Source organism: Accipiter gentilis, chromosome 2, assembly GCF_929443795.1.
Source record: "Accipiter gentilis chromosome 2, bAccGen1.1, whole genome shotgun sequence".
Lineage (NCBI taxonomy): Eukaryota > Metazoa > Chordata > Aves > Accipitriformes > Accipitridae > Astur > Astur gentilis.
The window spans coordinates 35,572,018-35,716,196 of NC_064881.1; the positions used below are offsets into that span (position 1 = coordinate 35,572,018).

Here is a 144,179-nt window from a genome sequence, read left to right on the forward strand (position 1 = left end):
TCTGAAATTTAAGTGTAATGCAATAATTTGCCAACCTAAGTCTCTTGAGATGATACATTTTAAATTGTTGTATCTGGAACTGCAACATCAGCCAGGTCTACAAATAGCTGCCAAAATAAAGTTGATGAATAGAGAGGATCAGGAAAGAGGCTTTGAAGTGAGAACGTTTAATTTTTGCCAGCTTCTATTTGAGGTGTCTAATAGATCATGAAGCGGAGGAGCAGCGTAAGCAGAAACTGAATGAGCAATTAGATACTGTTGTGACTCGACAGCTGTGAAAAATGAATTTGCTCACCATAAATCTGCGTACTCCTCCGTAGAAGAATGCTCTAAGACCCGTCACTTGGAGCGGAGCGCAGAAAGTCGTGCCTGCGCCGGTGGACCTGTGTCGCTCCCCAGTGACCGCCGCGAGCTCCTCCCGCGGGGCCGCTCGGGGGCACCCGCGCCTCACGCGTGGGCAGGGCCGTGGCTGCTCCCACGCCGGTCTCCGACCCCGCTGCCGCCTCCCTGTCCCCCGGCCTTGGAAGAGGAAACTAACGCGCTCTGCAACCCAGCGAAGCGCTGACTGCCCGGCCTGCGTGCCCGCTGGGCGCTCAGGCTGTGGCGGGGCGGGGCGGAGCGGAGCGGAGCGGAGGTCGTCACCTGCCCAGGGCCGGGGTGAGATGGCAGCGGCAGGACTGTCAGTGCCAGGCTGCGGGGGTTCTGGTAACTAGTCTGCTCAGACTGCGAACTGGGGAACAGACGTCAGGGAAGAGTCTAGCAACAGCCAAAGGTGAAGTCTGGCACTACACAAAAGTCAGTACAAACTGGGCAATACCGACGCTCAGTGGGACAAGACCTAAGTGGTCACCGACGCCTTTTGTCTACACAAGACCAAGTTCCTGCTGAGACTGGAACATCGCAGGAGCCAGGATCGGGGATCTGCTGCAGTATAACATATTCCTTCTGAGAGCCTGTGCTGTACTGTTTTAAATCTACTGTCATGCCAGTTTGAGCATACTTGCTGTATGTCATTGTCTCTGTACTGTTAAATAATGGTGGACGTCAGAAAGAAGAGAATTCTTTCTTCCGCTTAAAAGTCCATCTTGTTTTTTAAAAAATTTATTTGCATTGAGTATGTTAATTCAATGTTTGATTGCAACTTCATTTGCAATGAGTACGTTCTGTTTGAATTCTGTACAGGCATACTTACGCATTCTGAGCTCATCATTCTAGACTTGATTTACCCAATGCTAGTAACTGATGGAGTACAGAATGCTTCTTCACACAATCTAGCTGAATATACGCTAGCTGAGCGTATGTTTATTATATGGCAAGGCTGTAAAGTATCTTCTGTATTCTTACTCTTTTGTTCTTAGAGGTCTTTGCTGACGTTCTTTGATATTTTGCACTTTAAAAGTCTTTGCTTGATGAATGACTGCAGTGTGTCACTGGCACATGGTAACTCACTCCAGAGCTTCCACTTGATTTTCTTCACTGTGGTGAGAGAGGGCCACACTTATGATATTCATACACCAAATGGTGGAAGGCTTGTTGTCTGATTAGTAAACATTTGAGATTCCATCTAGAACAGGCAGTTGAAGTGCAGTTTCTGTAAGTGCAGTGTAGTTCTCCTCTGTAGGCAGCTCATGCTTGGCACAGAATAAAGACTGAATGCCATGTGAATTTTCAGAATGTTGTGCTGACCAATCTGAAGTTAAAGGCTTGACAAATAGATCTTTCGTGTACTTCCAAAAATAAGTTGCAAAGTTCTGCCCAGATTGGCTTAAAATGCAAGAGCAGAGACCCAGAAGGAAGAGGAGGGAGTAACTGCCTTCCGGACACACACCAGTGGCTCCCATCTCAGGGTAACACTGGGTGCTCTCCGATGTAAACAGCCCAACGCCCAGTGTTCCTGCAGTGAGTTCTGTTAATCACACCAGTGCAGCCTCCATTCAATAGCTAGGCAATAAGGATGTTTGGCATGCGCAGATCCAAATTACACTGGAGTGGACTGGTCAGAGGTATCTTGGTGGGTCTTCTAAGAATGAAGTTAGATTTAGGGTGATGTCAGCAATGGGAGATGTTTTCTTGAGGAATAAACAGGTCCCCTTAGTGGCCTCATATTCTTGTTTTAACTGCAGGTTTTATTCTCAGATGCACAGGGTGACTTTGTTTTGCAAACTGTTCTCTGCACAATCTCAGTTTCTACTTATTTGGTTGAGTATTGACAACAATTGGTAACGTTCAGGATTCAGCCAGAATATTATTGTCCTATTGAGGTTTTTTCACACACTGAAAAATAAGATGATCTATGCTGTTAAACTTCCCATACCTAGAGGATATACAGAGGGATGCATTAACTACTTTTTCTTCAAAATTTCAGCATTTTCAGTGTCATGAAATGCATCCATTCCTAACAAAGGCAGACAGCACCCAGAACTAGATAGCCAAGAAGTGACAGTTTAGGATTGATGCGAATTACCTCAGCTGTGGGCATATACTTCTTTTAGATGGCAGCCCTATATATACACTCTAGCAGCTGATTCAGCTTGGGTGTTTTGTAGACAAGCCGGTAAAAAATAAAATCAGTTTGTAAATTGACATTGAAATAATGGGTCAGGTAACAGCTAGAGTAAATTGGTATAGCTCTGGATGCACACCAATCCAAATCCTATGTGACAGTGAATTGAATAGTCCTACTGCTGTCAATGAAAGGCCAATAGAAAAAAGTTAGCTTAGCCTCTCCCTCAGTCAGGCCCTGAGGGGTCTGAAATACACAATGAAATGCAACTGGTTAGATTCCAATTTGTTTGATAATTATTTCCACATGAATACTTCTCCACATTGACATAGTCCAGTCAAAAAATGTTATAAAACATCACCAAGAAATTCTGCTGAGATGTCAAACTTACATCTTGGATAGAACACTATCATTTTGCCACCACAGGTTTTTCAGGTGGGTTTTTTTCTATTCTTGTTTTCCCATTCTTCTTCATTCTTGTTTACTGCCGTAACGTTTCAGTATGGACCTTTACCACTTGGAGAACAAGTACGTCTGAAGTCTGTTTAAATCCAGTAAGAGTCCATCAGTAGTATTAAAAAATTATTGTTGCCTCTCAGTTCTTCTCTCTTCACCTTCTTTGGGGTGACAGCTCTGCACTACCTAGCCCATGTCCTCATCTTTTCTTTCACATAATGGAATATGTTTAATTGTAGTGATTGTGGCGCCTTGATAGTTCGGCTTTAGCTTATTTAGTGATTGAGTTTTCACTGGAGCAATGAAAAATATCCAATGCTTTTACCTGCTGGCTTTCTTTAAATTTCCAAATACTTGTAACTGAAATCAGAATTGTGTTTCGCTTGGCCTGGTTTTCTCAGCTATTCGGTTTCTAAAAGAAACAGCTGTGGCTCCAGAGCCAAATTTGTAATGACTGGAGCCCAAAATAAGGAAAAATAAATTCCTTTCCTCATAAATAATTTATACTTCACCACTTTAGTGTAATGAATAAGTTAATCAGCATTCTGCCTGCAATGAGAAAAGGCCTAATCTTGCTTTAGTGTATTTCACATTTACCATGGTGCTTTCCATCTTAACAGTATTATTCTTGAAAATATTCTTTACGCTTACTTTATAACTAGTGAAGTGATTTAGTAGTAGATTGTGGCAATTGAAAACGGACCCTGAAGCTGGTTGTGAACGAAGACCCTTTATTGAACAAAACGAGTCCTTTTATCTGCTAGTTGTGGCCGATGCAACAGCCAACAATTATAGGCAGAAACTTTCCAAAATTTTCCACTCAGCAGCAACTATCTTATCTCTACACAATCCTTGGCTCCATGTTTTTTCAGCATGATTACTTCGCCGGGAACCTCACTGTGCCCATGGCTTTCTGCCAACCAGAGCAATAATATCATTGTTTCCACAGGTGGTCACCGAGTCAAGTGTTCCCACAATAGACCATAAAAAATATCCCTCTAAGAAATCCCTCCTGATTTCCGTTTGTTGGAGTTACTAGGAAAGAGGTTATCCATTCCTTCAGTCATTGATCCTGAGGTAAAGTATCAAGTTGCTGCTGATAAAATCTGCGGCTGGCAGCCTGTGGGTGAATACTGACAAGGGCAGAGCAACCTGGCCTCTTCTGTTGGCTGGCTCCCATCAGCTGCCTGTGTACAAAGTCAGCACAGCATTGAGTGCAGAGGGCAAAAGCAACGCTTAATTCCCTGGAAAGCAATGACACTGGAAATCATAGTGAAAAACTCATCATCTGCATCTGTGGGATCTTTGAATACATAGGAACACAGATGAGCATAACACTGATCTTAGTTTTGTATACTGCATTGGTGAGACTGACATTCATGATGTATGACTCGCAATTTTGAAAGGAAGAAAAAATGGAGTACTGAAGAAGGAATTATTGAGGGCTAGCACTGCTAGTTAACTTTAAAAATCTCCCAGTGTTAGTTTATTGAAAAGAAAGCTGACAGAAAATATGGTTGTGATGTGTCAGAACCGCCTCAGGGAGAAAAAAGGGGCGCTTTAATCTAACAGAGAAAGGCATAGAGAGTAGATGGAAATAGAAGTCAGACAAAGTCAAATTTAAAACAAGATGGTGTTTTTAAAAGTACAGCTGCTTAATCACTGGAACAAACTATGGAGAAATATGGTGGGTCCTTCATTTTTCAATGCCTTCCTGCATACAAGAGGCCTTTCTGGAAGAGCTGCTTTAGTTCAGTTACCCACACTTTCTGGAAATGCAGTACTCGCCTATGAGTGTTCCCTGGAGCTGGCAGCAGCAGGTCAGTTTTTTCCAGTTGAGAAAGGAAAACCAGGATAAATACTCCGTGTTTATACTTCTGCTCCCTTGCAAATGAACGTGTTTATACTTCTGCTCCCTTGCAAATGAAACAGAGGCATCCCCAAAACGTAAAGTCCAGAGCAGTCCACTGATTTATATAAATGTCCTCTGCTTTTTAACTCCTCTGTTCTGGAAAAGCTGAGTGGTGTCTTAATTGCTATTTTCTAACACTTTCCAAGGTGAACCTTTTAATGAAGTTTCTATAAAGAGAAATGCTGCTTTAGCTGAACTCAGGTTGAAGTTGTTAGCCCCAGTACAGGTGTAACCAGGTGGAATGCAATGCCCTTGGATCCACGATGAAGTGGCAGTAGCAGTTAAGCATTACAAAATCTTTTTTTGTAACTTGGATTGAAAAATGCTCCTATCTAGCTAATCTGTTTGTTAACTGTTTCATGCACATTTCATTCTGAGATAAATTTCTGCCCAAATCCTGGATTAGTTTGCTAAAACTTGAGTAGTTCAGATTACATTTCAAAATACCTGTTGACATATTTTTTGCAAGGAGGTGTTTCATCAAATAGTCAATGGATGGAAGAGGACTGTTCTTCCTTTGCTGAATAAAGATCAGAAAGAGTATTATCTAGGCCTGATTTCTGCCTACTGACTGCTGCAATGATAAAGATGATTTAAAATGCTTCCTCACTATCATGAGGTAAACAGGAAAACTTGAAAGAGTGAAAAAATTGTATTTATTTTACTTCCTCATTTCCCTTCTTTGATTTCTGTCTCCTCTAGACTATATATAGGAGGTTACACAGTTATATCAAAACCAGCTGTTGGTTTCCCCCCCTCCATCAAAACTGGGATCTAGATGTCCCAATCCATATTCTACTGAGACAGTAAAGGTTGTCTGAAGCTGGCATTAATTTCAGTGAGATTTTGGGAGCTCAACAGTTCCAACAGCCATGGCACATAGGTGCTCAGATAAGAACTTAAGTTTTGAAGTTTTTTAGCTATAATGTAGGTCTTTTTTGCTGAATTGATTTGTTTTAAAATGGGAAAAGGGAGGATTCATCATTAATTTAAGTTTTTTTCTATTAAGTTCTTTTCCCAACTTTAGAATAATTCTTCCTGAAATGAGACAATTAGATCTGGGAAAGGCCATGAAAAAAAGAAAAGAAACTCACATTTTACCAATAGGTAGAAATTCTTCTAAAAAATGCTGAAGTGTGAAGAAACAAAGAACAGTTTCATGATTCTTCCCCCCCAACCCTCCCTCCCAGAAAGAAAATCCTTTGCTTTCCTAAATGCTTTCCTTAACAAAACTTCATGACCTTATCTTTCCATGCTATGCACTCTATTTCCCTAAATGCAAATCATGCACATGCAGACATGCCCACACAAGCAGATCCATGTAGATAACTATTTTCATAAAGCAACATGCTAAATACTCAAGTATTTAATGGATTTGAATTCAAATGCTAACACTATGCCTAGGACCCACTTTCTAATAACTTGAACTTAGTGCCTGTAATTTTTTTTCCTTAGCAAGAAACACAAGAAAGGCTGGGCAGGTAAGTCAGGCAAGATGACTTAATGGCTACATAGTACAGGATGGAAAGGAAGACCTTCTATTTAGTAATGAAGTGATAAATTAGTTGTATAAAGAATAGGTCCCATTATCTTCTCCCTAATTTGCAGTCAAGGAACATGAGGACTGTAAGGAATGCAAAGCATAAACTTTCTTCCCATATAAAAAAGCTAGGGAATTATTTTTTTTCTGTCAATTTAATACTATTTTCTAGTTTAGTTTATGCTCCTGATTTATCTATTAAGATCAGTAATGACTGAGAGTCAATATGGATCATAATCACCTATAATACATTTTAAGTGGAGTTTAACCACCAATATCGACATTTGCTACTTAAAAGCTGCTCAGCTGCAACCAAACAGCAGTTACAGAGGTTCTTAAGTATTGTAGATACATTTATTGATGCAAAGTTAAGTCTGTTCACAATCCTGTCTCTCTACAAGCTGGAGTTGCCTTGTTGTCTGCACCTAAAGGTATGCAGAGTCAGCACCTAAAGGAAACTGGCATCTAGGAGCTGGAACAGAATGCTGTAACCGCTGAGATCCGAATCCCAAGCACACCTTGTGCTTATTGAGGGCATTTACTTCCTGCCAAAGTGCAGCAGCAGGCAGTGCTTTCTTTAGGATGTGGCTGAATGAAGAGGAAATAATTGGGATAGCTTGCACATATAGCCTAATAGTTAAATCACAGTCAAGATCTAAATAGCTGGTAGATTCTTTATTTGGGAAAGAGATGGGTTGGTCACCTCCTTCCCGACCTTCTGAAATGTAAGTAATGCCTCACTTTAAATCTCTGCCTCCTGGGAGAATGGCCTTATTGACAAGCTACGGTCTTTCCTGTCATGAGTCATGGGGGGAAGCAGAACTCCAGTGCTTCTGTTCACTTGTGCTACTGTGAAAGAAATAGTAACTGAGAAAGCAAAAGGAAGACTGGCTCTGTAGCCTCTTAGCTCATTTGCCTGGCAGGGACAGAAAAAACTGGGTGCTGGTACCTACTCCCAGCATTGATTCTGTACATTAGCCCAACGCCATTAAATACAGAAACACCCTAGGAAGGAGGAGCTGATGCCGTCAGCAGAGGGAAGAACCCAGGATTGTCTCTCCAAGAAATTTCTCAGCATGAGGCTAAAGTCACACATTCTTTATCACCTCTAAGTTCTTTACAGCACTGAACAAACCACCCAGCCTCTTTCAACCTGAGGTGGGTATTCTTCTAGGCTGACTGGGGGTTCTGCCCCTGAGAAGGTCCCCTCAGCTGGCCAGGCTCCAGTGTGAAGGTCAGTGCCTCACAGAGAGATGCTAAAGGAGACAGAACCCCTGGATCATTCCCAGGGGAGCAATGAAAACTGCCCAGCCCAGCAGAAGGTCAAACCTCCGCAGTCTGGTCTGAGTTCAGGGAGACCTAGGCAGTCACCGCTGCTCTTTGGCCTCTCTTGGCCACTGCTTCCAAAAAATATTACTTTGGGTGTGCACCTTTTCACAGTTTCGAATATGATTTTTTATGTGTTATAACCTTGTTAAAAGTCAGTTTGTTGAATTTTCCTACGAAGGCCTCTCACCAAGATCACTGGTCTGGAAATTTCCTCCACAAGACATACCAAGACTTAGTGTGCATGAGGGAAGGAATGTAAGGTATGCTGGCAGAGGCAGTGGAGAGTTGAGCTTCAGCCTAGACGACCTTTAGAGAGAAAAGAGGCTTTCATGACTACTTGCCTGCTTATTTGGGAAAGTGGACAGATTTTCATACATGCTAGGATACACATTTGCCTAAACTTAGGCAAACTCTTTGGACAATACTTAGATTTTACCAAAACTAGGTGCTCAGGAATACTACAAAGGAATGGAAAATGTATCTAATGATGGAGATGCCCCCTCCCATCTAGAGTTTCAAGACAGTTAATGATGAAATTTCAAAGAGCAGAATATGAATTTGTAGCAGCAGTATAGAAATTTACTTCTGAGTTTTATAGTAAAAACCTGCAATTTTTCTGTAGTTGAAACTATACAAACTCTTCTTTGACCAGGATCTAACACTTGTCGGGGGTAAGATCTCTTCTGCAAATGTAAAACTCGAGTTACTGCACGATTCAACAGGACTGTAGCTGAGGAAAGGTACCCTTAGATAAAAAAGCTATTCACAGCTTTAACAAATGACTGAACAGCGAGAGGGCACACAAGCAGATGAAGCACATACACCGTAGGAAGGAGAATTCATATTGAAAGAGAGACAGAATGAAGTTATTAAATAGAAACATGAATGTATCAGGATGGCATCTACCCAGTGGCTGTGGAAGAGTCAACCACGAAGTGATGGAAACTGCTTCAGATGTAAAGTGACACTATCAAACTTGCAAATTGTCAGGTGATGTGATTGATGTGTTTAATCCTTAATATTGGAAAAAGAAAAGCAAAGCATTAATTTAAAAAAATATAGTTCCCTAACAAAATTTATTACTTTACTGTAGCAGTACTACATTTGCTGTGGCAACGAAATGCCCAAGATTTAAAATCTCTTTGGGAAAACTAACTGTCCCAAAGGAATCCAGGTTAAAGACTTCAGAGCTAAGGGTTAATGACATTTTTGAAAGAGAAGTATTTATTCCTGCAAACATTTCTTTTAGAAATTGAGTTGTTTATATTATTCCTAATTTGAAGTTGCATAATTATGGTTTTATGAAGACAGTTATTATTCATTAGCAGTCTGCCAGTTTCTGAGGTTTTTTCCCATTAATGCAACAGACACACACAGGTCTGTTGTGCATTTAGGGGGATGGTGTGGGTGAGCCACTCTAGCAGTTTTTATATTGTGTGGGTGTTTATATGCATATTTTAACGTTTCATTCTCACTTTGGCATATTCTCTATTGAGTATATAGACTGTAATGCCAAAACCTGAATGTGTTCTCAAAGGAAATGTCACTATCTTCATAACAACGACGTCTCCTAGAGCGCCATGCTTGCAGTTTTGCTTTTACATGTGAATGCAGGTGAAGATTGTTTTCCAGTTTCTGCTTTATAGTCAGAAAGCTATATTGAAAGGTGTAACTCTTTGCTACACAAATGGTTTTGAAATGGTCCTTAAAATTAAAAGCAGCATTGCATATATTGAGTTTCTCTTATTGAAGGCAGGTTCTACAGGCATAAGGGTGTCAGTCCCCACCTGAGCAACACTGTAGGAGTGCTACCCTTCAGCTTGGCCACAGCTGTCCCTGACTCACTATGGACACTGTTGATCCTTGACCAGTAGGCTGGCTCCCCCCTGGCTTGTCCTCGGATTTGCCTCATCACCAGAAACCTGCCTGGCAGTCTGGACTCTGAGCTGCCCCCAGCCTGCCCTGCTTAGGTCCTGGCTGGCAAGGCCCCTGCCCTGCTGCCAGCCATATCGTGCTCCTTGTCCCTTTGGGGCCTGTTTCCTCATGAAGAGTTGGGGAAATGCAGTTAGAGTATCTGTCAGGGCACAGGAAGAGGTTAATGACGGAACATTGCACGATACCAGTGCCTCCCCACAAGAGCCATTCTCCTAGCATCCACCTCCTCACCGCCTGAAGCAACGGTGCAGAACACTGCAGCTAGCAGGTTAGCTCTACGGGCAGAACAGCAAGTCTTTTAAGGGAAAATATTTAGAGAGAGCAGAAAGAATTGGGTGGTATGGTTTGGAGTTGGAAGGACTTTGCATCAGGGCCACCTTAGAAGTTGACTAGGCCTCCCAGTGAGAAGGGGACAAAGCATCCCTTTACCTCATCTACTGGGTCCGTAGAATGTAACGCAACTGGAGGCACACAGAGAGCTCTGGAAAAATCTTGACAGTACTTCGCATCTTCCTCCTTCCCATTTGCGAACACCAGCAGTGAATGAATACACTGTACCCGGAGGGCAGCCAGTTAACATGCACAACCACTTCTTGAAGCATCGGGGTGGACAAACTGAGACGCTGGCAAGGCCCGCTGCCAGCTGAGGCTACACCCTGTCGGAAGCTATTTTTGTCAGCGCATTTTTGTTTTAGTAGCTTCCAAACTCACAGCTCAGCACCTAGACTGCCACATAAAGAGTACCTTCACAACCACATACGCGGCACCACGACAACACGACAGAACAGCGCCTTTTTAGCACAGTTCCCCGGAGTGACAAAGTCCGGCTTCAAACTTCCCCGGGACCAGGCAGCCGCGGGAGGGAAGGAAGGCGGGAGAGAGCGAAGGCTGCTGGCGGGGGCGGGCCGCGGGGCAGCCCGGCGCGCCTCTGCTGCCTGCCGAGCGCCGTCCCCGCAGCGAGGCGAGGCCGCGTCGCGTCGCCCCGGCCCTGCCCGTTGGCTCGGCGGCCGCTGACCCAACGGCTCAGGGCGGGAGCCGCGGGCAGCGGCGCGAGCGGCGGTTGGCGGCGCGAGGGGAAGAGGCGCGGCCGGAAGGGGCGGGCCCGTCTCCCGGGTGACAGGAGGCCGAGATGGCGGCGCGGGAGGCGGCGGCGGCGGCGGCGCAGCAGCAGCAGCGGCGGCGGTGCGCGCCCGGCTTTGAATGAGGGGCGGCCGGCGAGGGCGGAGGCTGCGGGAGCGGCCGCCTCGGCCCCTGGCGCCCCGCGCCCCCTGGAGAGCCTTCCCCCTCGGGGCAGGTGAGCGGGGAGGGCCGCTTCTCTTCGCGGCCGGGTGCCCGCTTCCGCCTCGCCTCGCCTCGCCTCGCCGCGGCGCGTCTGCGGCTGGGCAGGGGGCCCGGCCTCGGCGCCTTCCCGCCGCGGGGCAGGCCCTCCCTCGCGGTTCTCTCTCAGTAACGCCCCCGCCCCCTTCCCCTCTGTGCCGGGGACGCCCCGGTCCCGGGGCGGTGTGGTCGTCGCCCGGCGGCAGCCCTGCCCGGCCGGCCCCGGGAGCGAGAGGCCCGCGGCCGCCGACTGCCTCTGCCCGGCTGGTCCGGGCCCCTTCGGGAGCGGGGGGATTGGGGGGAGATCTCAGGGGCTGGGAAGAACGTGAAGCGACTGGCGAGTAGATAGGCAGCGTTTGGGGACTGGGACGTTTGGCGCTCTGTGGAGGAGGAGGAGGAGGAGCAGGGGGGGCACGTCCTGTCAGAGCTGGTGGGGTTTAAGCCTTTTTTGGTCTTTCTAAGGACTTTCTGGGACCGCACTGCTTGGTGTTACACACTCTTTCTTTGGTCATGCTGACTGACAAGTTGCGTAAAAGTTAACATGAAAGTTGTTTTGGTCACACTGGCTGAAGTTGCGTGAAAGTTAACGTGAAAGTTGCTTTGTATGCTTTTAAAGACTTAACCATCTCTAACAGGTCGCAGAAAACGTAAGTGCTATACCATCTGGCTTTGGTGCTGTCTCTGATAACACTTGAGCCTGGGCTGTTCTGTAGAATGGTGGGGCACTGTTTCATGGTCATGAATTCACAATGTAAGTGCCTCAGTTGCACATCTAATGAAAAATAACATAGCTTGCCACTTTATAGTCCTTCTGAACACTCTAGAAATACGGACATGCCCTATACAGATATCTGTAAGCCATCTTGCACAGTATGTCTTGTAGTGTATCTTGGTTGTAAATAGCTGGTGCTAGTCGAGATAGCAGGTGTTGCAAGATGATTTTGTGGTAGTAACAATGACGGTGTGTTAATTTGTCGCCTCTGGCTTTCCATGTAGCTACAGATAACCTAAGTCCAGGACGACTAATAAGGATTGGAACAGAACTGGGGTCTCTTGAACTCTGATTTTGTGTCTGAGAACTTTTCCAGTGTTGCGAAGTGAGTTATGTGAATTAGTGCATTATGTCAAAGACTTCCTGCAAATGTGAACAAAGTTGCAGTGTAGTATCATGGGTTTGCGTGACTTTAATCTTTATGTTCTCTGTATGCTGGTTTTCAGAAGGCAGTAGCGTATATATGGATAAGGAGTTGTCAAAGAATGACTGTGATTGGTCAGTGAATATAAGCTTTCTATTTTAACTATTGTTGCCTTGAAAAATAGAACTTATTCTAATTCAGAACAGCAAGCTTCAAGAGTTCACATTAACAAGATTGGAACTATATTCAATTTCCTGGAGAGGAAGGGGTGAGATGAGGTGGTATTACTATAGAAGTTTTATGGCTCTAGGAGTAGCATGTTTAAAAAAAAGTTGAAACTCTGTATGTCATATAAGCGTTTGGTGTCCAGGAATAACTTGGGAATCGCCAGCATGCACCAATTTTTACTGCCTTTAGTCAGAGACACAAACATTCCTTCTTGAATTCTGATATCTTCTACAGCTCCTGATAGTCTTGAAATCTCTTCCTGGATTTGAGCACCTTGGATGACTTGGCTCGCTCCCATAAACCATAGGCAGAGTAGTCTTCTCTCCCACCTACCTCACAACTGCCTAGTTAGGGTGCTTGCACTGAAAGTTGGAGCACTAGTGTTGAAACTACAGTACCTATTACGGACATGCACCAACTATCTACCGATAGTTAGAGGACATGCCTCCTAATCTTCCTTTTGGATTCTGCTCCTCACTCTAATGCCATAGCAGCGTGGCTTCAGGGTTCAGTCATGCTGCCATTTAATCTATCCATTTATCAAACTCGGTGGTAAAGACATTGACCTGGTAAGTTTTTTCCTTCTCCCTCAGTGTTTGCAATATTATGTTTCTATATAAAGCGATTAAAAAAACCCCAAACAAACAAAAAACAAACACAGAAGTCAACCAGGAAGAGGGGAGTGGAACCTCCTCATTAGGCTATAGAGTCATGATTGCTCTCTTTGAAGTGCAGAGATGCTGTTTGTGTCTTTCAGTACCTGACTGAATGCCATTTCTGAATCATTATGTTGCCTTTTTTAAAATACAGAGTGTCCTTGTCTATCTTATAACCTACGTGATTTGGAAGAGGGTTTGCGTGCTTGAAAATAAACAGGTTTTTTAGCTCTGTCTACTAATCTTCATAAGATTCCTTCTCCCTATAAACCTACTTGGATATCTTCAGATTGATATGGCCACTCTACTTTTGTAAAATTTCATACAGAATGAAATTTTAAGGAATCCTATCCTTGCCACTGAAACTTTGAGCTAATGATGTGGTACTTGCTAGGTTTTTAACAGCTGTTCTAGTGAAAACATATTGGTTCAGTGATGCTTTTGTGGAGTTTTGGTGCTGACACATGCAAGTGCTCAAGGCCTTGTTAGTCTTTTGTACTAGGAAATGGACTTCTCATTTTGCCTTAGGAAGGTGAGGCTTTTTTTGTGGCTACTTATGTAAATGTGTAGTTGGCTGGAAACCTTTCAGTTTCAGACAAGTTATTCTTAGTCTTGATTCAGATGCCATCCTTTGGCTATTTAGCTAGCTGTGTTTAATATGAGTTAAAGTTACTGTTTCCAGAGTTTGTTCATTCCAGAGTTACAGATGAGGTCATGTGAAAGAAAATGTAATCAATTCACCAAGCACTGGTAATTCAAGGCAGAAATTCCATTTTGAAGATGGTGATATCTAAAGAAAACTACACACTACAAATCAGTCAGCATTGTAGAGGAACAGAGGAGAGCAGGATAGGTGTTCTATGATTGTTTTGACATCTTTTTTCACTGACAGTAGGAGTTGTGTTCACTAGGAGAAAACAAGTCTCTAAAGCAATTTTAGTGCCACAAAGTGACTTCATTTTAGAGTCAGCTCTATCTTTTGAAATACTGTTTAAGTGGTGTTTGTGTTTGCAATTAGGTATGAAAGAGGAAGTGCTTCTACAGTTGATGTTCCCATTGTACAGTGATGGCCAGTAGGAGTCTTGCTTATTGCACCATAGTTGACTAACTCGGGTGGGCTATGCCTGCTGCGGACAATTTGCTGGCTAGTGTCAGTGTAGTCAGAGGTGCTGGGAGTTCTAATGAGGCCACTGCTGCAAGCTGAAAGCAATGTAAAAATATTTAAGTTTGATAAACTTCTGAACTTTCTCTCCCTTCACTACATTTCCCTTATGGATCCATAAAATGTTTTCGGGGGTAAGTTGCCTCATTCTTCTGACTTGGCTGTGTTTACCATCTTGCTACTGCTGTGCTTTAATCCTTACTGTGCTCATCTTCCATGTGAACAACGGCTGTGGCTTTTTACCAATAGAAGGCGGTATGAGCTACACAAGTCAAACTCCAGCTAAATTTGGTGTCTGTTACAAAATTGTTGCATTGACTGCTAGAATTAAATTAATTGGGATTCGTGTCCTGATTTATTTGCTTATTTACATCTGTTGTAATGGAACTTAAAAGTTCAGTTGACAGTAAGTTTGATAAATGTGTAATGCATTAGAAGAAGCAGTCTCAATAATGGGAAAAGGAAAGCTCCATCCCATTTTATAAATGGGAAGCTGAGGCATGAGGTGTGATATGCACAAGGGTGTATCAGGCTGATGGACAACTCTTATCAGATTATCTGAATTCTAGTCCAGTATTTCACCTTTGCCTCTGTCTATTAAGAAATGGTCTAGGATTCTTGCTGGAGCACTGCCAGTTTGTATTGTGTCTCCGTGCTGTCCTGTATCATAGTCGGCTGCTGAAATAATTGTAGTTCCTTTTGTGATTGATTGTCAAGGAAAAGCTTAAGAGAAGGAAGAAAGAAGGTTGGGGCCGTGCCATTTAGCATTACACAGTTCAGTATTTGTTCCCATTTATGAGATAAGGAAGGTACGTGGCTGTGCTTCTTTCCAGTGTTTGAGAAGGATGGACAAGAAAAGAATGAACACTTTGTTTCACTTAACAAGTCCAGTGTAATGGTATCAGGTGAATTAAGTTTGCAGTGAACTCAGGAAATATTAAGGTTCCATATACATTTGTATTTATACAACTGCTTCAGAATATAAAATTATTTACCTTTGAGAAAATTAACTAATTAACTTTTAAAAAAAACCCACTCAAACACAAAAAAACCCTCCAAAGGCACCAAACAAAACTCAAAACGTTTAGCTAACCTTTAATTTTTCTTTTTGGGTAGTGCTGTCCTTACAGCAACAATGCAGATGCTTCAAGTGCTGTTCCAGACACTGGGGAGAATGCTTGACTTGTCCTAATCTTGAGCCAATAATTGGTTCAAGATTCTGTTTTAAGTGGCTTTTAGCATATTGCTAAAATTAATGCATATATACTGCTTCGTATCTTAATTAGCAGTATAAAAACTAGATACACTGATGAAAGTACTTTTTAAAAGTGGATGATTGCTAATACTACTATGGCTAGCTGATAGCACGTTGTTGCCAAAACTGGCGTGCATCTACAATTTGTAGTGTATAGAGCTTAACTTTATTGGGATGACTACAATCAAAGCTCAGAGAAGAGGCAGGCAAAACAGTACTTACTGTCTCAAAGGGCCTAGTGCTGCCACAGTTGAACTGAAATGCAGCTCTAACACAAAGACGTTATGTGATTGTGTGTCTCATCATAAATCTGAAATCTCTGCTTGAGACATAGAAAGTGGAGAGGGATGAGTTATCTGATTGTTATGGGGAATGACGATAGCTATTGAACCCTGCCAAATAGGCATACTGGTGTGATATTGGATGTGTAGTCACTCATGTATAGGAATGACCTAGGAAAAAATGGATTAACTGCTGGTGGCTAACTCTTGTCAGCAGTGGACTTCACAAGCTTGCAAGCCAGACTTCTTGTGGATTCTGTTTTTTCAGTTGTTTAACTTTATATTGACAAGTCAATACAGTATACAATCTGATACATAAAAAAATGGAGATGAGTTGAAAAACTGGGGGTTTATATGTATATGTACACAAGCATATATGCACATGTATATATATATAACTGACACACTTGAGTATTGTTTAGGTTTTAGTTTTGCACTGAGGCAGTAAAGGACCTAGTCCTTTGAACTTAGGCACAAATAATATAGAGTCTGCAGGGATTTTTGAGTAATGGTTGCTTACTAAAACAACCTTTTCAATCAACTGTTTTTTAATTTAGGATCTGTCTGGAGTGTCCACTGTGGCAGTTAGGTAGGCTAAACAGGGGAAAACAGCTTTACTCTTTCTAACATTGAGTACTTTTCTACTCCTTGCCTCCTGCCTGCCAAGCTGATAGAAGAGTGAGTTCTGGTAGAGAAGAGTGGAGAGTGAGCTGCTAAACAAGCTTCCTTTCAAAAAAGACATAGCCTTTATTCTCATTTCAGCAGGTCACCTGCTCCTCATACCTCAAATCCAGGGTAGATGGCTTCTAGCTGCCTCTTCTAAAAGTAACAATTTCTTTCACCAATTCAGCATGTTTGCAATAATTTCTACCTTTAGAATAGAGAACTGTCCATCTCGTTACTATCCACCATTTTTTCACTAACTTTCACTATTTCTGAATCCTTCAAATTCTTGGCTGATGCATTCTTCTGTCACCTAGATATTGTCAAAACTGCTTATTCCAGAAGGTAAAGGAAGTGCTTAAGCACAATATGGAATTATAGTCCTGTCTTTAAAACTAAAAGATAAATGTGTTGGACTGTGTCTGCTGTTCTTGCTTCTTTGTGGGAAGTTTGACTTTTTCCTATTCCTGTTAGATGAAGAGCCCATTTAATACTTACTGTTGTGGGTATTACCCACACAGAACCACAAGGTTCTCTACACTTTTAAGTATCCCATGAAATAAGATTAAGACAATGCTGGCGTTGAAGTAGAGGTGAAGTGTGTCCTGTGAGGCCTTTCTCCTGAGCTACAGCTTGGTACTGCGGTCTGTAATTTGGTGTGTATTTATTGACTTAAGCCTTCCATTTTACAGTAGAAGGGCCTGTTTATTTAATAGGACCCTGTATGACTTTTCAGTAGTAGAAATTCCTGTTCTGGGCTGTATGTGAAGCAATATTTCCAGTACTATATTACAGTGTTTAATACTAGTTATATTATCTAGCAAATGAGCACCAGTAAAAAATAAATCTAAGCTCCATGAAGCTCACAAATCCCACTATGTACTTTTTAATAAAATCCTCAGGACAGTATTGGAGCAGCCTACCTAATGATCCACCTTCCTGACTCTTCCTAATTTAAAGCCTGGAATATAAAAAGTGATTTAAATGCCATAGCATATTTGAAATCAAGCTGTCCTTCCATGGAATACTCATGGCCTGAGGAAAATGTCACAGGGCTGCCTTCTCTTCTCACCAGAAGGTATGTTAAACTTGCAACAGAAAATGTTGTTAGAGGTGTAGATGTATATAATGAAAAGCTATTTCTGAAGCCTGACCTCTTATTCTTTACTCTGAAATGTTCACCTGTAGAAGAGAGAAAAGGGATCCTTGAATTACAGCAGATCATTCTGACTCGGTCTGTACCTATTTGAGGGGATCTGTTGGAATAATATGATATACTAAGTATAAATTCTCTAGGTTATCAAACTGACACTGAAAAATAGCTGCCAACATTAGTGGCTTCAGCCAAAGATGAATTTTTTCTTGGCTGGGTTTGCTAGCATGACCCAGTCTGGCATAGGAGTTTTGATAGATCTGGGGGTTAACTGGTGCTATAGTGTACACAGGATGAGCAGAGTCTTTCTTTGCTGATGATTTTTCAGTGACACAGGTTCCAAAATAACCAATGTTCTTTCTTATCGTACATTTCCATCAAAATGGAAGCTAAATTTAAATGACCAATTTTGGGTTTTGACTTGATGACTAAATTTATAAATTTATAATTTGAATGTGTGAGACTTGCTCAAGCAAATGTGAGCTTCTTACTGATGTTTATTCTGTTCTCCTTGCATTGCTCGTGTTCAGTGCCATTTTAGTGTCTAAAACAGATCAGCTGTACAGTCACTGCAACTGGTTGCCTGCACTTCCCCTTTAAAAGTATCTTTAACTGTGACTTTACCTATGATTCTGTGCTGTTTCTTTAAAGGCCATAAACATTGGGTACTTGTCTTATTTACATCAGTGAAATGTCCTGATAGTAGGCAGGTAGCATCTTTGTTCCAGGTACCTCCTCTCTTTTCTTCCATTAATATAGTTTCACTGAATGCTCCTTGCTTATCAGCAAGGAAATTGACTTAAGAGCTATGTAAATATGTATAATCCTCTACATCTAACTTTTTTTCTTTTGCAGGAAGGGTTTCTCACCATGGCCATAACACAGTTTCGACTCTTTAAAATCTGTACTTGCCTGGCAGCAGTGCTTTCTTTCATTAAAAAGTTAATATGCAGGTAAACATGTCTTTTTTAAAATTTGGTTACCTTTTCTTTTTTAATTACAGGTTCTTGCACTTCTTTCCTACTGTCAGCACCCATCCACCGCTTTTCCCAGTTCTGATTTTACTAATTGCAAAACAATCAAGACAGATAAAAACTAAGTCAAATTTATTCTTTAATCTGCATATTCCTTCGGCATTCAAAAGTCTATGTAGTGCAGTTGTGAGTGTATTTTGTGGTATGATAGCTCTAATGAGGAGTGTTTTCTAAACAGCTCTGATAGGGTTTTAAAATTGCCTTTTAAAACTATTCTGTGTCAGACTAAGAAAAATTGTTCTCTGTGTTTTCTAGCAGTACTTGGCAAGTGATGTTTTGTTTTTTAAGAGATTCAGTTAATGGCAGCATCCACCCAGTCATCAGTCAGTAGGCTTTCATTATAAATGTAAGTGATTCTCATCCTGCTTAGTCAAGAAACAGTTGCCTGAGACTTCAGATTCTTCTGCCTGTTGAAGATTCTTTCAGAAGTTTGGAGGACAGTGATTGAAGTTCAAGGGAACTGTTTTGTTGTTTGGTTTTTTTTTAATGAATGTGACTTATTTTTTTGCTTACTCTTGTAGGTCATATGTAGTGTTCTTTTGAGTTGAACACATGAACACAGTGTAGTACCTAGAAACATTGCAAAAACCCTGAGGAGTTACAGTTGTATAATAGTAGAGTTCAGTAGTACAGTAGCAGAGTACCTGAGGTAGGTCTTTGTGGCACTGTGCTGTCATGTGAACTACTGTTGCTTCTTGCCACTCTTGCAGATGTGTATGATCACTGGCAAAGTAGTAGTCAATTCAGAGCATATACAGAATATGTGGTAGACACAAAATAACTGTTTATTTCCTGTTCACCTTATTCCAAGCATCAGAGGAAGCTCTCAGCTTGTTGGTAAATTCACTACAGATCTAGTGAAGCTTTAAAAAGATACGTTCTAATGCTGCATACAACAGTATAGATGTCAACCTTAGTTGTGCGATTTGAATTCCAAATTAAATTAAGAGTACTTGCTGTTCAAGTTCTAAAAGAAGTCAAAATACTGAGTTGATGATAGCTTCTGTGGACACTTCATCTCTCTAAGTGTTCAGATAGCTTTTATAAGCAGATAATTGTTTAGTAGGTATAATGACAGTATTTTCCTCTGTTCTTCAACTTTTGAATGAACTAAATCCTTGAAATGAACAGCTGAGGAACTGTTTGGGAGTAAAAAGTAGGAGAACTTTTCTTTTGTGAATACAATTATTTGAAAGAATGAAAATGTAAAATCTTTCACATAAGCAAGTCAGCGGATCAAATTAGTTCAGTCCATTAACTACAGATGTTTTTCTTTTTTAACGTCAGCTGCAAAGCATAGCTTGATAAATTTTGTTTTCCTGTAATGCACCCCTGCATATGAGTATGCCTAATAACCAGCAAATGTGATTTAATTAAATGTGCATTTTAATTCAATGGATCCAAGCTAGTACTTATTTAGATTGTATAGTTTACATTAGTTTTTCATTTAAACAAATGCCTGTAGAGATCATGCATCTTTCTAGTAGGCGTAAAGCCTACATATGGTGCTAGTCCTCTCTTTGCTTATCAAAAAAAGTTTTAACTAACAGCTTGCCTGGATCCACTGTTTCCAGGAAATAAAAGGTGTAAGTATAAAAAGAGATGAAACTTCATTCTGCTTAAAATCTCTAGTTATCTCCAGCTGAGAAATCTGGATGCTGCTAATTAGTAAGGAGAAACAAAACCAAGAATTCTTGAGGCATTTGGCATTCAGAGCAGTGATTGATATCTGTCTAATGATGGTTGTGAAGCAACTCTTTGTATAAGCATCTTGTTGCCTTTATAAAAAAGGAAGTGGAGATACGTAGCCTTCCGCAGTGCTGTCCTGTGTAGCATATTCTTTCCCATGTTGTATAACACTAGCTGTTTCCTCCCACCTTCACCCTTATCAATGTAATCATTTTGGCTAGATGAATGTTTGTTATAAGCCACTTTTTGGAGTCTTCTAGATCATATAAATAGGGAAATATATACAATAGCAGAAGTGATGGCTTAGAATAGTATTAAAGATGTGTATGTTGTACAGGTCTGAAGGAGGATGTTTCCAAGCTTAGGTTTGCTTCAGAGACATCAACTAAATCTAGTCAGCCAGAACCAGGCTGTGTTTGAGGGAACCTTCCTTTACCCCTAAACTGTGTTGCTTTTCAGCTTAAAGGAACAGTTTCTAAAGGGACTAGAGTTAATTATATAAAGCTTGAAAATCTGATGATAGCACCTGATCTTTCCTAAGGAAGAATCTATTTCGCTTAAAGCAGGAAAAATGTATCTAATCACTCACCAGCATGCAGCAGAGGTGGTATTACAAACAATTTGGCTATTATGAGTTGATGGTAAAATGTTCTATAATAGTAAAACTAATGGATACGAACTCCAAATTTTAGTTTCCCAGTTTTATTCTCATCAGTACTAATAAATAAAACTTAACTTTTCCAAGCTGCATAAGGTCAATTACATGACTGTCTTGCTATAGGAGCTTACGCTCCTTGGGGAGAACATGAGTGTGAGCCTGAATTTCATTCTCTTGTGTTGTAAGGCTAAGAATATTTTAATTATTATTGTGATCTTTGAACGCTGTCATTAAGTAAATATCTAGGTAGTTTATTTGCAATGCGTTAGTGTTTGTTTTCAATTGAAATTATTTGATACAGTTGTTGAAATGCTTTGAAACAGTATTCTTTAAGTAAAACATGTATTGAACAGAAGCTATTGACTTGTATAGTCGTGTACTACTTCTGTTTAGATTCTGAAGGAAAAAATGCTTTAGATGGGCTTTCAAATAAAGCAGCTCAGAAGGTGATTTGTTAGACACAGCTTAACATCTAAGACAAGTAGAAAGATTTCTCAGTTTACAGTAGAAGTGGTTATCTTTGAACAAATGTAGATTGATAGTGTTTGCTTCTTAAACACTGACAATCTAAAAATTGTAACCTACTGTATGCAAATAACTGAGTTCTTTTGTCCATTTTCATATTTCTTAAATTTGCTTCTCCTCTATTTCTCCACTGCAGTTTGCAAAGTAAATTGTGCTTTGAAATTCTTGTAAACACTGCTTTAAATTCATGATGAAATTCCTTTGTTTAGTAGACTTTTACTGGCAGCAGTTAATACTAAGGTAGTTTAAGCACTTAATGTTTTAGCCATGACTATTTTCAGTAGTGCTGTTCTCAGACTTCCTTTTTGTTTTTTTTAAACTTAGTGCTCATGTTTTCAGAGCTTGGAGGAATCCTACATTTTTCTTTCAGGTCTGGAAGAGGGCGAAAGTTAAGTGGAGACCAAATAACTTTGCCAACCACAGTGGATTATTCATCTGTTCCTAAACAGGTAATTGCTTAAGTGGTAGGTGACTTAATAGATAATCACTCAACAGAGTGATTACATCAGTCCTACAATAACTTTGGTATATATCTTAGAAAGAGATAATATTATTATGTATGCTATATAATATTAAGTATATATCTTAGCAAGGTATAAAAAGTCAAGTTTTTACTTGCAGATAATATTAACTTGTACCATGTATTTCTATTTAGCCTGAAGTAGAAGACTGGTCTTCATGGGATGAAGATGCACCCACCAGTGTGAAGATTGAAGGTGGCAATGGTAATGTGGCTGCTCAGCAAAATCCTTTGGAACAAATGGAACCTGATTATTTCAAAGATATGACACCAACTATAAGAAAAACTCAAAAAGTAAGTATTGCACTTTCAACTATACTTAGGGAGAGTTTTCCTTGCTTTAAAATAGGCTATAAGTAAACTGCCAACTTATAGAAGGTGCTGCTGGTAAAATTAAGCTGTTCTGTTGAAATGAGAATAGGTACTGATGTGTAGTCTATGTCCTATTAAAAATACTGACTCTTTGAAGTCTTAACAAATGTGATGCTAGTTCATGTTTACGTCTTTAGTCTTAATGTTACTGGAAACTTGCTAGTAATTTCATAGTCTGAAGGCTCTGGGAAGTATAATGTGAGAACCCTCAAGTCACTTTAATTCTGAAAATGGAACCACTGCACTAAGATATCTGTGCTCATACCATTCCGTTATTTGAATGGAGACATTCCACGTCCTGCTCTACTGAAGTTTGATGTAGCAGCACTGCTGTTTCAGAAAACAATGGTTACTTGTTTCACTAAGTTATATTGGGGAGGCTGGAATTAGGGAGCTGATATTTCAAAATGGCTCGCTCTTCAAATATCCATTTTTACTATGGAGACAAGACAGAAGAGCGTATCCACAAGAGCATCAACACCGTAAATAAATGCTGATTAAACTTCTGGTAATTGCAAGTTTTGTTTCTATGTGGAAATCTTCCAGCTGGGTATTTACAGGGCTTTGAGTCAATTGGAAAACCTTTTTCACAACAAAGGCAGTCAAGTACTGGAACAGGTTACCAGAGAGGTTGTGCAGTCTTCATCTCTGGAAGTTTTTAAGACCCAAGTGGATAAGCCCTGAGTACCTTCATCAGCCTCAGAGCTGACAGTTGTTTGAGGAGGAGGCTGGATTACAGACCTCCCAAGGCCCCTTCCATCCTGAATCTTCCTGTGGTCCTGTGAACTGGAGATTTTACTGGGGTCAGCTTTCTGTACATTCAGGGTCTGCAGTATTCTGTGAACTAAATTCTTCTAAGGATTTTGATCTCCCAAAATCTGGGGCAAAGGAGGACTGAGGAGAGGTAGATTTCTCCTTTGTATCTAATGACATTTTTTGCCTAATGGAATGAACTTCAGGCTTAGGACATAACTCAAGAAGAGTCCATGCTATTTGAATACTGTATACTGGGTTTAGTTTAAATGTATCTCTAGGGATGACTGCAGGCACCATAAAGAACATTTCTGCTAGCTTGGCCTTGTTACCACCCTTAAATATGAATTTGTGTTTTTATTTCCACCGAATTGGGACTCAATATAAACCCCAAGATCTGAGGTGGAATCTACTCATGTTACCCCTCATATCTACAATGTCTGGAAATGGAACTTCAGTCAAATAACAGAGCCTGTCATTGCTAAATAAGATGGTCTAGTCCTGTTTTCTGTCTTGCATTGGTACTAGCATTTGTACAGGCAGTGGAACTGTGAATCTACCTCTTTTGGAAGCAGCAGAGACTTAAAAGTAGGGTAAATGAAGTAAGTAAGTTTGTATCTTGAGGTCAAAACAAGTAAGGGATACATGATCTTAGCAAACATGTTAAATTTGCTAATAAGACATTTAGGAGAAGCATTAGTGCATGTTTTTCAGCCAGATCAGTACAGAGCTTTACCAGTTGATGTGAGAGTGAATTACATTGCAACTGTTGAAACTTAAATTGTCTGCACGGATACGCTATTGAAGTAGCTAAGAGAGGTTATGTTCCAAAGCAGTGTATCTGTGCAGACAGCACTGTCCTCAGGAGTAGTATCTTACAGTGACTTATCATGGAAGCAGGATTTCTCCAAGGAATATGTCATGTAATTGGTAGCTTATATAAGTACTGGGAGATGTGGGTATTTGATCAGTAATTCTTTGTGCCCTTTCTCTGTCTTGATACAGTTGTAGGTTTCCATGTGACTTAAGAAAAAGCTAGTGGCGGGAAGAGGGAGTTCTTGTGTCTTTTCAATTTAGTTTCTCTCACTTACCAGTTCATTTGGCTGTACAGCTTCCAGAACCTGTGCGGTGTTCTGTAGCTGTACCTTCACAGGCACAGAGTTATATGATCACCAAAGAATCTGTGCAGTGCTTTGACTTACCACTTTTTGTTCCTTTTTTTGAATATTTTCAGATAGTTATTAAAAAACGAGAGCCTCTAAATTTTGGGATTCCAGAGGGAAACACAGGATTCTCTAGCAGATTAGCAGCTACACAAGATATTCCTTTTATTCACCAGTCTGTGAGTATGCTCTAAGTGTTGATCTTATTTGATAGTTAAATGACTGTCCTGTAGGAGAAGGAATAGTCTGCCTAAGGTCTCTGTTGTGGGAGCAAGAGGAATAGCTGTGGAATAACATAAATTGTTTTAAAATCAAGTATTTGGTTCAAGCAATGAAGTAGTTAATCTAATTTTAACTAATTTATTTTGCTGAGAAACTTAACAGATCAGTGATAAAAAGGTAAGAAGCTTCCAAACACTTTTATACTTGCAAATCTTCTAAAGCAATGGACTATACTTTTTTTTTTTAAAAGCCTCTGGGTTACCTTTGCTCTCCTAATTTTTGCTCTTTACCCTTTGAAAAAATAGTCTAGTTACCTAACAGGCTGGCTGTTCAGAGGGAGGTAGTCTCCCTCACTTCCCCTTTGCCTTCATTAACAGTGCTTCTGCTTTTATTAACATAGTGCACAAAAAGGTCTAGGCAGAAGGCAGTACTCTACTTTCTTAGGGTGTCCATAATTAAATTAATTCAGGAAAGGCCTTCTAGTGAGTAAAAGCAGCACTCAAGTGATATTGGACACCCAAACATGTGGATGTACATGTTGGTTTGTCCATGCAACTTCCAGAAATCTTTTACAGTATCTGCTCATTTCATCAGCTCAACTTATCTTCTTCCTAAAAATGTACTCCAGTACTTCCTTCCTTCCTTTGTTACCCACAAATAGAATCAAAAAACCCCTCCAACAATTAACTGGAAAAAGTCAGTATTAGAGCAGAGGAAAACTCGTAGACAATAAGCTGAGAGGTACTGTCATATCTCAAATATTTCTGGAAGTCTGAAGCATCAAGGTTAAAAATAAGTGTTTTATCTAATTTTTCCATGTGCTTAGAGCTTCTCTTCTTTTGTTTCAGCCTGAACTGGGAGATCTGGATACTTGGCAAGAAAATACTAATGCCTGGGAAGAAGAGGAAGATGCTGCCTGGCAAGCGGAAGAAGTTCTTAGGTAACTGAAAATAATGTAACACCATGTAAACTTTTTACATGTAAAAGAATCAAATATAGGTTTGTTTGTTGTAACACCTTTCTGATAAGTGCTAAGAATTGTTAGTTCTTAAGACAAATTATTTCTATGCATCTAATCTCTGTGTAACTGGTACTTGGCAGAATACATTTTGGATCTAATCAATTTAGTAGATGAGATAGCAGGAGAAATCTGACAACCACTGGAACACTGGAACAGCACAGTACCATGCACACACACTTCCCACTACCCCCCCCCTTCCTCCCCCCCCCCCCCCCCCCCCCCCCCCCCCAACATCCCCCAAGCCCAACAATTTATTATGTACAAATAACATGTTTCAGCTTAAGTAAAATACCGCTGGATGTCCTTATGAAAAGGATCATAACCATGTGCTGTAAAGTAAACAATAGTTCAGGATAGAAGGTGAAGTAGTAAGTATGTTCTTGGAATTGCTGTAGGAGCTATGCTTTTCTAGCTAACTTAACTAAACTAGCTGGTAAGCCTTGAATGTAAAATCAGTGTCTTGCACGAAGCTAGTGTGACTACTTCATCTGTTCCATCTGTGTTCTTTTTTCTTCCTTTTAAGAATACGTGGAAGGAGTATGAAGGGTAAAGAGATGCAGACTGAGTTTAAGTTAATCACATGCAATGATTTGAATTGGCAGTGACTTCTGTTAACCGGTTTCACTTCAAGGTTTTATCAAACTTTAATTGCTTCCTACATCATCAGACAGATAACCTGCCTTAGATGGCTCCAGCTTCCTAAACTGCTCTCATTCCACCTACAAAATCACAAATACATGGCTTCAGTGGGACACTGGTGATAATATAAAGTAAGAACATGATATATTAAAAGATCATTCTAGAATGGTGAATCTTTAAAGGAAAAAAAGGTATTTTTTAAAAAGAGGATTCTATTCAACTATTTTTATTGTAGTATTTGGGAAAATACACTTTTTTCAACCAGTAGAATAAGAAGAGGGAAGTCACTAGCACACTTTTGATGCATTAATGATAGATAATAAATTCAACCAATTCTAATTCTGTAACCTTTGTTTTATTCATGACTTACCAAATTACAATATTTCTCTGTAATTGAGGAAAGTGCTGGATGATTTTCAGCAAAATTGATAGGAAATACCTTTTGGGTTTACAGTTTCTCTTGCAGCACATCTGTGGTATAATTAACATCTGACATTTAACATAAAACTTAAGTATTTAGTACTTGACAGGCCTGGCTCTGTTTTCAACAGACTAGTAAGGAAGTGATCCGAAGTCTCTTAATGCTAGAAGACTGCATCTTGGTCTACAAAATTATCTGAAGTTTTCAGACAGCTAAATGGGGGACAAAGTCCCCCTCACCCTCCAGAGTGTTAATGCTGACTGTATTCCAGCAGTGCTTATTGAGAATTAAATGAGTGTGCAGAAAACGTAAGGATCTCCCTTAGTTAGCTGTGTCTGGGTATCTGTTGGTCCTCAGTTAGTATTCAGAAGTATCTTGCATGGGAATAATATTTGTGTAGTGATGGAGTGCTGATCAATCATGCAAAAATGGGCTGTGGCCTGCTAAATAACAGAGAAGACTGTATCCTGTAGCCTATCTGGTGACTTAATGTGTATACATAACAGTTGAAATAAGCATGTGTAATAAGCCAAATGCTTCCTGGAATCAAAGCATGTGAAAAGCAGTGCTGAGGAGTAGGCTACTAGTGCCTGAAAAGTTCCTGTAGTTTGGCTTGTTTTTGTTGTTTTTTTGTTTTGGGTTTTTTTTGTTTGTTTTGGTTTTGGTTTTGTATTTTTTTCCACTCCCCAGTAAGTTCTGGGCTGGGATGTGAGGAAATGTTCTAGTCAGTGATGAATCAACATAGCGGATGATAAACTGGATTTTCAGTTAAGTGAAGTTAGTTAGAACTTGGTTTCTTCTGCAAATTGCCGATACTTTTCTGCATCTTTAGACTTTCTAATACTAGTGAAGGGTTTTTTTTTTCCCAGTGGGAACAGTTAAGATAAATGCTGGTGCATTTTTAGTTGTGTTGAAGTAAAAGACCAAATGTTATGAAATCATTCTTATTACAGTTATTCAGAAGGTATACAGTAACTAAACCCATACTGGAATAAGAATGTCTGCTAACACTGTTCTGATTATAGTTCGTGTTTTGCTAACCAATGAGGGAAGTTTAGGGTTTTTTGGACATAACTTGTGTTAGGAACACAAAGCAAGGTTGGCATTCGGAATGAATACTTTCCTCATTTAAACAACTTGCATCATTCTATCCAAAGTGCTGAACTCCTTGCTTTGGAACCCAGAAAAAGTGAGTCAGATATGGCTGCAGTTCATCATAGGCTCTTCCTTTATTGAGAGATGAAACCTTTCTGAGCCTGAAAGGTAGTAACTTTATGTTGCAAACATACAGGAAGTTTGGAATAGAGATCAATGTTTTGAATAATGACCAAGTAAAAGAGCAGTGGAAAGGTAATCACTTCGTGGTAAGCTGCTTGTTTGTGTTTTTTGGTGACTTCAGTGCCTCTATCTGAGGTGATGTGAAGGTCTCTTCTCATTTGGGCATAACTGAAGTCTAATAAAATTACTCAACCAGTAGAGGGCATGGAAACCATTTTTCCATGCAGAGGAGTTCTGTGTCCTGCACTTTATCGGGGGGGGGGGGGGGAAGAAACATGATCTGCTATGACTTTCCTCACTTGAGAATTGCAAATGTATAGCAGCATTGCTTAACACCTCATGTGGCTTTTTGGAACTCTACTGTCTCTACATGCTGGCTGGTGTACATATAGTTTCTTCCCTTCTGCATCTGTTCTGAGGTGTGGGAAATGTAAGAAAATATGCTACTGTAAAGTGGCAAATATTATTACTCTGCATATGCCAGACTGACAACACTGTCAACTGTCTGGCTTTCTGGTGGAATGTAGAATAGCAGGGCATGATCTCAAAAAAAACTTTGGGCTTCCATTAACTTAGGAAGGTAGATCCTGATGTGAATGACTAATTTCATTCTTCCATGACAGACAGAAGAGCAGCTTAACAGAGTATAGGAAAACTTCTAGCCATTAATAATCAGTCAAGGCAAATTAGTGCAGTCCCTCTCCTGTCCAATACAAAGATAATATGTAGACTTTGTACCTCAAATATTTCTGTGTGCCCAGTTTGTCCATAGTTGGAATCTACCAGAGAAGGTTGCTTCAGGTGATGGCAGTTTTTAATTCTGTATGTTTTGCACAGTTAAGTGGATGTGCCCAGGTAATTTAGATACATTGAAAGCTAACTCCTTACTGCCTTGTCAATTAGAATTCTTTATTCTGTTTTAATAAGCAATTCTTTATTCTTACTAAATCTGTGTTAAATTTCACCTTTTCAAGGTAATGAAGCTTCATTTTTATTTTTTAAGTCCTCTTGCAAGCAACTCAGCAATTTTTTTCATATCTAATAAGCTGAATCCAAAGCAGGAGTGACCTCCTGATGCCATTCTATTACTACTAAGGCAGTACAGGAGAGAGCTGCAATGTGGAGTATGGATCCAGTTTTTGTCCCTGCAGCACTCGGTGATGTGTTCTAGCTGAAGTATGGGAATAAAATGAGTGGATTTTTGTCTTGGTTTTTTTTCCTTTGCTCTAGTCAGCTATGTATTTGTTGAAATGGAAACTACAGTAAACACATTCTTTGAGCTAGCAGATAGTGATGTCTGGGGGTTTATAGCAATGATAAGAAATAATGCTAAAAGGATACACAACTCAAGAATTTTTAATTTTTTTATTTCCTTAAAGGCTATTGGTTATATTTGTACTGAACAATAGAGAGTACAACACAGATCCTGAACATGTGAAAGGGAGTATTAGAAGTTACCTCATCTGATCATCAGGAAAACGTTTGTAGTACTTGCATTACAAAGAGGGTAACTACTGATGCCTCTTCTGAGCGAAAGGGAGGACACAAGTCAGTGTTCTAGACAAGTTGAACTGTTTTGGTCTGAATTTGGAAAGATGGATAATTTTGCTACTCAAAGCAGTAGATTTTTTTCTTCTTTTTTTTTTTTTTTCCTAAATAGCTCTAGGCCTTATAACTGTCATACACTCTCACTGATTCACTGTGAATCTTTGAGAATTGAGTGGCTTTTAGATTGTAAAATAATTGAACAAATATTGCTACCTAAGACGAGATTGATCTGAAATAAGGACTTCAGCACAATAAAAGAATAACTGTTCTGAGCCTAACTACAGTAGACTGAAGCTCTGGTTTTATTAGTTACAATAATGCATTTATTGGCAGGAACTTAAGGTATGACAGTGCTGAAAATTGGATTCCTGTTATTTAGAAATTCATGTTTTCTTTAATTACAGACAACAGAAGATAGCAGAAAGGGAAAAAAGAGCAGCAGAACAACAACGAAAGAAAATGGAGAAAGAGGCCCAAAGGCTAATGAAAAAGGAACAAAACAAAATTGGTGTAAAACTGTCCTAACAGAAACCAGGCATCAGTGGCAGTGCCAGTGAAAAAGAATTTCAGCTCTACAACATGCATATTGGTATTGATTTAAGTATTTCTAGGACTTCAACACACTGCGTGGTTTCAGTGCATTCTTCAGGTCATCTTGGAAGCCAGGATTCTCCCAAATTATCTTGAACTACTAGTAGGTAGTTCTTAAAGGAGAAAACCCCCACAGAAAATCATGCCTTGACGGAATGATATTTCCCGCAATAGTTCTATTCCAGCACCCTTCTTTGCAGCAAAAGTGATTGAGCAAGGTTGTTGATTGAAAGACAGTCGTCATGAACAGCTCAAGCCTAAAGAAAAGAATGTAAATATTCAGTGGTGGGAAATCTACTGTATTGTCTGTGCTTACCTGAAATATGTAATTAAACAGTTTTAAAGAACCCTTTGCTTCCTGCCTGGTAAAGAATGTCTGCTTTTGCCTTTGTATAAAAGTATTTATAAATACTCAAGAGTTTTCCATGAGAGATTGTATTGACCTGTGGAGAAGAAAATGACTTTTTATGGATGACCTGCAGCTCTAAATGTACTCCTGGTAGAGTATGCTATGTTAGAGCACATGTTACAGCTGAACACTAAAGTGGATTTCTTGCCACTGTGTCACTTGCAGCTTCCTGTGCTACCATGCCCACTTACATGCAACGTTGCAGTGGCTACCAGCAGTGGCATCACTGTACAACAGCGGTGCATGCTGCTCCTTTCTTATGAAGGCTGATGTTGTGAATGTAGGGGAGCGATTTAATCACTTACTTGTATTGGTAAATTTGTATTTCTAGCAGAAATTCTTTTACTTCCTACAGTTAGGAAAAAAAAATCCTCATACCTTATTCTTGTTGCATAGGTAGTATAATTGAGGGGGGAAAAAAGTGTCTTCCTGTTAATAAAGCTAGTGTGAAAATTCTCAGTTCAGTTAACAGCATTTCTCAAATTCCATTTTTTTGTACACTTACTGTATGTATTTACACCGGAATTCCCCTGGTAAAGTGTGCATGGTAATTAGGCCATAGAAGACAACAGTGCTTTAATGAAGAAAAGTTTAATGTCTGTTAGAAGGAAAGGTGTACGGCAGGAGGGGAGTCTGTGTCATTCTTATGTCCAGCTCAGAGCTTCAGTGGATGCCTTCTCCATCTTCTGCTGTGTGGATGCTATTATCCCTGAATTCATGGGCTGTATGGATTTCTTACCTTGTGACAGATGAGTGAAGACAGCAAATTCTGTGCCTGAGACTTGTTTGCTGTGCATACAGGGAACAGTGAAGTTGTAAAGGAAGGGGGAGGGGAGGGGTGATATCTGACTACTAGATCATGCCTGCCTAGAAAAGTAGAATTTTTAACGAAGTTGTAGTAGGTTCTGACACAAGTTTTGCTTAAAAGATAAGTAATTGAGCAAGAATTACCTTTAATGGCCTTAGTCACAGAGAAGAGTTTTTAAAAACGTTTAGTATGCTTGTCATGTTGCTTAAAATCTTGAACAAGTCAACTGATTTGACAGCAGTTTTCAGATATGAAAGAAGTCCTTGAGAAATGTTAAATTTTAAAATACATTTTAGAAGGCAACAATATGTACTTTTGTGCAGGTGTTCTGCACAAGTGTCCTGGCTGGACTAGAAAGTCTGCACAGACTGTGGCCATACAAAACAGCAATACAGCAAGCAAATCTGCTCCTAGTACATGCCTCTGAAGTATCTAGATGGGAGATAAGGAGGAGGTCTGTGAGTAAGCTTTAATAACAATCCACGTCTGTCCTTTTAACTGCACTGATGAAGTGAGATGGTACAAGTCATAGTTCTTTCACTATTACCGGCACAGGGCAGGGAAGCCTAATGTCTATTGCCTACTTAAGGTAAAACCTCGTTGAAAGCTACATCTCATCCTTTAAAAAAAATTAGTTTAGTGCTTACTGTTGCTATTTCTGAGACAATGCAAAATAGATGCAGATAAATACTATTTATTAAAAATAACAAAGCATGGGCTAGTTAATAAGAGGTTAGAAACAAAGCCCCTGAATACATCATGGAAGCGCATTTGGGTTTTGAGCCTGCAGCCATTTTAAAACTGTTAGGTGCTGCCACCTTCTTGCATGTCAGCCCTCCTGTATTGCTTTTCCCTCTCCTGCTATGGACTGCTTTGCTGTTCTTCCCTCCATCTGCCTGCCTGTACTTGAGCACAGCTGCTCCAGAGATTGCTCCCATCTCCTCTACCATGTGCTGGCATAATGCCGGTAAGGATTCAATGCTCTTTTAGGTAGTACCTTGCATGTTAAGAACCCAAGCACTGGTATTTGTTTCCTCTTTTTCCTGTGCTGTATCTTCTTTCCTCCCTCCTATATCTTGATTTTTATCCTCAACAAATGTGAAAACACTTCTGTGAAACCTTTTGTGTAGCTGCTGCTCCATTATTATGTTTTCCATTGGTTTGAGTTCCTTGAGGGATCTTGTACACCCACTGTGTACACTTGTTTTCTTTCCCTCCTGCTGCCACAGGCTCCCCCTTTTCTCTCTCGGCCTGTTGGCCATGTCTTTTTTTTTTTTTTTCTTCTTTCTTTTTTTCCTGAAAGCTAGACTTGATTGCCTTCACTGTCATTCTTGACTAGGGAGGAGTGATGTGCCAGGATGATGGAAAAAAATCATCCTTTCCTTGACTGTGCTATAGTTGTTCATGTTTGCAATATCCTGTGTTCGTTTGTCTGAAGGGTTTTGGAACAAAATGCTCACTTGTTCTCATGTAGGACATATAAAACAAAACAGTGCTTTCATTTTAGTATGTTTCTGGAGGCTGTGATTTAAGGGAGACAGTTGATTTTGGGGGAGAAAAGAAGGAGAATGAATAAGTAACTGGAAGTTAAGAACAGCATTGTGAGAGGGTGGACATAAGTAAGGGTGCAGGTGAATCTCGGGGGGGGGGGGGGGGGGGGAGGTGGGCACTGCCTGAGCCTCAACATTTTCAGCAGCTTAGGGGCCTGTCAGGTACCTCTTAAGCTGAATATTAAAGAAAGGCTTCTTAGTTCCTGGGTTAGAAAGAAAAATGCATGATGGGATTATCAACAGGCATTGCTTCAGCTCGGGAAGGAGCTGACTTGCTTGCTATGCTATAAACTGGAATTCAGGCAGACATCTGCTATTTTACCCTTAGCCTAGGAGCTGCTTGTCCTCCCCACCTGCACGGTTTGAGACAAGACGTTCCAGTGTGGTACGGGTGTGGGTATGAGCATTTTCTAAACTCAGGAAAAAAAGGACAGGAGTTTTTATTGAACTGTTTGGAGGCTGATGGTCCTCCCCTAGCTACTCCATTCAGCACCAGCAGGATCCAGGTGAGATGTAACTGAGACTAAAGCAAAATATTAGAGGGAAAAAAAAATTACGATGGCATGTTTGTGGCAACAACTGACACATCCTCTGTGGATCAGGGAACAAAGGCCGATCCCCTCGAGTCTGGGACTAGAGCATTCATCATGGTACTTCAGGCCTCTTCTTACAAGGGGCACCTTGAGCTGTCTACATCGTTGCAGTATGGAGGAGGGAAGGTGGAGGCTTGGAAGCGAGCTGAATTTTGGGTAGAGATCAGAGCAAGGACCTTTATCAGGAATGTGACGGGAACTGTCACCTCTCGCTGAGCATAGTTAAATGCCTTATGAGAGTTGAGCGGACTGAAAGAGTTTTAAGGGCAGGAAGCAATTGTGACATTATTCTGGTGTTAGCAACTTATGTCTTAAACAGCACGTTTAAAAACACTGCTGCTAAATGGAGCCTGCCCAAAACATAGATGGAAATGAGTTCAGCCTATTGAAATTTTAAATGAAGTGTAGGTTTGTGCTGCTTTGTTGCCTCTTGCTGCAAAAGAAATCAGTGCAGTCACAGGTGACTGTCTCTCCTAGAACTGAAGAACTTTTCCTCTGAATTTCCTCTGAACTTTTTCCTCTAAATTATGCTCCATTTCACCACCACTCAAAGTGAAGATCACTTAAACAATAGGGGCTGTAAAAGAGAAATCCAAAATTTTAATAAAGTTGATAACATTGGGTATAAATATTGCTCTCTTGGTCTTTGAACAGACATACTTTAAAGTAGGAGTAAGGCATTTTCTGTAATGTGTTCCAATCCCAAGAGATATCTAGGAATGATGAAATTCCATGGTTGTGTAAAATCAACATTAGTCCCTCCCAACTATTAATTTTGGCCCTAGCATCCATGTAATTAAAAGGCTTTTAAAAGCGACCTTTGAGCAATATGTGTTGCGGTAGTGTCATAAGGCAAGCCAGCGGGCCTGCGGGAACCCAGGAAGGCAGGAGAGCATGGGAGAGGAAGCTACTGGCAAAGAAAGCAAGATGCTCTCGTGGCCATCTTTGTGAACTCTTGGGGACTATGTTGCAGCACCTTGTCTATTAGATTTCTCTTCCTTAACACAACACTTAATGAACCCTCTTGAATCTTTGTTGCAAATGCAAATAATTCAAAACCCAGGCGTCCCTGGGACATGAAAAGTCTCCAAGTTGCTTCTGGAAGCATCAGTATGTATCATGCTCTTGAGTGTGGTAAATGCTCTCCACATGTTGGCCGATTATTGCTCCTCCCTTGTGGCTTACTAATAACTCCCTTCTTCCCAACAACTGCAGAGCAATGCATGGCACTGTCAGGCTTCACGAGACCTCTTCTGCTCTGGGTTGCACAGGAAAATACTACACTTGCTTTGCTGAAGGAGAAAATGGGAGGCCAGGGAGGTTTAAATGGCCAGAGGTGGTGGTGAGAGCTTGGGGTGGAGCTAGACAAACCCCACTATTTCATCTGTTGGGTAATGTTGCCCTCCTCTGATCTATGCTCAGATCTCAGGTTTTGGGCATGGAGAATTCACGGTCACAGTTGTATCTCAGTGTGCACACCGAGATTGCGTGACCCTTGGCAGGTTAAACAAGGCCTTCTGCACCTCTGTTAAATGCCAGGAAGACTGATATTCTTCTCGGAGTGCAGAAGTGAGAAGTTACAAGTTTCCAGAAGACTGCATTGGGTTAAAGATTAGGTCACTTCCATCTGTTAAGGCAGCATGGGAGCAGCAGAGCGGGTGGCGTGCGTGTCCGCAGACCGACTGGAGCCCTCTTCTCTGGCTGAGTGCTTGTGCTTGGAGCTGTACTTGGGTCTTCTCAGTCTAACTCTGTTCTCTGGGTCCTGATGGTTCCTTAAGCCCTAATACAGTGCCTCCTCCTGCTTGGCCTGTGCCTGACCACTCAGCTGAGATGGGGTATTTTTTATAGCATTGCTACAATAAAACACTCACACATGTGTGCCGTTTCTAACATGCTTTACTGAACTTGTGATTATAAAGGTAATTTACAATAAAGCAATTAAATAAACAATAAGTTAAAACACAATAAATTTATACATAGTATTTCAAAGGGCTCGAAAGACTATCGGGTTCCAATACAGTAAGACTTTAAAACAACATTAAGATTCAAAGTGTAGCCACGTCTATACTTATCATTGTAACAAGTTTCAAGACTCCCAACAAGGTACATTTTTGGTTACAGTCCCCGTATACGCACAAGACCAGTGAAATGCTCGAGCAATTGTACGATTGAGAAGAGCACTACACGAGACAGGCACGAACGATGTGCTGGAAGCTGCCTGGGGTATATGAGTTTTACGTCTAAATTGAATTGACACTTTGGACAACAAATGGAAAGCGCTAGCATGCTTTCTGGAGCACGTGTGTGATACCCTTAGTGGGAACGAGTCTCCATGTCACTTACTTAACACTATAGTTTCAGAAATGTTTTAGGTTACTGCTGCCTAAAAAAATACTCCACCTTTCTCTGGCCATTTGTTCCCACGTGCATCTCATGCTACCCTTGAGCCACTGCAAAGCACTTGACCAGTGAACCAGCCAGGGAAAGTGACTGAGCTTAATGCTAACCGAGAACACGAAAGAGCACTAACTGTAATTCTTGATCTGCCCGGTCGTTTTCACCGTGCAGATGCACTGGCACCAGAAAGACTCCAGCACAGGGGAGGGGGACAGTGCCTGGGAGCAGGAGGACTATTTCTGCAGGCAGCGGTACTGTTAAAAACACCAGTTAAAAACATCTTGTGGAACTACAGGGTTCAGCTTTTTTCTTTTGAAACAAGGAACATGTTTTCGAACCTATTTATAGTGCAAATCAAATAGCCAAAAGCAAAATGATGGACTCTGCCAGAATATACAATAACTCTTAATGATCTATCTCATCCCTCTTTCTCTCTGCTTCAGCCAGTTGGTGCCCAGGGACAGAGTGGACTTTAGGTTTTGATATTGAAGGGTGTACGGCGTAATGAGTGCAGGGCCACCAGGCAGCAACCACGAAGCAATGCTCCGATGTTGTAAACGGGATCTGTTCCTCCTCTCTGAGTACTGAAAACCCACATGATAGTTGGTACAACAGGGGCTGCTACAGCCAGAACATCTCTGAGGAGGCTGCTGCTCCAGTATCTCCTCTTTATTCCTGTCTGAGAGAAAGTATTGACGTACCCAAAGGCTTCCTCATCATGAGGTTCTGTAAAATCAAGTTCTTTCATGAAACGGTTTTCATTAACTCTGTGCTCCACCTTCCTGCATGGAGACTCCATAGGAGACAAAAGAATGGCAGAGTTTGGATCACTTGGAGTTAAGTCCACTATGATACCAGAATCACTGAAGCTTCCGAGAGAAAATTCACCCAATTCCTTCAGTGAAGAAGGTGGGCTTAGAGGGCAGGTATCTTGAGCTCTGAAGATGTTTTGAATGAGCTGCTCCACATCTAGGCTATATGGCACCACGTCAGTCTGGACGGCCTGTTCCACCATCATGTTGCTGCTTTCCTCCTCCCCTTGGGAAGAAGTTAGTTTTTCATCCAGAATATTTTCAAGCATCTCTTTATTCATAGCAGAACTGGAGGGAGCTAGATCACTCAACTCAGAGGTTGTGGTGGTCAAACTCTCTTCAGATGAATCAGTCCCGTTAGCTGCGTCCTCATTAAGAAGCAGCCCACTATCTGCCACCTCCTCCAAAACTCGGTCCTCTGTGATGAGGCTGTCTGGTGTTGTGGCACCCAACGCTAACGGCTTCCCCTCTGAGTCACTCGTGTACTCCAGGCTCTGCTCATCCCTCGCAGAGCTGTTCTGAGCCAGCTCCATGCTCTGCAGCAAAGATTCCAGTTTTTTGTTTTGAATGTTTATGTCTACAAAGTATTTCTGAATTTTTTTGTCCTTCTCAGCCAAGCTGTTTTTCATGGTTTCAATAACCTGCTTGAGTTGTTTAATTTCGCTTCTTGCTTCCTTTAAGGCCAGCTCTGCCTCCACACGGTTACACTCTTCTTCAATCCAGTCTTCCCTCATCCGTCCCAGCTGAGCTTTGAGCTCTTCTATTTCTGTCTCCCTGTAGCAAAATAAAAATGTTGTAACACTTCTGCTGACTGGTCAGTTAAAGAGTCAATGTGAGGCTCTGCCACACAGCATGGCTCTGCTGTGAGACGTTCTGAGACGGAAGCAAATTGCTCCATGCACCATTTGCTGCCGCCTCTGAGAGAGCTGGCAGGGTGTGAGCCGGCTGCCAAGACACGCGGGCTGATGGCTAACTGGAGTCACCGACCTCGCCACACAGCCAGCAGCCTTGTGGGCTATGCCATGATCCCGGACATTTAAGGCGCAAGTGGTGACCTCTAGGTCAGGTCCAACCAGTACAGCGCTTAACGTCTCACCTGCTGCCTCGCCCTGGAGGAAAAGAGAAACTGCTGCCTGGATGCATCCCCCGTGCCTGCCAGCAGCTCGTCGGGAACAGCCAGAGCCAACACTGGCCTCAGAGAGCAGGTCGGCTCGGGGCTGCAGGCACCCGGCTTGCTTTGCCCAGCGTGGAGGCAGAGGCTGCTGCCTTGACTTGCAAGCAAGTGGGGAGAGGGGGCCCCTACGTGAGATCCAGCCCTTGCAGATGCAGAGGTCGGGCTATTCCAAGCTGGAGCACGGAGTCCCTGGGACTCTGCGCTAGGGCTCCGTTCCGACACCCCTTTGTGCCTGCTTGGGTTGAGCGTGCTGGAGAGCCAGCTCTCAGAGCGTGGTCTCAGTAAAAGAGATGACATCTGTTGCTGTGTAATGCACATTGTCGCTTCTTTGCTCAGCATCCATACAAAGGGCTATTGTGAAAAATTCAATATCTGAGCGACAAAAACACAAGTGGGCACACTGGTTTGTGTAAGAGCTTTTCTTTCATTAGGACATTTGCAGTCATATTTCACTGGGTGAGGTAGAACAGGAGACTAAGGTAATACATGCTGGCAGATAGAAACTGTTTTATGTATACAAGGTCTCAGTGCTAAATCAGACTGGTAAAAAATTATCCTTTAAAAATATTCTATTGGGAAAGTTCAAAAAAGGGAAAAGAGACAGCCATATTCATAACTAAACTGCATGGTACATGTTCACGGAGTATGCTATGAAACCTGAAATACCTGAAAACAACCTAATGAGACTGATCATATTTCAAATTTCTTAATGAACAATTTATGTGGTCAAGAAATGACTAAAAATATTCAGGATTCCCACCACTAAATGCTCCTGAATAAATCTTTCTAACTGATTTCTGTAGTGAAATATACCTTTCCTTAAGTTTGGTCTCAGATTCCTTCAGCTTTGTTTTCAAATGCCGTACTGTAACTTCTTTCTGCTGCAGAGGAGTCAAATACTGCTCTGGATTTTGTGGCTTAATGCTGTGATTATCACCACAAGAATTGTATCTCCCTGATCGCCTGAAAAGAAAAAACAAACCAAACCATCACATAACATCACTCCTACAGTTCTTCAGTCCTAGCAAAAAGAAGAACATCCCATTGACTGATACAAAGCTGAGTCTACACTTGACTCACATGGCGCTCCTCAGCATCCGCACAAGTGACTCCCTCTGGCAAATCAAAAGAACTTGAGGAAACGGCTGATTTGTGGCTATAGTACAAAATTTACTATTTACTGTACTTAGTTTCGGTGCCAGTACATCAAATGAGACATTTAACTTTCAAATAACTAGCCATCCCCTCACTCGAAATAGGTGGCGTGCCCCAGAGCAGGCAGCCGGGCCACTGGCGAGGGCACACAGCTGTAGACACAGCCAGGTGAGGTCATGTACGGACCGAGTTCAGCTCCATATGTGAGTTATGAAGCTGAGCAGCCTGAAACCTAGATGAATCCTATCTAGCTTTAGGTGTGTATGTGACACGCTTGGCTGTGGAATTGCCTGAGAGAGAGAGAGAGAGAGAGAGAGGGAGACAGCAGCAGCGTGGTGGCAATTTCTTCTCTGCAATATGCGTCGCATGCTCTGGCAGGTATCTCTTTTCTTTTCTGTACAGGAAACTGCACAGGGAGGCGCCTAAGGCTGGGTAGGGTGAATTTTCGCCCAAGTGTATAATGTTTTATATACTACCCCACACCAACTCTCTCCAAAGCAAAAAGACCCTTATACAAAAGAACCAGTAAATCCACATGAGAATTGATGGCACGAAACCACATGAAGCAGCCTGCCTTGGAGTGAAAACCAACTACAAAGCGCTTTCACTAAAAGTAACCTTGAATTTTACAGTGCTGAAACAATAAAGCTTTTACACGGGATGGAGCATTCTGTTGACTGTCAAGCCACCAACATGAGGAGTCACATGTGGATGACCTTGCTCGGCAACCCGGACAGCTGATCCTACGTTACAGTGCAGAGAAGGTAAGTCAGTGCGCTGAAAACCAGGATGCTGAAATAAAGACTTGCCTCATCACTGGGCTGCTGTCGCTTCCTTTGTATGAGCCTGAGTTGCTGCTGCTGGCTGAAGAAGCCCTGTAACTCTGATGGATGTTAGCAGGACTCAGCTGGTTTTTGCACAGTGTTGACAAAGGGTCCTTTTCACGGGAAGCAGGTGGGCTGGCTCCGGACTTGTAGGATAAGGATCCATTATTCCGACCATAAGGGCCACGACTGGAGGGGAACAAAAACGGTTAAAGCATATTGGATTATCCCCATCACGCAACCCATTATGCATCTTATTTTACACACAAAGTTGTCTAAACACTAAACCAGACAGATAACTGTGAGTGGCCAGGAAGTAAGAAAGTCCTGAAGTCATCAGCCACTGCACATTCTTTCACTGCCTGGGGCTCTCAGTCTGAATTGCATGACCTAGGGAAACCTCGGCCATTTTGACACTTCTCTGTGGACAGCATGGTTCCCAGTGACTCCATCAGATCATCCACATTCCCTAAACCTCTGACTCCTTTAAATAATGAGAGGACTGCAGCCTGGACTGGTGCCAAAAGAACCACGTTTCGGCTTTCCCCGGCCAGGCCTGCGGAGAGATGCCCAGCCCTGGAGGTTTGCTGTAATACTGCTTTCATGCTCCTCAGCAAGCAGCCTGAGGGATCACAGCGTGCAGTGAAAACAGATTTTGTTTGAGCCACTGTTCTTTTCTGCCTTTGGCATACTGGGTGCTGCAGCTGTCATTGTCAGCTATTCATTCGCTTAGATATAGTCTGAACCCCACTGAGAGCGGGCTGAAATACCATTAAAATAGACAAAGGAAAGCACAGCCTTTTCTTTCTTCTTTCCAGTTTCCCTCATACATATCTACCTTTCTCTTCCCATTCCTTATTAAACAGACTGTCAACTGTGTGTGCTTGAAAGCAATTCTGCACTGCCCGACAGCGGCCAAAGGGCTGGGGCGCTCCGAGGACAGCTTTTCAAGGTGCGTTCCTCGCTCGCTCAGTTCTTTTGCCTTCATGCACTACTACTATGCTGCTACCTTCATCCTCGCATGGAAGTTGTTCTTCTAAACTGTAATGAAAGGGCAAGTTTGAAAAAAATACGGAAAAAGGCAAATCCAGCCAGCAGAAGAGAAAGCTTGAACATAAAAATTTAAATACCACAGAATTATGAAGCAAAATCTCTTCTTAAAATTGTCTGACTTGGTTTCCTCCCTTCTCTGAAAATGGAACAGTTTATAAGGAACAGATGGTTGAGTGGCTGCTGCAAACCTTCATCACACTGCTGCGGTTTGGGTGATTTTATAATCATTTTACAATGAAGTGCAGGACTGTGGTTTGTGACAACACTGAAATGTTTCATAGTGAGTTAAGTCAAACAGTTAAAAAAGAACATATTGCAAAGGAGACATCTCCTTCCGCTTTGTACAGTACAGTATCAACTCTAGCGTGAGGCAGAACTTGCACAGGCTGTGCATAACACAGCAATGCATCTGAAGGAGCCTTATTACAGAGGACTTCTGCCCAATAAAGTAGGTCAGTATGCTCTAATTTAGTTATGTTTAAATGCACAATATTATATTAAATGATACATAATCTTACTGAAAGTAAGGTGATTTTAGGGCTTCATATTATACTTAGTACTGTTCTTTCCCCACAGCCAGTACCTTTACTTGCTAGATTTAATCTAGAGAGTGCTTAAGTAATGTTTATTTTTCTAACAGTTTCACGACACAGATAGGAAACCACTCATTAAGCATCATTCTGCTGATCTACGTACTCTGGGGCACACTGCGACCTTGGAGATGTCTGTGTGATTTCAGCATACAGGTATCCCGCTGCTGGTCCCAGTCTGCCTGCCAGCTCTTCCACAACCAGTCCTGTCAATTTGAATTCTTTCCTCCTACTCCAAAAACTGTAACCAGCAGGAATTGTGTGGGCAGAGCACAATACGCCCCCGAGTTCCCAAGCTGTCTTGATCTTCACTTCACACATGATAGGGAGAAGTCGTAGAGAAATCTTTCATGAAAGGTTCATTTAGATAGATGATTATGATGATTTTTTTTTTATTTGAATATAGTTTTAGTTATATAAAGGCTAGGCAAGGGTGTTTAAGAAAAAAGAGTCAAAGGCAATACTGTGTACTTCTTCCTACAAAAAATAAGGTCAGGATCTGGAAAGGTATATGCCAAGCTGATAATTTAATACAGAGAGAAAACAAAGTGATAAGACCAAAAGGATACGGTTAACTGTCTAGAAGTACTGCTGTTAACTAACATACACCCAGTTGTTTCCTCCTCCACTCCAGCCAATGCCTTTTCTGTCTTACCTGATTGCATCTCCCATACTTGTTATGAATAAACAACAAAAAAATACCAGTCGGCTGATCTGGCTTATTGACAATTTTTGTGCTCCAAATACAGCATTTTTTTTTCCTTTCTCAAAGTTCTCATCAGTGTAAGTGCTGTCTGAGAGCACCAAAATGTTTTAAAACTCACAATACTGGTATTGTATGTATTAACTCCAAGACCTTACACAGCAGTCTATCTCTGCACTAGCAACACTTGCAATATTCAGGAAAAATTGCTTTGCTTACTTGCGAGAAAAAGAAGATCTTTTGCTTCCAGCAGCAGACATATGGACTTCAGGCGCTGAAATACTGCCTGTGCTGCTTGAAGAGCTAAAATCAGCTTCACTCCCTGGAAAGGAAAAGGGAAGAGTGAAAACATGATGGAAATTATAACTCAAAGACTGTTTTCAAAATAACAATGAATCACAAGCATCCTTCCTTTGTCCGTCCTGTGTGAATGTCAGAAGTTGCATAAATTTTCAAACATCCCTGAGGACAAGCGCTGGATTTTTTCCAGATTTTCAACATTTCTTCAGAACTGGCACTTCAGCAAGAGCAGAAAAAACATTTGGACACAGAACCATCAGGCTACAGAAGCCATTTTAGGACTCAGCTAGGAACATTTGTTGTGACAACCTGTTTGCTTTCTCACAACCATCAATAGATGAATGAGGCTGCTCAGGAGGCTCCTTCAGAAGCACAGTGATTAGGAGCCCACAACTGTAACTGGAGATTTCTCTTGCTTTAAATCATACAAAAATACTACTTGCTGGGAGGACAGCTGCTTCTATTTTGGTTTCTGAGATGATGTACACATATATGTATATATGTATAAATGTGTACAGGCTAACAGGGTATATGCATATATCTACGTACACATGTATGCAGGTTTTCATGTGGCACAGAAGCATAGTAAGGCAGTTCTAATAGCCTTAAAATAATCCAATAATTACATGTGGCTCTCAAGTGCTTCTCGGGTGCTAAGCCATCTGTCTGATTACTGACTTTCTATGGATAACAGCTTTTATTTCCCAAGCTCTGGCATATAAAAGGAAAACTGCTCTCATTTTGCTAGGGCCAGTAGTAGGTAGGTGTACTAAGAAAGACTTATCATGGCAAGAAAACCACCCTAAAGTTAGGATTTTTTTCAGTCTGTCGCTCAAATGGCAAATGTCCCAAGCCATATCCAGGTCCTATGCTGCAGAGCCACAATAATGGCTGATGACTTTATCTGAGGGGTGGAAATAACTTTACAACATCCTTTAAGCAGCCGATCAGGGGGGGCTTCTCTCACCTGAGAACTTCTGGGTGCCGTCCCACACACAGACACCCCTGGCCAGCAGCTGCAGACTTACCACAAATCCCATTTTTGCTACCTTTTCCACGAGGGGGAGATGCAGCTGCAGCTACCATCATCCCCGCCAGGAAAGATAAACCTTCCAAGTGCATATTCCCTCTTAAATCCTTCACAGAGCTGATGGGGATGGGCACATCTTGCACCCCTGAATACCTGGGACTGGGAAAAGGCCTTGTCAGAGCCTGTCTTCACAGCCTTAAAGAGGATGAGACATCCAGCAACCATCCTTACCATCCAGCAACTCTTAGCAACCTGTCTTAGGATCAGGCGTGTTCGGATTTAACCCAATACTTTCACAACCACACCAGGTCTGAGACCAGCCCCTCTTTCTCTGTGCCTCTGGTTCAGCCCAGCCCAGCCTATTCCTTAGCCCAATTTCAAAGTGCTCAAATGCAAAGCTTAGCTCTTCGAAAGGGTTATCCCAGGGACCCAGCTTTATCACCTCTAACCAACTCCATATCCAGTACAACACCCCTGATAATCAGACCCAAGTCACCAGAGCTGTAACCAGATCAGAACTGCGTTCAAGTTTGCAAGGGAAGGGAAGGAGAGCAGCAAAGTCACTTTGTTTCACAGAGTATTTATATCATGTGTACAGATGTAGATGTCAGTGACCCTCTCCTTGGGGAAGCAAAATGACCGTGGGACATGATGTCCAAAGCTGCAAGAGAGTTTTCCTGATAAACAAAACATTCCCATCCATAAGACTAAAGTAGACTCCGAATAGTCTCGGTACCACACTACTCCCAAATCTACTTTTCCAAACAAGACCTAAATAGGTAAACGCGTTGCACGGATGTCATACCTCCAGTGTTGGGGCCCCCGAAACATTCCTGCCCTTGCAAGACACCAGCAGCTTCCCAAAGCCGAGTCCTCGCTGAGGCACAGAGAGCAGGAGCCCTGGCTGAGGCTCATCTCTCGTTAAGTAGACCACATCATAATCAGATCTTGCTATCGAAAGCATTTCAAGGAAGCAAAGCTTAATAATCGCCTCTCCCTGACCCGCCTGGCTTGGAGCGCAGCGCTGGGAAGGGCTGCCAAGCTAGGCACTGCCGATAAGAGTCAGCAGAACCTGAAGACGCAACCACCTCGACGGCTGAGCTTTCTGAAAGACTGAACTGCATCTGAGACCAAGAACTACGTCTGCGAAGCATGAGTTAACCTTTCTGGCCCCAATTCTGATAACAGCTACACACAAGCTTACCACTGAGCACAGGAGACTACTTAGGTTTAAAATTAGGCATGCACTATTTATAGGATCTTTGAGAACATTTTATAAATTAAAGGGGTCACTGCTAGTAATGGTTCCAAGTGTGTTAGTGATGTTCAAGCCAGCTTTGCATGTAGCAGAGCCCAACAGCAATGTTACTAGGAGACTTTAAAAAATATTTTCTTCCATTTGGTAGACATCTCTAAGCAAAACAACATGGCATCTATCCATATAATATCGACTGCAACATATTCTCCTGGGTAAGTGTGACTTCTATCTTACAAATGTCTTAACAAAGAGATGAAACTCCTTGCCTAGCAGCAATGTGGGCAGGAGCCTCTCATCTCTCCGAATGCCATTCCCGAGGCTGACAACTCCCTAAGGACGCCTGTTGACTATGTTTGTTGCTGTGACAATGTGACTGCAAAAACTCACACATGTAAGCCCCAGAACAGCCCGCCAATTCAGCGTTAACCATGAAAGAGGTTGACATTTCTCAAAAACACATGTGCTTAGTTGCTGGCTGGAGTTAAACCACAACACATATTCTTTTGTCCTAAGTGGCTGTAACACTTCTTTTGCCCTGATCTGAGACTTCCCTGTTAAGAGGACTGTCTCACCCCCCCTTTCTGGTAAAAGATGCTGCATGTTGAGCTGCCGGCTTCAGCGGTATCTCGTTTGAAATTCATTCATACATATCCTTCCACGCTGCAGCCACTCAGTGCCACAGCACTAACAGCCTGCCGGCAGGCGAGCCAACTCGCAAATATGCTGTGATGGAAATGCTCGTGCTGCACGTATGGCATGCGATGCTGGGAAGCCCATTGCTCCGGCCTCCCTCCGCCTCCAAGCAGCAGCACACCCACGCCATGGGAGTGGAGCTGTGTACTGCTCTGTGCTCCAATGGGAAGAAAAACACAAGGACGGCCAACAAAGTCCTGTAACATTTTCCAGGATTGCTTCTTGCCTGGAACGGGTATCTGAGAAGCTGGAGTGAAATAGTGCAGCATCTAGCACCAACCCTGCTCTTTACTGCTCGATGGGCAAGGGCACCGAGCTAAGAGTGTGCTGCAGACAGCAACATGCTTTGTGCTGCCTTTTAGCCTTCGTGCTGTCCTGACAGCACCACGACAGTCACCTAGCTCCAGCTGACACGGAGGGGAGGAGAAGAGACCCTGCAACCCCACGACCGTGTGCCGTACTGTCCGCAATGAGGAGTGCAGGCAGCGCCGGCCGGCACAACCCAGGCAGAGGCAAAGCCGGAGAAGGTGGTGACTGTCTGTCAGATGTGTGGTTGGGGACCACTGCTCAGGGGGCTAATGCCGTTCTGCCGCAGCACTGCTATCCACTAGGCAACCTCCTGCTAATGACTCAAGGGCAAATTTTCCCATCCTGCATCATGTGATGCAAGTACAAACTTCGGGGCAGGATTGAGGAGAGGGAGAAAGAGCTGCCTGTGCAAGGGCAGGTACGCCTCCAGCTGGCGCCGGTGCATGTTTATCCCACTCATGCAGTGCAGCCGTTGCGCCCACAATTTGGGTATGGAAAAGCCCCACCTCGAACTCTGCTCTCTTCACTGCCTCAGCATAGTGCAAGGATAATGACACAGTGCAGCCAGCATATCGCATATTGCGTTCACAGTTTTTACAGGTAGAACAGATTACGTATAGGTGGCCTACCGGGACAGTATGCAAGCACAGAAATACCACGTCAGGTATGTATGTATGCATATAGAGACAATATATACATTTCTTACACAGAGTCACACAATAACCCCACATGCACACCTGGAATACGGCATCCCAGTCTGCTATTTCTAGCCATTACAGGTGGTTGGATACCTTGTTGTATGGTCTTCTGGCCTTCATATTAAAATTTTGCTTGCACTTCAGCAGTTAAATCTTTCTCCTTCTATAAGAATAAAGCTCAAACTTTCTTGTGCGCATTTTATTGTCCATTTGATATCTAAATAGTAAGATTAAAATATGGTAAAGAGGAAAAAGTTCAAATAATATCTGTGACAGGAACATTTGACAGCTGAGCAGCAGAACTTGATTCCCGAAACTCAGGATACACGAGCTTATTAAATTTAGTCTTTTTGTGCAAGTCCTTCCTATTTGCAACTGCACCACTGTTTCATAGCTGCCAAAGTATATAAACCACAGAGCTTACCTATCTTCTGACTCCCTGAACATGACCTCTTTATATATATATCAGTCTTTACGCTAGTTTTTGCATATAGTCACCCAGTGAAAGAGAGCTGTAAATAAAACAGTGCTGACAGAGACAGCTTGTCCTCAGAATGTAAAGCCCTTAAATTTTCTGAGCTTCCTTCCCTTCAAAAGCATCCTGTTATACAGCAAAGAGACCAAAAAATGCATATATGTTCACCACTCTGGTGCAGCAACTAGAGGGATAAGTGGCACACTGTCTCTGTAGGTAGCTTTATTTAGAGGCCCCAGGGGAAGAGATATGGCCTGACTGCATAAAAAATTCCAGCAAAGTCATTAGAAGCAGCTGGAAAAGTAGAGAGAATTTATTTGTAATGCCCACTATTAAAAGGACCTGTATTTTTAAGAGATTTGGTTTCATTTATCTTGAAATCTTTAACTTACAGCTAAATCTCTAGTTCCAATCTTTAACAGCATAAGCAGTATATTTCCAGGAAACACTAATGCTGCTTCTTTTCTATTTAATATGGGGTTGTTCCTGCAAGATTGTTTTTGTACACCACAAGCAATCTAGGAAAGAAAACCACACTGCTCACATGCACTGACAAACATAAGAAAAAGAAGCTGCAAAGAAATGTTGAAGTCTTGCATTAACATTTCAGGCTTTTCTTCGGGTAACACCGTTAAAAATGACCCATTTCGAAGGCAAAGTCTCCTAGTGGGAAACGTACTCAGTTCACAGTGTCAAGCCCATAGCTGACAGAGGGTTTTGGTTCCAGTCCCTGGCCTCTGACTTATTACTTATTTGACTTACTATTACTGTAGGCGAGACTCTTGGACTTACTATTGTATTTCACACCAAACAGTAACTGGATAAAAGCAGATATAATCCTGGGAGCAAGGAGCAGGACACAGAACTCTCCTCCGTGTGGACTGCTCTGTTCTTTGGGTGACAGAAGCTGCTCCCACATGCTCTACCTCTGCCCATGTCTCACACTCTCCACCACCATGAGGTCCAGAGTCAGTGGAGGAAGCTGAGGATGCCCAGTAGGTCGCAGTGGTTCAGGAACTCTTACGAGAAGTGTGGATTTGAACTCCTTTAGTCTATGGAGGGCACTGAACTCAGATCTTTTCCCCGAGCTCAAACTGCTCAGCTGTGACACAAACCAGGGTATTAGCACTAGCACTGGCTGTATTTCAAGCGAATGAAACATGCTGGTTGTCTGCACTCTCAGAGATGGTCTAGCTCCAGTATGGAGGTTCAGAGTGAATCCGAGGCACACACTCAGGACTACAAGTAAGTAGGTGGCTAAGTCTGGGAGACAGCACTCCTCTCTGGCATCTCCTGTGGACTGGTGGAGGTGTGTTCCTGCCTGGCATGCTCTCTCCTGTGAATCTTGGATTTTAGTACATAACCATCCCCTCTGATTTTATGCGCAGTTTAGTCGTCAAGCTCAGTTTTGTAAGCTGCACTCCCAGAACGATGGCGAGAAGCTGGGCACAACAATGCCTGGCATCATCAATCCTGAGGGTACCAGCAGTCATCACCTCCCCTACCCACCGCACTGGCCAATGAAGCCACCACTCCCCACTCTTGGGTGGACACCCACCCAACTGCTTGCCAGTGCTTGCTCATCAGACAGATCAGTAGTGATGGAACCAGAACTGACTCCAGCATGCAACAATCCAACGGTGCACACCAGCCTCCTGCTGTGTCAAATGTCACCTGCTTGTCACACCGCACTGAAGCCCAATTCTGCTCTACCGACTGAGAGGACTTTGCACCATCCCTCCTGTCCAGAAAGACTGGTATGACAGATAGAGCCCAGGGTCGGGAACTAAATGAACTCAACAAACATTTTATGAACATAACCCATAAACTAAAGGAATGATATCTCTGTGTATATCTGTATCTATATCTATCTATATCTATCTATCTATCTCATTGTTCATATGTCTCAAAGGCATTGATCAGGATGTAACTAATGTAACTAAAGGTATGGGAACTGAGCATGATGTCAATAGTATAGAATAAGGGGTGGATACTGTCCTGGTTTCAGCTGGGATAGAGTTAATTGTCTTCCTAGTAGCTGGTACAGTGCTGTGTTTTGAGTTCGTACACGATGAATGTTGATAGCACTGATGTTTTCAGTTGTTGCTCAGTAGTGTTTAGTCTAAAGTCAAGGATTTTTCAGTTTCTTATCCCCAGCCATCGAGAAAGCTGGAGGGGCACAAGAAGTTGGCACAGGACACAGCCAGGGCACCTGGCCCAAACTGGCCAACGGTGTATTCCATACCATGGGACGTCCCACCTAGTATAGGAACTGGGGAGTGGGGACGGGGAATGGCTGCTCCGGGACTAGCGGGGTGTCGGTTCGTGGGTGGTGAGCAATTGCTCACATGGCAGTGGCATGGGGTACAGAATAGGTTTCCAGCCATCTGGTGGTTGCTTCCACTATTGTAAGCACATAGCGCTTGCCTTGGCGAGTTTGTGGGAGTGTGATACAGTCAATTTGCCAGGTTTCCCCGTATTTATATTTCAGCCATCGCCCTCCATACCACAGGGCCTTTAACCGCTCGGCTTGCTTAATTGCAGCACATTTTTAACATCTTGTCCTGTCCGGACTGGTCCAAGGGCTACTGCATGAACAATCTCCTGTTTAATTTGTTCAAAGGCTTGTTGTTGCTCAGGGCTCCATTTAAAATCATTCTTCTTCCAGGTCACTTGATAGAGAGGGCTTACAATCAGACTGTAATTTGGAATATGCATTCTCCAAAACCCCATGACACCTAAGAAGGCCTGTGTTTCCTTTTTATTAGTCGGTGGAGACATAGATGCTATTTTGTTAATCACGTCCATTGGGATCTGACAACGTCCATCTTGCCATTTTACTCCTAAAAACTGGATCTCCTGTGCAGGTCCCTTGACCTTACTTTCTTCTATGGCAAAACCAGCTTTCAGAAGGATTTGGATTATTTTCTTCCCTTTCTCAAAGACTTCTGCTGCTGTGTTGCCCCATACAATCACCTGTCAGCTGACTGCCTGGTGCAGTAACAGCTGGTAACTTGGGCAACTGGCAAAGATGCAGTCAGAGGGGATGTGCAGCAAAATGTTCAGTGTGACTCTCCACAAATTGTTTAAACCTGCTGGGTGAGGAGACTTCCAGCTCAATATCAGACAGAAGACGTTGGGGAAGAACCGCAATGTAGATCTTGCTTCCCTGCGTTTGGATCTAAACTTGATTTTACAAATGATTCCCTCAATTCAGACTGCTGGTTGTGTGATCTAAACTATTTATTTATCTTGATTTTTGCTCAACTTGATTGCTTACTCTTCTTACTTTGGAAGAAGGGTTGTTATGAAATAATTAAAATTTATCTCATTAAGCAGTTTTCTGACCTCATCTAAATACTATAGTTTCAGTAGTAATCTGAACTACATTAATGCAAATTATAAGCACTGCAGTTCTCAAAATGAATACAGAATGTGACTTGTGTATGCTGTGAAATGACAATCAATCAAGCTCTTCTCTAAAAACACAGTAACTACAGACTAATTACTGATATTGGCTGAGAGCCATCATGTATATTCTGCATATCACTATGATCTGGGTTTGTGTTTTTCTTAATTGTTTTTAATTCATGGATTTGTAGAGCACCCACAAGCGGATGCTGGAACAGACAGAGTCTAGGGGTTTTTTTTTTCTGCTTTATGTATCTTAACAAGATTCTTCATACAGAAGTCACCCTGACCTAATTATTTTTTGTGCTTCTATATGCAGTTTGAGCTGTTCTAACAATACCTTAAAAATGGCTCTCATAAATTTTCTCTTCTCAGCCTGAAATGACCTTTGTCAGGGGGAACATATGTTCACGGAGCAGAAGGGAACAGTCTGGGGAACTTATCTTCCTGTTCAAACAAAAAGTCTCTTTGGATCAGAGATGGAAGGCTTCTGCTTTGCTACAACAACCTCAATAGAAACATTGAGACTGGAGGTTCAAAAAATACAGGTAGTTGTATAACATGATACTCAACTTGCATTTGACAGTTCTATAAAGTGTATGTGTAAATCCACCTATGGACAAAAATCTTTTATAAGCATGTAGTGTCACCTCAGGATTTTTTATGTACCTGGCAGTGCTATTTGGCCTGTTTGAAGGGAAATGCATAGGCTAGTCAGAAGTATTTTTAGGAGCTGGAAAATGTCATCTTTGGCAGGGATGACTTAGTAGGACGCAGAAAGGGAGCGAACTCTATCACAGACTGGGAAAACATCCCAGCCCCCCCGTCACGTTGGTGGCAGAAGTTTAACAAAGGGCTTTCAGAGGCCCCTTCAACACATCTCCTAAATCTGGTTCCCATGTGCAAAGAGGAAAGAGGCTGGCTGGTGCACAGCCATGAACTGTGCAGGCACGCGTTCACAGCATATATGCAAATGCATGCTAAACCTGATTCAGCTGAAAGCTTTTGCACAGTCACCCTTAATATAAGACATATGGTTTTCATTACAATGTGCATAAAACATTTTAAATCAGTTTGACATATTTTCAACAGGGAAGAGAAAAACACTGGAACGAGAAATGTATCTGGGAGGTAACTAACTAAACAACCCTGCAGTCCCAGGATGAAAAGCAAAATTTGTCATAAGCTAATCAAATATTTACTGTAATGCACACATTGTAAAGATTATAAAAAATTAATGGAGTTCAAGTGTCATCTATTCAAAAGAACAGTAAAACCCTACCCAGTATATTGATTCGTTGCCTGAACTATATTTTTTACAGTAATAAAACCAAGGTAGGTCTGAGGGCAATGCATTTCAAGTTATGACTGCTGTCATTTGCTGGTTTTTCTCCCCAATAGCACTCTTATCGTTAAGAAGCACAAATGACAGACAAGAAGCCTGTGCTTTTTCAGCTTATTAATCCTTGTGGGTTTGTGGTCACACTGTATTCTGCCAACTCTAGCAAACAGTCATAGCCTGCCCAGGTTTCAAAAGCAAACAGCTTCCTATTACTTAGAGAATTTCAGAAGGGAGGAACAGAGACCTTCAATGAAGTGCCTCAGTGTGGAAGCATGATAAAGCTTGTAATACTAATAAAATATGAAACAAACCCGGCAGAATTTTCGTTTCCTTTAAATAAATTTTATGCGACGGTATATATAAGATACACTATTATAAAGTAGGTTTACTATTTTGTTACGTCACATCAAAGGTGATATATTTCAAGCCCCTTGGGGAAGCAATGTCCACCTTGCAGTGGCTGGAGGCTGTATTTATGAAAGGATGCCAGGTCCCCAGCTCCCAGAGGGGAATTTTGGAAGCGGTGCTCTTCCTATCTGCCACCTCACTCAGGAAATATGTCCTGTCAGTCTCAATCAGCAAAGCTTCTCAGCTGCATGAAACTCTTGTTTCTGGGCATGCCTAGAAGCAGGTCAGCTTTAAAAGCGCTGAACAGTTTGGTGCCTGGCTCCTGTCTAAAGACCAGGGTGGCTGTTTCACATTACACCCAATACATCAGGGTCTGCACAAAAGCAGCCCAACAAAAGCTCTCTTCAGCTGTCTGCTTTACTGGGGAAAGAAAGGATCCACCTGGGATTTGCAGTCCAGATTTAGCTTTGAAGTGGGAGGAGGCTGCACAGCATCTCCCCATCACAGCACCAGAAACATGCGCCGCATCCAGCACTAAGAACTGGATGAAGAGACAGGGTTCCCGTCCTCTCAGCTTATCATGCCCCCTTCCAGCTCCTCCATCAATCCACCCCAATTTGGGATGCCAGTCTTCATTACCCCCTGCTACATGGGTGAAATCCAAACAGGTCTGAATTTCCCACATCTCCAACCTCCATCAGGAGACTCTACCCAACTCCTGCATCCAACACAGCCGAGAAACTAAGCTCTACAATCTCAAGTTTTGGGTTAAGTTGGGTAACCTCTGTCTAGTGGCTCTTCTGGATGCTGGGGTTTATTTTATGACTTTTAACTGTGGTTTCTTTATTGGAACAGGGACTCAACGTGCATTTCTCCTTTCCCCTAGACTCTTCCTGAGCTCAGAATCATAACTTCAAGTGAGAACCAAAACAGAGTGAAGGCATCTAAAACACAGCTTCACCAGGATTTAGATATGTAGGTACATAAAAGCAAGTAAAATACCACTGGTTAAACAGGCCAAGGGTTCCAAATGCCACCGTTATCTGCAAAGACTGGCTTAGTTATTCATGGTTGAACTTCCACTTCTGAGCCCAGTAACCACCAACTTACCCGATGCCTTTATGCTACAGTGAAATCAAGTAAATGAGATTTGCATGACTAAAATAAAGACATTCCCTTAGCTTTCCATGCCTACGTATAAATACAGATATATATAAAAAGGAATATATAGACATATCCACTCAATACTGCTCAAAACGTGTTTGAAGTAATCACTCTGAATGAAACAAAAACTTTTAGGTAGAAATTTGGACACCAAAAAACAAAGTTCAGAGAACACTGAAACTATTTATGATTTGAATTCAAACATGGCCAGAAAATGGAAAACCAGAATTTTCTACTTTCTGTTTGAAATGATGCTTTAATTTTGAAAACTGACAAATTTCTTTCTTCTTTTAAAAAGGGGGTGAAAACATAAAAAAATCTCCCCCAAAATTCTAAATATTTCAGATTGAATATTGTCTTTGTTCAGTCTGAAACAAAGGTTTTCTTTAAAGTTTTGTTTTGGCAGCAAACCCCCAAATCAGTTATTTGCATAGCTCCACTTGGAACATAGTAAGATGTCAAAAAAGAAATAGGGGATGTAAAGGAAAATAGAAAAGGAAATAATCTATCAATTCTTGAGTAAACATTGCTCAAATCTATCAATTCTTGAGTAAATGTTGCTCAGAAAACAGTTTAAATCCCAGGATTCTCATTAAAAAGGCATTAATAACCTGGAGGAATTCCAAAAAAGGTCAACAATAATGATAACAGGATTACAGGGCACTGTTTATGAAGGGAGATTAAGGGAATGCAATTTGTGTATTGTAAGATAAAAATGAATACTGGGAACACTGTTTATCATGGGGAGGAGGAATACAGCTGGAAAACTGTAAAGAAAACCATGTAACAGCAACACAGGGTTCTGGCTGCGATGCATGTTATTTCATGAAGAATGACTTGAAATAAAAGCTGATGGTTGGTGGGAGTAGTGCATAGTAAAATGTAGCTGGAGTAGGTTCAGGATACTTTAACCGGGGAATCAGAAAGCTATTTTAAACATTGGCATAAATAATACAGATTGTAATTTGAAAGCAGAGCACAAAAAAAAAAAATCTCCTAAGGGAAGATTCATAATGGCCTCTTTTGTATGCACAGTATTTCCTTCTGTGGAGGTGAAGCAGCCTGAAAACCACAAAAAACAGCTAGAAGGAGCAAAAAATTCACTGCAGTAAATACACAAATTGCAAAGCATGTTCTAGCTTGACCTCACACACATTTTAAAACAAATACTTAAGAGTGTGCAGTGTGTAATAGCATCAGTTTCTCTTTTTTTGGCTCATATTCCACTCTGGATTAGCAGAGAAGAGGAAAAAAACCTGCTTGAATATATAAAAAGAAATTTTTTTTGAGTAAGGATCACAGCTACTGCCATCTTCTGCACCTTCCTCAACTCTGACCTCTAAACCCCAGTGCCCTTCTTATGCCAGGCACACTCAGCCATCTTTTCCAGATGCAGGAGCTCGTCCCCACAATCCCCAGGGGACCTGCATCTCTATCAAAAGGCATTTGGAGCTAAAAGATGAGTGAGCTAGCACAGGTGTCACCCTGTCCAGCAGCCCAGGCGCTCCCTGCAAAAGTCCCATATCCGCATCTCCTACTCACTCTGATTTGCTGTTAGAGCCATGACTCTCTGACGGACCAAGTGCAATGCTAAACTTGAGGTTGCAGGCATCCTCAGGCGAGAACCTCCCTTTAATGGTGGCTGTCCCACTTTCTGTACATCTGGAGTGCTATCAGGACAATTAATGGGCCAGAGAGAGAGAGAGAAAGGAGTTATGGTGTGCCTGCTGGGAACTTGGCTTCAACCCCCCGATAAAACAGATCCTAAATTAAACGAAGTGGAACAGCTTCCCTGGGAGCAGACTCCCTGCATCCCCTCTGCCTGCCCAGCAGCCCTGTATTAGGGCACTCTTCTCCTTTGTGCTCGTGTCCATCCTCCAAAAGAGGCACAGACAGATATAAATAAAAGTTTCTTTTCCCTTTACTGAACCAAGTATCAGGGATCTCCTTTTGTTTATTTATTTTTCATTGTAGGGAAGGAGATAAGTACCTAACAGCAGAAGATTTGTGCCCAAGACCCTGAATTGCAGCTGGCCTGTGGCACCAGCCCACAGCTGGGCAGGTCATTATCTAGGACAGGTGGGACTCAGGCTTTCACCTTTTACTTGCTAGTTCCTCCTTTGCAACTTGCTGGCTTTTTTTTTGGATTCTCCATTTTTTGCTGTCACATGCGGGCACTTGCTGCAGCCTGAGCATCTTCTGAACAAAAAGACATATATGTCTTGAGAGGCCACAGCCCAACCACTAATTGCCTATGTCTCTACTAAGCTACATCTAAAATAATTTTTTAGAAGGGGGTGGATTATAAAATTTGTGACATAGAATTAAAAGATTGTTTTTCTAGGCCACTTTAACAGGAACTTGTAGGTTTGGGTTCAAAAATACGAATCACTTTAAAGCCGAAACACATTTTGTAGCTGCTGCTTTGCTTATTCTCATCTGAAAGAAATACTTGGCTATTTGAACATGTTTTCCACATCAATTCAAGCAAATTTATTTAAAATACATATAAATCCAAACCAAAAAAAATAGCACTATGCTAGTATTTTTTACCTAACTTTCTAAGCATCTGTTGCTGAAAATACTTATATTCCAATTATATTCCAATATTATGTCTCAGAAGTTACATAGTACTTTTTTTCACTTTAGTGTGATTTAGTTAGCTTATGTCCTAAAAATACTTAATTCCTGCGAATTCATGGTGAGAAATGAGATAGAGAATCAACCTGTGCAATGCTAGGCGCCTTGGGCAGTGGTCCTCAGAAACAGGACAAACAGAGAGTGCCTAAGTTTATCAGGGATGAACAGAAGAGGAAAAGGCATCTAATTAGACCTATTTGAAGAACCATGTGTGATCTTTAGACACAACCTTTCTTCTGAAACTAGATTACTAAGACTGACTTTCTGTTAAAAAAAAAAAAAAAAGAAAGAGAAATAAATGAGATGGAGGCTGTACTTGGCTTCCATAAGGGCTAGCAGCAGAGTTTTCAGAGACCTGATAAGGAACACAGGAGACGGGAGTGGGATTCATCTGACTAAATGTGGATGTCTCTAATGCAGACACTCATGTCCGAGCCAACCTTGGTCCCATTTTTAGTCAACAGACTTAGTATAACCAGTGTGTTCAAGGTTCTATTGATCTTATCCTAAAGTAAATGCTTATATATTTGGTCAGAAGGACCACACATTAGATTCACTGATTTTATTTGTTATATCTCCTTTAAAACAAAATAGGACCTTAGTGTGCTTGTGCAGGCAGAGACGATTCCAATACACTAGAGATATGGAACTGAGGTCAGATAAATTACAGGCCATCTCTGCTCTATCCAACTTGGCTCAAGACCATGAATTTACATCTCCCACACCTCCAAAAACAGCTCCTGTAACTTCCAGAAGAAAATGACAGATTCACCTCTTAAAGCTGTTCCACCTCCTGTGAGCAATGGGACCAGTCACTGGACCGGCGAAAGACGACCAGTCCCTGTCTGCAGCCCACAGCTCCTCAAGGTTGTCTAAGGAGGCCTGTGGATTCAAATTTCACCTCTTCTGGGTCTCAAATACCAAGGGGTTTATGCCGTAGAGGGGAGCTCCACCAGGATCTACTGGCCGCATTGGGCCAGTTGACCCCACTGGGAGGCAACCATTCCAAAACTGCCATTAGGGACTGTATTGGCTTTGTGTGGCAAGGTTTTGGCAGTGGGGGTGGTTACAGGGGTGGCTTCTGTAAGAAGCTGCTGGGAGCTTCCCCTGTGTCCGACAGAGCCAATACCAGCTGGCTCTAAGACGGACCCGCCACCGGCCAAGGCTGAGCCAATCAGTGATAGTGGTAACGCCTCTGTGATAACATTTTTGAGAAGTAAAAAAAAAAAAGTTGGGACAGAGAGAAACAGCCGCCATAGAGAGGAGTGAGAACATGTAAGAGAAACAACCCTGCAGACCCCCAGGTCAGTGAAGAAGGAGGAGGAGGAGATGCTCCAGGCACCAGAGCAGAGATTCCCCTGCAGCCCGTGGTGAAGACCCTGGTGAGGCAGGCTGTCCCCCTGCAGCCCAGGGAGGTCCACGGTGGAGCAGATCTCCACCTGCAGCCCGGGGAGGACCCCACGCCGGAGCAGGTGGGTTCCCGAAGGAGGCTGTGACCCCGTGGGAACCCCGCGCTGGAGCAGGTTCCTGGCAGGACCTGTGGCCCTGTGGAGAGAGGAGCCCACGGAGCAGGTTTTCTGGCAGGACTTGTGACCCCGTGGGGGACCCACGCTGGAGCAGTGTGCTCCTGAAGGACTGCACACCGTGGAAAGGACCCATGCTGGAGCAGTTTGTGAAGAACTGCAACCCGTAGGAAGGACCTACATTGGAGAAGTTTGTGGAGGACTGTCTCCCGTGGGAGGGACCCCACGCTGCAGCAGGGGAAGAGTGTGATGAGTCCGCCCCCTGAGGAGGATGAAGCGGCAGAAAACTATGTGTGATGACCGTAAACCCCATCCCCGTCCCCCTGTGCCACTGAGGGGGGGTTGGTAGAGAAATCTGGGAGTGAAGTTGTGCCCGGGAAGAAGGGAGGGGTGGAGGGAAGGTGTTCTGAGATTTGGTCTTATTTCTCATTACCCTGCTCTGGTTGATTGGTAATAAATTGAGTTAATTTTCCCCAAGCTGAGTCTGTTTTGCCTGTGACGGTAATTGGAGAGTCATCTCTCCTGTCCTTATCTCGACCCACAAGCTCTTTGTTATATATTCTCTCCCCTGTCCAGCTGAGGGTGGGGGAGTGATAGAATAGCTTTGGTGGGCACCTGGTGTCCAGCCAAGGTCAACCCATCACGGGGACCCAAACATTCTGAAGCATGCAGGGGTGGGCTGGGGTATGCAAATGATGGAACCCCCAACAGCAGCCTCCAGCCCAGCACCACCCACCAGATCTCACAGTGCCCGTTGTCTTCCAGACCTCACCATACCGACTGCTACAACACACCAAACCATCGCAGGGTGACGTCTCTCCATGCTCAACTCTAGGACGCAAGCTTTGAGGATAGCACGGGCTTGAAGCCGGACGTGGCATCCTCGCTCCTGGAAGGTGAGATGTGGATGTTCATCTCCCCGCGAAGCACGCCCTGTCCTCCCGTACCCATGGCGACCGAGTCCTTAATAACTCCCTGTGCTGGCAGGTCAAGTAAGCAAATCTGCACAGCTCCATAGCAACAGACGTGAAATTAAAGCGGATCCCATCAGTAAAATATGCAGGAGCGCTCAGTGCATACAGAATTGTTACCCAGAAACACTTTTATTTAAAAAAATCAGCAGTAGCTATTTCATATGGGCCCAAAATGAAAGGCGATGAGAAAGAAGAAAAGCAAAAGTAAATGAGAAAAAGGAATAGGGTTGAAAGCTGCCACAACTGTATTTGTTAGACTCTGTATTAGAAAAGATCTCAGAAACTGTATTGTCCCAAACAAAATTATGAAGTGCACATATAAGAAAGGGAGAAGAGCAAGATTAAAACTGTACAGGAAATAAATGTTGCATACTGTTGGATTTGAATGTTAGGATGGTTACGTTGGCTGCTCTTGGGTGTCGGACAGAAGTGAAGCATTCAAACCACGTGCTTACATCTGAGAAAGACGACACATGTTCAAGTGCTTCCCCTCTTTTTATTGCCAAGGTGGTGTTTTAAAAAGCAGATGGAAAGCCTTCCAGAAGCACACATAATTGACCACTGTGTATCTGCTTTTTGCCAAATAGCGAACTGCTTAAAATTCTAATGCTCAAGTTAAAGCCAATCTCATCAGGTTTAAGTTACTCAGGGAATCTGGGCTTTTGCTCTTCTTCTTTTCACTTGCAAGCTCCTCTGCACCCCTCAGAGACTTTATGCTTTATGCTTGTCAATAAACACAGGCACATCAAGAGATTGCTTATTGTTAACTCAAATACTTCAAGGAGGTACAAAAGAAACATATGGAGAACTTACAGTCATAGGCAAGATGCTCCATCATTTGTTATCAACTTACTTCACTTGGTCCATCTTCAGAATATTTTTTTGTTCTATGACCAATTATTTAAAGTACACTGAATCAGGTGTAGCTCGTTTCCTAATTTCAGTATTCTTATGCATGTGACACCAGCCACATATTTAACTATCTGAATATTCACAGGAATGGAAGCATGAATCTTCCCATCTTCACCACACAAGTAAGGTTATGATTAATTGCAGGGTGGGAGCACAGTGTACTCTGATTAAATCCTGCATTTGTAACCGGGTTAAATGTTCTTTGACATACCCTTGTTCTTAATTATTCCTCCCCCAGAAAAGGTACAGCCTTGGAATGTAGGTTACAAAGTACTGCTAAATAAGTCACAGCAGAAAGAGAGACAGATTACACTGAGGTCACTGGTCTTCTCATCACTTTCACCTTTACGTGATCCTGCTTTTAAAATGAAGGACACCAATTTATTTTAGGGATCAGTCAAGGCAAATTGCTACCTCTGAATCAGGACATGGTTTAGTGGGCATGGTTAATGGTTGCACTCGATGATCTTGAAGGTCTTTTCCAACCTAAATGATTCTATGATTTCTATGATTTCTAAATACAGGTTTTCTGTCGGGGTTTTTGTTGTTTTGTTTTGTTTTTTTTAAACAACCAAACAATGTGACTTCAGCTTAGAATACATAGTACACCAGCAGCATTTAAAAAGTATTTCAACATAAGAGGTATAAGTACCAACTAGTAGTTATAAAGAACAATGAAACTCTTTCCATGCCACAGATCTATTCCAGTTAGCACATTCTGTAACTTGGTTTTTGTATTCTGTACCGTTGTTCCTGAACAACGGGGACAACAGTTCTATTATTTTTCCCGCTGCTTGCAGAAATTTGGTACAGAGAATGAACAAAAGCCATGCAAATACAAGATACAATGTTCTTGGATAAATGCACCAGTAAAACATGTCTTTCTAATATTTTAACTACCTTCCCAAGATAAAACAAAGTCCTATCACTGCATCCTTCTGCAATCAGAAAAGTGAAGTCCTTGAGAGTGAAGTATATTTCCAGAATTACCTCTAAGACAATCCTCTTGCAGAACTCATACACCAGCTAATCTGCTTTCCAAGTGAAGCACATATACATATCAGAGTCAGACACTATTATTCCCATACTGTCATACTGAAGAGAAGGAGAGACCTGACAAAAGATCTGTAAAATCATACAGCCAGATGTCAGTAATATAACCTAAATCAGAGCTTTATGTTTTGTTTTTAAAATAACCAAAGTGACTGCTTTTAGAATATGGACACATATGGAAGTAGAGTAGCAATATGGATAAATTAATCTGCTAATTTTACACTAATGGATTAACTAGCCACTATTCTTTGCTGGCACAGGGTGCCCCCAAGAATAAGTTCCTGGACATCTCACACACCTAATCCTCACACACCAGGCAATACAAAAAAATCAGCAGGAAGAGCATTACATTTTACAACTAGACATTTTTAACAGCTAGACATAATTTGCAGCTAACACCTGCATTCTCTAGTAATTTCTTAATAATTTCATGTAAAACTTCAGCAATTCCATGGGCCCTAAGAGACAGCTCCAACAGCAACCTCAGCTCATTCAGTAGACTGCCTGAAGTTTGCCTATGACACCTAAAGCAAGAAAGGAAAGACCAAAACTTTTGCCAGAAATACTGAACACAGCCAGCTGATCAGGTGCCCTTCGAATTATGATCCTTACAGACATTTAAATGAAAGTACAGCTTTTTGTTATTTTAAACATGCAAGCATTTTAAAAGTTACCGACACAACTCTTGCCCAAGATTCCTTTCTCTATCCACGTCTTTGTAAGTTTATCAGTACTTTGCAGCTTGCAGATCCAGATTTTGAATCCTTGCACTAAGCATTTGTATGGAAGTCAAGAAACAAGATGAGAAAGACTGCCAAAGAAAGCAAAACAGCTCCCACTATTCTTAACAAGATGTGGACATGAGCTGCAGGAATTCAGGATGGATCTTTGCAGGTGGAGTACACGAAGAATGTGAATACATACAAGTGCTTATGCTCCTGTTTATTCAATTACCAAAAGGCTAGGATTCAGGACAGCATCTTGATACAAAACTAGGACTAGTGTTAATTAAGCTTTTTGTGCCTTTTTGCGAAGGCATTTTATGCAACGCATTTTTTATTCTTTTAATATTGCATAAATGAATCATATCCAAAAGAGGGAACAGCTTCTAAAATCCGGAAATTAAAAGGCTCATAAGTTCCTCCTGGAGTGGATGTTTTAGATCATCCTTAATGTGCCTGTCCTCTCCATCCTTTCCTGGGAATGCAGTCAGTGATTTTAAGCCAAATTCACCTATAACACTGTTGTGATTCAGATTTAATGCAGAATAAAAACTATTACCAACTATTCCAAATGAATAACATCTTCATGATTATAAATCTTTCAGAGGTTTAGCAAGATGCAGTGATAATGCATTCCAGGATTAAGGATGGCTTGCTATGCAAACAACATAAATTATGAATGATGTCTGAATCTAGTTTGTTAATACTTCAAGAGCTGAAGATGACTTAGATCTACATAATGCGTTAGGCTGTTTCAGAAAAAAAAAGCTATGTCATATTTCATATTTCGAAGTATAGAAAAGAAAGATGAAGTGATGTTGCTAGAGTAGGAGAAAAGCATTGGAGCTTGGGAACAGCCTAAAAAAAAAAGTCCCAGGGTTCATTCTTAGTGCGATCCCACTCTGAAATTTCCTGAATTATCTAAATATTTGTGTGAGTGTTACTGCTGAGATTCAGCATGTTCCAAGAAAACAATCCTGGAAATAGATAAATTTTCGGCAAAATGACAGGCATTTTGAAGGTGCACACTGACTGATGTACTTACCTACAAAAATGTAGCACAGGACAGAGTCTGTAAACAACAGTGGTAGGCTGGATTTTTGTCTCTCATGTCTGGCTCCTGCTATGTAGTCATTATCACAAGAAGTTTCAGGTAAATAAAAAGTAGAGATTATCTCCATAAATCAGTAAGGGCTTTTGGTGGAGAGAAAGATATTATGCACAACTCTGTGCTGTAGTTTGAGATATCCAGCTGTATGCAGAACTAGGTTACATACGACAAGGACACGTTGCTGTTATTCTCCTCCCAGGTCCCACTTCCCTTCCACTGCTCCCCCATTACTCCCTGTGTGTTTTGCTACATGTCCTGGTTTCAGCTGGCATAGAGTTAATTTTCTTTCTAGTAGCTGGTATAGTGTTATGTTTTGGATTTAGTAGGAGAAGAATGTTGATAACATGCTGATGTTTTCAGTTGTTGCTGAGTAGTGCTTAGACTAAGTCAGGGTTTTTTCAGCTTCTCATGCCCAGCCAGTAGGAAGGCTGGAGGGGCACAAGAAGTTGGCACAGGACACAGCCAGGGCAGCTGACCCAAACTGGCCAAAAGGGTATTCCATACCATGTGAAATCATGCCCAGTATATAAACTGGGAGAGCTGGCCTGGGGGCAAATCACTGCTCGGGAACTAACTGCGCATGGGTCAGTGAGTGGTGAGCAATTGCATTGTGCATCACTTCTTTTGTATATTCCAATCCTTTTATTAGTATTGGCATTTTATTATTGTTATTATTATCATTATTATTTGCTTCTTTTCTGTTTTACTTTTTTCCCCCCAATTCTTTCCCCCATCCCGCTGTGTGGGGGGGAAGTGAGTGAGCGGCTGCGTGGTGCTTAGTTGCTGACTGGGGTTAAACCACGACACTACATGACGATGCCTACTCTTTGCACAAGGGCTAGGTCTTCCTGACTGAGCCACCAGAAATTCATGTGCAAGTAGGTCATAGGGAAGGGACTGGATCCACCCGAAGCCAAAAGATAGCAATGGGAGACAATTCCACTAACCTCTGTAGCCAACAGTGAGGAAAATGAACCCCAACTGTCCCCTGGCATGCTCTCCATTTCAGGAATGTCCCTCGCCTGTGTCAGCTTTCACACTGACTATGATGTGTTTTTTGACAACTTTCCACTAAAAATGTGTGAGGTATTTGGCAAGAGGAATTTAGAAGTACTCTATGAATCAGACATGGTTCCTACTCTGAGAGTTTTGATGGATCTCAGGAGCAATAAGCTTGAACTTTAGAGACAAGTTTTCCAACCTTAGGTATCAATCAATGCAGTGGTACCAACCGCTACAGAATGGCCCACCTACAAGAACACCTACATACCTAAACTAAGTCTGTTCAAAGACTTGAAATAATACCATCAACTAAAATGAAGATGACTTCTGACTATTACTGCAAAAGGCTAATAACTTGATATTATAGGTCAATTTGAGTGTAATAATCAAAAACAATTAAGTAATTTATTGAAATAACTGTGTAATTCTTTTCCATGTGTATAGGACTCTTCAGTAGAAAAAAACTTCCAAAATTCTTTATCCACATTTTGTTAAGCTACATCCACATTCAAACACAAAACAGTTGTGGTAATCATGGCTGCAGATTTGACCGTCATACACCATATTCACTGCATTCTGCCTGCATCAGATTCCTTGCTTTTAATGGAACAGAAAACAAACCTTGAAAAAGTATTATCTATCATTCATTATGCAGAGCAATGGGAGTCTGGGAACACTCAAGTAACACAGTGCTATGAAATGAGCTGAAGAATTTGCAGGGCTAGTGGTAAGTCAGATTGAATCAGCTCTTTCAATGACCAAGACAGGGAAGAGTTTTTGCAACAGATTCTCTACTGTTTCTGGATTAAACATGGTGCTGGTAAATCTGAGCTGGCTCCTCATGAAAGTATCTAAATTGCTTCCAGAGGTAAAATGACTCTGGAAACAGTACAGCCAGGAGGTACTTGAGCTCATAAACCATGCCAGTTCTGCAGCTGGGTCTGTACAGGGTCAAAACCCTCTCTGTCTCCACAATTAAATAACAGCAAAAATATCCTGACTGTTTGTAATCAAGAGCTGCCTGTACATGAATCACAAAAATATTTTTTATCTACTCATTAAAATTACGGCAGTCAATGACACAGCAGAATATTCAGCCTTGGAAGTGTGATAAGCAGGTGCTGATTTAGCTGTTGGTCTGAAGTGGCCCATTAGCCTGAGGCAATGGGAGACATGCTTTTGATACAGTCCATGTAGTATGGATCTACATCTGCCTAACTCCCACACATAGGCTGCCCATTACACTGATACTGTTTTCAAGTCTTGCAGGTGGCTCCATAGAAAGAACCCAACTATTTGTTTTTACTTACTGCCAGCATTAGTGGTATCACAGGCAGCACAACACAATGTATGTAGACACCTGTAGAAGCACTAGTCAATTAGAAAGTGTAATTAAAGTAATGAAAGGAACTATACTATACTCACCAGGCTTTACAAGGCTTGTCTTTGACTCCTTCTTATATCGAGCCAGCTGCGGGTTCCCTTCGCTCATTGTCCCTGGACCAAATTTCTTCCTGGAGAAGTCTCCATCACTACCAGTGCAAAAACTGATTGGACTGTTCCCAGCATCAGAAGGAGTCTTAACTGGAGATACTGACTGGCTACTAGGACAGCCAGTGTCATCTGAAGAGAAAAGGGAAAACATCAACATTTCTAACTAATAAGTAGATGAACATTAGCAGAATTAAAAAAAAAAAAAAAAAAAAAAAGGTGTTTGGACTACAACCGTTCACAGTCAGTTACCTCATATGCACAACCTTGGCTCTGCAACCTGATGGGAAGCTATTAGTTTCTCCCATTTTGTGAAGAAGTCTTGAATACCTTATGGCAGACTAAAATGGCAAGTGCTTGTCACTAAGTCTGACAAAATACAGAATCAGGGGCTACATAATGAAAACTCAGATCTAAGATAAATTCTTTTGACTTATCTAGGTTAGGGAATATTATGGCATGAAGAAATGCACGTAAGACACAAGAATGGCTCGTGTAGTGCACACTGGATGAAAAGCAAGCATGGGCCATACGCTCTCCTTCAAGATATGTTCCTATCCAAACAAGAGAATGACCTACTGCCCATATGCACAAAGACAGAATTTTCATTTAACAGGAATTAAGAAACATTTCTCAAATTGTTTTTCCTTTTAAAGCAATCATGATCACAGAGCTCTTCCATTCTTGACAAGTGGCTGTGAGGTACCTGGTTCTGAAGAGGGTGTGTTATACACAGACTGCTTTTGTCTAAAGCCAAATTCCTCTGAGGGCACACTAGCGCATCATGGCATCAGCAGCCACCTTGGGAACCGACCCACGTTCCTAACCTCCAGGAATACAAACACTCCAGCTCTTAACAATTAAATGCAAAGTAAGAAGTCTGAGTCCAGGTGAAATCCACATGTCAAACACCCCCTTCACTAATCACATCTCCTGTAATCTTGAGTAATCACAGCTCCCCTAAAACCCATGGTGGTTTTAGAGATAGACAACAAAAACAAACAGGCTACTCTGACACTGGGAAGCCTTGAATATTTACTCTCCTGGAGAAATGTAATTGTTTATTCTTTCCCAGGACAAAATGAAAGCTGCAATCTTAATAATGCAATTGCACTCTGCTCCTGGTGCATTATCTCTACCTAACATGAAACTCAAAGAAGTACCTGCAACAGAGCCAAATAATTTGCATGACCATATTGCACTTACCACTTCCACCCTGTTCATAATTTAGGTCAAGCCTGATCTTGCAATGAGCTTTGCATGGGCAGATTGTTTAAAAAGTCAGTATATGACTGTGCATTTATGAGGCAAAGTGGCACCCTGTAACTATCTATCTCCCTCCCTGCTTGCCTCCCCTCCTCAAGAAAGAGCAGCTTCTGCTATTGTTAACTATTGCTCCCCCAGCACAGTAAAACAACCTCATCCTTTCATGTGAACGAGTTTTACTTCATGCCTGGCCAGTTCCCCTAGCCTCACCGATTTGTTCCAATGTTCTGCTTTCTTGTTTCTCCGTGTCCTGCCTCCAATGCTGAGCCAGTAACTGTAGGTGCTGACCATCCAGTGCATGCTATATGCATCAGCACTTAACAGCAGCCAGCAGCCTGAGGTGTTGCTGTCCTGGCCTCTGCAAAGTGCCAGACATGATGCCAAGCCACGGGGCCAGGACCAGCCTACTGCCACAACTACCTCCCAAGGCACAAAGAGCAGTAACGATGCAAAGCACCTAATCCAGCTTAATCATATTTCATTGCTTCAAATCAGTTCAATTAAGCCTACAAGCATCTCCTTCTGCCACCTTGCTGCTGCCTTCTGCAACTCAGAATTAGTTCCTAGAAAAATACTGGGAAGGAGAAGACCACTAATAAGGTTTCCAGCCCATCTCCACATTCACGCTGACTAAAGCAGGATTGTTGCCCACATGGTTTTAGTTTACTTTTTATCCCTTCCACTCCCATCAACATCACAATATAACTCAACACAGAGAAGGCAGCAATTTCCTCCCAGATCAGTGCCTATTTCCTTCTCCCAAGGGTTCAGAGCCTCTTCTGCAGGCTGAATGAATGCTACCTTCAGAGCAGTGGATCAGCACTGCTGAGTGAGCTTCTGAATTGCATTTAAGCAGCTCCTTTAGCTATGTCCAAAGCATCTTCTCTTTAGAAGCACACAAAAGTTTTATAATTGAACACATTCAGAAAAAAGTACAGGTTCATGCAGTTTATTTTTTCTTACAACCTTTCTTATATGTTTTTCTGTGTACCATTATTTTAAAAACTTTGTGTTTAAAAAAAAAAAAAAAAGACAAGAAACTATTTCCTTCATCTCTCCACCAATAAAATCACTGCAACTGCTGGACAGGTTCTGCAGATACCATAGATGTGTTTGGTATGGGAGACTTTACATATAAGTAACTCCCAAAGCTATCATAGCATCATAGAGTATCTCAAGTTAGAAGGGACCCAAAAGGATCGTCGAGTCCAACTCCCTGCTCCTCACAGGACTACCTAAAATTAATCATATGACTAAGAACATCATCCAGATGCTCCTTGAACTCTGACAGACTTGGTGCCGTGGGGAGGCTGTTCCAGTGACCAACCACCCTCTCAGTGAAGAAATCTATACAGATGCTACCTGGAAGAACCTCAGAAGCTGATAAAACCTTTAAACAATGAAAGAACTTAACTACAGTGTTAAAAATTAGGGAATTAAAAACCAACTATGTAAAACTAACTGTGATAAGGAAATAGAGCAGCTAAAGAAAGCATATAAAAATAGCATATAAAAAGAGATATTTTAATTAACCACTCCCCCCATCATTGCCTCTGATATCACACTGGTGACACTGTATGATCAGATTATATCCTTTCTACATATCCTCGTTTTACCCTTAAGGACTTCAGCTTTTGTTGCAACAGGGCATTTATTAACAGAACAAATGAGCCTGGCACAAAGAACAATAGGTCTTCTCTACTTATACCCCTTGTGACCTTTAGACACACCAATAACCAGGTGTGCATTCCCACTCCAGCTGAAGTAAATCAATGATTTTATTGTACTCCCTTTCCTCTGATCGTTTGTTGTTTTTTATATAATGTGTAACTTCTATTCCTTCCACCTAGTATTAGCCAGAAATGTGAACAAAATCATATAGTTTCCAAATCTAGGGCAAGCTGCAGAAAAACATTTTTCTGTGTCGGCTTTTTGCGGTGCCTTTTGAAGTATCAAAATGTTTACTATCACAGAAGGGAACGGCTGCATATGAAATGCCAGCGCCCACCACCACAGGCAAGCAAAGCCCTGCTCTATGCTGGGGGATCCACCTCCCAGCCGACCTGCAACGCACTGTTCCGGCACAAGGAAAAGTCCCGCTGAACACTGAGGTGCCACCCAACCGCTCAGTGCAAGCCAAATTGCCTGCCCTTGCCTTCGTTCTTCCCTGCTACCGAGGCCTCAACAGGCTATTTAATTGTATTTAATACTGTAGGAGAACTCCCCACAGAAGAGCAGCAGACCTCCCCGCGGAGGTCTGACAGCGCACCAAGCCGGTGGCCCCTCCAGACCGCCCGGCCACCTGCCCCGCTCACCGCCGCAGCGAGCGCCCCTGCTCCTCCTCCCCAAGAGGAAGGGTGCAGCCGCGGCAGCGTGGCTTCAGTCTCCCGCAGGCCTGGAGGCTCCTCCGAAACCCCGCCGACAACTCTGACAGAAGGAGGCGAAGACCTCCACCTGCCCAGAAATGGGCCAAGAGAAGGAATCTTTCGCCAAAATTGGCAAGGGGCTAACAAGAGCAGAGGAGCCCACGATGGGATTTACCTTCTGCTGAAGACGTGATGTGAATGTAGTTGCCAGCAAGGTCAGCGTTTTGGGTTTGTGTGGCTGGGTTTTGGTAGCGGGAGAGGGGCTGCAGGGCTGGCTCCTGTGAGAAGCTGCTGGAAGCTTCCCCGGCTCCAAGTCGGACCCACCTCTGGCCCAGGCCGAGCCCATCAGTGACAGTGGCAGCGCCTCTGGGAGAACAGATTTAAGAAGAGGAACCTGCAGCAGAGAGGGGAGTGGAATGTGAGGGGAACCCCTCTGCAGACAGCAAGGTCGGTGAGGAAGGAGAGGAGGAGGAGGAGCGGGGGAGGAGGGGATGCCCCCCCAGCCCGTGGTGAGACGGCAGGCTGTGCCCCCCAGCCCATGGAGAGGAGCGGGGGAGCAGATGCCCACCTGCAGCCCAGGGAGAGAGAAGCCCACGCCGGAGCAGGGGGATGGACGCCCTCCAAGATGGCCGGGACTCTGTGGGAAAGCCCGCACAGGAGCAGGCTGTGACTGAAGGACTGTGGCCCGTGGGAAGGACCCATGACAGAGAAGCTGGTGAAGGACTGTATCCCATGGGAGGGACCCCACTCTGGAGCAGGGGACGGGTGAGGAGTCCTCCTCCCCCTGAGGACGAAGGAGCGGCAGAGACAGCGTGTGGGGAGCTGACCCCAACCCCCATTCCCTGTCCCCCTGCGCTGCTGGGGGGGGGGGAGGGAGAGAGAACCGGGAGTTGGGTTGAAGTGGGAAGGAGGGAGGGGTGGGGGGAAGGTGTTCTAAGATTTGGTTCTACTTCTCATTATCCTGGTTTTTATTTGATTTGTAGTAAATTAAATTGATTTTGGTTTTCCCCCAAGTTGAGCCTGTCTTTTGCCCGTGACCATAAGTGGTGAGTGATCACTCCCTGTCCCTGTCTCGACCCATGAGCATTTCTTTATATTTTCTCCTCCTCATCCCACTGAGGCCATGAGGGGAGGAGTGAGCAAGGAGCTTCGTGGTGCTTTGTTGCCAGCTGGGCTGAAACCACAATAGTCAGTTAAGGATTCAGTCCTATAAGTCGGCAAGAGTTTTGCCCCACTAAGGATTTCAGGTCCAGACTTCTCAAGAATACAGACAGACCTGATTTACCTTCTCAGGCATGTGAGCATCGGGAAGATAGAAGAGGGAAAGCTGGCAAAAACTGCTGTGCGAGTCCATACTTCTGCTCTTGCCTGTATTATTTACTTGCACAAGAGGGAAAAACACATGAATTTATAACACACAACTGTCATTGCTTTCTTAGTAATGTTCATGGTGTCTTTTTTCACAGTGGCCTCCGAAGAGCATTCTGGGAGTAGACTTTCCCTTTGAACATCAGCTGGATTTCATCACTGAAACTCTACGTCCAACACCTCTCCCAGATCAGACATGCTTGCCAAGTTTCAAAGCCAAGCACGGGATAGTGTCTCCTCAAACAATCAGGGAAGTTGCTCAGAGCACTCTGACATTTGCATGCACTGACTAACTTTCAAATAGTAAAGTCAAAGTATAAACAACAGCGTTAATGAACTGACAAAAATATTGTTCTTGTAGACTTTAAGGCCATATGCTGTGACATAATGATTTTCTCTGATTTTCTGGGCACAGAGACTTTAGAAGTTTCACTGGAATATGCCTTAGAACCTTCTTTAGAAAAATACTGCTTTTTCCTAAAGGCTTCAAGAAATACTCAATACACAACCTCCTTATATAATGCATCCAAATAATTAATGATGCTTTCACTGAGAAACCACTGACTTACTTCTACTTTCACTCCTAGCTGCCAGATCTAGTTATGCTTTTATGCATACTTTTATGACTCTGAACTGTTCACCCCCTACCTGATCCCTATTCCACTGTCCCATTTTCATCGTCTCTTAAGGTTCCCTTGACCAGTGTTCAGGCTGTACATACTCTGCATTTCCACTATGAAATATGGATTCCAGAATTAAACATGGGCCTCTAACAAACTTTTAAAATGTCAGTGTACCAAGGCAAAAACAGCTTTCTGACTTTTACTTGATGGCTCCGTTTCCGTTCATCCCAGGATCTGTTAGTCTGGGTAGCCACGGCTCTGCCAGTATGGTGCACTGCAAGCTGGCTGTTGACGGTGAGGGTACCACCAAGGGTATATCAGAATTTTTCAGGATAATCTCCCAATCTGCTTGTCTACTCCACATTTTTTGATGCCCTACATGTTGCTTTGGTCTCCTTTTCTGACTGGTCTTGTAGCACAGGGGTGTTTTATGCATTAATGAAAGTTGCTGACACACACCAAAGGGAATATATCACCTAGCTTCCACCTGTAAGGCTCTTTCTGTATTAAATGGAGAAAAAAAGGCTCCTCTGGAGGGTAAGTCAAAACGACAGCCTAATTCAGGCCAAGTCATCCCATTACTCTGAGTCACTGTCTGGAAGATCTCACCTCTCTCCATTGACTAGCACAACCACTGTTCTGACTTGGGCAGCTGAACCAGTGAGGTGTAAGGGCTTACGGCCCAGTCAGAAAACATTGCTAACGGGAGATTCACAATATCATTCTGGAACAACTAGGCAACACAAAGGATCACAGTAAAAGCAGCAGGATGAAACATAATAGTATAAAATGAGTAGTAAACATAGAAAGACAGAGGTAGAGCATATTTGCATGTACACCACCAGGCTCAATAGGCTCTCCTCACAACACTGAATGGCCCTCTGGAGGCACCCTCACCTGCCCAGCAACGATTTAGGGAGCACAGCCTAAGGTAAGAAGTGTGACTATTCTCCTCAGCTCCTATTTGTACTAAAACATTTCATTTTTACTGCAGCCATTCCATAAGGTGGTTTTATGTACTCTAGAAGATTAGTCATTTGTTACAAACAATTTGCCACCTGCAAACTTGCAAAATCACACAGACTGTTGAAAAAAACATTTAATAACTTCACTAAAAGCAGAGTCCTGAAAATGCTACTAGTTTTGGTCCTTCTGTTCAATCCTAAACTCATTTTACAGCTATTTTTAAGATCTGTTGGGGTTGGTATTTAATCAAATTCATCAGAATATCATGTGCTTGTGAGGCAAGTGTCTTACCAGAAGTCAAGCACACTGAAGCAGAGCAGAAGAGCAACTGAAACTATAGCCCTGTCAGGAAAAGAGAGGAGGTTTATTTGACAAGGCCTACTTATATGAAATCCTGCTAAGCAAATTAATTCCACGTTTAATCTCTGTGTCTCTGCAGACAGAACTTGAATTAGCTATGCTCCATTTTGCCTGTGAAGGAAGACAGGCTAGCAGCTCCACCACTCCCTGAGGTCACCTAGAGAGGCTGTGCAAACTCTTGTCCTTGAATGTTTTCTAGACTCGGATAGACAAAGCCATGGCTGATGTGACGTAGTGCTGGAAGCAGTCCTGCCTCAAAAAGGAGGCTGGATGAAATGATCTCCAGAGGTCCCATACAACCTACATGCTTAGTATTATACTTTTCCTTTACATTTTTTTAGATATTCCATGGCTCGGAACCACCCCATTTTTCCCAGTCCATCTTTCAAGCTGGAACTATTGATTTTAATGTTCTAGTCATAAAATTTAACCCAATAGTGAAATAAGTAAAATCAAGACTAAACATCTTCAACCCCTTTTGATTGTTGCTGAGGTTCCTATCATTAATATACAGGCGACTTTTACACCTGTTCCTTGCCAGCCCCTTTGACCTTGCTTCCATCACACCCAAAGGCTGACCACTAATGGCCACTACTGAAAATTTAGCATGGAAGCTGCTCACTGACTTTGGCAAGAGGTCCTCTCTGCTCACTCACAGCATGGCATAAATGGTGACAGGCTCAGATTGTGCAGAAGAGGGGACAGGAAGGTGAAGGAAGATGGACCGATCCGCTCCTACAGCTTGGGCATCTTTTACAATGCGGTATTTCCCATAAACATGCCCTTAAAGGTATCCGCTCTTGACATCTGATCATACAATAGCTAAGTTACACTGAAACAGCAAGTTTTAATTGACTTTGGCAGCAAATCTACTAATCTTCCTTCTATTTGAACATTTCACTAACAAGCAGGACTGACGTGAGTTCTGGGAAACCATCTGAAAAAAGGACTATATAATTGTGGCTTACTGGCTTTGTCATTACATTTATAGCACCACTAATGGTATTAGTATTACAGAACAAAAGCATAAAGGCTTGCTAGTAAAAATATCAATAAAAATAGTACTGTTACTAGGAGAGCGCTGTGGTCAGGAATAGCATAGCTCCTGGCGCTTTGATATCACATCATAGATAACATTTGGACAAGGGGTTTAAGATGATAAAGGACAGAAAATATATCTGAAAATTTTAAAGGAAAGTTTTAACTAATGGTGAGGAGAGGAAAGAGTCTGACAAAGAGACAAAGAGTAGTCTTGGCTGTTTGGCAGGGTTTTTTAAGCACTTTAGTAACTAGATCTCACTAACCTTTCCTGAGGCCAATAGCTGGAAGTGGAACCACTGCTGCTACCTCTGGTGGGAGAGCCTTGACTACATCCAGTTTAAGAAACATTTAATATTAACATTATGTGAAATACCTGTGTTTATATAGATGGGTTGCTGTGTGTGTGTTTTTATGTGTTTAATTCCATTATGCAGCAAAGGAAGAAATTATAAATACTCTATCCAAATTTGAAGGTATCATTTTTGGAAATAAAAATTCTCAATAGACCACACAGAAATTTGTACCTGTTCCTCAAATGGTACAACATGTTATACTCCTTTGTTCTCATATAGCTCTGCCTCCATGGCTGACAGCATATGACTGTGACCCTCACAGATTCAAAATCACCACATAAGCTTGCACTGTTTACCTTCTAATGATGCTTTGAAAACACATATATTCTACTCATCGTTGTTTTATGCATTTTTTTTTTTTAATTGCCACCAAACCCAGACTGGCACTTAGCATCACCACAGAACTCACTCACTGTATTTGGTGATACATATATGTCAAAACACTGTTCCAAAATATCAAGGATGTATATTAACCCTATAAATGTAGGGTTAAAACATGTCATATAGAATTTCTTTTAAAATATCAAGATTCTCTTTTAATACAAAAGCAATCAAAGACTTCCGATTAAAGGTTCATTTCTGCTACAAGTTGTGATGTTCTTCAATATGCATGGCAACATTCAACTCAATAGAATATTGCATGAAAAGCACTTGAAAACAGAAGTATTAGATTACGCATTGGTGGTGAAGAAAATACACAGCATAGCTTAGAATTCAGTCCGTAGCACACAGCAAGCTGCAACAAACAGGGTGGTAGAAAGGGTGAGGTACTGACTGTTCTCAGGACACCATCCAAAATGTGCCAGAGAGAACGGGAACTCTTCAACTGACCTCAGGAGGCTCTGGGTCAGGCTTTAAAGGTTCACAGTGCTGACAGATACATAAAAAGGTGACAACAAACATTCAAAAGGTCAAATATTTTGGCTTCCAGATGTTGCTGTGTGGCACAGGAACAAAAGGATTGTTACTTAGTAAGAGGGAAGCTGAAAGAGAATCAGGCAAAGGCCAAAAACTGAGGAAAAGGCAAGCTTTGCTCTTTAGTACCTAGGCACTTTCCTCATTTCCATGTTTGGAACAGATCTCTGCACTGCAGAAACAGAACTGGTGGTTAACAATATGAAGCAATAATAAATTATTGGACATAAGCTGGCCCAGCAGGAAATTCTCTAGGGAAGCAGCAGTGAGAAAGGGAAGCATGTCCCCAGTATCACCTTTATGCAAAGGCCATACATGCATTTTTGAAAGCAGATTTTATTTCAACGTTTTTGTAAATTAGTATCACAGTCACTACTCAACTGCCTTACAGAGGGCTGCAAACAAATGCGCTGGAGAAGACCTCCACTTCAGAAGTTTGAAACAATGGCAAAAGGACTGTGGAAAAGCGTAGCATGAAGGACTGCAGGAAAGAGAAGCTAACTTTCAGTATCACATACTTGAACACTTTCAAGCATCTCTCTTTGATTCAGTAACTCACGCTAAAAAAACAACAAATAAACCAGTAGGGAACTATTCAAACAAAATATCTCTTCCTGTAATAAGAAACAAGAAGAAGGGAGAGCTCACTGTTTCCATAATAATACATACATATATACAGACATATACACACACCAGCAATAGAGGTAGCTATTCTTTTCAGTCATTTGTACTACCTCTCTGGCCTCAATCCGTTGGTTTGTTAAAATACTGCAAATTTGTTTTCCTCCATCTTTTTCTACTCAGAAATATATATTTAAGTACATACACCCTAATAGTGTAGCCTCCAAGGCTAACTGGTTTATAATACAACCTACTTCAACGTTTAGCAAAGCAATTATTTACCGGAGTGTGAGAAGGTACAGCTTTTTGCCCAGTAACACCCGTACAATCCTTTTCTTCTTGTCTGTGGCTAGCAATATGGGTTGTGCATTCACATGGACTTTAATAAACCTGCCTAAAGCCCACATGCTTTTTTTGACATACCCACTGCGAACTCAGCCCCAGCATCCATCAACAGTTGGGCCAACTGGCAAATAACCTCTGGGTTCAAGGGGGCTGTGCACAGGAGCAAGCGAGCAGGGAATGGTAACACTGAGATTCCTGTGGCAGTGCCTACACCGTGGGGCTTACAGTGCGGCCAGGGTACCAGAGCATATTTATTGTGCCAGGAGTGTAAAGAACAAGATCTTTACACCAGAAATGAACCAATTATGAAATAAGCATTGAACCCAGATCATGACATTTGAAAGGAAAAGCAAAAAAAGAAGCTGCAACTCCTATTTTGTATAACTTTGTTGGAGTGAGTCACAATCATTCATGTACAGAGATACTACTGGTTTTCAGTGGCCCATGGTACTATGCAGACTAGTTAAAGAGGTGATTTGTAGGTAAGCCCAAGAAAGAGGAACTGTTTGCTATGGGCATAAAGCAGCTCCTCTTGCTCATAAAGTCTTTTGCTGAAATGATTATTAAATGCACAAGTGCTTCCTGCAAAGCTGCATCTCAGTTAAAAAAGCACCGCTGCATTACCTGCAGAAATTCAGGAGGCTGGCTTCAGAAGAAAGGCTGAAGGAAAGCTTGGGCATCATTATAAAGGTAGCATGTAACAACTCTTCTTCATAAGACGAAATCTAAAAGCTGAGCTATTCAGAGGCAGAAGATAGAAAAAAAGTGTATCCCAAGCTCACTTCTTTTTAAAATGAAAAGCTAAACAGACTGTTACTGAGTCTAGCACATCCAGGCTGTCTTCAATCCAACACGCAACTGGCTTGGTATCAAAAGGACGTGTACACAAAACCCAAGGATAACGCCCCACCCCAAGGATCTTATTTCTTACAAGGCAAGCACTGCAACTGGAACCACCACAGGCAGCCTCACTCTTTCCCGCAGCAGCTGCTCAGTCATGGCCCCGCAAGTGGATGATTTGTTTGCGATGTTTAAAATCGTGCCCTCCGCCCAACTGACAAGGTAAGCACACGCAGCCACTTCAAAACCAAGTGCAACTTATGAGGAAAACACGCATGGCACGGGCAAATGCTCGGTAGCAGCTGAGCCAGATGAAACTGCTGGGAGGGTGTTTTTTCATCGTTTGACATCACAGGAGTTCTGTGACCGACATCCAAGCCGAAGGAGGGCAGTGGCAGAAGGAAGAGAAGTGCTCCCGTATCGAATGACAAGCAGGACCCCAGATGCACTAAGATTTTAAGGAAGGATTGCACACAGTGAATACTGATACAAAGGCTCAGCTTGCCTACACAGCATCCAGAAAGCATCCATGTTCACTTGGCAGAAACAAAGAATATCAGAAACACATTTTGTCAGGAATATCATAGAGAAGATTAACAGTCTTACCGTGTTTTCACACAGACTTACGAAACAGAACTGACATGAAGTCAATTGCAGATAATTGTCCAACACGATCAACTGAGTCTCTGATCCAGTCACACAAGACAAAGAGGGAGCTGATAACACAAATTTAAAATTTACCTCAGCCAGAACTAACAACCTCTTTGAAAGAAACTAAGCATTAAAACAAGGTGTCCCTCGTCTGTTGCCCAGAGGTATTTTCTGCTGTTGCCACCATGCTCACAGCAGTGCCACGGTTCCCAAAGGTTCCCCCTACCTAATCCAACATTAACGATACCTGGAAGACCCTGCTGCTCTCATTTAGAGAGAGAGGAGAGCTCCACGCCTTCATTTATGAGTTAGGACCAATGTAAGCACCCAGGGAAAATGGACAACCTCAGAAGCCCTACGGATTTAAATGGACGAGGAAAAAAGTATCATTTCTACTGGGGGAAAAAGAAATCTACTGATCATAACCACTTGGTGTCAATAACAAAGGAAGAAAGGTAGAGAGCAACTCATCAAGAGAAGGGTAAAGAGGAAAGGGATTATTCCAGGGGCCAGTTCACACTCTCTGCTGCTTATCAAGAACCTTTTGGGTTTAATGCTCCAAAGAAGTTACAAAAAAGAAATTTATCCAGAGCTCATGAGGCTTTTCATACTGTCATCACACTATTGTTCACATTATTCATCTACTCACCTATTCCAAATTCATTACTTGCTAATTTTAAATACACTTTCTGCACATGCTACTTCTTGGTTAGGATGGTAAGCGCCTAGCGAAGCACCAGGAGAGGCAGGTCAGAGGCTGTGGTCCCTCCACTCACCTCTCCACACAGCTCTTCGCCTTCCCCTCCCCAGAAACTGGAACCAGCAGCCACCTGCTGCCACTGGGGAATTTCAGTCTAAATTAGAGATACTATGATAAAGAAGGATCGTAAGTGGAAGATGGAAGATATGTTAGAGAATAAGGAAATCAAGCCAGTGACCTTTGTCATACCTGCAACACAGTGAAAAATCCATCGAACCTATCAACAACACAACCACATACTGGGATGGAGGACAGTGCCTTGGCTGATCCGTGGCTGCGTAAGGTTTGAAGACTCGCAGCAGTCAAAGTGAGTAGTGCATACCTGTACGGATGCTGCAGGCAGCTTGAGAAGCACAAAGCTCTCAGCATGGGGAAAAAAATCAAACTAAATCAACATAGCATTCATGGAAGAATAAAAGATAAATAAAGGAAATAAAAATATGACCAGCTGTGCTTATAAGGCAGGTTAAGAGACCAGCATCACACCCTTAAATACCTCTGTGAAAAGCGCCTTAAAACTGTCAAGCTGTGAGATCAGACACACCCAGAGTAAATACAAAGCTCTGCTGGGACTCAAGACAGCTTATATAGTGCAGTGGGACAGCAAGGGTATTACTTTGGCAGCTCTGTGTTGAGTAGATCTGAAGAACACCATACAAACCCAAAAGATATAAAAAAAGAAGGTCAGTAACCAGGATGAAAGGCTTGTCAACACACAGGGCAAAAAAAATCAGGATAAAAAGCAGCCATTTGGGAGAGATCATAAAAATAATGTATTTCTACAGAGCTTCAAAAGATTTTACTTCTTTGTAACAGGCAAACTCAAGCAGGTAAGTTGGAGGGATTCAAAAGGCATGGGAAAAAGACTTCAGCATTCTTACAAAACTGTGCTGTTTGTTTAATGCTCTGCATTGTTCACTAAACAATAACCAAATAGATCATTCCACTGAGCCTGAATTGCAAAATCTATCCAAGCTAAGAAGGAAATGGTAGACTCAAACATGGATATTGTGTTTCTCATCTAGGAAAACTGACTGTTCTTGTACACAGTGTTCAATACACTGCTTTTCACTAAAGGAATTAAAAAAAAATAATAATCTGATCCCCTGTAGTGAAGACAAAGATAAATACGAGTGTTCCTGGCCGTTCTCAGGAAAACCTTTGGTAACTGAAATACTTCATAAATAAACAAAAAGGAACTTGCTCTGATACTAACTATTACAAACATACTGGTTATAATTCAGATTTTTAGTTAGAGAATTTTATGCTCTCCAAAAGACTATTAAACCAAAATTTTTAGTCACCAAAATATCTTTAAAATTACTGCACACATATAGAGCCCAAGATGTGGCCCTCAATGCTGTTATCCACGTGCAGAATGTCATACATGGTGAAGAGTTTCACTGAATTGAAAGATTACTCACCGCTAGTAGGTATCTGAGTCATTCACTGCCGGCCGAGACACTTAAATTGTGCTACACTCTACTCAGGACAAATATTTAGCATGAAAAATCTGGTTTCAAGTTGTCCCTGATGTAAAGGGATATACTCCTTTTGAAGAGCAAATGACACTTTTGTGGTCTACAGTTGGAGAGCGGTAATTTACCTCTAGTGCATCCCCCAGCCTCTGCCTTCTCTATAGAGAAGACATCATGCCCAACTCACACCTGGCGACAGGCTGAATTCTCAAATAAACAAGATTTAATATGACGGGGAAGACTTCACCTACGTATTTTGTTCCGATTCATGCGGGGAGATCACCGTCACAAAACCAAAAGGCATTGCAGTATTTGACCCACGTCTGATACCCTTAACAGCAACTCCCCGTTTTAAGGACTCTTCGGCTTGTGGGCTTTCCAGAATGCTTCAAACCCACGCTGCAGTTTTTCAGGCAAACCCTTCTCTTTAAAGCAACTATTCTGCTGCAGTAAAACCGCCAACTTCTTAGCAGCGGATAGCAGAACTCGAAATGGAAACATCTGGTGTCGCTTACAGACGCGTATTAAAAGAACAGATACTGGATCGCCCTGGAAAAATCAATGGTCGCCCTTCTTCAGCTGCAAAGCGGGATGCTCGTCAGGGCTTGATATGAGCTCCATACGCGGATGCTGCGCCTGGGGGTGACAGCGAAGCCCCGGGGGTCGGGGCGGTGGGGTCCACCGTGACCCCCGGGGTGAGGACTTTTTTTTTTTTTTTTGGGGGGGGGGGGGGGGGGGGGAGAGGTCCCCGCCTGCGGTACCTGAGCAGAAGCTGTTGCTGCTGACGGTCCTGCCGGATCCCCCGGAGGAGCTGGGCGGGTTGAATTCCCGGCTCTCTTCTTCGGAAAAGGGCGATTCGGAAGCGGGAGAGACCTTCTGCTGCGGCCGGAGGACCAGGCGGGGGATGCGGCTGCGGGACACCTCCTTCTCCAGCTGCGTCTTCTGCTCCTGCTCGGGAAGGGACACCCCGGCGTCAGGCCCCCCTCGGCTGCGCCCTCCTCCTTCCACCATCCCGGCAGAGACGGGCGAACCCCGGTGCCCCCCCCCCCCCCCCCCGCCCCTGCGGGGCGGGGGGGGGGGGGGGGGGCACCGGGGTTCGCCCGTCTCTGCCCATCCCCTCGCCGTCTCCTCACCTTGCCGCTCTCCCGCAGAGGCCCCATGGCTCCTCAGTCACCTCCCAGCCGGGGACGGGCACCTGGCATGGGGCGAGAAGGATGCGCTAAGCCCGGGTTTTCGCTGCGGCGCTGGGGGGGGGTTGGCGGAGCCCGGGCCCGGCCCCGCCGTTCCCCGCCCCGACACGTGGTGCCGCCGCCGCCGGCCGCGCCGCCGCTGCCGCCCGCCCGCCCGCCCCTGCGGGCGCCGAGCAGGTGCGGGGCCGGGAGGGCATCTTCCTCCCCTCCTCCTCCTCCTCCTCCTCCTCCTCCTCCTCCTCCTCCTCCTCCCCCGCAGTGCCCGGGCACCTCTGTAGCCGGGCCGGGCCTCTGCCCCCGGGGGAGGCAGAGCCCCTGCCCGGCGCCGCCTGGCCCTGGTCGCAAAAGGCTGCGAGAGGAGCGTGAAGGTCCTGCAAGGCGGGCAGGCGGCGAGCGGGGCTGGGCAGATTTGACGCTGGGGCACCGAAGCTGGGGCGAAACAGAGGGCAGAGGCTGGCGGTGCAAATGTGATGGGGCGAGAGCTGTACAGATAGCAAAATGCGTCAGATGCTCGCTGCTCCTCGGCGGCTCTTTGTGGAACGCGTAGGGACGCAGAAACTCGCTTGATTCTCAGGCAGCACGTTGCACAGTATATTTAAGTGCTGTGTTGCCTTCCTTACCTTTCATTGCCATAATTGTTGTTGGCCTTCCTGTTCATTAACGCGCTTAGCGTCGGCCTTGTCCGTCGGCTCCCCACAGTGGGTCTGTTTAAAAGACGTGCGCTTATTAGCGGGACCGCGATTTGGCCTATACGCATATCCAGGCAGGGGGTGAAAAGGACTTCTCTTCGACTAAAAGGATGACGAAATTCTCGGTATGAAGCTCATTTGAGGTTCCACGTAAATGTCTGCTTATAGGACTTAATGAGCTTGCAGAAAACCGTCCTTTCAGCAACGGTATTTTTGGGCAAAGATTTCCTTCGCATGTATGCTTTCTACAAAGGGCCCCAATTCCCCTTGGGAACTTCTGTTTGCTATTAGAGCGTAAATATTAAATACTGTCTCAAAAATAATTAAGAGCAAATGTGTCTTTCATGTGCAGCGCAGAGAACATACCATCAGCAATAGGAAAGGTGATGCATTCATCTAGTCCTCGAAGAGGAAAGAGGACACTGGTGAGTACTGGCACACTGATTGTTGCATATACAAAGAGTTATAATTACTAATTTATTAACCTGGCATCAGGATTAGATCCATTACTTATGTAGAGCTCCAAGCTATGCTCTGCCAAAAAGATGATACCATCGTCCCCTGGCAGTGTCAATACATCTATAATTCAGAGAAGTGAGGTAGTTACAGCTGAAAAAAAAGGCTTAAAATTCCTGTATTAAAAATTCTGTGTGCTTATAAGATATCTCCTAAGCACTCGAATGTACCTTCCTGAGGCACAAAAGAGCAGGAAAAATTCTGGACCCTTCCCTGCTGCTCCAAGACTGTTTCCATGGAAAAGGGAAAATTGCAAATCACATATCTTAATCACACAAATTTGCTCTTCCCTTCAGTAGAGACCAGGGCACCTGAGACCACGGGCTTCTCCTGCGAGCCGCATGTGGCACATGTGCGGTGGAAAATTTCCACGTACATTTACAAAGCTGGTGTATCGGTGGCAAGAGTAAGAAGAAGCTGTGCAGCAGCACTGTCATTGCCATAGTAACTCAGCTCGAGAGTTGGTGATGATGATTCAATTGTCAGGGCCTGCTTTATCTTTTTCTATTTCAAGCTCAAATTTTTGCCTTGCTAAGGAACAAGATATGAAAAGTGAAGTCTTCAGCCTGCCTCGGGATTCATAATGGGATGTGATTCTCTTTGATCTCCTCTCCTCTTTGCATAGAGATTTATAGCCTTATCATAAATCATAAAACAATCATTAACTTTCAAGCATTTTTTTTCCCTTACAGTCAATGTATATCTAATAAATATTGAGGAATAAAGTCATTTTCCAGCTTATTAAAATATTTTTACTGTGCACTAGTTAATCATCAGCACCGGGAGGAGCACGTATGTGACATGATCATGTGATATCGCTCTTGCTCTCCTCTTGATGTCTTTTACAAACCAGCAGTATTGCGGTTTTGCCTATAAAACTAGTTTTCATAACCAATATGTCACTCTGCCCGAACCTGTATTTGCTGTGGAAAGGAAAAATGTTACACATTCATAAGGGCCTCAGAAAACCTACAGAACACAGTATCTTCTTAGGCTTTTTCTTGCTCTACTCCCTCCTGAAAAATAACAGCTCTCCAGGAAGCCGCAGAGGGCTGCAGATTCAGCAGAAGCGCTTGGACTCCAGGAGCTGCCAGGGAAAGCTGGGCGCTGAGCCAGGCCCTTGGGTTAGACCTTATGCTTTCCTGAAAGGGGAGCAAGGTACACGAAGCAGTTGTTATTCCAGGCTTTGCTACTGAGATGGAGTGCTCTTGCAGAGAAAGTTGCAAGGGAGAGAGGACGGGGTGAATTACAGCAGATCATAGAGTACGTTTTGCTATCGCCTCTGCTCCTGTTCTGCTGCTGCCTCTGAACCTTCTCAGCGGGAGGGGGAATACGGTTCTAATTCGGCAGTTTTGCTAGCCAGCAGTTAGCTGTGTCCTTTAGCACAGGCACAAGGAACTCTGTGCATTGCTACTTCCACATCTGAACTGCTAAGAGAAAAGCTTCGCCTGATGTTTTTGCAAAGCTTTCTGTGAAATTTGTTTTTGTAAGTTTATTTGTTCTCTCTGATGGTACATTGTTTCTAGACATCTGCAAATGCTGTTCTCCAGTTTGCGTTCTTGCAGTGTAGTATTTTTGCTCATGAGCTGTCAAAATAACAGCAGTAGAGCAGTCCAGTAAAGGTCTCGGCATCCTAATTAAGTACCCAAATACCTCAGTTCAGAATCAGGCACTTCAGAAGAACAAGCAAAAAACCATACCGTACCCAGGAGAGAATCACTTAGAGCTCAGCAGTACATACCAGGGTGCCTTTGCACCCTTCGGCACAAGAGGTTTATTCATGCTGCCAGCAGAAGCCAAGTCTCAATTGAGTCCTTCTCCGTGGCACAGCTTTGTATGCTGCCTTTCTGATCCCATGAATTTTCCTTCTTTTCTGTGCAGTAGTTCAGCTTCAGCAAGAAGGCTTCCACTTCTAACTCACTTTAGTTTTGACCAGTCCCTCAGAGGGTGGAAGAAAGCAGGACTCCTAGGAAGTCAGAGGCTGTAGTCTCCCCAGGTGGCAAAAGGAGTGGAACCTGTACTTTTTATTTTCTTTTTTTTGGGTGTAATAATTAAAAGGCTGAACAATGATTCCTGCCTTACGTGAATTCTCACTGAACAGTCACCTTGTGCACCTTTGCTATTTTTGTGCTGTCATCATTTGGTAGTGTTGTGTATACTTGCAAAATTTGACTTTGTGGGGAAGTGGCACACTTCTGGACTCAGTTTATTGCCTGGAGGATGCTGGTCTAAAACCAGGCTGGCTCATTGCTCAGACCAGGACAGTTTCAAGTTTTTATAACACTGAAAGCACTTGTGGACATTTGGGAAGAAAACCAAAGAGGCATTTTTTGACCTTATGTTGATTAGGGTCAGGTGGCTTTCTTGCAGTTATTCTGAACAGGAGAGTTTTGGTGCCTAAATCTGTCTAAATTCAGTCTCAGGTAGCTGCATTTTTCTTTTAGGTTTGGCACTGGGCTTTCATAGGTTGTCAACAGAATGCAGACAATACCTTATACTGCTTCAGGACCATAGATCAGGTTTTGGTTTTGAATCACATCTCCCTCTGAGGTCAAAGGAGATGCTGAATGGGGCAGAGGGCAGAGCTCGGTGCTGCAATCTCAATACTACACAATTTCCTTAAGACAGGCAGACAGCTGATAATGCTTCTGTCCGTGACCTAAAGAGCATCTGTACTTTGCCAGCTGAGGCCTATGATGCTCTGACATTTTCTTCTCACCCAAAACGTGAGAATGATGTTGAAATTAGGTTTTCAGAGTTTGGAAATGGGCAAATCTTGGGAAGATTGTGAAAGAACATGAAGCTGGGGATAAGGAAGGAAACACTAGAGACTGTGAATATTAAAAATAGTTGACTAGGAGGTCTTTAAACATCTCCTTTCTAACCAAGTGATTAATACGTAGGTTAGCAAGGAGAGTGGAAAGCATTGTCAAGTATACAAGGTTGTTCATTTGCAATCATGCCGATCAGTATATTAGTAGGGATAGGACAGATAGAAATGGTGGAGAAATTAGAACTTGGAGAATTAGAAGATTACAAGTAAATCTACGTTTAAAATGTCAGACTCAAAATGCTTTTGCATAAAGATTATAGATGAAAAATCAGTATAGAACACAATCAGATAAATGCAAAAATGAAGAGAAAAAGAAATATTCATTGAATATCATCTATATGGATTTAATACTTATGAAGGCTACTTGTACGTTTCTTATTTTTGATGGGTGGTCGAAAATGGACATTTTTTTCTGCTTTAGAAACCGGATGTGCAATAGAATTAAAATCCAAGTGCAAAGTCCTGCACCTGGATCAGGACAATCCCCAGTATCAATACAGACTGGGGGATGAATGGGTTGAGAGCAGCCCTGTGGAGAAAGACTTGCAACTACTGGTGGATAAAAAACTCTACCTGAGCCAGCAACATGCATTTGCAGCCCAGAAAGCCAACTGTACTGTGGCCGGCATCAAAAGAAGCATGGCCAGCAGGTCGAGGGAGGTGATTGTGCCCCTCTGCTCCGCTCTGGTGAGACCCCACCTGCAGTACTGCGTCCAGCTCTGGGGTCCTCAGCACAGCAAAGACATGGACCTGTTGGAGCGGGTCCAGAGGAGGGCCGCAAAAATGATCAGAGGGATGGAACACCTCTCCTATCAGGAAAGTTCAAATGAGTTCCAATTCCCTAAGCAGAATAACACCCTCTAGTTTGCTTTGTTGAGCCTGTTTTTCTGGTCAGATGAGTTATATAACATATCAGCAGATCTCACTCAGACATTTCACAAATGCTAAAAAGAACACCAGCTGGAGCTAACCATTTTCATAGCAATAGTTTACATTAGAGGTCTTCAGAGAATTACCTGACAAATTCTCTTGTGATCTTTAAGAAATACTGGAAAATGAGAGAAAGGTGAGAAGACTATCAATATCATTATAATATATAGAAAACACCAAAAGGCAAGCGTTGCTTCATGTAAGTCTTGGGCAAAATAAGAGAATAATTAATTTGGGACTCTGGCGACACAAATCAGAGGTTAAAAATATAAGTAATAGCTATCAGGATGTCTTTATACGAAGTATATCTTGTAAAAAAGACTCATTAGAGCGAGTAGTAACATTTAAAAAAATACAGCCAAATTCAAAGAAAAACATCTGGGACAAATAATAAAGCTCTGCCAACAGGATGGGAAACTGTTTTGGAAAGCAATGATGAGAAAAATACTTTGGACCAGTAGTAGTGAATGTCTCAATGTGAATTCTTAGACCACGTCTGTGGTTAAGAGAACTAATGCCGAAGAAGTGGAATATTTAGCTGAAATAGTGGAGTGATCTTGCTTGTGTACACGGTGTAAGATGTCTGCTGGAACAGTGCGTTCAGTTCTAGTGGGGAAGAGTTCAAGGGAGATGTTATTTTCTGCAAGACTTTTATTTAATCTGATTTCTGATAAGAATTGCGTGATCTGTTTGTATTAGACAGATCTCTGTCAGTACTACTCAGTGAAATGCAAGCCAAAAAGCAACCTAAAGCACTGCAGACCCTCGGACGTTTGTGTAGCAGCCTATATATGTAGAGAGGACTTGGGTTGTCTTGTCTGACTTCGGGCATCTGAAGTTGCTGTGTGAATTAGGAGATACATAGAGGCAGAGTCGCGGCAAGGAGGCACATCCGTGCCTGCGCCCGCCCTGGAGATGATGTGAGGAAGGACCTGTGGGCAGTGCCTGCCTGCATTTAAGCTTCCCTCCCCAGGGTTCCCAGAGCTCTGCCAAAACTTGTGACTCAGCTCTGCATACAAACAGTTTGGGAAATATGGGAAATTTGGGTTAAAGTGCAGTTTGGATCTGCTTTTAAAATGCGGTGTAAACACGTTAAAAAATCTACCTAGAAACAATTACTAAACTGCCTTACCATAACAGGCGCTCCCATCAAAGGGTATTGTTTTGTAATGAGCGGTCTAAGTGGCACAGAAAGATCCTGTGTGTTTTAGACTACAGCTGTGCCTGAGCTCTAGTAGAATGAAATCTGGTATTGCTATATAGGTCCAATTTATCTAATTCATAAAACAGTTGTATATAGCAGGACATGTATTTTGATAACCTCTGAGAAGATTATCACTTGATCCAGTGTCAAAGTTTAGGAGCAGCCTTGTTATGACTCCTGAAATGTAACCATCTGAGCTGAATAACTGTAGCTTACTGTACCATATGGCCTTTTTTTATATGATGTAAACGCTATGCAGATTTCCAGTAGAGCTTGGGATGTGGCTGTGGTGAGGTCCTGAAAAACATGATGGCGTGCAGCTATTTCTGCCAGATGAGCCCTGGTGTAATCAATAACTTCAGTTGTTTTAGGGTTTGGTGTGGTACTGCTGAAACATGAATACTCAAGGAAGACAGGTTGTTCTGAGATGGACACATACATAAGGACTCCTACCTAGTTCCGAAAGCTTTTTTGCTTTGGAGCAAGTGTTCACTTTTATCTTGGCTCAGTGGCTACCAGCCAATCATCGTTTAAACTGGAAGATACCAGTATGGTGGATCTGACAGGGACTTTTTTCATACAAAGTCAGAATGAGTGAGAAAGTAAGTAGCAGTGGTATTCAGCAGTTAAGTATTTCTGAATGCTGCATCTCCTGGGGTTATCAAGAAAATAAGTATCTTGCCTTATTTTCCTCTGTACCTTATGTATGTTTACGTAGTATATAGCACTTGCAGCACAGAGTGGATAGAAAAAGCATTTGATTGTGAATCTGGTCTGAAGTGCCACTTGGAGATGCATAGTTGACATTTTTAGTTCTATCTGGAGACAAGTGTCTCTTGATGAATACAGCACTGGTGAAAGGAGTTTTATGACCCCAAAATGGGTGTCTGAGAAGTGTCTGCTCATTTATCTTGCACACCTAGTTGGGTCTCTCTGTTCTAGAGAACTAAAAGTTTTATTTCTGTGCTACTTTTATTCTGTTCTTACCCTGCGGGTAGACAGGAGTCTGCTTTCAAATGCTCTTCAGTGTGGCAAAGACAAAGGATGCAGTGACACCTGTATATCAGAAAGTTTCCCAGGAATTGAAGCACACTCTTCCAGAGGTCTTTAGGTGAGCTTGAAATTGGTTGATGACATCTAATAACGTTAAGAGGATAAGTTCACACTGACCTGCAATCTAACATGGTTCTTATGAGCTCTCCCCTTTGAATCAAAGTAATGCCTTGCCAATTACCACATGCTTCTGGCAAAATGTAATGATTGGAACTAGGACAAATTTCATCAATTTATGGGAACACTCACACAGGAGCAAAAGGCAAAATGAGAGACCGTCATGGTGGAGGAGGAGATGAGGTATAGAACATCCCCACAGGCTCTGTTGTATGAGCCTGAAAGTGCTGTAGCCAAGTGAGATGTGATACAGGGGGTGATCATCAGTGCAAAGTCCCTGGGGGGACAGACACAAGGTAATGGGGAAAGTGCAGATGTGATCCAAGGCACTGCTGGCCAAAATAATACGATTTCCCATGCTTACTACATGAAGCATGAATCCATCTGAACTGCCACTGAAATAAGAAAACCGGCGTGAATGGTATACAATTGCCAACATCAGTAGGTGTTCAACTTCAGGGAAGAGTGGAAACTGTATTAGCAGGGCATTAGAATTCGAGCTCAGGGTAACCGAATTGCATTTAAACCATATTTCACAAGTAACAGTAATGAAGAATGGTCAAAACAGGCTTTTTACCTCATGTCCTTTTAAATGACAAAAATATGAACAATACTTCCCCCCTAGAAGTAGACTTGAAAAAGTAAAAATCTTACAAAGTCTTTTATCCTAATTACCTTACTAAGTACTGTGTTAATCCTTCTGGGGTTGCTTTAATAATAAAATTGGGGATATGCATGGGTTTGTTCAGTGCTGAGGTCCTGTGTTGAACAAGTAGAAATTTATATATGTGTATTCATGTATAAATTAGTTCCTGAAAATGTGAATAGCACTGAAGAGGGACCATAAACATGGTTATTATTTATTCAACTGATGATATGTTTCTATTTTGGTCTTATCCTTCCGAGCCTGGTCTTGCTTCTATCAACTTCACAGTATCAATATATATAAGCCAAGGATCATATCATAGTTACTCTCATCCTCCTGCCCTTTTTCCATTCTGCTTTTATTAATGTTCTTGGCTAGACACTTATCCAGTAGTGGCCTCCACATAGGCGCTCTCTTGGAAGGTTTAGAGCTTGAAGTATGAACAAGGACAAGGCCTTTTGGTCTATTTTTTCAGTATCTATTGCAATGTGGTCTTTAACAGGGCCTTGAAATGCTACTCTGTATAAGCAATAGATGATAATATTAGTAGGAATAAATGATAAAGCTTAATGCTTTCAACAACAGAAAGGTTGTGAGGATGCCAGTTGGGCTATAAATTCTTCAAGTAATCAAACAGATTGTGTAGTCCTTGATGGCTTTTAAATCACTGGCATAAGGATTTTGGAGAAGTGTGTTTGTAGTTTGTGTGTGTGGTTCCTGACAGGTACATTTCTGCTTGATTACATCCCCCATGTGAATGAGTTACGTTGTTACCATCCTCTCATTCCCTTTTAATAAGATAATTGTGCTATCTGGGGCAATTAAAAGGCAAATGCCACTTATATTTTATCTAGGCATCTACTTTCAGACAATGGCAGTATCCTATTTTCCACAACTGTCGGTAAATAACAGTGACGGTGCTTTGATACAAAAGCCTGTGAAGTTTCTGAGAACACTGAATATGCAAAGGGCAGAAATAAGAGTGCTCCACTTCCAGGAATAGATGTGTGTTTGTAGGGCTGCTGGAGAACCTTAATGTTGTTTAGAAATGTCAAGAAGAGAAGATGAGATTTTTAATCTTCATTTTGCATCTGATTTGATAATTTTATTTTCACTGTAAGTTTGTAACTTTATTTCATTTTTCTCTAAAAGCAGACAAGATGAACAGGAGAATATTTTCTACTGATCCTAAATTGTCGACCATGCCAAATGTGCTGTTGATTTATGGTCTGATTATTTAGCCGAAAGAAACAGGTCCAGTTTGAGCCATGAATTTACATTATGGGTAACAGTGAAAGACTACATCAGCCTCCGTTACCTTTCTGTTCAGACTCAGCTGCGTTTTGCAGACGTTGCCCTTCTCTCTGGACGAGGCGCTTCGGCTGTAGCCTGGTATGATGGCAAAACTCCGGCTGAGATATGTGTTGGCTCACGCCGTGTTGTTGTTCCGAACTTGCGGAGGCACCCAGCCAGCAGTCCCCAGCTGCACATGTCTGACACCCAGTCCCTTGCCTCAGTTTAACTGCTAATTGCACCAAATGCCTCCTAGAATTTGAGTGTGGGGAGAGCAGGGATACAGCAGGGCAGAGTCCCCTCGCATCTCCCCCTAAACATCCCATATGAGAATAGGTAGTGGGAGCCGGAGCCTTGGCCCCCTTTTGCTTTCACTGACAAAAAAGTAAGGTGCATTGTAAAGCTGTAACACACGGGCAGGGCAGGGATCTGTGTAAGTATAGGGGACAGGGAGGAAGCCTGTCAGAACTGATCCCATGTCCCGTTGCCCGCAGGAGCTGCCCTGGGGATGGTGCCGCCTGGCACAGCTGGATTTCGGCATCCCCTGCTGCAGCGCAAAGGAGGTGTGGGGCGAGCTTCAGGAAAGATTAAAGGATCGGGCCCAAATATTTCTGAAATATAATTCAATCCCGTGGTCCTTGGATATCTAGAATTACCAAAATAGCTGAAAGGTTATGTCCTGTCCTGCAGTTCCTGCCTGCAGTAAAGGCTACACTTTGAAAATCATCTGCTAGGAAATTCTTCTAGATACTAAGCGTAACTTAAATGAATACAATGGTTGTGCACCCACTGGTGATACGAATTTCAGAAGATTCAAAACCCTCCCTAGGAAAAACATCTGTTATTAACAATTACCTTATACATTTGTTTTCTTGATTTCCTTGTACTTTGCTATATTAATCTAGATGTAAAATGATCATTGGGCCTTCTAACTGATTAGGGGGGCAATGAATGCAGATTTAACCTCTTAGTTTCAAATGTGTTCATTTTTCCTTTGTAAAAGTGCATTGGCATATAGTAAATGTTGAATGCATTGACATATGGTAAATAGTAGATTCCCTTTATTATTCCATATACCTCTTATGTTTTTGTCATTTTCCTGCATATGTTTAATGTAGATATAAGTCAGTATGAGAGACTATCATTACCGTTTGCTGTGGGCTTGGATTGAGTATATAGCAGTCAAGAGCCCCTACTCAACCCCTTTGAAGCTTTGGTCTCAAGTCTTCATGGAATGCAAATTTAACCCACATCAGCACGTGACGCCACAAATGCCTGAGCCTGATGCAAGGACTGCCATTCAGTTCATCAGCAGTTATGCACTGGCAAGTCTGCAGGATCTGGCCCCAATCCAGTATTAAAATTATATCACTGCTGGAAGATAACTTAAAAAGAAAATCTGCATAAATAATACGCAAATAACACCCAGTGTTATTTTTTATGGTATCAGTAGAGTTAAAAGAAACATACTTCTAGCCTAGACTCAAGAGAGAGCTTGTGACAAAATGAAATATAGCCTGCTGAAACCTACTGTAAGCAAATACCACAAGCTATGCCAAACAATTATGTTAGTTTCACTGTAAAAGTAACACCAAATAGAAAGGACAGACTTGCATATTCCTGTCAGCATTGTTTTTAAACAGTACATCCATGAGAAAGGCTAGCAGTCATCTAGCTAAAAAAAGTCATTAAACCGTAAACTGTTTCTAGAAATATCCAAAACAGATAGAAGTTTTGGGGACTTGTTCTTTTAATAAGGAAAAATGGATCTGAATATCAGATCTGCTTCCTAATACTATTTAGGAATATTTAGAAACCCTGTTGTTATTTCAGAATTTAATTTTCCTTACGGCTTAAACACTGGTTGGCTCCTCTGATCCCGTATGCATACAGAATCTTTTTCTACTTTTCATTTAGAAAAGCTATGGTGTAATGCATCTGCTATTTGCAACAAAGCAGCAAAAATGGGATTAATGTTTACTTTATGCCTCGTACATTATAACATTTGTAACTCTATAAATGGATTTCTGTGAAGTCGTGAGGTTACGCGTACTTGAAACATCAGGTGAGGGATGCATGTGTCAAAAAACCCCACTTCTGATGTACTCTTGACAAAAGATACTAAGTTTTGTACGCTTGTCTAAGAAAAAATAGGCTGTCAGCTGGTCTGAGATCACATACTCCTGGCTCAGGGCCCTTGATGCAATTTCTCATCAGATACTCCAGTGCTTTTTCAAACACTCTGTGTCTGTAACCTGACCTCAACCTCCGGAGAAACTCCCTTCTCCACTGCAGCAGATGAAAGTGGACATGACTGGAGAATACAGAGCGTGATAACGAAAGGGGATTTTATCTTTATAGTTTGTCAGAACACACTGCTAACAGTTTTGATTTCAGAGCCGGGTTCAACTTTTTCTTTAAGGAACTCTTTGGTTTTGCCAACTGGGAATCCTCACAAATACTTAGTTTTAGCAATGCTTCAACAGGAATACAAATATCTCAAGGTATTTTTCAGAAGTTTGTATATTGGTTTATTTGTAGCCCCAAATATCATGTATTAGAATGCATCTTTCTATTGTACCTCACTAAACTTGTTTTTCACAGTCCATCATGAGTCAAAAATATCCACATCACTAATCCCACACAGTCTAATCCCACCAAAAGTTACTGAATTTGGCTACTTTTTGCATCACCTAGGAAATCATTCAGTACATTTTCAGGGTTCCCTTATTCATCTTCTCCCAAGTATTGTACAATTTCTCACTGTTGTGCCACAGAATAAATCATGAGTATATATCTGAAGAACATAAGGTGAAATTCTAGCTTAGAAAGTGAATCAAGTATTGACATTGTTAGCAAAGACTGCAATGCAAACTTCAAGTTTATAGTCCTGCCTTATCAATAATATTTTATTATTTTCTCACTGATCCTATTCTCAAGCTGTAAGAGAGAACTGAAAATAGCTTTCCTTGCTCTGTTTTTTTTTTCTTCAGTTGCTTTTGAAAATTAGTCTAAACTACAGTTTATTCCATGACCTCAGCTAACTTTTAAAATCACACTAGCTTTTATGGGTGTTTTGGCATGAACCATAAAATGACCTAAGCATTTTAATGACTTCACTGAAATATACATTATTAACAGTGCTTTTATCTGGCAGCTCCCTGTGACTTAGAAGGCAGTGTATTGAAATTGTTAATGATGTCATACAGTTCTTGAAGAGGGCAGAGATTTCTTTCGTGCTTTCCAGGTTAAAGCTGGTGCTATCTCCCATAAATTGTACAGTTTTATAGTTAAAGGGCACAACAAATTATAAGAAGTCATTGAGAAGCATGTTTCATGCTGCAGCATATTTTAGATTTAGGAGCATTAAAATATGAACCAACAGTAAGAACTGAAAATACAGAAACTGGTGCACGAAAATAACCGTTACTAGTTCTATAGCTTGATTAATGATACTAGTAAGTCCTCATTTCTTATTCTGGTTACATGTGCTTGTCCAAATCCATGCCATGACGGGCTTCTCGTTTGGTTTTGTGAGGTATTTGCATTTTTTCTATCATGTGAACAATATCATGCAGTTTGGTAAAATTCCATCTTCTGTCTACGTCAATGTGTAAGAAACATTATTTCAGAAATCTGAAGTTTGTTTTAATCTAAGATAAGAACAGAGATTTTAAAAGCAAGTATTTTTTTGGTGCTGTGTAGGGTGGAAACATCCACTGACAAGGTCCACTTTCAATGACAGGCAACTAATAGCATCAGCAGAGGTGGTGTTATTTTTTTACTTCTCCAATTAGAATATCATGTTCTGTAGACATAGAAGAAGTAATTCCATCTCTTACTGGATTCATACTGCAGTGTGTCAAAAATGCTGTTCATACTCCCTGGCTTTCTCGCAGTTCTTAGATGATATGATGCCTTCTCTAACTTTTCTTAATGATCACTTATTTCTGCTTTTATTGAAGCCCTTGTAAGCTTTCTTGAGCTCCTTGTCAGAAGCCATTATTCAGTTCCCAATAGGACTAGAAAAAAATATGAACAATATGAAATCTTACTTGGAATTTTTCCCATTCAGAAATGCTTTTAGGTTAAAGAGTCTGACCTCATTTGATATTTAAAATAATGGTGATATTAAATAAATCTGAGTTCAGTTTGTTCTATGGAATGAAGAAATTAAAGACAACCTTATTCTGTAATCAGGAAGTTTGCATGGGAGTTGTTTTAATGTTTCTAATAATAGGATTTTTTTACCATCGTCCTGCAGGTTCTGGATCTTGGCAAATATCATTGTCATAATTATAAATGCATTTGAAATGTTCTAAGTGGTACAGATGGCATTTTATCATGTTGCTTCTAATAGGGATGTTGGAGAAGCGTGAGAGAAGCTGTGATTCTGCAGGCAACGGTGTGTATGTATGTGCTGGTGTTGGCTGGGATGGAGTTAATTTTCTTCATAGTAGCTGGTATGGCTGTGTTTTGGATTTGTGCTGGAAACTGTTGATAACACAGGGATGTTTTGGTTACTGCTGAGCAGTGCTTGCACAGAGCCAAGGCCTTTTCTGCTCCTCACCCCACCCCACCAGCCAGGAGGCCGGGGGGGGCACAAGGAGTTGGGAGGGGACACAGCTGGGACAGCTGATCCCAACTGACCCAAGGGATATTCCAGACCACAGGACGTCATGCTCAGCATATAGAGCTGGGGGAAGAAGAAGGAAGGGGGGATGTTCAGAGCGATGGCGTTTGTCTTCCCAAGTAAGTCTTACGCGTGATGGAGCCCTGCTTTCCTGGAGATGGCTGAACACCTGCCTGCCCGTGGGAAGTGGTGGATGAATTCCTTGTTTTGCTTTGCTTGCGTGCACAGCTTTTGCTTTACCTATTAAACTGTCTTTATCTCAACCCATGAATTTTCTCACTTTTACCCTTCCAATTCTCTCCCCATCCCACTGTGAGGGAGGTGAGGGAGAGGCTGCGTGGTGCTTAGTTGCCAGCTGTCGTTAAACCAAGATAATGTGCAGTCCCGGAGGCTGAGTAAAGGCACAAGGATACGCTTATCCGGAGATACTCTGACTTACTGTCCCTGCACATAACAAATCAGGTTCCTTCCTAACATCAGTGTGTGTGTTTTGGTTCTCTCCTTTGTCGAATATATCAAATAATAAATAGTGTTCTCTGTAAAGGGTAATTGAAATTATTCTAGTAGTAAGAGTTTCAACATACCTATGTTGTTTCTGGTGGATACATGTCTAATTTGCTCTTAAAAGTCTCCAGTGATGGTGTCCATAACCTCCCCAACTAAATTAGTCGTCCACTCTTCATTATCTTTACTAGGTGTTTGGTGTGCACGTTCTGTGCTAAAGTGTTAAACTCGTTACTTCTTATCCTGTCCACCACAGCCATGAAGAAGAGAGTGCCCTTTTTGTCTTTGTAGCAACTTTTTGTGCACTTGACTATTGCCCTCTGCTTCTCTCTTATGTATGCCTAACAGTTGTATTTTGTGCAAACTTCTGTTTGAAGGTCTTGCTTTGTAGGACCCATCACACCTATAGCAGCTCTAAGTGGCATCCAAACCTGGACAGGCTATCCCAGTTGAGCCCCTGTGAGCTGAGGAAGTACTTCATGCTTAGCATCTATAGAAACCATTATGTGGTTTTTTCTGCTCATATGACAGTGGAGTTAGCTTGTGTTTCACAGCAGTCCTGATCCTTTACTGCAGAACTGCTACCTAACAAGTTCTTCCTCATTCTGTGCAGCTCATTATTCCTTCATTAATTTTCATTTATCCTTTTTAGAAAATTATCCTGTTATGCTGAGATGATATAATTTGTTAGGATGATTTTGAATTCTAAGCATTCTTCAAAACACTGACAGTCCCATTCAGCTTGGAATTGTCTGCACATTAATCATATACTCCTTATTTCATCATGCAGGCTATTAATGGTACTGCTTGCCAGACCCAAGGCAGATCCCTGAGGACCCTACTGAAATATATGCTGTCATTTTTACAGTGAACCATTGATAACTGTCCCCCGATACGATTTTGTAACTGGTTTCACACCCAGTCAATGATATTTTCATCTCTATCACGTGTCCCTACTTTGCTTTGAGAATGCAGTGTCAGTACAGTGTCAGAAGAAGGACTAAAATCAAAATATATGACTTCAGCTGTTTCTCTCTTACCCACAGGCCTGTCACCCTGTCACAAAGGAATTTATATTGGCTTGACATAATTTATTCTTAACTAATCCACATTGGCTGTTAGTCATCTCCTGTTCTTCCGGATGCTTACAGATTATGCAAAAATGATCATTTTCGTTAGCACTGGGGGGAAACTGAGATGAGGCCAACGCTGTGGCTGGCTCCCAGTTGAACATCAGTGGATTTTACCAGAATAAAATCTACTTCTCTAGGCTCTTCAGCCCCGTTGCCCTTCAGACTGCAGCAGGGATCGTTGTTGCCTGGGAGTTTAGTAACAGGGCTGTGTCTGTGCCAGTCAGCCTTTGTGCCAGGGACTGGTTCCTGGCATGTTCGATCGACTCCTTGGGATGCAGCAGCTTCAGTCTTCTTAACTTCTTGCACCCCTTTTCAAAGCTGAGATCTTTCACAGTTGTCACCCATGGTAACCACTTGATTGGCAAGTTACCTTTTTCGTGAAATGAAACTTGGCAGCATCATTTGTTCATACCCACTGAGTGGCAGACTAACAGTTTGCATTTTTCTCTTGTTATTGAAGTATTCTAAATGTCCCTTGCTAGTTGCATCACTTTTTTTTTCACTTATATGAGAGTAATAAGTTTGTCTTGCAATTAAAATCTGTTATCTGATAGTCCTTTTAGAGTAAATTTCCACTGAAGTGTTGGCCGGAGTGTTTATTTTCACTAAAACATTTGACAGCTTAATATGTATATTCATGTCACTACATTTTAAAACATAATGTCTAATTATTATTTTTTTTTCAGAAAGTGGGCATCTCAAAGATGAGAACAAATACCATAAACCTATATATATTTGTATGTATATATAATAAATGTATTTATCTAGGAATAAAGTGTGTATGTGTGCTTTTTTAAATAATAAAATAATCAAAAATCAATCTAATGAAGCTATTTAATTATGTTCTGATTTTACCTCTTAAAAGAAAATTGTGTTTGGTGTTAGGTAGTAAATACATAGCAAGATTTGGAAAGACAAAGTAATTCATAACTATGGTCTCCCTGCATAGTATTATAAATTATGTCTGCTAATTTTACTCCAGCTAAACAGAATTTTCTATGGAATTAATAGAAATTCTTCCTCCGTATCAAAACCAGAAAATATACTGTCTTCAGAAGGGATGTGTTCTGGCAGGTACTCATCCTAGATTAGAAATGCAGTAAATAATGCTAAAGTTGAATACATTTTTAAATACAAGGGAAAAAGCTATAAGCTAAAATACCACACTGAAAGGTGGCCTTCAGAATTAAACAGGCATAAAACTGATGCTGTACTGTCAAACATAACTTGGAAATGTTGGGGGTAAATCAATTTTCCCCCCTTGGTTTTCAAATCCATATTTATTATAATGCAAACACGTAAGCTAGTGACAACCTAAGAGAGGCCATAGGAGCCCAGGCTAAAGGACTGTGTGACAGTGTCCCGCCTGCCACTGGCCGGCACTGCGTGCATGAGAAAGCATAGAAGGGCAGGGTTATGCACGCAGTGATACGTTTGCAAAATATTTTCTCAGCCTGTGGCAATTTGTAGGTCAAGGGCTTTCTGCAGCAGAGGTGAAGCCGTTGTATTTTATAGGTCTAGCTGGCTTTTAATCCATGAATTTGCCCAGTTGTTTTCTGCAGCCATCTCTATCTACGCTCTCAAAGTCCACCGCGTTCTGCAGAACGGCTGTCCACAGCATAATTAGCTATGTGGTCACATCACTACATTTTGTTGGATTTTTCCTCTCTGGTCACTGCTTTTTCCTGTGACCAGCTGCTCAGTCCTCAATTGCACAAGTCCTTCTAGGGTGGAAGAGGTCACTCTCCCATCCTTAACCCCTTCCTTCCCTTACCTACTGCTTCCCCCCATACGTCTAGCGCAGAAAAGACGGGACGTGTGTTGGCACAGCCCCTGGATGTTGCTGGCATGTTCCCCAGCTGCTCCGTCAGGGCGTTCTGGGGGAAGGACGTCTGTTTGTCCTATGGAGTCAGGCATTATGGGTGGAAAAGGCACCCTAGGAAGGTTGTAGCTTCTATTCCATTCCCAGAGCTGAATAACAAAAGGGCAGCCTTGCTGTCTCTTGTTCTGTCCTCAGATGATTGAACTGATGAATTATACACATTGCCTCCAGTTAAAAGTTTGCTCTAACAACTTGACACAGACCAGGTGAGCTGAGTTCCTCCATTTGGAAACTCACATGCATTTAAAAATAATTAAGGCTAATTCTGAAAGCAATAAAAAAATAAATCAGGTGAACTTAGGAAAAAAGTTTTCCAAATGGGATAGAGTAAATTAATCGCGCCAGAAGAAAATAATGATGCAGTTCATTTTAACAACATGGCAAAAAACTCCCTCATTTGTTTTGATGGGTCACACAAAGGTGCTTCTGCTATTAAGGCTGGAGAACACAGGTGACTGTTAAAGTTATACGCTATGTTTGTTGCCATAAATACTTACTAGCCTGCATGTTTTGTCTGGCTGAATATAATGCCACCTTTCCTGGTTTTATTCTTTAATTATTACTGCTTTTTGTCACTTTTGAAAGTCAGGGGATCATAGCAGCATTTGTAAAAGTAGCTGTACTGTACCAGCATTACCAGTAAAAATATCAGAAAAATTCTAATTTAAAAGGTCAGATGGTGCACTAAATACTTCCTATTCCAGAAGACTTCTGTTTCCTAGTTCCAGGCTCCAGGCTAAGAAAATTACTAAATTTGTTCTTTGGAACTTGAATGGACTATTTGATGGATAAGGAATTTGCTGGATGGCTGCATCTAAAGAGTTGCAGTCAATGGCTCAATGTCCAAATGGAGGTCAGTGACAAGTGCTGTCTCTCAGGGGTCTACACTGAGACTGGTACTGTTCAATATCTTTATTAATGACATAGACAGTGGAGATTGAGTGGACCCGCGGCAAGTCTGGAGGTGACACCAAGCTGAGTGGTGCAGTTGATAGGCTTGAGGGAAGGGATGCCATTCAGAGGGACCTGGACAGGCTTGAGAAGTGGGCCTGTGAAGTTCAAGAAGGCTAAGCGCGAGGTCCTGCAGCTGGGCCGCGGCAATGGCCAGTATCAATACAGGCTGGTGATTGAGAGCAGTCCTGCAGAGAAGGACTTGGAGATACCGGTGGATGAAAAAATGGACATGAGATGGCAACGTGAGCTTGCAGCCCGGAAAGCCAACTGTATCCTGAGCTGCATCAAAAGAAGCATGTCTGGTAGGTTGAGGGAGGTGATTCTCCACCTTCACTCTGCTCTGGTGAGACCCCACCTGTAGTACTGAGTCCTGTTCTGGGGTCCCCAGCACAAGAAAGACATGGGCCTGTTGGGGTGGGTCCAGGGCAGGGCCATGAAAATGGTCAGAGGGCTGCAACACCTCTCCTATGAAGACAGGCTGAGAGAGTCGGGGTTGCTCAGCCTGGAGAAGAGACGGCTTCAGGAACACCTTACCGCAGCATTTCAATAAAGAAGGTTTATAAGGCAGTTGGAGAAAGGTTTTTTACCAAGGTCTGTAGTGACAGGACAAAGGGCAACAATTTTAAAGTAAAAGAGGGTAGACTTAGATTGGATGTAAGGAAGAAGTTCTTCACTGTGAAGATGGTGAGGCATTGGATCAGGCTGCCCAGAGAGGTGGTAGATGCCCCATCCATCCAAGTGTTCAAGGCCAGGTTGGATGGAGCTTTGAGCAACCTGGTCTAGTGGAAGGTGTCCCTGCCCATGGCAGGAGGGTTGGAACTAGATGATCTTTGAGGTCCCTTCCAACCCAAACCATTCTATCATTCTATGGTTCTATGATTTTCTATGGAACCTTTAAACAGGTACATGCGTGCCGCAAATATCTAAATTCATGTTTAAGATTAGGGGATGTTAAATCTTTTCCAAATAACAGATGAATCCTTCTCAATAAAATTCCACACCTGAAGAGATCTGGGTATATTATTTGCCTGCACTTGTAGTATGTCAGTTGAAAGGGATACAGTGGGCAGCAAGAAGTCTGAATTAGCAAGGGAATGAAGTAAAGAGGTGGGATAACAGGAAAGCAGAATAACTTGAATGGACTTTGGTTTGCATTTTGAGGAACGAAAGTACCCAGGCAGCCGTTTGGCAGGCTGTGTTCTCCAGCACCCTCTCCTGGCTGGCTCAAGAGTGGCATTACAGCCTTGAAAAGTGACAGCTGTTTTGGAGAAGGTGAAGATGACAGATTACACCTACATTTTGAATGGAAGGGCAAAGTGGGAATGAAATGGACGAGAGAAACAAAATTATTTTCCTCTGTCAGCAACCCTGAGCCTACCTACAGGGTCAGAGAGGGGTTAAATTTGTCATAAAATATTATTCATGGCCACTTGATAAGGCTGTGTGGGAAATGAAATCATATGATTGCATTTTCAGATGCTCAGAAACAGACCCAGAATAGCCACCTGCAGAGTGTTGTGAAGCTACCGTGCTGGCGCTGCAGAGGAGAAAGCAATCCAGTGGGTACAAACAAGCCCAACTCCCTGTGCCTTTCCCAGCTGCCGAGCTGTAGCTTCCAGTCACTAACCACGATGTTTCCCAGGGAACACAGTGCTGGGCCTTTAGCTGTAATTCTGGAAGGATGGGAGTAGTAAAACAAAACCCGTGTACTGCCAAAGTTGGTCTCATGCCTAACATGAATAATTTCTACAAAGTATGCACAATGGAGAGAGAAAGAACGCTTTCTAATCGGGTAACCGCTGACTTCAGTTGCACATATACTCCTAAACCACAATAATTGTATTAGTCTTTCATTTGGTGTATATGATTGCTAAGGTGTCATGAAATGAAAGGCAAGGCTCTTAAGATCGGGCCATTTTAAGAAAATGTTGACAAATTCTGGATTGTAAAAATGTATCAGAGAAATGAAAGTTAAATATTTTTCATGACTTGAAGGTATTTTGTAAGGAGATATATACTTAAACGTGCATATAATGTATAAGATTAAATGAATCATATAATATATATGTAAATAAATACATATAGAAAGATTATATCTAAAAGAAATAAAAGATATGTTTAAATTAATATGAAGAAGTGAGTAATTTTCAAGGCTTTTGACAGCCATTTTCTCGTAACAGCAAGAACAAGGCTGATGTAAGGCATTAGTTTATCAGAAATTTGCTATCTTTGATCAGAGGGTATTTAACATCCTTAGGATATTGGTCTGAAGAATAACACATTAAAAAAACCAGGAAAGTATTTTAGTTACTGAAATGACACCTCAGTGATTACAGCCAGGTATTGCAGGTCACACCTTTCCCAGCTGACTCCATATGAGGATGCTTATATTTGTCCCATGGCACAGTGACTTTAATTAGGCTACGGGGATGGGAATGGCTGCACCAGGAAGAATCACACTCCAGTGCCATGGAGATGTTTCTGGGGAAGTACCCTTGATGCCTGGAAAAGGAAAATGCCCAGAGACAGTCTAGCCCCGCTCAACTTCAGGAAGAGGGCAACGGCAACCGGGGTAATGAGCTCCGTGTCAGCAACCAAGAGGAGAAGACCCTCAGTGATCTTTGCAGTGGGTGGGGGGGATCCTGCGGTTGGACCTCTAGCTTCTCCTCTAGCTTCTCATAGTTCCTAGCTACTGAAGTCTCCAAATTGTCCAACACTGAAAATTAATTTAGTTGACTCTTCTATAACTAGAACTCTTTCAGTTCTTTTCATCGCTCCTGATATATAGAATTTACTTTGTGCAAAGGTTTTAGGTGCTATGGGAGAAGAGGGGCAGATCAGATGACCTAAAAATGATGTTTCTGAGAAACAGTTTTTTAAATGAGCAGCGTGTAAATTGTAATTGCCGTTTTATCATTTTATTTGGCAGTATTGTAGTCATTTTCTCTTGAAACAGATGTAGTAACTTTGGTCACAATTGCTGAAAAAGAAATGCTAAAACTGAGGTAAAAATATCTGTATCCCTATATTCTTCAGTGGTTTGTGTAACTTGTCAGACCTAAGTATCAACAGAAAGTCCTATAAGCACATATATTATTACCCATATGTATATGTAAATCTGTCTTTCTATGCATATACAAATACAAAGATAATTCAAGCCGGTGTAAGAAAATGAACTTTTTTCAGAATCATTAAATCAGTTCTCCACTCAGAGTAATTATAGTCACACACCAATGTCTCCAGACACATTAACTTGACATAAAATCATACCCCTTATGCTGTATGAACAATGGGAAAAAAGAGATTTTTTTCCTAATGCACATCTATTTCAACTCTTAGAGAAGCTGTTACTATGTGAATGGGAATAAAAATTCCTGGTAACTAATTTATCAATTTTCTTTTACTTTGCCCGCTATTTTTAGGGTTTTAGAGAAATCACATCTTTTATAATTGTGCAGGGGAAAAGAAAGTCCCTTAAAGATTCACTTAGATGTTAGGGAGACAAATGCAACTGTCCAATGCTTTAATTACAGAGCAGTCTCAAGGGACCAAGCTGGTAGCAAGCACTGCTACAGAAGGAGCGTGGCAGAGGCTCTTAAATGGAAAAGCTCAGAGAACAGGAAGAACCTTGCTCTGACCAGAGCTGCCCAACACACCTGCTTTCACGGGCTTCATCGGAGATCTGACCTATGCGAGCTAATGATTCTTGGTGGGCAAAAGCACTCTTCATTCTTCTAATAGACTCTGAAGTTTCCTATGAATTGTGCTAGACATTTTTTCTGATCACAATAAATGTAATAATTATATCTCCATGAAGAAAAAAGTATAGTCAGTGGCAATTAACTTGATAAAGTGCTGCAAAAATTCCTGCAGTAGTTAACATCCCTTTGCCAAAGCCTTCAGGATTGAGATAGAGGGTAATCACTTTCATCCTGTCCGACACAAATACAAATTGTAGTGATATCATGGAATTAATATAAAGCATTAGATAGCAGGTTCTGTTTTAAGTTTTTTGAAATAATAATGAGATCTGTTACACCTTGCTTCTAAATCCCACATCTGCATCAAACCAGTTGCGCTAATGCCTTTCAGAAATACTGCGGAAATGTAGGTCAGGAAAAAATGCAGTGCTACTCTCAATTTTACAGCATTTAATGCCATTATAGAAGTTTCCAGGCTACCAATTTTGAAATCAGTTCACTGAAGTAACATTATTTGAGTGACCCAGTCGTCATAACACCACAGTAGCTTACAACTTGAATCAACTATTATTATTTAGGCTCAAAGTCAATCTCATTATATTCATAAGATTGTCAGTTCTAATATTGCCAGTTCTATTCTTATTGAGATTTAATGATAAATGATCTTCCATATCTTAGTATCCTACAGAACTGTAGTAAAAACTCACTTGATTTTAATGTCTTATCAGCATGCTAAATGCTTCTAACTTTATAGATAATTTTAAAGGATTTAAAATTAGTTTACTGTTCAGATGCTCTGCTTCTAGGCAAAGATGAAGGCAACATAAGCCATACAACCGCTGAAATGCATACAGAGGAGTTTACTGCTTTCCGAGGAAAGCACAGCATGCAGTTTTTGGTGAATACGTACTAGGAGTGGAGCTCTGCTAACAATTCAATTGTGGGTTAGATGTGGACATCGTTTGCAATTGCTAATCATGTATTTATAAAAAAAATCCAGTAGAGATCCCAATCCAAAACGTTTGAAATTATTTAGTTTAGGAAGAGGGAATCTGATAAAAGAAGTAATATTTCACATCCATGTGTCTGAATGAATGCTTCTTCAGTATCTAGTGTGAGATACTGGCTGGCCTTTTGACTTGTGTGTATGAATGGGGGAAGGGACAGTGGAAATGTGGAAAACGACACACAGATGTAAAAATATGATGTCTCCTGCTTCTTCGTCTATATTTCACATTTAAATTCTCTTGCACAACTGCATTCCTTACACCATTATGGAGAGCACCTTAGGCAATTGATTGCATATTTGGGAGAGATGGCCAAAATCTAGTTCCTCAGACAATCAACTACCTGCTCTCCCTCCTAAATTTTCTGAATTTTTCAGTGAGAAAGCATCCATGGACCCTTCACTTCTCTTGACTGGCATATGCACAACCATCTGAGATTTCATAGTGTGCAGCTAATCAATGTCTAGGACTGTTCTGCAACCCACAGTCTAGATCACTGGCTCTGAGGACAGACTTACTGAAACACGTCTTCCTCATGTCCCCTTGCATATAGCTGATGGCTCAGGTGACTGAGTACCTTAGTCAGGATGTGGTGGTACCTCCTTTACCTCAGCTGAAGGGTTGTCGCACAGCCAAGGAAAGGACAACACTTGAGGGCTTTGGTAATTCTCAGGTGGACGTCTCCCAAACCTGTTTTCTATAGCCATTCAATCAGTGGCAAGATATTAATTAGAGCTGGAAAAAATATGCCTGTCTATACAAACAGATATTCATTTCCATAATTTTTTTCAAACTATTTTCTTGAAGAAGATTAAAGACTAAGGGTCAAATTCTTTCCATGAGCACAGAACTGAAGAAATTTGGCACATTATCTAACAATTTTTCACAGAGGCACTTAGGGTCTGCTGATGGGTAGTTAGTGCAGTCTGAGTCAATTTTCCTCTTCTATGCTAATGTTTATTGATGCAATTTTGCTGCATTCATTGAGAATGCTCACAATCTTCATAGATGCAAATGAAAGGAAAATAATTTCTTTTGCCATTTTCTGAATCTATGGCATACACAAATGACACAACATGGTATTTATTAATTGCTCAGCTCTATATGTATTCAGCACATCTTAGAGAAAAGCAATTATGATTAATTCTTTCATAAAAGCAATATATTTAGTATGATAATTTCATCAGAAATAGCTAGCTCCAAAGCAAATAACCAGCATTTGTAATCTCAAAGCCCATTATCATCAGGTAAATTATCTCTTTAAACACCTTTGGTCCAAGAGGATGTATTGTGTTGCCAGTGATCTTCCTTGGCATTATACGTAGCAATTTAATTAAGTTCATAGTAAATTTATCCTTTGTTCCCTTACACAGTTTATGTGACAAATAAAATTCATTTATTTTTGCAATATAAAAACTTTAATAAAGTAAATGAAAATACATCTCACAGTATGAGACACTTCATAGTTATTTTGCATCACTTATAATTTGTTTTTATTACAGGTTAATGTCTTTGCTTGTGGACAGATCAGAAGCTAGTGAATTTCTGAAAAACTCCATAAACCTCAAACCCAATGCTATATTTACTTGTAAAAGCACAAAGGACTGACTCCAATGAAGTCACCATGCTTTTATTCTAAGGCTGCGCCAGGTGCAATGAAAAGTTACAGTTTCACAGGCTGACATCTTGTTCTTTCCCATAGTCGGCATAGGCTGAGAAACAGGGAATAGCATCTTCTTACTGACAAAACTGTGTGCACAGCTGATAGCTGTACAAAATTACTGTCATATTCCTTCTTCACAGGTGATGAAGCAAATTATCTGTACACTAAAACTGGTCCTTAAATGATCCTAATAAATGAAAGGATTCAGGCACAAGGTTTCTATAACATAGCAAGATAACTTGCATTAATTGAGCTGTAGTGATGAATTACATACTTATTTTTATGACAGATGCAAAGTCATTTGAGTTAATTTAGCCATTTTTCAATGCAGGCTAAAATGACTTGAATTACATCACCCTTGTGTCAGACTGGGGAAGTTCAGCCTCTATTTCAGTTGATAAATTTGTTCACTTCTTTCAGTCCATAGATGGCAGTTGCCTTTTTGTATGGAGTATTTTGCTTGCATTTTCCTTGAATAAATTGAGAGACTTTAGAAACTCTATTAAATTTGACCTTTCTGAAGAGTGAGGATAATTTATGCTTAACACAGATACTTTACTTGCTTAATGTCTGTAGAGATTTAATCATGATCTTGAGTGTATAAAAATGGTACAAAATTCTGAGCTTTATAAAATTTGCTAAAACATGACCAGTGCTTCAGTGTATGCCAGGTTAGACAGCTGATCATGAGTCTTCCCACGCAAAAGATGGTTCTAGGGTGAATCAACACATCAGCAAGTTACCGTAATCAGCTGCTTTGCAGCAACCGGCTCTGGAATTGTTTGCTTCTCTCACATGAATGGGGAATTGCCTTTCAATCTATAAAGAGTAAGCCATCTTAAATTACTTCACACTTTTTAGGGTTAAGAGGGCACACGGACAATTACTGTGGAAAAAATGATGTGTGGTAACTTATTCTATGCACTCAAACTCCAAGTGTGAAATTGATGGAAGAGCTGAGCAGTATCACAGCCTTCGCTGAGCAGTACTGACTGGGAAAGAGGAAACTACTTTAAATTATTAGGGGAAATTAAAGCAAATAAGCATGGCAGATCAGATGGAGTGCCTTTTCCTTCTTAATTCCAAATTATTGAAAAAAGTATTTTTTCTTAACTGATTATGAGAATCACAAGTTTCATCAAATAAGGATGAAACAAACTTGTTTCATATAAACTCAATGTAGGTAAAAGAATCTACAGAGAACCTTTTCTTAGGTCTTTTGAACAGCAAAGGTATTATGTGTGGTTTTGCAACAAAACTGAAAACAATAAAGAATTGAGAGAATATTTGAGATAGATTTCACAGATGCTAGATACATTAAGGTATCCCTTCTTCATAGCATACAGAACCAAAAAATTGCTTGTACAGAAACTCCATATGAACTTTTTATATGAGCCAGATAATTCTGGTAAATGTCAAATGAGACTGTGCATATCTATAGAAGAGTAAAAGCTGACATTCAAGGTCATGTACTTCCTTTATGTATGCTGACTTCAGCAGGGCTAACTGTGGAGTAAAGCTGAATTTAAGTGTGACTCAGTGAAGCACATGGCCATGGACATCCTTGGCATGGGGGGACTTAAAATATAAATGAGAATTTCAGCTTTCATTTTCCTATGAAGATAGCACAGAAGAGGAAACCCAGCTATTTCTCACTGCAAAAACTTATGACAGCAAAAACTAGGGCACCTGTCTGTAATGGTGTTGCTTACACTTTATTCAAAATCATGAGCTGTTCCCATAAAAATTCACTGCTCTTCCTTTCCTCCCTGTAGCATATTTATGGCTTAACATCAAGGAAGAAAGTAACAGCAATGAACTTCAATATATACCCACAACAGATCAAGTCAGAAAGAACTGCGTATACCACATGCTGCTTTTCTAAACTGCACACTAAGCACCAAGAAGACCTCAGAATCCAAAGAAAAATGATTTGCCACTGCTTGTGAGCCCACATCTCCAAAGAAGAGCACACTGCCTTGCCAGTTAGGCAATGTTATGAGTTAAGCACACTTACTGTACTCATTTACACATTTTGACCTCTCAAGGTACTCTGACTTCAACACTTTTCAGATTATATAAAAGCAAAGGGTAAAAATATTGTACATCAAATCAAATAATTATGTAGAACAGAACAGGACAGAATAGAATAGAACAGAACAGAACAGAATAGCTGGAAGAGACCTACAACAGTCATCTAGCCCAGCTGCCTGACCACTTCAGGGCTGACCAAAAGTTAAAGCATGTTAGTAAAGGCATTGTCCAAATGCCTCTTGAACATTGACAGGCATGACCACTTCTCTAGGAAGCCTGTTCCAGTGTTTGACTACCCTCTTGGTAGAGGAATGTTCCCTTTATACACTTCAATACTCAGCAAACTTTAAAAAGATAAATTTTTGTATGTCAGAATTTTGCAATAACGTTACGTCTTCCTGCAAAATTATGAGGCTAAATAATATAAGGCTAAATAATAATCCTTAAAAAATGCATGAGGGAACTGCAATCAGATTAATAACCATTGTTTTTCTGTCAGACACAGTCTAGTTATGCTGGATTGTACAGCAAATCTGGGCTGTTTTTCACTCACATGGAAATGCTGCCTACACTGATGAAGACTATTAAAATCAGCTAGTATGAAATGCTTTCTAAAAGGCCAAAAGGTATCTAAAATAATATTTTAAGGATTAAGATTAAGTCAAAGATTAAGATTTCTGTGTTATTGTCTGAGATGAAACATGCTGATTTCTTGATTGCTCTATTATTTTGAAGTTATGATCATGAAGGATTTCCAAAATGATTTCCCTTCCACAAACATTATTTTCTTAATCTTTTTAGTACTGAATCCTGGAACAAATCCTGTTGATTTGATTCAGGAAAGAAAGCAGAGGTTGGGCCAACAATGTTCGTACAATAGGAATGATAAATCTCCTTCACACTTTAAACAAGAAAAGACTTGCCTTTTGAGAAGAAGAGATGAGATAACACAGCAACAGCTGTGTTCTTCTTAGAGAATCCTGTCTTGGGCACACTGGTAAAAGATATCTTCCTTCTTGATCTGGATCCAAAGAATGAAGCTGTTTAAATGTACTTAGCATGCGATTGTTGTGCCCCTTCCAAAACAGAAAACAGAGACATGCACTAAGTCCTTAGCTGCAGAACTGCACCTTTGTTCTAGGCAGAATTTTAATGGAAAACCTGCTACTTCACACTGCTCCTGTTACTTTGTTGAGCAATGATTTGATCTGACAGAGAGCTTCTAGCCGAATATCCTGTTAATAAAATAAGATCCACTGGGCTGCACCCTTTCAGAGGTGTGGACAAAAAACCAGCAACAGTTAAGGGCATGAATAAATGAAGCTGTAGGATATAAAAGCCTTGGCCATGGTACTGTTTGTTGCCCTTCTAAGAAATTCTCCTACAAAACATATTCAAGCAACAAAACCAAAATGCAAATGTTGAGTAATTCCATCCCTTTTTAACATGCTTACATCAATTACAGTGAGCCTGTCTCAAAGACAGCTGAGTCAGACATGTCAGTACTGTTCTGGAGTACTATACACCTTCTTTGAAGGACATACATTGTTTAAAATGACAAAGATTCGTAAACAGGAGTAAGGAGATGAATGAAGCCAAGAAAAACATAGTGTAAAATTAAGAACACTTTCTTTCCATGAAGTCTGTCATAATATTTGAGTAATTTAATTCTATATGGCATAAATCAGTGGAATCTGTTTTGGACAGTGCCATCTGTCCCATGGCAAGTGTCACAGCTGAGACTATGAAAAAATCCATCTTTTTAATGAAGCTACTCACATGCTTTGAATACTGTAAGTTGAAAGAAAGTTGGTCACCTGGACATTCAAATCCATTAATTTTGACCTTTTTTTCACTCTTCAGTAAATATTTACAAATGCCTATTAAGGAAGGAAAAAAAAAGAAAAAAAAAGAGTGAAAAGTAACAGCTAATCAAATTGTAGGATAGCAATGGAGTTAATTAGACACTCCTAAAGGACCCCCAGGGATTTTCCAGGCCTACAAGCTAGGTAGCCCTTCTTTGGTATCTCTCTTTGTGATTTCCATCCTTTTTTCTTTGTCTCAGGAGTGCTTTTCTGCACTGCTTATGAGTGTGACTGCTTTATAACCTCTGTTTATGTGCTTCTCATTCATGTCCTTCTCTGGACACTTGCCAACCAGAGAACAGCTTCCTATGTCCCATTTATCTTCCTAATAAGCCTCCTTCCCAAAACTCCTAGGGTCCCCATATGAAGCGCTTACTATCACCCTGTTGTCATGCCTCCTTGACTCAGATGTTTGATCTTGTCTTTCTCTGATCTCTTTGAACTACTTTATTAATTCCAGAGGAAAAAGAATATAATCGAAAATCCAGGTTTCTTCTTAAGTTCAGCCTAGGTGTTCTCCTGTTTTCAAGAAAGAACATGGGATCTCTGAAAGTGCACTGTTAAAACCAGCTGACTGCTAACTTACACTTGGTCACAAGAACCCAGTCATAAATTAAATTTGATAATTTGTTTTAAACCTACAGCAGATTCTGAAACAGTCACTGCCAAAAATCATGGCAGATGATTTTCTCCTGCCGGAGAAAGCTGGTTTATTCTGGTGACCTTGATATCCAAATGTGTCTGTTTTGGAAAGGGATTAGAACTGTTTTAATCTGCTTAGAGTGTTCATAGAATCATAGAAAGGTTTGGTTTGGAAGGGACCTTGAAAACTCATCTAGTCCGTTCCCTCCCCCGCCTCCCCCCATGGGAGAGGACATCATATAAAGATGTTTGTATAAGAATTAATATTCTCCCAGAGTAATTAGTTAGGATTATTATTTTGACGAGCGCAGGTAAGACTGTCTCGCATGGTTTCTATCTGTCTGCAGTCAGGGAGTTAATACAACTTCTAGCTTTTGCTGTGCCTTCTGCCGTGGTGCCTGCGGGGAGGCGCGGCGTTGGCGGGTGGCGTTGGCGGTGGCTGTTGCCGGTGGCGGGTGGCGGTTGCCGGTTGCCGGTGGCGGTTGCCGGTTGCCGGTGGCGGTGGCGGTGGCGGTTGCCGGTTGCCGGTGGCGGTTGCCGGTGGCGGTTGCCGGTTGGCGGTGGCGGTGGCGGTGGCGGTTGCCGGTTGGCGGTTGGCGGTGGCGCTCCCGCGCCGGCGCCCGCTCCAGCACCGCGGACAGCGCCCGTGGGCCGAGGCGAGCCCCGGTCGGCGGCCGCCCCCTCGCCGCCGCCGCCGCCGCAGCCCGTCAGGGCGGCCTGGCAGCTCGCCCCGCCGTCGGGCAACGCCCGCCCAACGGCCTTGGTGAAATCCATTTTGTCTCTGAGGCGCGCATGAAGTATGCATGCGGCGGCCATTAGTCCTAATGGGATGCAAACCAGCCTCCAGTCTTACGGGAATTGTGCTTAGGGAAGGAGCGTGATCGACGATAATGGGGAATGGGCTGGCCCTTAGACAGAGCAAATAGAGGAGCTGAGAGTGATTTGCACCTCGCCGAACGTAACGTCGAGAGGGCTTTGAAACAGCAGAAGACCAGCGTAATATACCAAGGCATTTGTCCACTCAGCGTTAACATTAGACAATTTTGATGTACAGCGCAACCTGAGTGTTTCACTTAGATGAGTCAGAGAGTGTGTAATCTTCACAAAATTTATGCTCAAAGGTAGGCGATATGAATTGCAAAAATTAAAAGGTATAAGCAAAACATTATTTACATCTTATGTCGGTCAAAGGATTGAGCCTGTACACCAAATTCAACAAAGGTAATAAAATAACACTGAGCAGATAATCTTTCTGAAGCTTCTCAGGTGATTGCAGTGCTGCTCTGTTGCTTAGTAAATGGGCAGAAAGACTGATGTTTTCTGAAAAGCTTTGCTTTTATTGCATATGTACCCCTGGCTGTGGAGCACATCCATGAGAACATCTCATGATTTCCATACTTGCTAGATGGCCCCTGATGAAAGATCTGAACTCACATGGTCATTGCTGTCATACAGCACTTGCAGACTAGTTTGACCCCTTTTGGCTGCAACAAAGTATTATACAGGCAAAAGTTCAAACAAGAAGGCAATTCTTCAAAGCCCATGCAGGCAAGATAGCTCAGTGGAAAAGAGTAGGTGTTTTTTTCAGTGTAAAAAACTAAATATATGGTAGCCCTGGTTACGAAGAAATGGTCTTGACTTGATGGAGTTAAAGTAGCATTTGACATTATTGGAAGCACATTAAATGTTGTAGCTGCTTCTCCAACCCTGAAAGAAGAAATGCCTTTCAAAAAATCAGACATACTTCGGAACTAGTGCAGCCTGTCAAGTGCTGTTCATAAAAAGAAATCATCATATGACCTACTTCTCTGTTCAATGTGTTAGCTAAAATGTTTTTGGCACAACAAGAGAGAGATGGCTCCTTGCCATATGCCTCCCTCTCATACCTGGAGTCATCAGCTGCTTAACTCCCCTCCCTTTCTCCCTCACTATAGCCCTAGAATACAAAATACTTGATAAATGTACATTGTACTTGTACATTAATTATAACGGTTTTCACATTCCAATATTAAGTTGAATGTATGTATGAAGTACTCAAAAAATGGGTGGAAAAGGTATCCTGTATGTAGGCTCTTAGACTGAAAAGAGATAATTCACAGTAGTACTTTTAGAGGTGTATGTGTTTAAAGGATCAGTCTTAATCCCTTGAGCTTCACACAGCCCCAGGATGCACTGACACTGGTAGACACAGCAGTGACATGGTACTTCAGCAAGCTGGGATCTAAGCACAAACTGAAAAATAATCAGTTTCTTTTGTTGTGTTTGTAAAGGACAGAGAAGGTATGAGGAGCAGAGACATCATATGCACCCTACCAAAGCTCCTGTTGCAGCTGTGAAGATGGCAGAATAAGCTGTGAAGCAGCAGTTACTATCTCCATAGTAACAGAAAGGCAAGGATGATGATTCAGTATTGAACATGCACTCTTCCCATTGCTATGCAACCTCTTGCCTCAGGATTTTTTAAGTGCAGTCTCCAAATAGAACCTTCCTTTTGCCCTAAATGTTCTGAAAATACAGAGATTGCAGAGCAATCCTTTACTACTGGACAAGTCTGAATAAACAATGGAAAATTTTCTGTCAGAATGCTAAGCCATCACAGATGTAAAAAACATAAATGTATTTGCTGAAAAGATTGTGGAATAAATCCTGTGCTTATTGAATAAAGAGTTAAGTGCTTTTACATGCTTTTAGATTCCCTCTGTTCCCTCCCCACTCAGGGAGCTCAGCTGTAAATCTTTCAGTTGCTTAGTGAAAGGAGGTGGATTAGACTGCATGTTACCCACAACCACCTCTGTGAATCACTTTGACAAATCTGTTGTTTTTCTTCACCAAAGAGGAAAGCAAAAATGGGTTCAAATTAAATTACCTGAAAATATCAAAGGGGAAAAGGTATTTTCTAAACAATATCTAAAAAGCCTTCAGTAGTTTGGAACCTGGTTACTGGTGGGTACATGTGTGTAGATCTTTGCCAGCAGGCTGGAGCCTGCTATACCCACATACCAGATCTCTCCACTTTCCTCCAAGCTAAATCGTACCCAGATTACTATATTAGTGTAAAGATATACTATGGTGCACCTCTTATCAACGCTTATTAGCACAGACTTACTGTCACGCACACCCCAGTTTCTGGGATGCAGGCAACGTGAGCTCAGCGTTGCCACTGACATCCATGCTGATATACCACAAAGACTTTCATGTATTCTGTTCCTTGTTTAGTGCAGTAAATTTGGGTGCAGGCACCACATTTCATATAACACATACTTGAGATTCAAGTTTGCATACACCAAGGGCAGAACATGATGCAAAGGCCCACAGCTGGAAACAGATTGCCTTTTCCTTTGCTTACACGTTAGGAAAATATGAATGGGTGACTAGTTCTTCTCCACATTTTTCAGATGTTGCCCTTCCGTTGTCACCTTTCTCATTTCTTTTCCCAGAAAATTAATCTCTTGTCTCCCTCCCTGTGCTGTAAGGCTTTCATTGTTTTATTATTTTTATTGCTTCTTTTTCTGGGATTGTCTACTGTGTCCATATAGAGAATGTTGGCATGGTCAATGGGCAGAAGGATTGGAATTACTAGGGCAGTAAAATGTAATTTGATTTGCATAGCATTTTTTTGTAATGGTGAATCTTCCACTGAGGCATTGAAAAGAGGATTTATACATAGTAAAGAATTTAACCCATGGTTCCTAGATATGATGGTGATAAATATGTCAGAAATTCACCCCAAAAGACATTACTGCTAGTATGTACAGGAAATTAAATATATAGCTGCCTATACTTGTTCCTTCTGATGACTACATTCTGAATCTTTTCCTGTTTTTAAATTAAATGTTTTAATTGCATTTTTTTTTTAATTTGTGCATGTTTTTTTTTTACTGAAGACAGCAAGTGGTGAGACATGAAACTGCATGTCTTAAGCAAGTGAGAATAATAAAGAAAATGTTTCCGAGATACTGTTTTTGATATTAACATTTACTGACAAGTTTGGTACGCTACCCAGCAGCGCTGACCTTATTATGCCAGTCTCATCTTCAAGTAGCCTCCATGCAGCAATGGGAAAAGAAGGTAGGCTATTTTTATAAAATACAAAATGTACACAGATCACAGTGCTCACTGAAGCAAACAAATCTTATGATGACCTTAAAGGAACAGTAAAAAATAATAATAATGGGACTGATTTTTCTTTAGCTTGTAAGAGGAAAAACTACTACTATTTAAAGGATTGTGCCGGAGTCTAACCAGGACAGATATGCAGCAGTTTTGCCTGAGAATTCAGTGAGTAAGAGATCTGAGAATAAATCCCTAAGCCAGATGTTATTGACGTTGGTATGTGTATTGGTTTACATGGCAAAGTTTTGGTAGTAGAGAGGCTGCAGTGGTGGCTGCTGTGAGAGGACACCAGAAGCTGCCCCCCGTGTCAGACAGAGCCAGTTCCAGTCCTCTAAAATGGACCCAACGCTGGCCAAATCTGAGTTCCTTACATTTTGTTGGTAGTACCTCCGTGATAACTTATTTAAGAAAGGGTAAAAAATGTTGTGCAGCAGCTGTGAGAGAAGAGTGAGAAAATGTGAGAGAAACAGCCCTGCAGACCCCCAGGTCAGTGAAGAAGGAGGAGGAGGAGGTGCTTCAGGCACTGGAGCAGTTTTTTCCCTGCAGCCCGTGGAGAAGACCATGGTGAGGTAGGTTGTCCCACTACAGCCTGTGGAGGGCTCCACACCAGAGCAAGCAGATACGCCCTGAGGGAAGCTCCAGCCCATGGAGAGGACCTGTTGAGGACCCACACTGGAGCAGTTTGTTCCTGAAGGACTGTACCCATGGGAAGATCCCATGCTGCAGGATTCTGTGAAGGACTGTATCCCGTGAGAGGCATCCCATGCTGGATCAGTGGAAGAGCATGAGGAGGAAGGACCAGCAGAGACAAAGTTATCAGCTATGAACTGACCCCAATCTCCATTCCCCATCTCCCTGTGCTACTTCAGACAGAGAAGGGAGAAGAATCAGGAGTGAAGCTAAACCTGGGAAGAAGGGACAGTGGAGGGGAAGGTGGTTTTAATTTTGTTGTTATTTCTCACTATCCTACTCTGTTATCAACTGGCAATAAATTAAATTAATTTCCCTGAAGTCATGCCTGTTTTGCCCATGACTGTAACTGGTGAATGACTTCCCTGTCCTTATGTCAACCCATGAGCTTTTCATTGCACGTTCTCCCCCTATCCAGCTGAGGAGGGGGAGTGAGAGGCTTGCTGGGCACCTGGTGACCAGCCAATATCAATCCACCATGGTATGATTCAGTTTGAACAAACACATTTCACACTGGCAAGTTCCTTTTACATCATGTTATTAGGAAACATTTTTAATGAGTTTTTAAAAAGCACCAGGTATTCATAGGTCACAGAGCTTTTCCACTCTTTAGAATACTTTTGGTCTAGCTCTCACCATCTGAAGGCCCTTTCATGACCCATTGGAAAGAAGTCCATATTCTGAAGCTGTCCCCCACAAATTTTACTCCTGTGTGAGAAACTCATGATACATACATTCAGCTGTTGCCCAAGGTCCCTTCTTCTGGAAAAGGCTCACAGAAAAGCTCACCAAAGGCAAATACAAACCCTGCCACTGGAAGCTAATGCTCCGGCTTCAGACCAGAACATGGCATTCAAACTGCATCAGTGGTGCAAAGAGAGGATGGTTTTATTTCAAAGGACAGAGGGAAGACATCCATTCTCTTCCTCCTTAACAACTCTATATCATGTGATAGTACAGCCTTGTTTAAGAGAGTTAGCAGAAGTTCAGAGTAATTTGGTAAATTTGTTTGAGTACTTCCAGGAGACAAGTGGTTGAAAGTTCAGTTCTGAGGATTAGTTTTACTTACAGAATAGTACAAGGATTAGCTGTTTCTCTAGAATCCAATTTAACATCTACTTTCAGATAGATTAAGATAATATGTAATGGCAGGTGATACAGAGCTACCACATGCTTTACCACATATTTACCAGATGCTTCACCACATATAGCAACAGGATTCTTAGAAAAATGACAAGTGTTAGTATACAGTCTGCCAGCAGATGAAGAACAGGTAGAAATTGAACAATTCTAGACAGTCTTGGTGCAGCCTGTTTTTTAGAAGCAGTATATCTGTGATTGCCTAATTTAGTCCCTTGATGAAGATCACTACTGGATTCCTCACTGACATTAAGACTCAACCATTTCAAGCTGACTTCTGTTTTTCACATTTTTCTGCTGGCTCTACAGCTGTGATGTAGCTCCATGACCCTTCACGGATCTGAAGCCCCAGAGCTTGGGAGGCTCCAGTTGGTACATACCACCACAGCATTAGTGGCAATGGCTGCCACAAACACATGAAACCAGTTTCAACAGAGTGCTGGCTTCCCACAGAATATCAGATCAAGTTCAAAGCCTTTGTCTCTTGTTTTCAAAGTACTAAAAGACTTGAGTTCAAAGAGTTTAAAAAGTCATTTAACCTTCTAGCTTGAAGACAATGACTGAAGGTAAAGGAACAAGCAAATGACACAACTTAATCACCTATGCTTAATACAGTACCAGAAGAACTTGTATTATGGCAGAGGGAAAGAGGATAAAGCAGGGATGCCCTTGCTGATAATCTCAGTGTAACCGATATAAACAACTGCCATTTGTCCCCAAAGCTGCTCACTTGTGATGATAAGTGAACCATGCTTGTGAGAAGTTTGCTTGGTCATGGTTTACCTTATATTTATGTTGTAGATTGAGGATTTCTGTTCCCAGAGCTGTCAGCCTGATATATATTACAATGTCTCATATCCACTGAGCTGCATCTGATAACTGCTTGATGATATTAGTGCTGCAAAGCTCTCATGTTCCAGTTTGACTCAGATCCCAGCTCAAGTGCTTGTCATGGAGTGAGATCTTTAGAAGATTATCTCCTGTTCTGGGAGCTCATTTCATTTGATATTATCTGGAGAACTTGCGAGACACTGGAGTTGTGTCTTGGACGTTGGTGGTAGGACGTTTCCAGCTGTCAGTCCCAGCATTAGAGTACACTTATGCTGTTTACACAGTGAAGAGAAAAAGACTATCTCAATCACTTGCCTATTTTAAAAGTTGTGCACTTGTATGAGTCAACCAACTTGTGCTTTGGTGCTTCCCTAACTGGACATTTTTCATAAGATAAAAAAGAAGATAAAAGTCATAAATGACCATAAAGCACAAAGTATAAAACAACCATGTGACAACAGTATGAATTTAATGAAGGTGCAGGTATGCAAAGAAGGCAGGTATTTACTGTAAAGTTAAGAGGCAAGGTGATGGGAAAAAATCCTCCTTTCTTCAAAGAAATATGTTTACTTAACCTTATACTTTCCCAGTCCATTTAGTATCAAGGGAAATGTCGTGGTACGTATTTTCCTCTCATGCCAAACGCTACCATGAAGTCCTAGTGGGACCCCATGAGTATAGTCAGGAAAGAAATTTTCCTTCCTATTTTATGAGTAAGTTAGAAAAATACAAAGCAGAAGAAATGTACCTTTTTGCCAGCCAGGTGGAAGGGTACACCTTACCCTAAGATGTAGTGTCTTTGAAAGAAACTGTTGCTTAGCTTATATTTAATTTGTCATGACTAGCCTGGATTCCTGGGTTTTTTATGAGAAGTGATGGTGATAGCATGCTAGGAGTATGCTACTGAACTTCAAAGAAATCAGACAAAGAGAGAAAAGAGCATTAGGGAAGCTGAACACTGTTCAGATAGTCTACCTGACAGTGATTGCATTTTAGAACAAAGGTTATTTATGTGCAGAAACTGTAGTCCATCTCAGTAATCAAAACCATTTCTAACACTGCAGTGAAAACAAAGCCTGCTGGCTTTCCCAGGGTTTCCATAAGATTTCATCATCCCTTCTCCATTGACAGGAAACAGGAACACTTCAAACTTTTTATCTTTTCATTATCCTACAAAATGCCTATGGTCTGTGCTGAGAAACTCTGTATCCACCCTCACGCAACATCCATTGTATTCATTATTGAAGAATCACAAAATCTTAGGTGTGGACAGCATCTTTTCCTTTCTCTACATTAATCCCTTTTGTTCGGGTCCTGTGTAACACAGAGATCTCTGGAGCTGATAGCTCCCAATGTGGGTTTTGCTGTGTGAGTTGATCTGAAGAGATCCCAACTTGACCCAAAGAGTCCTCTTACTGATTCTTTTGAGCTGGTTTTGTCAACAACCAGCTTATTTCAGTAGCACTTTTATTTCTAATCTTAAACATCATATCAGTTCTGTATTTTATCTGCAATTTTATTCATTGCAGAATTATACCCCCCAGATTTTTTGTATTCAGAGTAAATTGTATTTTAAAAAAATCACGGGCCTTTCTTTTAAATTATAATGTGGTGGCCATCCTTGATATAGGGTTTGTCTAAATTCAGTGTTGAGTACTTCTGCTCTTACATTCAAAGTTAATAGGATACAAGTAGAGTAGCAGTTATCAGACCACAAATATATCTATAAAGCCCCCCCCCCCCCCCCCCCTCCCCTTCTATAAAATCTTAATGGAAGACAGAAGAAGTAACTAACAGTGAAGTAAGCAAAGGTCACAATCACTAAACCACTTTCAATTTTTCAGGGTGTCTGGCTTTCCTTGAGCTTGTCATGGGGGCTGTTTTTCAGCAGAGACTGTATTTTCATGCACTATGCTGCACCAAGGAGTGTCAGAACTGATCAAGTAATAATAGTAATTCACGTAGATTGGCTTGTTGGAAATAAGCTCTTATGCTTCTTTGCTGCTGAAGCAAAAAGAGAATAAATTCATGAATACAGGCAGATTTTGAGAGCCGTTCAAAGCAACATTGACCATCTAGTCTGTCTCTCAGTTTGGCTGTGAGGATATTATGAGCTACTTATGCCTTGCTAAAGCCACATGTACAAGTCTCCAGCTGTTCAATGACCCAGTCATCCCATCATAGAAAGCCATCAGGCTCGTCAGGCATGATGTACCCTTGGTATATCTGTGCTGGCTGCTCCCAATCAAATTCTCGTACTTCATGTGCCTGGAAATGGCCTCCAGGAAGATTTGTCTTTTCATTTTCCTGTGGACAGATATTAAGTGAACTGGCTACCCAGGTTTTTTTCTTGCCCTTTGAAGATGGGTGGGACATTTGCCTTTTTTCAGTCATTAGGGATTTCACCTAATTTCCATGACCTTACAGTGATGATTCAGAGTGGCCTTACAATAGCATATGGCAGCTCTTGCAGCACCCAGAAATGCATCCCATCCAGTCCTATGGGCTTGTTTACATCCTCTTTCTTTAAGTGGTCCCTAATTTGGTTCAAAATGCCAGAGACAGCTGTGTAGCAGGAAAGTATCTTCACACTTGTATCTTAATATGAGAGCATTTACACCATTTTCATTACACTTGGGGGTTGTAAAAGCATCTGTAAATCAAAACCAGTTTAATGAATGATTGAAAGGGGGGCAAAGTGGGCTCTGACAATATTGCTCCACCATCTTTAGGTTAAAGCAGACTACATTTAGCATGGCAGGGATTTCCTCTCATAAATTTCAGAATTTATTTTTTTAAATTAGAATCTTACTTCTGGCAGCTGTAATTAAACAAAACAATTATGCCTGACTTTGAGTTATTCAGTAACTGTCATGCATTAAATCTGATCAGAAAAAAACCTATCTTTCAATACAAAAGATGACAGGGACAGTTAAATGTTCCCTCCTTCTAAGACATGTCTTGTCTTAGCTCACATGCCGGTGCAATGAATAAAAATAAAAGAAAATTCCATGAATTTCAGCATAAAACTGTAGGTCATGCTCCAGGGGGCAGCATTCTGACAACACACCGTGTTTGTCAAACTGAACTTATTAATGTATGATGGTAGGAATATAAATCCACATGGGACATAACATTCTTTGCATGCATGAATTGTCACTTACTTCTATTTTCTCAAGAAATTCAATCTTCACTATATAATTTCCTTCCAGTGATTTTATGTAGGGCATTCTGTTTTTTACATTGGAGTGTATTGGATTATATATTATATTATTGGATTCAAGCACAGCAAAGGTAGCTGAGGGACGTGATTGTCCCACTCTACACTGCACTGGTGCAGCCCCACCTCAAGTACTGTGTGCAGTTTTGGACAAGACATCAAACTATTAGAGTGCGTCTAGAGGAGGGTGACGAAGGTTGTGAAAGGCCTCGAGGGCAAGACTTATGAGAAGCAGCTGAGGTCTCTTGGTCTCTTCAGCTTCTAGAAAAAGAACGCTGAGGGGTGACGTCATTGCAGTCTCTACAGCTTCCTCAAGAGGAGCAGTGGAGGGAGAGGTGCTGATCTCTCTGGTGACCAGCGATAGAAAATGAGGAAATGGAATGGAACTGCACTGGGGGAAGTTCAAATTGGACATTAGGAAAAAGTTCTCCACTGAGAGGGTGGTCAGTCACTGGAAGAGCCTCCCCAGGAAAATGGTCATGGTACTAAGCCTGTCAGAGTTCAAGGAACATCTCTCTTTACACTCCTGCTTTCCCTCCACATGACAGCCATCACTCTGACAACATTCATGAAGAGCAAGATTGCTTTTCTATAGCTTTGTCCCCACCACCTGGCCATAATGCAAGCTGGAGTAATGCAGCCTCATACAGCTCTTGCCTCAGAGGTAAGCTTTAGACTGGAAGAAAAAGCTGTGCATAGCTTTGTTTGTCTGATAGTGTATCAGCAAGTGGTTAGCATAGCAGATGCTTGAACCTGTGCTATTTCTTCTCATTTCTTGTTTCTTGCTCATGGCTTGCAGTCTGAATGTTGGGGAAAAAGTGAATTCAGGATTGAACCTCCTTCCTCCTACATTTTAGAAGTGAAATCCTGAAAAAAAGAAATAATCCCTTCTCAATTACACAGAGAATATAATTTTCTGACTCAGTTTGGTTATTCCTGTTTGCTTGAAAATGCTCATAAGCCAGACCAAACTGTTCAGACTATTTCAGAATGAGAGCTGGAATCTGCTAAAATCTGTCTGGCTTCACGGTTTGTTGGAGACAAATGATTCCAAGGACAATTTATAAATGCTTCCAAATGAAGGCAAATGCTGACATCCAGAGGCAGGATAATGTAATACTTTATAGTGGCTCATGCAAATGTGAACACTGAATGCATAACAAAAGGAGAATGGCTTCTAAGGAACCTGTTTACATATTTACACCTGTAATATAGGTAAATATTAGCGTAAAACAACAACAACAAAAGGCAAAGGAAACAAAACCAGAAGAGAAAGGACATATTTTGAAATGAGGTGGCATGGATCCTTGAGAGTTCTGTATTTCTTGGCGATGGCAAATGTTAACGGGTCAACATCTGCAGCTTCAATACTCCTTCTTGTACATGGAACATTTTCCTTTTCCACCTCAAGTCAACGTCACCATGTACTTCAAAGCCCTCCTCATGGTTTCTACACCTGTGATGTCTGAAGCAAAACCCCAACTATTTTACAGTCATCTTTGAAAGAAATTGTGTGAGTGTTTTTATTATTGTCTAGTATACAAAGAAACTTTACTGGAATGACCTTACCGGAGATGGAAAGAAAAGCATTTAAATGTTAGGAAATATAAAGTTACAAATGTTTTAATTCACAACATTTTGTTCATGACCATGACAGATAATACTTTTTTCCCCACTGGACTGCATTTCTTTCTTAGTATCTGGCCCAAAACATTATTAGTACTCAGTCTTCAAATCCTGCTTTAAAAACAGAGCTATATATTCCTCATCCAATTGATACAAAATAATCTTAAAAGATAATGAATTTAATTTCCTAGCACCATGAGAGGAATGTGTTACATTAATGCTATTCTACAGACAGTGGGCTAAAGCAGATTGAGGATAATACTTAATTCTCGTGCCCAGCTTTAGACAAACAGGGATTGATTTTTAAAATTGTCTGAAGCTAATATTAGATAACATTTTGTATGTCCAATTCAATGGCAGATTAAAGGGTATAAAGGAAACCTTTTCACCATGAGGGCACTCAGGCAATAGGACAGGTTGACCAGAGAGGCTGTGCAGTCTCTGTCCTGAGGGTTATTCAAAACTTGACTGGACATTGGCCTGAGCAACTTTGTCTCTCTCACAGCGGAGCCTGCTTTGAGCAGGAGGGCAGACTAGAGATCTCCTAAGGTCCCTTCCAGCCTGAAATGCTCCGTGATTCTGTGACTGAGTGTTGTGTTTTAACCCCAGCCAGCAACTAACCAACACACAGTTCATTCATTCCCCCAGGTAGTATGGGGGAGAGAAACAGAAGAGTAAAAGTGAGAAAACTCATGGACTGAGATAAAGACCGTTTAATAGTGTATTGGTTTTGTTTGGCAAGGTTTTGGTAGCGGGGGGGGGGGGGTTACAGGGGTGGCTTCTGTAAGAAACTGCTGGAAGCTTCCCCTGTGTTCGAGAGAGAGCGAGCCCATATTAGCCGGCTCTGAGACGGACCCGCCGCCGGCCAAGGCCGAGCCAATCAGTGATAGTGGTAACGCCTCTGTGATAACATTTTTAAGAAGGAAAAAAAGTTGGGACGAAGAGAAACTGCCGCCGGAGTGAGGAGTGAGAACATGTAAGAGAAACAAGCCTGCGGACACCAAGGTCAGTGAAGAAGGAGGGGGAGGAGATGCTCCAGGCGCCAGAGCGAAGATTCCCCTGCAGCCCGTGGGGAAGACCCTGGTGAGGCAGGCTGTCCCCCTGCAGCCCAGGGAGGTCCACGGTGGAGCAGATATCCACCTGTAGCCCGTGGAGGACCCCACGCCGGAGCAGGTGGGTTCCCGAAGGAGGCTGTGACCCCGTGGGAACCCCGCGCTGGAGCAGGCTCCTGGCAGGACCTGCGGATCTGTGGAGAGAGGAGCCCACGGAGCAGGCTTTCTGGCAGGACTTGTGACCCCGTGGGGGACCCGCGCTGGAGCAGTGTGCTCCTGAAGGACTGCACACCGTGGAATGGACCCATGCTGGAGCAGTTCGTGAAGAACTGCAGCCCGTGGGAATGGCCCACGTTGGAGGAGTTTGTGGAGGACTGTCTCCCGTGGGTGGGACCCCACGCTGGAGCAGGGGAAGAGTGTGATCAGCCCTCGTCCTGAGGAGGTGAAGCGGCAGAAAATAACGTGTGATGACCATAAACCCCATCCCTGTCCCCCTGTGCCGCTGGGGGGGCTTGGTGGTGAAATCCGGGAGGGTAGTTGTGCCCGGGAAGAAGGGAGGGGTGGTGGGAAGGTGTTCTGAGATTTCATTTTACTTCTCATTACCTTGCTCTGGTTGATTTGTAATAAATTGAGTATGTTTTGCAAATTGAGTCTGTTTTGCCCGTGACAGTAATAGTGAATGATCTCTCCTGTCCTTATCTCGACCCGCGAGCCTTTTGTTATATTTTCTCTCCCCTATCCAGCTGAGGATGGGGGAGTGATAGAATGGCTTTGGTGGGCACCTGGTGTTCAGCCAGAGTCAACCCATCACAAATAGGTAAAGCAAAAGCCTTGCACACAAGCAAAGCAAAACAAGGAATTCATTCACCACTTCCCATCAGCAGGCAGGTGTTCAGCCATCTCCAGGAAAGCAGGGCTCCATCACGTGTAACAGTTACTTGGGAAGACCAACGCCATCACTCCAAACATCCCCCCTTCCTTCTTCTTCCACCAGCTTTATATTGCTGAACATGATCTCATATGGTCTGGGATATCCCTGTGGTCAGTTGGGGTCAGCTGTCCCAGCTGTGCCCCCTCCCAACTCCTTGTGCCCCCCCAGCCTCCTCACTGGTGGGGTGGGGTAAGGAGCAGAAAAGGCCTTGGCTCCGTGTAGGCACTGCTGAGCAGTAACTAAAACATCTCTGTGTTATCAATACTGTTTTCAGCACAAGTCCAAAACACAGCCCCATACTAGCTACTATGAAGAAAATTAACCCTACCCCAGCCAAAACCAGCACACTGAACAATCAGAGAATTCACACAACAATATTATAAGTTATGAAGAGCATGGGATGAGGGACTTCTTGCAGAAAGCTTGGTTTAATTGATTAGCTCAGCAACACTCTGGGACAGAGACAAAGACAGATACTCAACTATTTAAATCATCACATCATTTTATCTCATTCTGTAACATGAGGCAAGAATAATCTGGGCAACTACCTTTTAGCCTGAAATTCAATCAGCCTGGGAGGCTGTAAAATGTGAGAAAATATTGGACCATAGTTTATGAAGAGATTTAATTTAGAAAAATACATTTGTCCACAGAAAGAAGGCTAAAAATGTAATACCTAATGACGATTCATTGCCTTGCGTGAGGCTTAGAAGTTTATAAACTAAAGCCTCTGTTGGCTTCTTGGTCTGCAGAGATTTTCCTAAAATATTGAGCAGTCCTTGCCTTACAGAAAAAACAACGGAAGACCGATCTAAGCAACACCTTTTTCTTCCTGTTATCATAAAGGACCTGAATGATGATGCCATCCATGGACATCACTCAGAAGTAAATGTGTAATGGTGTAATTAATGACTATGTCATAATGCTTTAGTGCTGGCATTGCCTAACTTCCAAGTGCCTCATTTTATACTATTAGTAATATTTTGTTCTGACAGAAATGCTATCATGTAGGATGAGTGTAAATGTTGGAGCTATTAAATTCATTGCAAAGACCTTAAGGGATTTCCTCTTCCCTGCCTTTTCTCACTAGATTGTTTATCTTAACAGCATTCAACTTGTACTTTTCTGGTCTTAGCACTCTGTCTGCATGAACCCAGTCCCTACAAACATGAGCTGTGCTCAGTCTCTGCCTGCCGTGCAAAGGAAAAGGATTTCTTCAATAACCTTTGATGACACTGGGCTGCGTGTATGGTGGAAGCTCTCAATGCTAATAAGCAAGCAAGACCTGTGGATCCCTATGCCAAAGGCTCTCCAGGGATCTGAAATATCTCTAGTTGGGATAAAGCAGACTGGTGTGAAGGATGGCATGCTGCTGGAGGCAATAAACTGTCTGTAGATCCATGTCTTCTGCTGATGCCCAATACTTGTGGTGGCTGAGCAGGAGCCAGCCTGTGGCATGGCAGCTGTGGTGTGTTTGGAGAAAAGGCAGCCTCTCTGCACGGCTGAGGATGTTATTGTACAGTTCCAGCCACAACAGTAATGTCTGGCGTGACTTTAAAGACTCTCCTCTGAAACTGGAACAGAGATGTCTGTTGCCACCACAGGCCTTTCTTTCTGCCTTTTCGTTCCCATGACAGCTGTGGCCTGTTCCTCATATATGAAATAGCAAATCCAATTTTGTCTTACTTGCTGTGAAGCCCTGGACAGGCTCTGCTCATGTCTTGCACCACAGATTTCTTTCCTATCACTGCTGACCCTTGTTCAGTATTCCCAAGTCTGCCTGTGGCTGCTCCTGGTTCCTCCTCACTAGGTGTTATCCCCCTCACATCGCTTCATCCTTCCCTCCACAAATAAATACAGCAGGCAAAAAAAGCCATCAGCTATTCTGGGCAAGATTCAATTTCTGGTTCAGTGAATTGTCCATATAACATATTTCTAATCCAATCTAGTCTCCCCTTCTCACTCTGAACATCTTCCAACCTGTTGATGGGAACATTTTATTTTAGACTTCACCAAATTCTGAAAAGGATGGAGGCCCTGTTACCATGTGTGCCTAACATGACATGAGGTGCTAGTCAACGTCGGGAGGGAACAAGCTCATAACCGCGGGGTGGGCAATGACTCAGTGCTTCGCTGCATCTCAGTCTGGAATGATGTTTTTAACTAGAGCTGAATTAAATTTTTACTGCCACAAGATGGCAGATGGGAACAAGACAAGACTACAGGGAGGGGATTTAACAAAGTAGGTTTTCCTCACTTTTGAGCCAAACAGTAGTTATGGACAGTGATTCATTTACCTTGTGGGCCACAATGTGATCTCCATGGCAAACAAGGAAATTTTTTCATTGCTGTCGGAGGGAAGAAGATTACACTTGGGAGACAGCTGGCACTAAAAGAATAGCATAAAAACAGCTCAGAGTCTAATGACATGAAGATTCAAAGTAGCATTCTGGCTTTTATAATGCTGATCTTCAAAAGAAGTACATTTCCTATGTATGAAATTTAGACTCTCAACTAAGAGCATGATTATGTTAAATGATCTTTTCTTTTTTTCATAGTTTTTGTTTATTATTACCTCAACTAAATGTATCCACCAGGAAGAAATCCCTTTCCTGAAGTGGTATGTGGTTTATCATAGGCTGTTCCCTTTTCCCCATTTTAATCTAAATAATGATCTCTTCTTCTTAGGTGGCCAAAAGCCTGACAGATCTTCCTCTGCTCCAGGACACTGCCCTGTTTGAGGTGGATAATCTCCCCACCAAAGCCGGAGCTTTATTTTGTTCAGACCTGAGCTGCTATGAGCACCCTGAGAACATGTCCCCTGCAGCGTGGCCACCAAGGTCCCTGCCACGCATGCTGCTCTGCGTGGCCCTCGCTGGGAACTGTGAGGTGCAAGGGCCAGTGCTCTGCTAAAAGGTTGTGACACTCGCTAAAAATCCTGGAAGCAATTGACAAGTCAGTTTTGCAGCCAAAGTGTCCAGCCGCATGACTTACAAGTGCTTCCCTCAGTGTTTTATTTGAGAGGAGACAGGGGCTCCACGTAGATTGAATGTCATTGTGCAGTGAAAGCTGTGTACGAATGAAATAATACACCATGCCTTAGCAAGAGGCTAAACAGCACCGGTCCGGCAGCTCTCCATGACACAGGCCCACTGAATTAGAAGTGAAAATCAAATAGAGCAGCTTTTAAGCCTCTTCCTGCCATCTGAAGTGGCCTTGTTAGAGGTCCCAGGACTTTGTGCCCCTCCGGCCCCAGGCAACAGCAGTGTGCAGAAGTGAGGGGTGTGGGTGCAGGGGCCCGTGGCTGCTTGCAAGCCCTCAGCTCCCTGCAGCCTATCGCTCCTTCCCTGAAAGAGGTTTCTGCTCTTCAGAGCCAGGCAGCTGGGGAGCACGGGGGCAGCCCCAGCCCCAGGGCCTCAGGCACCTCGCTGGGGCTGGGCCAAGGCCAGGACAGGCCATGGGCCCGCATGTGGGCCCGGCTCAGCAGGGCGCATGGCTGGGCAGGGCAGGGCTGTGGTGCCGAGGGGCTGTAGCTCAGGCATTAGAGCCTCAGCTGGAAAGCAGCTGCCACAGGCCAGGGTAGGCCATGGCTTGGCCTCCCCAGAGGGATGGGGACCACCCTCAGCTGCTCCGACTCTGAGCTGGCCCTGAGCCCTGAAGCCAGGCCTCCTGCCTTTGCAACCATTACAAAATCTGATAGTCCTGTTACTGGTTTAGTCCTATTATTTCATTACCGGGATTGGCTGCCTCTTGGTTTTCAGGTAGCATTTTAAGTTTTTGATTTTTTATTTTTTTTAGTAACCCCTAAGTTGTCAAGCGATGCCTGTCTGAGGGATTACCAGAGTGGGCACAGGGAGGCCAGCTGGAAAAATGGATCCCAGCTCGCAGGATACCTTCGCATCTGAAGGCTTGACACTTGTTTTGCAAGCTGTGAACCGAACACAACACCATTAAGGTTCCAGGTAGCTAACTGTTAATGGACTCGTAACTAACCACCAATGTAAGAGACCCCAGTTTTCAACCAGGCAGAGTAAAAGTTAGAACAGTCTTTTATGTCCCAGCTGAGTGATCGAAGGTTCAGGCTGGAGAGCAAGTCTCTCTTCAACTTGCCTAATTGAGCTGATCTGCTTTTTATGAATAATTAAATATTCACAAGATCTCTGGGCTCTGTAGCACTTTCCTATTCCCTGTTGTGCCTCTTCATTGCACTGGTTCTCTTGGGTTGGCCTCTCAGTTGCAATCCGAACACATCTAAGGAGCCCATGCAAAGATATTTTTCATGAAGCTGGATACGTTCTCAAGGAACATTGAAGTTTTGGTGGAAGTAATGAAAAACTGTCCACCTTTCTGTAAATGAGTTAAAAACATCTTAAGGTTGTTTTAACACAATGGCTTTCAGATGAAGACTTGGAGAGTGCTGGCAAGATAATCTCTCCTGTCGATTAGCTTGCCTTGGAACCGTCTTAATATTTGGATTGAAAGAGCTGTAGTTGGTTGGTCCTCAAAAAACACTCTACTGCCTTATCTCCCTGTGCTGTAGTGGAAAAGTAAGAACATGGAGGGATAGATGCTTCTGTGGAAATGGAGAAGGAAACTGTTTCTGGACAGCTAGGAAATAAAACATAGCCTCACTAAGTACCAGGAAGTAGCAAAAAGGATTGCTTTCTTGCACCTTCAGATGCACACAAAGAGCTCACTTTTCTGACTATTCTGTTTTGTGTTTCCTATTTCCCTGAATATTTCATGTGGGATTCCTCCACAGGAGCAATGACTCAGTCCATGTAAACCAACAATTCTCCCAGTTACCCTCCTGTGAAAGAAAATTTATTTTAGTTGAGTTGGGTGACTACACTCACGGAGGAGAAATGAATGTTTGCCTTTTGAAGTGGGGGAGAAGTCAAAGAACCCTCAGAGATGGTGAGTTCTTAAATGAAATTAATGGTATCTCCTAGTTGATCCCCTTGCATCTCCAAAGAAAGAACACACTCTAGGCCACTCTGGATTTGCTCTGACATCAAGCCAGGATAGTCGCTAGGCCTTTCAGGTATCACCTCCTACTGACAGGATTGCTGCCTTTGCTGTTATTTACAACTGTCCTGGTTTTGGCTGGGTTGGGATAGAGTTAATCTTCTTCCTGGTAGCTGGTTTAGTACTGCGTTTTGGATTTAGGATGAGAACAATGTTGATAACACACTGATGCTTTAGACGTTGCTGAGCAGTGCTCACACTAATTCAAGGAGTTTTCAGCTTCTCATACTGCCTTGCCAGTGAGTAGCCTGGGGGTGCACAAGAAGCTGGGAGGGGACACAGCCAGGACAGCTGACCAAAACAAGCCAAAGGGGTATTCCATACTGTATGACATCATTCCCAGTTTATAAACTGGGTCGAGTTAGCCGGGGGATGGCAGCCCGCAGCTCAGGGACTGGCTGGGCATCAGTCAGCGGGTGGTGAGCAGTTGCATTGTGCATCACTTGTTTTGTGTATTCTTTTATCATTATTACAATTTTCCCTTCCTTTTCTGTCCTATTAAACTGTCTTTATCTCAACCCACGAGTTTTACCTTTTTTTCTGATTCTCTCTCCCATCCCACCAGGGGGGAGTGAGCAAACGGCTGTGTGGTGTTTAGCTGCCTGCTGAGTTAAACCACAACAACCATGCTCATATGCAGTAGGGGAAGTATGACTCAAAACCCACTCTCTGGTGGTTTAGAGGCAATATGAATTGATACAGACATTGCAAGAAACTGAACCAGATTAGACATCAGTCTGCAATGGCTTGGCCAAAACCAGGACTACATGACCTTTCTTCTTTGAGGCCTGAACGTAAGCATTTCAAGCATGGTGGGCTTAACAATCATCTATGCATATATGTGCATAAGCATATATACACATACATATATATGTATATACATATACATACACACACGCCTATCCATCTGTGTATACACACATATGATGTGAGCCACAAGAAATAACATCTCTTCCAGTATACATATATTATGCATGTAACATACATATTGTACCTATATGTATATAGAAACGTATGTTATTATAAGTGAGAATCACATTAACATATGTACCTTTATGTACATATCTATATACATACACACTTTACACATGCAAGCATACTTACATGTATACATACATGTATGTGTAGTAGCTACAGATTATATATCTGTATATATACAGGTACATGTGGTATTTATGTGATTCCAAAAATTTAAGCATTTTATAATCATATGCTATTCAGTAGCCATAATTCAGCTCTCTGTTGCCTAGAGACTGATCTCAAGAATGAAAGCACACTATTCTTAGTCTGTTTCTTTCAGGCTGTCTATGAGAGAGAGAGACCCAGTACTGAGGCTGATTTCTGAGTCCCCATGTAACTTGCATACCAGATACTGAATATTGAAACATGAATGGCTGTAACCATCCCATGCACTGTACTGTAAACAGGATTTTTTTATGACATTTCTATAGACTCCTGCTGATAGTAGTTACAATCTACTCAAATTTAAACAAATATGATGTGCAATGAGGGATTTCTTCTGGGAAAAGTTGTACAATTGCATCAGTCCTGAAAAGGCCAGGCATTGCCATTTCAGGTCATCATGTCCACCTTACTTAGTGCCAAAACCCATCCTCCTGTTGACTTTTTAAATACCAGAACTATAGCTAAAATGATCCCACAGAAGAGCTGATTGAGAATCAAGTTCATGGCTTTTCAACAGCAATCAGTTCCAGCACTTCAGATTTCCTGCCAAGGACAGAAAATAGAATTTATTCCCCCTGGGCATGCAGAAAAAATAATATTCTAGGTAATTTTCCCAAAGAAAGATGATCACGGGACTTCTCTGTCTGTTACTTCCTACCTTGCAGTAAGTTTTGAATCTAAAGCTCAATTTCAGTCATAATTAATGAGTTATTCCAGTCCCAAAACTTTCATGAAAAATTATGGTAGGGAAAAGGTAGAGATAAAATCAGTGTCTCTGATGAAATAAAGGCTTAAGTCTGAACTCAGCTGACATTTCTTTTGTGGTTTGCAGTTTAGTCGTTCGGCATGTTCACATGGGAAGTCGGTCACCATGGGCATAGCTGGAATCATCTGGGAGTTAGGAGGAAGAGGAGAATTGTGAGAGTACAGATTTTGGGAAAATGTGCATAAATTTCACTTTTTAAACTAAAAAAAAATCTGTAGGAAGACAGGCTTCAGTAGCTACAAATATTTGAGGAATAATTTTTCCATCTGTGTTTAACTCAAAGATTTTATTTGTCACTTGCCAGACCTACCAGTGCCCTTTGCAGTATTAAACTGAAGTACTGGACAGAGCTCCAGCTTTAGCCTTAGAGAGCACTCAGGGAGTCTCTTTAGCCAAACATGAGACAGGCTGTCATGTTACTTACTATAGTTAGCCACTGTAAGTGCACAGTATCTGTTGTGATGCTTTCACATTCTCTTGCAGGTTCAATTCTACTAGTTGCTTCTGGACAATGAAGCTGTACAGCAGCACCTTTAGAAAAACATCTGACTTTTGGTGTATTTTCACAACAGTTAGTGTAATCTAAAACACCTTAATTGATGTTCCTTAAATAATTACACGTAGATACTGAAGTTAATAATTTACAATGGAAGTATCACTGCACTTTTTTCTCACACTATCTAGCAGAAGCTAATTTTTGCTGATATAGAAAGGCCAGGGTCAGATATAGGTATAGTTGTTTGGGGTTAAAAAGCTTATAGCTGGCAAGTATTAGCCTATGTAGTGAGGGATGTTTAGTAGTACACACATAGTAGCTGTTTTTTGTCTAGGCTCACCACTTAAACATTAACTGCATGATAAAACATTTGAAAGACTGAAGCTTCATTTAGGTGACAAACATACAGTTAGATGCTGCAGTTTATAAGAAAAAATAAATAATAGGAACAGTCCAGAAAGACCCTGGATGTTGGCTAACCAGTTGGATCAAAAGATCCATCATACTATTGAAAAAGTCTTAAAAAAACCAGGGTGAACCTTCAGCCTGAAGTGTAGAGCAATAAAGTCTGTGGTCCATTACCCACCATCTCCCTAGAGCACATTTAAACGTGGCATCTTTTTTGCATGACAGGTGTGTACCTGGTCACATGATGAGCACGTGTGTAGCTGCTGGATCACAGGATGAAGTGTGCATTTCTGACATGCCAAGTGCACTTCTGTTCACGTGCTTGTAGGCTGGTCCTGAGAAGGGGCTAGGCCAGCTGTGTGTAAGAGGACTGCAACACGGAATTATGTCTTAATAATGTCATAAGGTTGAAATGCATTCAGTCATGTCATAGATTAGCATTCTGTTGGATATGTCCAGTTGTGTGACAAGGAGGGTGCCATTAAATGTAGTCTTTAAGTGCTTCCATAAATGTCTGCAGAGTTTACCAAAAGGAAGGATTCCTACCATCATTTTTTCTTGGCAATTTGGACTGTGTACAGAACAGAGAGTGCCTATTGCTGCACAATGCCTGACACAAAAAAATAGGGGCTAATCTAAGAAAAAGCTTTTACATATTTCAGTAATTACAAATAAGCAGATAATGACACAAGATAGATAGACTTTCATATTTTGATCCAATTTCATTAGGAGAAAATAGGTTGTGAATACCATTTGTTAGGTTTCATGCAAAGAAGAAAAGACAGGTTTATTTAAAGAGTGTAAAAGGTTTGGTGTGACCCTGGAGTCAAGGAAAAATGCCCTCTGCAAGATATGAGGCAGCTCTGCTCTGAGGGGAAAACAACTTTAATGAGAAAGGTAGTTTGAGGGGCCTGCTTAATTCATAGCATTAATTAAAGGAGTTAGGAGCACAGGGAGACACAAATAAAACATTTTCTCAGCTGCTGTCACAGATGTGAATCTTCGTGCAGCAAGAACACTTTAAGTGGTAACACACAAATACACAGGTGACAGCAAGTACTTGGAACAAGAAACGGAAGCTACCTCTGGTACATTTGTGCAGTACTGCAACGACAAATCTAGTTTCTCTAAGTGGGGTATGTTTACTGCTAGAAGGTATTTTTCAAGGATGAAGGATTCAGAAGGATAAAGTTCAAAATATTAATGCCATCCTTAGTACACCTTTCAGTTTAGCCCAATATGAGACTCATTAATAAGATGTACAGTATTTTTTTAGGAACCAGCCTTGCGGGAACTCAGAGATGAAGCCACAGCCTGTATAAAAGTACTTTACATCTTACCACTGAAGAGCTATCTCTAATTACATGCATCAGAACTCCAGAACATTTCTATTGTAAATATATAATTAATTTGCATACTAAAAATATTTCAGGTCCTAAAAGTGTCTTAAGGCTTAATTATTGAGACACTGGTCCACAAATACGGGATTCAGGAAACAGGCAAAGCTGGATCAGAATGTTATTATAATGAGAAATTTTAGTGAGATTTATGTTGAACAATGAAACACCTGGGAAAAAACGCCTGTAGTAAGGCTACGCATTCCCATATGGTTATTGCTATTTGTGTTACTGTAGGCAAGAGGCAAACAATAAGCATCACAAGGCAAGGGTTTATCAGGACTTTTCTGCTGAAAACTGGTAAGAATATCTGAATATTTCTAGCCATATATATTTTCCTTGAATGGTAGTTGAGGTCTGTTGTTCTTTGCATGACGTCCTTTGCACACCTAACAGTCACACTAATGGCAACTTCATACTAAAGTGGAGACATATTTTTCTGTCTGATGAATATTAGTGCTTTCTTTGAATTACCTCTCATTTTGTTATGAGACACAGAGTTAGCACACATTATTGTCTCTTATTCCCAGAAGTATCATTGTATTGGCTTTATCCTCAAAAAACACTTGACTAATGTCTGGAGGGATGCACACATGAAAAGGAAGCAGCAGGAAGCTAAGCTTAAATGACTTCTGGACCTGGAACCAGCGGAAGAGAGGAAACCACTGGGTTTCTTGTAGTGTTGTTCTGTGTTTCCACACATTAACTGCAAACATTGCTTACAGTGGCATTTAAAAAGTATTTCTGCTCTGTGCTGGGTAGTCTGAAACAAAGGCCTGCTGGAATACGGAAGTGGAGAAAGTCACTCAAAGGTTTTGTGGGAGAAAACTCATGTACTGCTCACCTCATTTTACCTGTGATCTTTTCACTCTTTCTAAGGAATGGTGCAATTAATGTTTGCAAGGTCTTAGGCTGAATCTTTTAAGTATTTTTATTCACGAGATTCCTGTTATTAGCTAATGACATTATTGCCTGTGTTGCTTTGACAGTGAGACCTTTTGTTCTGGTTTCAGCTGGGATAGAGTTAATTGTCTTCCTAGTAGCTGGTACAGTGCTATGTTTTTGAGTTAGGTATGAGAAGACTGTTGATAACACACTGATGTTTTCAGTTGTTGCTAAGTAATGTTTAGTCTAAAGTCAAGGATTTTTCAGCTTCTGATGCCCAGCCAGCAAGAAGGCTGGAGGGGCACAAGAAGTTGGGAGAGGACACAGCCAGGACATGGGCCCAAAGTGGCCAATGGAGTATTCCATACCATGTGACATCACATCTAGTATATAAACTGGGGGGAGTGAGCATGGGGGCATCGCTGCTTGGGGACTAACTGGGCATTGGTTGGTGGGTGGTGAGCAACTTGTGTACCATTTGTATATTCCAATCCCTTTATCATTACTGCTGTCACTTTATTAGTGTTATCATTATGGTTATTAGTTTCTTTTTATATTCTATTAAACCATTCTTATCTCAACTCACAAGTTTTACTTCTTTTCCCAATTTTCTCCCCCATCCCACTGGGTGTGGGGGGGAGTGAGTGGGCGGCTGCATGGTGCTTAGTTGCTGTCTGGGGTTGAACCATGACACCTCAGAAGTTAAGAATAAATTTATGTCTGATTGAAGTGAACTTCTGAAGAAAGCAAATAGAGTTTAACATTTGCTTAGGAGATAATAAACCTTGATGTTCTGCAGAGAGTGCCATGGTCTTATCAGCCTCATCAACACTATCTGGGACTCTTTCCATAAACCCTAGCTTGGAGATCAGTGGTTAATTTTTATCCCGATCTGCTGGGTAATTTTGCTGAGGTCTGTTCAGTAGGAAGCAGAATGCCAGCTCCTCTTCTTGGCCAGCCAGATGCTGCACATCCCCTCTGAACTGAAAACTGAACAGCAAACAGCAGCTGCTCCCTGAAGGATAGGGAAAACACTAATAAATACAGGGTGTCCCACTAGAATTGAGAATCTATAATTGAGGAGAATCTTGGTGAAATTTAGGAAAAGGCATTTGTGACAGTCTGACAAATTCAATGTCTCAAACATCCACTAAAGAGCTTTGCTGGAGAAAACGGCCTCTGTAAAAATGCTGGAGTTTTGTGAACAGGACAATGTGGCCAGAGGAGAGGGCCCCATGGAGGGTGGGAACGCACTTCTCCAAAGCCCCAATTCCTTATCTTAAGTGACCAGGAGAAGGAACACAATTTATGCCTTCTTGGAGGAAGAAGGCCCCACGGAAGTTGGGACTCTGATTCTCTCTTAAGCGGTCGTGCCAGCAGGAAAAGAGAGGGAACTCCACAATGAACCCCCCCCCCCGCTGCCAAAGCTCACTGACCGATTCCAGTGAACCCCAGGTGTGGGAACTGCGCGTGTTGAGATCATCAACCAACACACTATAAAAGAAGAGAGAATGAGTCCTCAGTGCGCGCCCTCCAGAACTGGATCTCTACGCTGGCTGGACCAACGCTGGACCCAGGACTGGTGAAACCCTTCTCTTCTTTCTTTCTCTCTCTTTCTTTCTTTCTTTCTTTCTTTCTTTCTTTCTTTCTTTCTTTCTTTCTTTCTTTCTTTCCCTCATGCTCTCTCTCCCTCTTTTCCTTCCCTCTTTTCCACAGTCCCTACACCTCATCCTTTCAAACATAAACCATTGACCAAGTCTGAGACTAGGAGTGGATCTGGCCGCCCCTGAGCTCCTCTTTGAGAAGGAGTCCAGAAAGCAAGGGGGTCTGCTCTGAACCTCGTGACTCAATGGGACGGCTCTCCTTCTGACACAGTTTCATGTTCCTTTTTCCATTTCATTTTTCTATACTTCCCTCCTCTTCTCAAACAGCGGCTTAACAACATGTTGCAAGGTTCATATTAACAAGTTCATGTGTTCTTGGACACAGTTAGCTAGGTTGAATAAATGTTGGTTGTTGTTTGAACTCCCCTGGTGTCGTTTCACCTTAATTCTGACAAAGAAAATCCATGAACCTGAGTCGCTCCAACTTTGGGATGCGACAGCATTGTATACTCCTTTTCTAGATCTGGACTGTAACCCATCACATGAGGAACCTTGCTGCAACCTTAAAAACTCTAAGTTGGTAAGTAAAACCAAAAGAAGCATAAGCATCTAATATCATTGATCAGACAGTAAAGATTATTGTGTGTTACTTGACTGGCTTCAGAAATGGGCTACTGAGAGCAGGCTATTTCTAAGGAGCTAAACAGCATGCAAAAAATCTCTGTGGAAGTAGATGAGCTACCTTTGTTCTAGCCCTCAGTGTTGTTAACCTTCAAGGGGGCATCTCCTCATGTCTCCTCAAATCCAATCAACTAGTGCCATTTAATTCAGCTACAAAGTGGGTCAGAGCAGTAAACAACAGAATAATCAAGTTAATGCACTAAGAAGAGGCTTGTTACCCTCTCAGTGATCAAAGTCTGGTTTCATGTCTTTTCCCTAAACATATTCAGCTGCAACTGATTAAGTGTTTTAAACACTGCCACTTAAAATCTTCAAGCCTTTGGTTAGAGCAACTGTCCCATGAAGAATGTTCTTGAGGACTTCTAGGCAGAAATGGGTGAATAATTGTACAAGTCTAATTGGGGGAGAAAATATTTTCACATTAGCTATTTTGATTTTATTTCCCCTTGATAAAATAAACAACTAGAGAGCTCTGAATTGGACGCATTTTGCTCAACCAAAAATGAAATATTTTGTTGCTTTTTGAGCCTCCTTTTTTTCTTATTTAGATAATAAGTTTGGCTTTGTTTTAATTAAATTTCAGTAGGAAACAAAAGTGGCACAGTCTTATTATCACAGTTTTCTTTTCCAATTTTCTAGTAGAAAACAAATTATGGTAAATTCACAAAAAGTTTAAGGTTACTTGAGCAGACTTTTTGGTTTTCATCAGAAAAACATTGTCCAGCTCTATCCTTGTATCACAGTTACTCATCTTACCACCTTTGGCAAATAATTGTCTTTGATTTATTTTTCTATAAATATGTGAAGAATTATTGTAAATGACTCGATTTTTTACTTCCTGAAATGGTTATAATACTATTCTCCCTCCTGCCAAAGACATGATCAGCTGATTACAGCAGGAAGTACTCTAAAGGTTAAAGATGTATATGTAGCTTATTGTCATGGCTCTGAAAATCCTAGCATTTAATTCTCCCAGAAGAAAGAGCTATAATCAAGAGAAAAGCATGCAGCATGAAACCATTTCTTTGTTTATAACAGTGAAGGTGTTAAAATCGCATATGCTCGGTTTGTTTCCAATGCCTTGTCAGATGATGTCCTCCTCAACGTCTCCAGGGATGGAGTGTTTCTCCTAAGCTTTTCTTTCATGGTTGTCAGTTTGAGAAATATTATTCATGTAAGTGCGTGCTTACATCTGCTGCCTGTATGAATTTGGGATATTCCCTGTTGATAAAGAATTTTTGTCTAATTGGCTATTTAATTGAAAGCTGAAATCAACAGCTTCATTTCATATTCTGATTTGCTGAAACCAATATGGGGTGAATAGTTCTTGTCTTTCCTTTAAGATAAAAGGCCCAGCCAGGCAACTGCAAATGACATTGTGTCACAACCCATACTAGACAGACCAGGGAGGGGTCATGGTGAGTTCAGAATTCCCTCGGGCTAAATTAAGGTGAAAGGACACCAAACGATCAGTTGAATGTTTTATTCATGGCAGAAGCAAACTGAACTTGGAAGGCGTTAACAGTAGGTGGCGGGGTTTCTCGCAAGGGGAATTGGCATGGAACTACCTCAGTGACCTGTGTACCCGTGGTAACCACACACATCAATTCAGGGAACAAGGAGAGCCCTTCCGTTGAGTCACAAGGTTCAGAGCGGACCCCCTTGCTTTCTAGACTCCTTCTCAGAGGGGAGCCATGGGCGGCTGGATCCGCTCTTAGTCCCAGACTTGGTCAATGGTTTTATGTCTTAAAGGGATGAGGTGTAGGGGTTATGAAAAAGGAGAGAGAAAGAGAGAGTGAGACAAAGAGAGGAAGAGGAAGAGGAAAATAAAAGAAAAAGACTTCACCGGTCCTGGGTCCAGCGTTGGTCCAATCAGCAGAGGGGTCCAGTTCTGGTGGGCACATGCACGTGGGGCTTCATGCATGTTTGTGTCCTTTTATCATCTCCTGGCCCCTCCTTTGGGCAGGCACTTGAATTCATTAGGCTAATTAAGTGCCATGCATGGTTTGTGCTTTCAGAACATTTAGGAAATGGGTTGGTGGGCTTGGGGGTCATTTGGGAAGTAACTTCCCCTTCCCTGAAGACCTGACCATTGTTTGATCTTTGGCCATGCATGGTGAGCTGCCAAGCCGCACATCCTCTGGCATGGCCTCCCAGTGCTGGTCCTCTTGCTGATGTCCTGTGCTGATCTGTGCTGATCGGCTTCTTTTCACCTGTGGTAGTTGTTATGCAGGGTTCATTGTTATGCAGAACTTGCCCCACCACAATGTTTGAGACACTAACTCTTTAAGTCTCTCTCACACTGGCAGTTTGGAACATTAAAAAAGCCTTTGTCAGAAGGAAAGTGTCTTCATGGCCAGCGCTAATAGTGACATGCACTTGACAATTTTGATGTGTCAAACAGCATAACCAGCCAGTCAAAAGAGGTGATTATCCCACTGTATTCAGCATTGGTGCAGCCTCACCTTGAGTACAGTGTGCAGTTCTGGGCCCCAAAACTTAAGAAGGATGTGAAGGTCTTTGAATGCATCCAGAGGAGGACAACGGAGCTGGTGAAGGGGCTGGAAGGAATGTCTTATGAGGAGCGGCTAAAGACTTTGGGTTTGTTGAGTTTGGAGAAAAGGAGGCTGAGGCACAACCTCATTGCTCTCTACAGCTTCCTGAGGAGGGGAAGTGGAGAGGGAGGTGCTGGTATCCAGTGATAAGACATGCGACAGTGGTTCAAAGCTGTGCCAGGGGAGATTTAGACGGGACATTAGGAAGCATTCCTTTACCGAGAAGGTGGTCAAACACTGGAACAGGCTTCCTAGAGAGGTGCTTGATGCCTGTCAGTGTTTAAGAGTCATTTGGACAGTGCCCTTAATAACATGCTTCAGATCTGAATTGGTCAGGCAGTTGGACTAGATAATTGTTGTATGTCCCTTCTAACTGAAATTTTCTATTCTATTCTATTTATTTCCTTTCTCTCTTGGCTGATTGGCTGCAATTCTCAGGATAAAGGAGCATGTATGTACAGGTCTTGGTCCAAGGTGCACACTACTGTTTGAGGGCTAGAACTGCAGAAGCCTTTGGGAGCTAAATATCAGATGTTGCAGTTGTGTGCCTCTGTCATACAGTGCGAGTCCCTGTGTTAGGTGCTCATAGTCTGCTTACAGCAAATGGGGAGAAACAATGATCTGTCAGTGGGTCTAAAAGAAAAGCTGTGTTGATTAGGCAGCTGTCTAAAATATGACAGTCTATAGATGACATGCAGTACAGCCCAAGTCTGCCTGAAGTTCCACTCTTCTCTGATGCATATGTACCTTATTTAGTGGAAGAGATGCTGTCCTTTCTTCAGGTTCAGCTGGACATCACTGTTGAAGGTAGCTTTCTGGAATTTTAAAAGCAAGAAACAGATATCCCTCTTGCAAACTGTAATGTAGGCTGGTGATTAAGGCTTAGATTTAGGAAATGGAAGATGATTTCCTCCTGATTTCCTGATTAGAAACTTATTAGGGATAGACCCCCTATTCCCCTTCTTCTCCAGAGGGAGCCAAGACAGAAGCAGAAATACCAGATCTATGGGCCCAGAGGAATTATGTGGAAAGGATGGTAATTCTGAAGACTAGTTTTAGTCTCTTTACATGCATTATGCAGATTTAGACCTTGTATCTCATAAGTAATGGAAATAATATTGAGAATTCCCCCATCACAAGTGTGTTCTCCAACAAGTGAGCAACAGCCAGTCTTTTGTAGTTCTTTTGACCCAATGACTCTTGTCCACATTTCTGCACAGAGGCATACATTCGGCAAATACAGTATCTAGGATTTTAACAAGACAGCTGTGTTTAAAATTAGAATTTTGGCCATCCAAGGCCAACTTTCAGTGTGGAAGTGCCCTGTTTTACCAGATATCTGGACCTCTGCCTGGACTACACAGAGCTTAGAGCATAAATTAAAAGTCCCACACTGTCTGTATTGTACTCACCTTCATACAATGCATTTGAACTTTCCACTCCAAAATCCTGTTCAGGTGACCTAAAAGAAACAAATTAATGGGCAATATACTTACATTTAGTCTAGCTTGTAAAAACAATTATAAAAGCTGACTATACAAAGCAGTGCAAAGTACTTGATTTTTACATAGATTAAGTTTATAAGGCATTCTTATACCTTCACTGAAGTAAAAACAAGATAGTGAAAGCTGATGTTTTTCTGATTGTGAATCCTTTCTTATAAGAAAGTCCTAAAAGGAAATACACTTAAATCAATAAAAAAGTTGATTATGAAGAGTCATTCAAAACCACTAGATTTTAGCAATTCACACTGGGTGTATTTTGTTAATACTATTTTATTATCTTTCATCTAGAGGGAAAATAAATACTGTGTTGTAAGGTAGGAGCTCCTGCAGGATATTGTCCTATTCTGCTTTCCTATAGCAAGGGTACTTTAATATGGATCTTTGATTTTCTTCAGTTTCTGAATCTGATTTCTGAATAGTTACATGAAACAGCAATGCTTATTTTAAATGTGTCTGAGCTGTTCTGGCGTTTTTTTGTTCAGAGACTGGTAGGGTGTTTTTTAATGCACTCTCTAAAGTCTTCAGTAACTATAAAAAGGAGAAATGGATTTCTTTCCCATACGCTCTATGGTAAAAAAAGAGCTGTTACCAGGTACAATCTTTTTACCAACACAAATGGAAAATAAATTTAACCATTGCTGAGTGGCTTAAGAGGATGGTTTGTAGTCGGGGTATAAATTTAATTATTTTCTCTCATTTTCCAGTGAAGAACTCTGAGATCTAGTTGTTATTTGAAGTGTAGGTTGCAGCTGCACTACTGTCAAGCCATTATTTGCACCCAAAATGTACGTCCCCTATTCTAGAGAGGCATGTGGGCCATGAGTCATAGTCTGCTATAGACATGCTCAAACTTTGAAGAGGTGTTGGGAATAAAATTAATCCTCAGCTATCCTACTGGCTAATTTTGCTGACTGATTGTGCTGACTACTGAAAATTGTACACTGAGATGTTTGTTCCCCAAACATGATGTAGAGATCATACCTAACTTGAGACTTTACCTAACTCAAGATGCTGGATTCCTGACTGGGACATGTGCTGGGGCCTTTCACAGACCTTTCCTAAATTTTTTTAAGCTGATGTTCGCATCAGCTTAAAAGAAATTTAGAAGCTGACTATATGGCAGAAGAAATAATATTAATAATAAAAAAATATTTTTATTCACCATACAGACACAGATACTCATGAGTCCAGGTCCCCACAAAAAGCCTCCACCTGAAATATGGAAAATACAGTGTGTGTTCCTATGCATGAAAAAAATTGATATAACTGTGGTATAGAAGGGACTAAAAGAGTTTAAACAGTTCATTTCCAGGGGAAATGTAAAATAAGAAAAGCTTTCATGCAATAAAAGAAAAGGCTCAGTTTCCAAAGAGAGTATTCGAGTTGCTGCTTTGTACTTGGTAGGGTGCAGAAATAGCCAAGCAAATGAATGCTTACTTTAAAGAGCAGATGGATGATGGTCAGAACTGAACGTGTAAAGCTGATAAACTAGAAATGCAAAGAAAGCCTGATTAAGCAGTTCACTTAAACTTCTAAGCACACATGTAGAGTTAGAGCTGAACAACTTTAAATTGCCATGATACAATGTACAGCATTAATAGCCATTTTCTACCTCACTGTCCAGCAAGAAAAAAAATCATTAGAGTGATTTTGATGTGTTATATGTAGCTGTGTTGGCTTTACTTAACTGCTCAGATTAATCATGGAGAAGGCTATAAACAAGTAATCAGATTAGGATTCTCCTTGCAGGAGCTGTACCAAAAATTAAAGACTCCTTTAACAATTTGGAATAACAGTGGCAAATCCATTAGCTAGTGACATATTGCAAGCAAAGTTATCAGTAGGACTGTCCTTTCACTAACTCAGATATAATGAAATACCAGTCTTCATCCCATTGCAAATAGCAATTGCTTAAACTTTCCCATAAAAGACAAGAATATCAGGATTGAATTTAGCCAGTGTAATTAAAAAAAAAAAAAAAGTCATTAATTTTAAAAGAATCTTTGTCTAATCAAGAGTGAAAAGTATACTTTTCCTCATCAAAATATTCTGATAATTCACATAAAATATTAAGTGACTGCACTGTATTTAATAGGAATTAGGGCTTCTCCCCACAAAAAGCTGGTGGAAACAATAGCTCAACTGAAGTGCATTGACACCATTGCACGCAGCATGGGCAATAAACAGGCAGAGTTAGAAGCCATTGTGCAACTGGAAAACTATGATGTAGTTGCAGTCACGGAAACATGGTGGGATGACTTGCACAACTGGAATGCTGCAATGTATGGCTATAAACTCTTCAGAAGGGATAGGCAAGGAAAGAGAGGCGGTGGGGTAGCCCTGTATGTTAGGGAATGTTTTGGTTGTCTAGAGCTTAATGATGGTGATGATAGGGTTGAGTGTTTATGGGTAAGAATCAGAGGGAAAGACAACAAGGCAGATATCATGGTGGGAGTCTGTTATAGACCACCCAACCAGGATGAAGAGACAGACAAAATATTCTATAAGTAGCTGGGAGAAGACTGACAATCACTAGCCGTTGTTCTCGTGGGGGACTTCAGCTTACCAGATGTCTGCTGGAAATACAATAGAGCAGAGAGGAAACAGTCTGGGAGGATCCTGGAGTGTGTGGAAGATAACTTCCTGACACAGCTGGAGAGTGAGCCAACCAGGGAAGGGGCTCCACTGGACCTGTTGTCTGTGAACAGAGAAGGACTTGCAGGTGATGTGATGGTTGGAGGCTGTCTTGGGCATGGCAATCATGAAACGCTAGCGATTTCGATTCTCGGAGAAGTAAGGAGGGGGGTCAGCAGAACTGCTACCTTGAACTTCCAGAGGGCAGACTTTGGCCTGTTTAGGAGACTGGCTGACAGACTCCCTTGGGAGGCAGTCCTGAAGGGCAGAGGAGTCCAGGAAGGCTGGACATTCTTCAAGAAGGAAATCCCAAAGGTGCATGAGCAGGCCGTCCCCTTGTGCCAAAAGACGAGCCAGTGGGGAAGGCCAGCCTGGCTGAACAGAGGGTTTTGGCTGGAACTCAGGGAAAAAAGGAGAGCTTATGACCTTTGGAAGAAGGGGCAGGCAACAAGGCTACAAGGATGTCATGAGGTTATGCAGGGAGAAAATTAGAATGGTAAAAGCCCAACTAGAACTTAATCTGGCTACTGCTGTAAAAGACAATAAAAAATGTTCCTATAAATTAGCAACGAAAGGAGGGCTAAGGAGAATCTCTATCCTTTTTTGGATGCAGAAGGGAAACACAGTGACAAAGGCTGAGGAAAGGCTGAGATACTTAATGCCTTCTTTGCCTCAGTCTTTAACAGTAAGACCAGTCATTCTCTGGGTACCCAGCCCCCTGAGCAGGAAGACAGGTATAGCGAGCAGAACAAAGCCCACATAATCCAAGGGGAAACGGTTAGCGTCCTGCTACATCACTTAGACACACACAAGTCTATGGGGCTGGATGGGATCTACCCACGGGTACTGAGGGAGCTGTTGCAAGTACTCACCAAGCCACTTGTCGCAAATACTCACCAGCAGTCCTGGCTAACGGGGAAGGTCCCAGTTGACTGGAGGTTAGCAAATGTGATGTCCAACTACCAGAAGGGTGGGAAGGAGGATCCGGGGAACTACAGGCCTGTCACCCTGACCTCGGTGCTGGGGAAGGTTTTGGAGCAGATCGTCTTGAGTGCCATCACACAGCATGTACAGGACAACCAGGCGATCAGGCCCAGTCAGTATGGGTTTATGAAAGGCAGGTCCTGCTTGACTAACCTCATCTCCTTCTATGACAAGGTGAACTGCTTAGTGGATGAGGGAAAGGCTGTGGATGTTGTCTACCTGGACTTTAGTAAAGCCTTTGACAGCATTTCCCACAGCATTTCTGTGGGAGAAACTGGCTACTCATGGCTTGGACAGGTGTACTCTCCACTGGGTAAAAAACTGCCTGGATGGCTGAGCCCAGAGAGTGGTGGTGAATGGAGTTATACCTGTTTGGCAGCTGGTCACAAGTGTTCCCCAGAGCTCAGTACTGGGGCCAGTTCTGTTTAATATCTTCATCAATGATCTGGACGAGGAGATCAAGTGCACCCTCAGTATGTTTGCAGATGACACCAAGTTGGGAGGGAGGGTTGATCTGCTTGAGGGTAGGAAGGCTCTACAGAGAGATCTGGACAGGCTGGATCGATCAGCTGAGGTCAATTGTATGAGGTTCAACAAGGCCAAGTGCTGGGTCCTGCACTTGGGTCACAACAACCCCATGCAGCGCTACAGGCTTGGGGAAGAGTGGCTGGAAAGCTGACTGGTGGAAAAGGACCTGGGGGTGCTGGTCGACAGCCGGCTGAATATGAGCCAGCAGTGTGCCCAGGTGGCCAAGAAGGCCAACGGCAACCTGGCTTGTATCAGAAATAGTGTGGCCAGCAGGAACAGGGAATTGATCATCCCCCTGCACTCAGCACTGGTGAGGCCACACCTCAAATACTGTGTTCAGTTTTGGGCCCTGTGATGGGTTAACCCTGGCTGAACACCAGGTGCTCACCAAAGCCGTTCTATCACTCCCCCATCCTCAGCTGGATAGGGGAGAGAAAATATAACAAAAGGCTCGCGGGTCGAGATAAGGACAGGAGAGATCATTCACTATTACCGTCACGGGCAAAACAGACTCAATTTATTACAAATCAACCAGAGCATGGTAATGAGAAGTAAAATGAAATCTCAGAACACCTTCCCACCACCCCTCAGTTCTTCCCGGGCACAACTACCCTCCCGGATTTCACCACCAAGCCCCCCCAGCGGCACAAGGGGACAGGGATGGGGTTTATGGTCATCACACGTTATTTTCTGCCGCTTCACCTCCTCAGGACGAGGGCTGATCACACTCTTCCCCTGCTCCAGCGTGGGGTCCCACCCACGGGAGACAGTCCTCCACGAACTCCTCCAACGTGGGCCATTCCCACGGGCTGCAGTTCTTCACGAACTGCTCCAGCATGGGTCCATTCCACGGTGTGCAGTCCTTCAGGAGCACACTGCTCCAGCGCGGGTCCCCCACGGGGTCACAAGTCCTGCCAGAAAGCCTGCTCCGTGGGCTCCTCTCTCCACAGATCCGCAGGTCCTGCCAGGAGCCTCCTCCAGCGCGGGGTTCCCA

The 144,179-nt window shown here is 42.1% G+C and overlaps 2 protein-coding genes across 3 annotated transcripts; one reads left to right on the forward strand and one right to left on the reverse strand.

Annotated features, from left to right (window-relative positions):
• The first annotated feature begins 10,780 nt into the window (after positions 1–10,780).
• EBAG9 (estrogen receptor binding site associated antigen 9) lies at positions 10,781–30,307 on the forward strand. 2 transcript variants are annotated; one of them, XM_049824284.1, is made up of 8 exons: positions 10,781–10,969; positions 17,276–17,451; positions 18,382–18,479; positions 21,803–21,881; positions 22,088–22,246; positions 24,312–24,419; positions 25,311–25,402; positions 29,774–30,307. In XM_049824284.1, exons 3-8 carry the CDS (start codon positions 18,397–18,399, stop codon positions 29,892–29,894), a joined length of 642 nt encoding a protein of 213 aa, XP_049680241.1. In that variant the 5' UTR covers positions 10,781–10,969; positions 17,276–17,451; positions 18,382–18,396; the 3' UTR covers positions 29,895–30,307. The 2 variants fall into 2 exon arrangements, with proteins under 2 accessions (XP_049680241.1, XP_049680232.1); XM_049824275.1 differs by lacking the exon at positions 17,276–17,451.
• Positions 30,308–35,206: 4,899 nt separating this feature from the next.
• Positions 35,207–79,764, reverse strand: SYBU (syntabulin). Its single transcript, XM_049824739.1, has 7 exons — positions 79,571–79,764; positions 79,199–79,385; positions 64,419–64,616; positions 42,248–42,350; positions 39,668–39,871; positions 38,517–38,666; positions 35,207–37,303 (listed from the first exon to the last, which is right to left on the reverse strand). The coding sequence occupies exons 1-7, from the start codon at positions 79,595–79,597 to the stop codon at positions 36,190–36,192; spliced, it is 1,983 nt and encodes a 660-aa protein (XP_049680696.1). The 5' UTR covers positions 79,598–79,764; the 3' UTR covers positions 35,207–36,189.
• Between the last annotated feature and the right edge of the window lie 64,415 nt (positions 79,765–144,179).

Excerpts from the sequence above, each read along its gene's own strand:
- EBAG9 (XM_049824284.1), top strand. The coding sequence starts at position 18,397 with ATGGCCATAACACAGTTTCGACTCTTTAAAATCTGTACTTGCCTGGCA. Across the intron at positions 22,247-24,311 it reads CTATAAGAAAAACTCAAAAA|ATAGTTATTAAAAAACGAGA; the intron begins GTAAGTATTGCA and ends GAATATTTTCAG. Across the intron at positions 24,420-25,310 it reads TTCCTTTTATTCACCAGTCT|CCTGAACTGGGAGATCTGGA; the intron begins GTGAGTATGCTC and ends CTTTTGTTTCAG.
- SYBU (XM_049824739.1), bottom strand. The coding sequence starts at position 79,597 with ATGGGGCCTCTGCGGGAGAGCGGCAAG. Across the intron at positions 64,617-79,198 it reads CAGCAACAGCTTCTGCTCAG|ATGACACTGGCTGTCCTAGT; the intron begins GTACCGCAGGCG and ends TTTTCTCTTCAG. Across the intron at positions 38,667-39,667 it reads GACAGCAGCCCAGTGATGAG|GCGATCAGGGAGATACAATT; the intron begins GCAAGTCTTTAT and ends TTTTCTTTTCAG.